The 144,179-nt window shown below is 39.5% G+C and overlaps 2 protein-coding genes and 1 non-coding gene across 9 annotated transcripts; 2 read left to right on the forward strand and 1 right to left on the reverse strand.

Moving 5' to 3' along the window:
- The first annotated feature begins 10,992 nt into the window (after positions 1 to 10,992).
- TPP2 (tripeptidyl peptidase 2) lies at positions 10,993 to 94,448 on the forward strand. Of its 7 annotated transcripts, XM_031655651.1 has the most exons (31): positions 10,993 to 11,254; positions 18,992 to 19,120; positions 28,281 to 28,376; positions 30,588 to 30,692; positions 32,917 to 33,041; positions 37,054 to 37,217; positions 40,864 to 41,018; positions 42,006 to 42,082; positions 44,756 to 44,883; positions 45,358 to 45,457; positions 49,517 to 49,665; positions 51,191 to 51,306; positions 51,832 to 52,000; positions 52,684 to 52,841; positions 53,847 to 53,923; positions 55,886 to 55,992; positions 58,859 to 59,013; positions 60,208 to 60,324; positions 60,562 to 60,662; positions 61,917 to 62,013; positions 62,797 to 62,934; positions 64,324 to 64,568; positions 64,829 to 64,907; positions 66,778 to 66,816; positions 72,423 to 72,574; positions 78,939 to 79,035; positions 80,101 to 80,231; positions 82,916 to 83,041; positions 89,592 to 89,799; positions 91,617 to 91,736; positions 93,536 to 94,448. In XM_031655651.1, the coding sequence occupies exons 1-31, from the start codon at positions 11,090 to 11,092 to the stop codon at positions 93,623 to 93,625; spliced, it is 3,915 nt and encodes a 1,304-aa protein (XP_031511511.1). In that variant the 5' UTR covers positions 10,993 to 11,089; the 3' UTR covers positions 93,626 to 94,448. The 7 variants fall into 7 exon arrangements, 5 of the variants coding, with proteins under 5 accessions (XP_031511511.1, XP_021785437.2, XP_031511512.1 ...); XR_004178555.1 differs by lacking the exon at positions 82,916 to 83,041 and having other exon boundaries at positions 80,101 to 80,242; XM_021929745.2 differs by lacking the exon at positions 82,916 to 83,041.
- A 6,251-nt stretch (positions 94,449 to 100,699) lies between these two features.
- On the reverse strand, positions 100,700 to 110,206 carry METTL21C (methyltransferase like 21C). The gene is made up of 4 exons (XM_021929746.2): positions 109,852 to 110,206; positions 106,329 to 106,480; positions 101,889 to 102,006; positions 100,700 to 101,371 (listed from the first exon to the last, which is right to left on the reverse strand). The coding sequence occupies exons 1-4, from the start codon at positions 110,039 to 110,041 to the stop codon at positions 100,977 to 100,979; spliced, it is 855 nt and encodes a 284-aa protein (XP_021785438.1). The 5' UTR covers positions 110,042 to 110,206; the 3' UTR covers positions 100,700 to 100,976.
- Positions 110,207 to 139,111: 28,905 nt separating this feature from the next.
- On the forward strand, positions 139,112 to 139,215 carry LOC116270624. Its single transcript, XR_004178781.1, has one exon. It is a non-coding gene; the product is annotated as a small nucleolar RNA U13 (small nucleolar RNA).
- Positions 139,216 to 144,179: the final 4,964 nt, after the last annotated feature.

Raw genomic sequence — 144,179 nt, forward strand, 5'->3', positions numbered from 1 at the left:
TTGTTTCGAGGCTGAAAGCCAAAGACATTTATGTCATGTTCCTTAGGACAAGGAAAATGTTAAACCTTTCTCAGCTACTGCCTGGCTCACTCATTCATTCAAAAGGCCAGATGGCATGAGATGCTGAACTTGCAGCTGAGGCAGGGTCTGCAGATCAAGAGGCTGAGGAAGAATGTTTAAAACCTCTGCTGGAGCAGGTGAGGTAGCAGGGCTGGAAAGGCCACTCTGATTTGACCACGAGGCCGAAGTGCCTCCCTTGGGACTCAGTTGGCCTACAAAGACGCTGTCCATGTATCCTACCTCCAGTGTGTGCTCAGACAGTGTCAGTGCCCAGCAGAGCTGACCAGGACAACCACAACAGTGCAGCTCGCCATCTTTACCCACATACCAGGTGGCTTGCTTTTCTTACTTGTCATTCTCCATCACTACACGGCCACCAGTAATCCCAAGAGGCAGGAGTGTGAGTGGGGCTTCTCTGCCCAGGGTTCCAGGAAACAGTCTGAGGTGAGATGGAGGGTGTGAGGGGCTTTCACACTTCACTTCAGCCCTCTCCCCATCACAACATACAAAGCAATGCCACCTGGATTTTTCCAAACAACTTGTATTTCCACATAGTTTTCCCCAACCTTGCGGAACAAGAAGCTGCCATTGACTCAGTCCCAGGATAAGGCTGATATCTTTTCTACTCCCTCAATATATATATATTTTTAAAATGCCTGCTAAGTATTTAAGTATTGTGCAGGAAAAGGATTGTGTGGAAGAACAGGTTTTGAACATCAGTGAGGCTGGGTTGTTTTACAAGGTAGTTGGCAAATAAACCTACCTAACAGGATGGCACTTCAGTTGACAAAAATGTTTCAGCCAGAAGCTCACAGGAACCTGATCCTGTATTTCCTAGCGTGGGAGCAATGTTTCAGTACTTGCTAATTCAATGTTTGCTACAACCTTATAGAATATAAGTACTGTGACTAACAAGGATCACCTGTACCTCCCCGTCATGTTGAACTCGGGCATGTCCATGCTTTCACCAATGAAATGGAAGCAGAGGGGACATGTTGGACGTCCAGGCAGAGTGTTCAGAGCACTATATCATTCACTATGCTCTGTCTTCCATTAACCACATGGTCGTCTAGCAATGTTCTAGTCTACAGCTGCTCCACGAGCCAGAGCCTGGACAGAAGATGTCAGGGAATAAATCAGCGATGATCATGCCAGAGAGAGAGAACACGTGGTTTGGAGTCACTGGGATTTGGGGGGTCATTTTGATTACAACATAACCCAGACTATCCTGATAGAGAAGGCTCCGGTATAATGCAGACAAAACGTCGTGTTGGCTTGGATGAAAACGTTAGCAGTGGAGGTGATGAAAAGTAATCAGATTCTGAGCGTTTTCTGAAGATCAAGCTAACAGGTTTTGCAGATGGATTGGATGGATGGCAAGAGAGTGAGAAGACAAGATTTTTGGCCTGAGCAAGTAGAAGCTTTAAAGTTTCCTATAATTGAGAAGAGGAATACTAGAAGAAGAAAAGATCTGGGGAAGACAAGTAGTTAAGTTTGGAGCATGTGAGGTGTGATATTCTTATTAGACATCCAAGTGGAAATATCAAACAGGAGTTAGAATGTAGGAGAGACGTCGAGCTGGAGACTCGCATTTTACAATCTTCAGGATGCTGATGGTACTCAGAGCCATGCAATTAGATTTCATCATCAAAGGCGTAAGTGTAGGCAGAAAAGAGAAGAGATTCAAGGACTGAGTCCTAGATCATGCTGACATTCAGAGGTCAGAAAAAAAAAAAAAAGAGGAACTAGCAAAGGAGGCTGAAGCCACGAAACAGGAAGACACCAGGAGACAGCAGTGTTCTCAAAACCAAAGACAGTCTCTCAAGGAAGAAGCAGCACTCAACTATGTCAAATGCTATGGACAACTGTCAAGTAAAAAGATGAGGCTCAGCTTTCGGAGTCAGCACTGTGGAGGTCCTTGCTAGGGGGTATACAGTTGGGAAGAAAGGACTCTCAGATGACCTGGGGTAGTTTCTTCTATCCAGGGGATTATCCATGAGTAGAAGCCTCCCACTGTCTGTCTAGCAGTTCACACAAGGTTACTAACCATGGAGGGGGGGCACTTCCTCTTGTGGATGATGCAGGGCAAGACAGCACCAAAACTGTGAGGATTCTTGGCTTCACCCGGGAAAGAATTCAAGGGCAAGCCAGTCGTATCAGCAACCTTTTATTGAACAGCACTGCTCCTTGCAGTGCACCCAGAGTCAGCAGCATATGGGCTCTTGGCAACTGTGTTTATACACACTTATACCCACTTACAATTGCATGCAAATCAAGGGGCGGGCTAATGCAAATTAAGGGTTGAGTTATTTCGAACTTTTTAGGAAAGGGGAGGTAACTTCCTGGTAGTTGCCATGGAAAGAGGTGTAGCTTTTGGGTTGTTGCCATGGCATTTGAGAGCTGTCATGGCACTGGTGGGGCTGTTTTATGTTAATGAGCAATGAGGGCAGCAAGGAATCACTGTTGTCACCATCTGCTGGTTCCTACCAGTTTCTTCACCTCATTCATTGGGACCAGGAAATAAGTCCTGCCAGTCCCCCACCTCACAGATCCTCCATGACCAATGCTCACTAGAGTGAAAACAAAGTGGACACCAGTGAGGGTGTGGGGGCAATCAGGACCATCCAAAAGTCTGAGTTACTGTTCCTGCTATGGACTGCGTATGTGTTCCTTTAAAATCCATGTGTTGAAACCTAATCCCCCAAAGTGATGGTATTTGAAGGTGGAGCCCTCAAGAATGGGATTAGCATGCTTATAAAAGAGGCCCCAGATACCTCCCTTACTCCTTCCCCTGGGAGGACACAGTGAAAAGACAGCTGTCTATGAACCAGAAAATGGGGCTTCACCAGACTGAATTTGCCTGCAACTTGCTCTTGGATGTCCCAGCCTCCAAAACTGTGAGAAATGAATTTCTACTATTTGTAAGCCACTCAGTTTATGGTATTTTGTTATAGTAGCCTGAATGGATTAAGACTGTCCTCATGGGCACATGATAGGACTGCACTTCTCTGCCTCCTTGAACTTGGCCGTGGCCATGAAACTTGCTTTGGTTAATGAAATGTGAGCAGAAGTGATGGAAGGTCTGTAAGCTGATGCCTGTTTCCCCATGTTCTTGTTTCTCCTGCCATGGGGACCAGCTACATTCCAGACAGTGCAGCCCTTACTTGGATCCAAGGGTGTGACAACTTGGAGCAGAGCTCTCAGCCAACCGGAGCAGAGATGCTGCATGACTAGACATGGGCAATGTTCTTCAGCTCACCGGAATTTGGGCTTATATTCTGCCACAGCATAGCCTGGACTATCCCTGATTGACACAGAGGTCCCAAGCAGTTATTTACTGAAAATTCCAGTGAATGTCTCACAACTGGAGAAGGCAACAGAGAGGAGCATAGAAGTGGGCCTCATGCCCAGGATTGAGCTTGCATCTGTTTGTGCTGCCCACGAAGGGAAGCCCCTGCCTAAGCCTCTGTGTTTCCCCGTACATACCATCTGCCCTACACAAATAATCAAGGCCATCTGCCACATAATTCTCTTATGTCTTTAAACCTACAGTCTCTAGTGTCCTCTGGAAGTAAATGAATTCACTGTTCTGACCAGTTTCTACTGGTTCTGCAGAGGAAAGGGTGAGCCTCTGGTCCCTGGGACAGCCGTTCAGAGCCGTTGGGGAGAAAGGGAGAAAAGGCAGCTCTGGTCCCACAGATTAGAGGAAAATGGTGAGAGATTTCACGGTGTTTTGTGAGATACCTGAAATTAAACACACCTCACCACTCCAAGTATTAATTTCCTATCAAAAGCACCTATTTTTCCTGTATGAAAAAAATCACATTTCTCTTATTTACATAACATTGGCTCTTTTTTGTGTAAAGTAATAACCCTAACCTTATAATGCAAAAAGTACATCTCCCCATCTCTGGCCTAGGAAGGCATTTTAAAAAATTTCTTGCATTAACTGACAATAAGGGACACCATTTTGAAATTGATTCAAATTTGATACAGCTTTTGGGGTGTCTGAGTCTTTTTTTTTTTGAAATGGAGTCTCACTCAGTCACCCAGGCTGGAGTGCACTGGCACGACTTCGGCTCACTGAAACCTCCATCTCCCAGGTTCAAACGATTCTCCTGCCTCAGCCTCCCAAGTAGCTGGGATTACAGGCACCTGCCATCATGCCTGGCTAATTTCTGTATTTCTGTAGAGATGGGGTTTCACCATGTTGGCCAGGCTGATCTCAATCTCCTGACCTCATGATCCGCCCACCTCAGCCCCGCAAAGTGCTGGGATTACAGGTGTGAGCCACTGCGCCCAGCCCATTTTTGTTTTGCCTAAAGACTATCCTTTAGTATTTATTTTTTGCTGCCTTTCTGGTGACACATTGCCTCAGCCTTTGTATCTCTGAAGATCACTTGATCACATTCTCATTCTTGAAGGATGTTTCCATTAGCTACAGAATTCTGGGCTGGCAATTATTTTCTTTCAGCATGGGTGAGCTGTCGCCTCATTGTCTCCTGGTTTTCTTCATTTCTGTTTGGAATCAGTTGTCAATCAATTGCTGCTCCTTTGAAAATAATCTTTTTTCTCCAGCTACTCTTGCCTTTTCTTTCTTTTTTCTTTTTTTTTTTTTTTTTACTATGATGTCCCTGGATGTAGCTTTTTAAAATTTATCTTGCTTTAGGGCCGTCGAACTTTTTGAATATATAGGCTTTCATCAATTTGGAAAATTTTCATAAATTATCTCTTCAGCTATTGCTTATAAAGCATTTTCTTTCTCATTTCCTAAAAGTTTGTTAGAACTTCCCACTATTACATCTATCACTCTTTTCATCTCTTCTGTGTTTTTCATCCTTTTATTTCTCCAGGTATTTTTTTAGTATTTTCTTCCAATCTATAATTCTCTTTGGCTAAATGACAGTAACTATGAAACTCATTCTTAATTAAGAAACTGAGTTCTTAATTTTGTTTTGCTTTTGTATTTTTCAGTTCTAAAATTTCCTTTTGGCTCTTTCTAAATTGGTTTTGTCTTTTTTAAGTTTCTGATTTTCTGCCCAAATGCTCAACTATGTCTTTATCTTCCTGAATGGAGTAAATGTAGGTATTTTAAAGTATTTTGCTTCTGCCAAGTAGCACTAGCTGAGTGGGTTTCAGCCTTAGCTACCCATTAGAATAATCTTGGTAGATATAAAATATCTCAATGCCCAGGCAAAAACCCAGACCAATTAAATCAGAATATCTGGAATTCTGGGAATCTGTGGGCTCAAGTAGCAATATTTTTAAGGCTCTCCAGATGATTCCAATGAACATATACCATTGAGAATAATCACCTTGATCCAAGTTCAGGACTTAATATTATTTATAATGTGGTATCCCTCTGGGGGCCAGTCTAAGCTTACTTTCAATTTATTCCTACTTCTCAGGTGTGGACTTTGCAGCCTCAACCCAAAATACAGGTTTTCCATGCTGTTCCCACTCTTGGCAGGCTCTAGCCTCCACCCTTGTACCCATAGCCCTGCAAGGCTGTAAAAAACAAACAAACAAACAAAAATCTGCCTCCCAGCTACCTCTTTATGCACTGGCAAAAGCCCTGAAAGGCAAAGCTGTCTCAAATGTTAAGCTTAAGTCTCTGAATTTATGTCTTTTACACAAACTCTTCACCGCGCTGTTAGCTCTCTGAGCCTTCAGGGAGGTATCTTTCAAGCAGGTATTTTTCATACATTGTCCAGTTCTCACTTTCACCAGAAGACCTGGTCCAAATTGCTTAGTTTACCATTTTATTACTGGAGGCTCAAGTACCTGGAACTTGATGTTGTATAATTTACTTTGGTTTGGAGGTGTATCTGTTAGCAAAGTGGGTATTTGTCACGATTTGCTGGAATCACTGGAAAGTCCTTCCTATTTGGATGGAATTTCCCACATTTTCAGTCCTGCTCTCCATGTAAGAAATCAGAACTACTTGATCAGGCTGCCATACAGCCAGGCACAGCATTGTGACTGAAACTTTGCTGATCAGGTCGCCCTGGCTTTTGGACTCTGTTACCTTTGGTAGAAATGGTAACAACGGCTTTTGCCTTTGGGCGGCAGCAGTGGCGAAGCTTCATGCTTCTGAACCTGCTTCTTTGGTATGAACTATTTTAGTTTCGGGTCCTTGGGGTGGGGGCAAATGGGTTCTAAGAAGCAAGGATTCACGTTAGTGCCTGCGCAAGGTGAGGTAGTCAAGGGTTCACAAAAAGCTGGGAGAGGCATAAGGTCGCGATGCAAGTCTGACCCCGAGTAAGTAGGAGAGGCAGAGAGGCTGGGTGGAGGCGCCCTGGACCACCACGAGGTCCACGCAGTCCAACTTGGCAAAGCCGGCTGGGGAGTCCTGGAGCCTGAGACAGCTGTCCACGAAGTTGCCCGCCTCCCGGAACAGATATGCTCCAGCATCCCTCCCGCATCAATCACAGGCTGGGAGCCGCCCACGGGAGGTGCGGCCTCGCTGCAATGCTGAGGAAGATTTCAAAGCCCAGCGGCTGGCATATGTAGGATGCTTATGCAATCTCTAGAGTCTTGGGAAATTAAATTTTAAAATATTCTCTAAACGATAGGATGCAGCAATAGTTACAAAGAAGGCGATTCATAGAAAGCTATTGCCTTCCACCGCACCTGTGCCTTGGATTACAGCCTGAATGGGGCAGGTGATAGGAAAAACATCTGACTCAGCGCTTCCTGCTTTGAACAATGCTGGGTGACAGAAGTTGCTGTGCGTCCAGCCTATTATTAATACTTTACCCTCCATAAGGTGACTAACGCCTAGGCCTACTGACCTTGTTTTTGCTGCCCCTCCTCCTCCTCCTCCTCCTCCTCCTCCTCCTCCTCCTCCTCCCCTCCTCCTCCTCCTCCTCCTCTTATGTCTAAGCCCTTGTTTTATTATTCTCTATTATTACAGACTATCCATGTTTCTCTACTTGTATTCTCTGTTTATTTCCAATGAACTGTCACACAAAATGACTTAGCATTAAAAATTCCCCCCAGTGATAATGTCATTAAATCAAAGGAGGAAAAAATGTAAGCACATATATTATGTACAATACTTGGCTTGAAGAAAAACAGTAAATGACTGTATTGAGATTTCAGGGGTTATATAAAATAGTGGGTTTCAAACTGGTACAAAGTAATAGATAGTTTCAACGAAATCAATTTCTAGATGCCTGAAGTCATCCACTTTTTTCTAAGCTTATCTGCCTGAGAGCGTGCCTGTGGTGGAAAGACGTGATTATCTTTTGCACCTTTTTAGGGAAAAGGAACACATCCTGAATCTTACTATTATGTACCACCTGCAGGTGTAATAGCATCTGGGGCATCAAATAAAGGGACAAGTAAAACTCTATTTAATATCAAAGTCCAATAACCAGTTCTATTCATCTTTTTTTTAAAATCAAGAACAATTTTTGTTAAGACCACAATTAGCAAAAAAGACAGCATTTTTGAAACATCCCAGAATCTATTATGAGGAACAAGGGCTAGGGAACAAACACCAAATCATAACAGCATATGCTCTGCTGTGTGTTACGTTAAACCAGTTTTCATTTGTCTCATTAAATCCATCTTTTCTCCAATTTAAGCAAAGGTTATATAGCAAAAGATGACATTTGTCACATGAGTGATTCTTAAAATGGGAGCTTCAACGTAAGTCTGAATTTTGTTCACATCACTTTCTGGGCATATTATGTAATACTTACATATCCTGGTTTTGCTTCTTGAGAATCAATGATCCAATTTTACAAGAGACACAGACATACAAATCTTATCCTTTTAACTAGTCCTGTCATTAATGGAAACATGACTTATTTACACCAAGCATCTTTTTAAGAGCTCTATTTTCAATAAAAAATTTTCTGTCCTATAATTTTTAATCAAAGCTTAAGACTTACTCATGTTGTTGTAATCAACTTTGTAATAACTGAAAGATAACCCAAAAGAATAAGTTTAACATTTTTCTTCCAGGAAAATTTTAAAAATTAATATTTTTTTTGCAGATGATGATAAATTATCAATATGCCTTTCCATCATAAATGCAAATTACATTGGGAAAAAATCCTGTATAGAATGGAAATAAAGTTTCCAGAAGAAATAGTGATGTAAAATGTCTGATTTTAAATGTTCAGGTATTTTATAAATAGTTGATGGTAGCTATCTGAGTTACATTCAACTGGGTATATTTACATGAGAAACATGAAAGTTTCCTTAAAGAAAGACGGTATTTATACTACGCCAAAAATTACATCCTTTATAATTTTTAAAATTTATGACAGGCCAGGTGCAGTGGCTCACGCCTGTAATCCTAGCACTTTGGGGGGCCAAGGCGGGCAGATCACCTGAGGTCAGGAGTTCGAGACCAGCCTGACCAACATAGAGAAACTCCATCTCTACTAAAAAAATACAAACATTAGCTGGGTGTGGTGGCACATGCCTCTAATCCCAGCTATTAGGGAGGCTGAGGCAGGAGAATCACTTGAACCTGGGAGGCAGAGGTTGCAGTGAGGCGAGATCATACCATTGCACTCCAGCCTGGGCAAGAAGAGCAAAACTCCGTCTCAAAAAGAAAAAAAAAAAAGGACAAATTTAGACTTCATTTTACAGCTGTACAAAGGGATACATGATTTTTTAAAGAACATGTTTATGGGATATGTAAGCAAAAAAAGAAAAATCTGGCTGGGCGCAGTGGCTGATGCCTGTAATCCAAACACCTTGGGAGGCTGAGGTGGGTGGATTACCTGAGGTCAGGAGTTCAAGACCAGCCTGGCCAACGTGGCGAAATCCCATCTCTACTAAAAATACAAAAATTAGCCGGGTGTGGTGGCACACACCTGTAATCCCAGCTACTTAGGAGGCTGAGGCAGGAGAACTGCTTGAACCCGGGAAGCGGAGGTTGTAGTGACCGGAGATTGTGACACTACACTCCAGCCTGGGCCATAGAGTGAGACTCTGCGTCAAAAAAAGAAAAAGAAAAGGAAAAGAAAAAAAAATCTGAAGAACATCGTTACAGCAGTCTAATAAAAAGTCTGCCACTTAGGTTTCATAAGGAACTGTTCATTCCCCATTTATTCATTGGGTGATACTCTGGCAAAGTCACGCACATGGTGTGGCAGAACATACTGGGGAGAGATTGTGAGAAGACATATCCAGTGTTTTCATTAACCTGTTTTGTAAGCCATGACAGTCAGTTAACTTTGTTTCTTCATCTGTAAAATGAAGTGATTGGACTACGGTTCATTTGAAACTGGGAGCCAATCTATTCTGCCACTGTAAGCTCTATATTGAATGTCTTCTGCAAGTTTGTTATTCTGTTTTCCTCTGTGTTAATTTGAATTCTTTTCTAGAGGTAAACAGTTGGGAATAAGAAGAAAAACATTCAACTTTTCTCTTTTTCCTCTGCACTAAAGAGAACATGCTTCTCTAAGACTTATGAACTGAATAAATGATCAAGGAATCAGCTGAAACCATTGCATGAAACTCACAGCCATGAGAATAATTTTTGAGACTTCATGGAGGATCTCTGAAATTCTGTGGGTTGGAAACCACATGCATAAGGCTTTCCTTTATACCAGGTATTCTTAACTTGGTGTCCATAGACAGAATCCAAGGGGTTCAAAAACTTCTGTAGAAAAAAGATACAAACCTCTTAATTTTTTTCACATCAAGTATGAAAGTAGGCAAAACCAGGGTAGCATTTGCTGTTACGTTACCAAAAAAAATCAGTTCATCATAGTGCAGTTTTCACTGCTATCTCCAAATAATTATATTCTTCATTGTTTTGAAGTTATGGTAGTTTATTAGCCTTGGCCCTAGCTCCTGTTATTTAATGAAAAAGAAGCACACCTGTAACTATATACCACATGTAAAGCTATTGTTATATAACAAAATTGCCTTGACTATTTTTGATAACAGCATTTAAATATAACTTATTTCTTGGGTAATCCTATATATTTCATTGTATGCATTTTAAAACACTGCTTGAGAAATAGGCCTCACCAAATTGCCAAAGGGGTCTTTGGCACAATAAAAGGCTAAGATTACCCTGGCATGAGCATAGACATAAAGATCATTAGAGGACCACTGTGCAGCTTGCAGCAACTGACAGCAGGCACTGTGAGTTTGGAAAACTGCAAATTATGGCTCTATAATTGAGTGGAGAGCCGTAAAGAGCAATCAGAAACTTCAGTGTAAGAGGGGAAAAAAAAGATGTTTTTCAGAAATCCTGGAAGGTAAGGATCAGCAGATAGGAGGGGCCCATTTCAGTCTCGTGCTTTGTTACTGGCTACAAAGGCGACGGAATGGCCAACAACTCACTTCCTGTTGACTGAAACTATTGCCTGTCTCCACCCTATTGCTCCCCCTCACCACCTCACCCCCATCAAAGGGGCATAACAACACAGGGGAACCCAAAGCCTACACCCCTTAACCTGCGACCTTCCAAGTTCATGTCCGGAGCTTTCGCCGACACCGCGGGCTCCTTAGCAGCTAAGCGTGCGTGCGCCGGCTCCCTTGCCTCGGGTCAGCACCCCGGGTCTGGGGCCCCTGCAGCAGCCGCACCGAAAAGTTTCATCCACAACCTTAAGTTTGGAAACTATCGTTTGCCCAGCGAAGGGTTCCCACTATTCCTGGCTGGCGGTCTATCTCCTTGCCCGTCTCTCGGGGAGTGTTTCGGTCCGAGACACCAGGACTCTTTGCTTAGAGGCCTGCTGTTGCCTAAAACCCCAAGCGCGGGCCTCTTTAGGACCCCAGGTTCGAGATCCGAACCCTACAGTAATAGCCTCAGACTCCGCCCCCTTCACTGCAGCCCGGGCAATACTCGGGCCTAGCTCCTGAGAGCGGCGCCGTTGGCTTACGTAGTAGTACGTGATTGGCCACCGCTCCTTGGCGGGTCGGGATTGGTGGGAGAGGGGCCGACGCCGCCCCTCGCCCCCGCCTCCTGCCCGAGGCCGCACGGGTGTCCTCGCGCTGCTAGTCCGCGCGCAGCCTGGCAGTTTGCCGCTTCCTCGTCCTCCATCCTGCGTCCATGGCCACTGCTGCGACTGAGGAGCCCTTCCCTTTTCACGGTCTCCTGCCGAAGAAGGAGACCGGAGCCGCCTCCTTCCTCTGCCGCTACCCGGAGTATGACGGGCGGGGGGTACTCATCGCCGTCCTGGACACGGGGGTGGACCCGGGGGCTCCGGGCATGCAGGTGAGGCAGCTCCCGAGAGCCCGGGCGCGGGGGCGCGGGCGGCCGGGGACGCCGGTGGGGACACAGCTTCGGAGCCCGGCATGCCAAAGCCCCGCTCTGCGGCCGAGTCCGGGCCTGGGTGGGCAGCACTGGGGTGGGCAGAGGTCAGAGCCGGGCGCTGGCGGGACCGGCGCCCGCCAAGGGTACTAACGGCGCACCGTGCCAGGGTCGCTGGGCGGGCGAGGGCCTGGACCCCAGGTTGGGCCGTGTTCCCGGCCCAACAAAAGCAGCGTGCCCGGCGCGGCTGGCTAGAGGGAGCCTGGGTCCGCCTTTGGCCCCAGGGACCCCCCTTCCTTCTCGCTTCGGCGCTGCCAGGCCGGACCCCCAGAGGCTCCTTCCTTCCACGCCGCCTTCCTCTGCAGACCCCTCGTGCCTCGGACACTGGTCCCTGCCTGACGTTTTTAAAGAGAATTTTACAGCTTTTATCATTGGGGTGGGGTGGGGACACCAGATAGGCAAGTGACATGAGAACTTAATGTTTAGGGATCGGAAGCTTTGGTTTGGGGAAGAATAGTTTGTCTTTAAGCACGAAAGCTGGGTTTCCAGAAGATAACCCAGTCCGCTTCCGGAATTGTTTCCTGTGGTAGTTTTGTGTATTCTATTTTTAAACGATCTTCTGCAGCGTATTTGCTTAGGGTCATTGAATCTTGTGGCTTAGTCTTCGTTTACATAAGGAGAATTCAGTTAGGTTTGGTTTTGGTGAGCCTCTCAGACCTTATGAAATGATGCGACTTTTTTTTTTTTTTAAACCTGAAAGCATAAAACGGTTTTTAAAAATTACTTAGTTTTGCCTTAGGCAACTTTAAAATTCAGAGTAGATTCAGGGTATCATACCAGAAGGTAGTTTTTTTTTTTTAAAGTATGTTGTCTCTCGTTGAAAGCATTCTGTTTAAAGTCTGTAAAGTTTAACTTTTGTACATTTAGCCCTTTGCTGAAATCCAGTAATAAATTTCACTGTTGTTCAGGATCCCTCTCCCAGCATCCCTGACTAATCCTACTGTATGCTGATCTCTCGTTGATCAGCCTCGGGCTATCTTATCCTCCTTTCTACACTAAACACTCATCCTCCTCCCCACAATATCGCTTCCCTTCTGGATCCTTTATCGTGCTTTCTGATTATTGAGGTAGCATTTTGGAAGTAACTAGGGGGAGTCTGGCCGAATCTGCTTAGAAACCCCTGAGAATCTTGATTCCTGATGTGTGTTCTTCAGCACCACTCTGAAGTACTGCACACCTTTGATGAATCAGAAGAGGAGCAGGTACTGAATTCCCTCCCAGTAACTGGCGTTGTATAGTTGTCGTTGTATTTATAGCTTAAAGACTTAAAACAATGACAGCGATCAACTCATTGAGGCTTTATTACAAAGTAGTAATGCTTTGCATTCTGCTGTGGAGTGTGTTTACTTTTTATAGGATGAGTGGGAGGAAAACAGCTGGGATAAGTGGTTCACCGGTTCTTTTGTCAGGATAATAAGAGGGTCAGAAAAGGTTGGAGAAGTGCTGCTTGGTAGAATTTGTTGGTAGAATTTCCAGATCTGTTTCTCACATTCTTGTGTTTCTCTCTCTAAAGTAACAATAATTTTCACCCCACAGCGTTGTTGTGAAAATTGGTTGTAAGAGGACTAATTACATGTGACTTTTTTAAATGCTCAAGAAAAATATTAAACTATTTTCGCAATGATACTTATTTTATTCTTTTTTTATATGTAATTTCAACTTTTATTTTAGATTCAGAAGGTAGAAGTGCAGGTTTGTTACATGGGGATATTGCCTGATGTTGAGGTTTGGGGTGTGATTGATCCTGTCACCCAGGTAGTGAGCATAGTACCCAGTAGGTAGTGTTTCAGCCTTATCTCCTCCCCTTCCCTTTGGGATCCCCAGTATCTATTGTTCCCATCTTTGTGTCCATGTGTACCCAGTGTTTAGCTCCCACCATAAGTGAATAGAAGTTTATGCTGGATCTTTCATCACCAACTATTTGGAGGGTAAATATACGTTAGATATTTGCATGTAATAAATATTCAGATAATAAAATACTAAAATCAAATGAAAGCATAACTCTTCTCTTTTAACAACCTTGACTCAGATATTTACCTAAACATAGCCAGTTAAAAGAAATTGGGTAAGGTGGCTTACAAACAGGAGGATTTTTTTTCCTGTACCTTTAACAGATTTATTTTGTAGATACATGTGTACATCATTAAGATTAGAGGATGGATAGAAATAAAAAGGAAGGAAAGAATGAAATAGGAGGAGGGTGAGGCTGAACTGGCCATTTGGAAAGCCAGGTGGGGTCTGAGTAAAGGACTAGAGGCACAAGTGAAAACTTGGAAGAACATAGTGAGTTGTCTCAGTCTTTGGTGACTTCCTTGGTCCCAATTCTTTTGTGACAGCTCTGTGGGCATGATAAAGTGGAGGATGGGTGGCATGAGAAGAGTAGTAATTACATAACTGATTTCGTATTTCCTCAGCAGGTATTCAGGCACCTACTAGGTGGCTAAGTTTGTGTTAAATGATACAGTCTTGCAGACTGTCACTGTTACAGAGATTGACAGGGGTTATTGGGGGGATGGGGCAGGGATTGGTGGGGAGCACTGGCCAGTAAGAGCTGGGCTGGTCAGGTTTCACAGACCAGATGGAACTTGGACTAGTCCAGAATATATATACACAGTAGCCAGAAGGTCTTCCTTCCACCAGTCTTGTTTCTCTTTGATACATCCTTCACATTTCTAGAGTTATATTCCTTAAAAAAAAAACCTTGTGTTATACCCCCATTTAAAACAAAGCCATTTTGGAATCTCAATTGCTTTTGTGTAAAAATAAAAAAAAAAAATTGAATGGTATATATATGAGGCCGTTTGCCATCCAACTCTGCCCTCCTCACGTAGCCTCAGTTCTCATCATTTCTTATGTCCACAGCCCCTTCATCCCATCTTTCATCTTTTGCCTCTCCTTGACCGTTTCACTCTTTCACTTACCCAGATGTTTCAGGTCTTTTTGCCAATACATGCCTTTGCATGTGGCGTTTCATCTTCCGTCAGACTTCTACTACCTATCATCTGTAAACTCCTGCTTCATCCGTTTAAGATCCAGGCGGGTCTTGACACCCTTATGTTTTGGGAAATCAACTGATTTAATTCTGTGCCCACCCCACCTCATATTTATGTGTGTGTTTGCCATTGTGTTAGGGCCTGCAGCTTCAGAGGTAAGTAAGGCCCAATCCCTCCTAAGAGTTATTTAGGCTTTTTGTCCCTTTGTTCTTATAGCAATTTGCTCGGATCCCCTTAATAGCACCTGAAATACTTATTTTAGTATTTCTGTTTAGTAACTTTTTCCTGGTTAACTTAAAAATCTTTGAAAGCATCTATCAAAATTGTATGAAATGTGCTTGTAATGTTAAATGTTTTTGTTGAATGGAAAAAATACGTGTGTGCATAATGAAGGAATATAATTTCCTCTTGGAGGGAGGTTTGAGGAGGTTTGAGGTTTGAGGAGGTTACAAGTAGTTTCATAAAAATCTATTTTTACATGCACTAAAATTTTTATTACTTCTCTTTCAGTTAGCTTTCCTTCATTCCCCCCAAGCTGGGTTTTGTGTTCTTATATGTTTTTATATGCTTTCATAGATAGTGTCCTAACCTTTTTTTTATAATTATTATTATTATTTTTCCCTCAAAGACCTGGTCTCACTCTGTCACCCAGACTGGAGTACAGTGGCACAGTGGCAGGATCACTGCTCGTTTCAGCCTCAAATTCCTGGGTTCAAGCAGTCCTCCTGCCTCAGCCTCTGCAGTAGCTGGGACCATAAGCATGTGCCACCACACCCAGCTAATTGTTTTATTTTTTTGTAGAGACAGGGTCTCACTGTGTTACCCAGACTGGCCTGACCGCTACTATTTATTGTCCTGTTTTGTGATCATCTCTCTACTTACTTTTCTTTCCAACTGACAATAACCTTTCTGAAAGCAAAGATTGTCTTATTTATATTAATCATTATAATATCAGAATAAAAGTCACTGGTTAATATTTATTAAATCTTTATTTGCTTAAAGGAATATTTTCAGTATCTTTCCTGAAATTTTAAGTAAATTCATTAGCTTTGTGTTGTTTATGGCAGATTACAAACTTCCCGAGATTTGTTCTGGTCCTCTCTGCAAACACCCCACCTTTTGTTCTGATCCTCTCTGCACATGTTTGGCAAATCTTCCAACCTTCACTAACTCCTCTACCTTAATGGTTACAGTGGAGACATACACAAAGATTCTTGACATTTTGGGGAAAGCTTTGGGCGATTTCTGTTTCATCCAGCCAACATAGCCCAGTAAGCATTTCCCAGTCTTCCACCCCAGGACCCAGGATTTAGTACTGAAGCTCTACCCATACTAACTGCCCATGCTTGTAGTCCCTCTTTCTCATGTGAAGCCTCCCCATTCTCAGAGATGAGGGATATAGTTCCATTGTTAGCAGTTCACCTTCCTCCTTTCCTTTACTTCTCTGAAAACCCCATGGCAAAATCCTCAGGGGATTTGCCTTTTTAAAACCCTCCTCTGACCCTACATTTCTGTTTTTGTCTTTTTATTTCTAGTGAAGTGGTTTTCTTTATCTAATGTTAAAGTAAGAAATTCATGGATAGAATAATTGCACGTATAATAATTTGTAATGAAAATGTGTGTGTGTGTGGGAGAGAGATCCTTATAAGCGTGTGGAAATAGGTGACAAATAAGCCATTAAATCCCAATAGACTTTTTTCCTTTGCTCATATATTGATAATGAGGTTTCTAATGAGAGGGATCTGTCTGACCTGTTAGTGCTCTCTTGTTATTCTTGATCTCACGTCACTCAGGTTTGCCTATTGAGGTGAAGGTAGGTGATTTGGGTTCTTAGTCCTACTGTATATCTTTCAAATTTCGTATTTATTTGGGGTACATTTTAAAATAGGTTATTTTCTTATATGATTAGTACATGACCTAGCTAGTTTTAATTTTATACAGTAGTATCAACTTTGTTTCCATTTTTATTTTGGTAGATTTTCTTACATTTTTCTCTTTTTTAATTATATTTTTGAGACACATAGCCTATCTCTTCAGAATCAGTATCTAAGTTTTATAGTTGTATCATCAGGGTTTGGTATGATTCCCACAGTGATTTTTTTTGAATTATGACTTTGAGCTTTCTGAGTTATCAGAATTCTTATTTGTTATGATTATAGGACAGTTCTCAAGAAGTAAACATCCAACTTGAAAATTACCATACATGAAAATAACAGCTGTGCCTGGGAGGCCTTTATGGCCCCTTCAGCTATCAGGCCCTCAGTTGTTCCATGGCAACAAGATTGAAATGAGATTTGGGGTCCACCAGCCACCCATTTGCTTTGTCTGGTAAAGGAAGAAAAAAAAAATGTGTGCCTTTGTTTTCTCCACATCGTGAATTTCCTTCTGCTTCTTTAGGATGTACCTTAATTACAGAGCTTGGAGGATATTGCAGAGGAAATACTTGGTGTTGGTCAGGAAGACCTGGAGCAGCGGACGTTAAGCTTTTTCTTAAAGAGTGTGAATTCCCAGGTGGAACTGGAGTCTGAAGCCTGGGCTCTTCCTCTTTACTGACAGTTTCTATGGTTTTTATGTTTCTGTTTCTTTCTTGAGGATGGTGTCTTTTTTTTTTTTTTTTTCCTTCAGTCTTTGTGTCTCTGTTTTCTGTCTGATTCCTACTGGTAACTCAGTACATATTCCCGAATGCAACATATTTCCTTTGAAAAACTAGCCAAGCTAGAGCCCAGAAATTATTTTTCCCACAAAAATGTGTGAAAATATATACTGAGGAGCCGGGCGCGGTGGCTCACGCCTGTAATCCCAGCACTTTGGGAGGCCGAGGCGGGCGGATCACAAGGTCAGGAGATCGAGACCACGGTGAAACCCCGTCTCTACCAAAAACACACAAGCCTGGGCGACAGAGCGAGACTCCGTCTCAAAAAAAAAAAAAAAAAAAAGAAAATATATACTGTTACTTGTAGCAATCATGTTATGGCTCAAATGAAAATTTGTGGACTGGCCAGAAATCAAACCTTTGAAAATCAGTCTTAGTGCTGAGTAACTTGTGTCTTGTAATTCAGTAATTAAATATTCATTGAATGCCTGACAAGCACTGCTAGGTAGTGGGTATATGTTGGTGAATAAAGTAGACATGGCTCTTGCCCTCATGGAGCTTTCTATTCTAATAGGGGGAACAGGTGAAGATGACCCACCTGTATGATTAGAAATAGAATTATGTTCTGTAAAGGAAATGAGGTACAATGAGAAAGAATAATCAAGTTTAGGATGGCAGCTACCTAAAGGAGGTCATCGAGGAGGTCTTTCTGCAGGAGGGACTTTAATAGAAAACTGAGAGGATGGAGTCCTGTGGAATGACTGAAGAGATAAAGATTCTAGGCAGAAGGAACCTGTTTAAAAAGTCATGAGGCAGGAAAAAGTTTGGCATGTTTCAGGAATTGAAAGGAGGTTGGTGTGGTTAGACTCCTGAGTAACGGGTTGGCAGGGATCAGATGGCGCGAGGCTTTTTATGCAAGTATTCTGAGGGCTCCGTGAATACATCGATGGGCTTAAAGGAGAGGACCGATAAAATACAGCTTGTTTTAATACAGGTTGAGTATCGCAAATTCGAAAGGCTCCAATGAACATGTCCTTTGAGCTTCATGTTGATGATTTCGGAGCATTTGGAATTTTCAGGTTAGGGACTCAGCCTGTGTTACTTTTGGTGGGGCCAAGAGTGGAAACCGAGGGACCACTTAGGAGGTGATTCACCTCATGGAGGCAAGAGATGGTGGTGGTTTGGAGTGTTAGGATAGTGGTAGTGAAAATGCGATGGATTTGAGCTATCCTCTCGACAAAGAATTAACAGGATTTCCTGTTAGCTTCACTGTGAGGAGTCAACTGAAGTAAAGTATCAGAGGAGGATTGTTAAATTTCCGGGGTGAACAGCTGGGTGTGGGGATTCCTGGGATGGCAAAGCCTGGAGAAAATCAGGTGGGGGGGGGGCATGTTAAGCTTGAACTTCATTGTGTTTGAGGTGCTAGTGTGGCATCCAATAATGGTGCCATTTAAAACATTTTTTCCCCCTAAAGCTCTATACTTGTCCAACCCACAGCTCACCATCTTCAGATCTTTTCTCAGATGTTACCGTCTCTGTAAGATCTTCCTTGACCAGTCAAACTGACATTGAAAACTCCACACCACCCATCTCCCTTCCCTGCTTAATTTTTCTGTGTAGTTAATTCTCACCATCTGACATATTCTTTTTATTTTTTTCCCAATACCCAGTGTGATAGCACATCTGACATGTTCTTTATTTTACTTTGTTATTAACTGAACTGCTTCCTCACTATAAGATCATCAGAGATTTTTGCATATGGATCACTGCCATATCCCCAGCACCTAAAATAGGGTGTCGCCTATAGTACATGCTCAGTAAATATTTGTTAACTGAATATATGAAACCACTTGAAGGATTCTGTAGTGTTTCCACAATTAAATTTTCTTACTAGTATTTGTCCAGGCTTTTGGCTTAAAACAATTCAGTTCTCTTTTTTAAGTGAATGCAGATTTTGTATATACACACACAGATATATGCGTGGGTTTGCATTGTTTTCTTTAGGAATAAAAACCTGAAATCTACCATTCATATTTTAATTTTCTTAATTCTCAGGTTACAACTGATGGAAAACCAAAAATTGTTGATATCATTGATACAACAGGAAGTGGCGATGTGAATACTGCTACGGAAGTAGAGCCGAAGGATGGTGAAATTGTTGGCCTTTCAGGAAGAGTGCTTAAGGTCAGAGCTTTTGTCTTCTTTTTGAATTTTCTTTTTTTTACTCTTGCCTCAAAGCATCTAATATTTTTACCTTACATTTAGTGATGGGGTATTAGTTATCCATTGCCACATAACAGATTACCTCAAAACCTCCTGGTTTAAAATGACAAATATTTATTACCTTAGAGTTTCTATGAGTGAGGAATCTGGATGTGGCTTAACGGGGTTCCTGTAGTTCAGAATCGCCTTGGAGGTTGCAAACGGTTAGCCATGGCTGTGACTTCAGCTGGAGGCTCAGCTTGGGAGAGGAGGGGGAAGTTTGTTTCCAAGCCTGGAGGGTCACTGGCAGGCCTTGTCTTCTTGCCATTGGGCCTCTCCACAGTGCTGCAATACCTGGCAGCACCTTCCCTGGGGGAGTGAGCCGAGAGAGTCCCCACAATGAAAGCCACAGACTTTTTGTAAAAGTGATCTTGGAAGGGACCACCATCACTTGACTATATTCAGCTCATTGGAAGTGAGTTGAGAAATCCAGCACACACTGAAGGGGAAGGGGTTTCACAAGAAGTGAGTCATTGGGGCTGCCTTAGAAGAAGCCATTATTTTGTTGTTTGATGAGGTGCTTAGAATTGGGTTGTATTTTTCAATGAGGTTGCCAAATTTTGTTTTGAATATGAAGGTAGAGAAAGTAACCACATCATAGCTTTGCCTTCATCTTTTATTGTCCCTTCATAGTATTCCCAGTGAACTTGAAGAAATACTTAGGCTATAGTAGCTGTTAACTTAAATGGCCGGCTTTGTCTTTTTTGTTTTTTTTTTTTTAACTTCTTTTTTTCGAGACAGAGTCTTGCTGTGTTGCTCAGGCTAGAGTGCAGTGGTTCTATCTTGGCTCACTGCAACCTCCACCTCCCGGGTTCAAGCAGTTCTCCTGCCTCAGCCTCCCAGGTAGCTGGGATTACACCACGTCCAGCTAATTTTTGTATTATTAGTAGAGATAGGGTTTTGCCATTCTGGCCAGGCTGGTCTCGAATTCTTGACCTTGTGATCCGCCTGCCTCAGCCTCTGAAAGTGCTGAGTTTATAGGCGTGAGCCATGGTGCCTGGCCTACCAGCTTTGTCTTATTCTATGTCCTTGGTAGAAAGGCCTGGGTAAGCTAAACATGAAAAATAAGTATAAAGCAAGCACAGAGCAGCTCATGAGCTAAGGAACATGAAGGATGGGAAGAATTTGTGATCCTGTACTCTATCATTTAAAGCAATAAGCAGAATTAGTTTGGAATATAAAATTATGATTATTTAGTTAGCTTTTCCCACCTTTTACCATCTATCTGAATTGTACTTAGGCCTTGTCTTTCAAATAAGCTTTTTGTGGCAGCATATTGGTTGTCTGTGCCGTGTAATAAAGTACCATAGACTTAGCAGCCTAAAACCTTGTGTATTTCTGTATTTATTATATCCCTGATTCCATGGGGTAGGAGTCCAGGCATGGCTTTTTGTGGATCTCTGCTCAGGGTCTCACAAGACTGCAGTCAAGGTTAAAGGCTCTGCTGAGGCTCAGGCTTCTTTTCCAAGTTTACATGATTGTTGGAAAAATTCATTTCATGGCAACTGTAAAACTCGTGATAGCTTGCTTCTTCAAGGCCAGTAAGAGAATCTCTGACCTTGGTGATGACTCCAGTCTTTCTTTTAAAGAACTCACCTGATTAGTTCAGGCCCACTGAGAATCATCTCCCTTTTGCTTTGCTCAGAGTCTGTAATTACATCTGCAAAATCCCTTCACCTTCTATACATACCATAGTGTAATCATGGGAGTGACATCTCATTAGGTCCTGCCTTCACTTAGTGGAGGGACTTGGTTCTTCTTAGAAATCTGGCTGTCATGGGCAGATGGCAGCCATTAATAATCCAGGTTATACTTCCTTTTCCATGTGTTATGAACTGATTATGTGGGTCCCTACCCCCTGCCAAAATTCATACATTGAAGCCCTATCCCTCAGTGTGATGGTATTTGGAGGTTGGGCCTTTGGGAGGTATTTAGGGTTAGATGAGGTTATGAGTATGTGTCCCCTCAGGATAGGATTAGTACCCTTGTAAGAAGAGACACCAGAGAGCTCTCTGTAGAGCAGGCTCTTTCTAGGGCATATGAGGACACAGCAAGAGGGTGGCCTCTGTAAGCCAGGAAGAGGGCTTTCACCTGCGCTCAACCATGCTGGCACCCTGATGCTGAGCTTCCAGCCGCTGGAACTATGAAAAAGTTTCAATTGTCAGAGTCATCCAGTTTATGTTGCCGGTTGAGAATCCCTTATCTGAAACACTTGGGACCGGAAGTGTTTTAGGTTTCAGATTTTGGAATATTTGCATTGTATATACCAGTTGGGTCTCCCTAATCCAAAATCCGAAATGCTGCAAAATCCAGAACTTTCTGAGTGCCAACATGACACTCAAATGGAGCATTTCAGATTTTCGAATTACAAATGCTCAGCCATCTGAATTACTCTAGAGTTTGGGCCGTCTTCCACCAAGTGAACCTTATTATTAGAATATGTTTCAAAGGGAAACTTGGGATTCTTGTGAGTTATGGCACTCTGGGAAACCAGAGAGAATTCCCAGTAAGTCCTGCAGGCTTAGAACCATATAAAATTATTACTCGGTTATTTATTTATTTATTTATATTAATTTTGAGATGGAGTCTTACTCTGTTGCCCAGGCTGAATACAGTGGTGCAATCTCGGCTCATCCTAACCTCTGCTTCCTGTATTCAAGTGATTCTTCTGCCTCAGCCTCCTGAGTAGCTGGGATTACAGGCATGCGCCACGACACTTGGCCAATTTTTTTTTTTTTTGGTATTTTTAGTAGAGATGGAGTTTTGCCATGTTGGCCAGGCTCGTCTCAAACTCCTGACCTCAAGTGATCCACCTGCCTCAGCCTCCCAAAGTGCTGGTATTATAAGCATGAGCCACCATGCCTGGTCTCATTTGTTTTTAAATAGCTGTAGTAATCCCTGCTTTAGATAAACCACATGAACTAACAATATCACTAGTGTTCAAAGGTAGAATTATATATGTATCATAAATATTGATATCTATATAAGTCAAAAAAATTATAAGGTTTGTCTTTTCTCAGCTTGGCGACATATTTCTTTAGCTCTACTATTAAGTATTCTCAGCCCTTCATTGTGGGTTTTTAAACTTAATTTTTAATTGTGTTCAGTATGTCTTAATAGTTTAAAAAGACAAATATTTTTACAAGGCTTCTAACAAAAAGAGTTAAATCCCTGTAACACCTCTCCCCTACTGTTCTCTACTTCAGCAGTGCATCGATACATTAAATTCTCTTCAGTTTAAAATAACATGCTAATAGTTTTTATTTCTTGATTTTTTTCTAGTCTTAGTCTTTATTTGTAGAATTAATATGTGGAAGAAGAGAGTTTAATTCCCAGGTCCTTTATTTCCAAGACATTTTTTTGCATTTTCTCATAGGTAACTTCCTCTCCATTGTTTTGCTATTTTTGGTTAATTGCACATTGGACCTCTTGACTTGATCCTCCAGTTTTTAAATTCTTTTCCACCCTCCTTTTCTTCACTGCCTTTATCTTTTTCCTTCCCGAGAGATTTCCAGCATTTTCTCAACATTGTAACCCTTGTGTGAATTTTTTTAAATTTTGCCTGTTTTTAATTGCAAAAGCCCCTTCATGTTCACTGGGAGCATATTTTTGTATCATGTATGCAACATTTTATCTCTGAGATAAAATTTTAATTTATTTCTATTTCATTGTTTCTTCCCTCCACTTCCTCCTGTTCTCCTTTCTTAGTCTCTTATTCTGCTTTCTCTTCTTTCTCCCTTTTTCTTCACCCTCTCCTTCCTCCTTCTCTGCCTCCTCCTTTTCCTTGTTCTCTGCTTTTTACGTTAGATATTTTGTTTAGGTGTCTAATCATTCCTGGCTGTCTTATTTTAGCAAGGCACAAGAAAAAGTGATTGGAAGCTCCTCTGCTTGTGTGGGGTCTTTTGGTGGGTTTCACTGTAGGGTAATGATAACATTTAGGGGGACCCCTGTAATATCAGTATACACTGTATTTTTTCCACTGGGATGCCCTGTTACCTTAAAGAAGTCCTTAGCTCATTTGACCTGGGGTTTAGGGGAGGAATGAGCAAGAAGTCTGGCCGTAGATATTCAGGTAGCCACACCATGCAAGGGGTCTGGAGTGATGTCATGCAGACTCAATTTTATGTCTCATCCTTCTTGTATTAGTTCCTTTTCACACTGCTATGAAGAACTACCTGAGACTGAGGAATTTATGAAGAAAAGAGGTTTAATTGACTCACAGTCCTACAGGCTTAACCGGAAGCATGACTTGGGAGTCCCAGGAAACTTGCAATCATGGTGGAAGGTGAAGGGGAAACAAGACGTGTTTTCTCATCCTGATTGAGTAGGAGAGAGAGCCAGCAAAGGGAGAAGTGCCATGCATTTATTTATTTATTTATTTTTCTTTTCTTTTTTTGAGATGGAGTTTTGTTCTTGTTGCCCAGACTGGAGTGCAATGGCATGATCTTGACTCACTGCAACCTCCGCCTCCCAGGTTCAAGTAATTCTCCTGCCTCAGCCTCCCAAGTAGTTGGGATTACAGGCGCCTGCCACCACGTCCGGCTAATTTTTGTATTTTTAGTAGAGACAGGGTTTCACCATGTTGGCCAAGCTGGTCTCAAACCCCTGACCTCAGGTGATCCACCTGCCTCAGCCTCCCAAACTGCTGGGATTACAAGCGTCAGCCACCGTGCCTGGCCCCCATGCATTTTTAAACCATTAGATCTCCTAAGAACTCATCACCATAAGAACAGCGGGGGGAAACCCACCCCAATGATCCAGTCACCTCCCAGCACGTCCCTCCCCTGACAGGAAGGGATTATAATTCCACATGAGATTTGGGTAGAGACACACAGCCAAGCCATATCACCTCTTCTTTGCTGTGTTGACAAAGTTGACGTATCAGCTTTTCTCCGGTTCAACTATGGAGATTGCTTGGTTGGTGAAGTTTGGGCGGGATGTGAGATGGGGCAATGGGAGTGTTCTTACACAAATTTTCCACCAGTCTTCTTAGAACTCTATTCTCCATCCATCCATAAAGTGTACTCACACACATGTTCAGTTTAATTTTTTTCAGAGATGTGCAGGTGTTTAGATATTTTGCAGTAGTCAATAAAGGGAAAAATTATTAATCCCTGGGATTCTACTTGCATCTCTGCAACTCTTTGGTACACAGTTTTTAGAAAGCAGCACAATGAGGTCTTCAAGTTTCTTTGATGTAGTCATGCATTTATTAAGACAGTCTCGCTGTGTCGTCCAGGCTGGAGGGCAGTGGCGTAATCTCAGCTCACTTCAACCTCCGTCTCCTGGGTTCCAGCAATTTTCCTTCCTCAGCCTCCCAAGTAGCTGGGATTATCGGCGCCCGCCACCAAGCCCGGCTAATTTTTTGTATTTTTAGTAGAGATGGGGTTTCACCATCTTGGCCAGGCTGGTCTGGAACTCCTGACATCAGGTGATCCAACCGCTTCGGCCTCCCAAAGTGCTGGGATTACAGACGTAAGCCTTCGCACGCAGCCATCATGCTTTGAAATGAATTGAATGTTTATAGTCTATTTTTTTCACATAGCCCGTAAACTGCTAACAGACTTTTTATTTTTCTGTCAGTTTAAGATAACTGTTACGTGCTTTGAACACTTCAGTAGCCTCATTCTCTAAGAATGACATTCCTAGGCCTCCTTGAGAAACCAATGGTAAGCTACTTATGGCCTATGGTATTCCCATGAGCAGATGAAAGTACGAAAGGGAAATATAACTTTAAAACCTTTTACTATAAAATATACATACATAAAGTACATAAAACACATATATACAGTTTTATGAATAGTATAGCAAACACCATGGTACCCACCCAGATCAAGATAAAGAGTATTGCCGTACATCAGAAACTTCCTGCATCCTCCTACAGCACAGCCTATTTCAACTTTTGTGATAATCATTCCTTTGCTTTTTTGTGTGTAGTTTTACCACATCTGTGTGTCTACATAAAATATATTGTTCAGTTTTGAACTTTACATGAACAGTCTCATTTCATTCATAAAATTTCGTCATACATCGTTTTTCCCTTGGTGTTGTGAGATTTCAGTTTCGTAAGACTTGCCCATGTTGTCACGGGCAGCAATGATTTATCAGTTTCATGCCATGGTTTGTACCTACCACATTCTATCCATTCTGCTGTGATGTGTGTGTATCCTGTGCACATGTGTGTGGATGTCTCCAGGATGTGTTCTTAGGAGTAGAATTGCTGAATCATGGAGATATGTCACTAGGTCATGCCAAACAGTTTTTCCAACTGTGTGTTTTTTACTTGGACAGGACATCTCCTTGACCAAGTGTTTGTACTGAAAGACATTTCCAGGCCGGGCGCAGTGGCTAACGCCTGTAATCCCAGCGCTTTGGGAGGCCAAGGCAGGTGGATCACCTGAGGTCGGCAGTTCAAGACCAGCCAGACCAACATGGCGAAACCCCCTCTCTACTAAAAATACAAAAATTAGCCAGGCAGGGTGGTGCGCGCCTGTAATCCCAGCTACTAGGGAGGCTGAGACAGGAGAATCACTTGAGCTTGGGAGGCAGAGGTTGCAGTGAGCCAACATGGCGCCACTGCACACCAGCCTGAGCGACAGAGCAAGACTCCTTCTCAAAAAAATTACAAAAAGACATTTCCACTAGCAGTGTATAACAAGTGTTTTCTGACCCCATGATCATAGAGATATTCTCCTATATTTCTAAGAAGTTTCACAGCTTTTCTCGTTTGTTCTAGAATTCACCTGGAATTGATTTTATATGCTTAATTTGAAGAGTTCTGTTTACTTTTTTCTGTAAGAAGACCCAGTTGTCCCAGCATCGTGTATTCCACAATTTTCACCCAGCACCATGTATTCCACAATTTTCACTCTAATTTTTAGTGCCTTCTTTTCAGTTGGCACCCTTCAAAATGTGGTGAGCTTCTAAAGTCTCTTTCATATTTTCTTTGTCCCTTTGTTTTTGGATGCTTCCCCCACTTCCTTTATTCTAATTTTAGTAGCATTTTGGAATTTTTTTCATTTTACCACATTTAACTGGAAGTCATTTTAAAAATCAACACTTAGTCTTAAATGTTTTTGGGTTTGTTTTTTTTTTTTTAAATAAATAAAGATAAATCCAGGCATATTGAATGACTTGGCCAGATTCAGCATGGTACTTAGATGCAGTGACAGCCAAAGGAAACAGTGTGCATGTGCCCTGGCCTGTGTGATGAGGCTCGCAAGACTGAAATCATTTGGAAGCAAAAAAAACTTCTAAGAGGACTTCACCACATGGTACCCTAACACTCAGGTGACACTTGGCCCATTAAGAAAAATGTTCGATTTGTTAGGCATCCTCTCTTTAAGAGAGTCAGAGAAGTGAGGTGTAATTGGTAATTAAAAAGATTACTTGTATCATATGAAAATCAGTCTTAATACATTGTAGTTACTGTGTAATTAGAACTATTTTTAAGATACCAACTTAAAATGGTCAAATGTAAAGATTTTATTCTTAGAAATAAAAAATAACTTTATGTAGAATACTCAAATATGCAAAATAAAATTTCATAATTGCCTCATAAAGTTAGCTTTACTCTTACTCGCCTAAAGTTAGATAGCCCTGATTATAACTTTTATATGATTTTTTTTGGTGTACTTTTTGTAACTAGTCTGCCTTCGTGGTAAGGAAAAATACATAGTTGTGATTTGAGAAGTATCTGTTTCCATGAACCGTGCAGACTTGGATCTCATTTATATTTAAATATAAATTCTGTTGGATTGTTTTTATTGTGTGATTATATATAACTTAACGCTTTTCTATTTTGCAGTTATTTTAATTAGTTACTTCATTTAATCTTTTGGCATTTCATGATTTTCTGTAATGTCTTTGTACAAAGAAGTTGCTGCTTGCCGAGGGTTACAAAGCCACCTGTATAGGGGACACGGGTGAATAAATACTCTGAATTTAAAAGCTAATGACTACTTCCCATTTTGTTGTTGCAGTGCTTTACTGTTTTGCCATGGGCTGTTGCAAAAACATTAAAGTTCAGAATTCCTATTCTCTAAAGAAGGTTAAGTTTTGAGTGAAAAGTGCTAGCTTGTATGCCAACATGTTTGAAATTACACATTCTCCAGACATCCAGTTGATTTGGAAGTGATTAATGGCACATAGGCCTTCAAAAGGTCACTACGTAGTATTAATAGCTCCTTGAAGCTCTGTGAATGATTGTTTTCCTCTATTTAGTTGTGAGGAAATTTCATCCAAAAGTTTTCTGCCTGGGAAGTAATTGGATGAAGGACATGGGGATGAGTTAAAGATACTGCACAAGTGAGGATTGATGAGGCTACCAGCTCTGCGTGTTTCAACCTTGTCATTTATACATATTTAAAAGCTGGTTTTGATGACCACGGTTCCATGATTGCAAAGAGTATAAATACCCTACATTTTCTTGATTGATGATTCATGTTGGTTGGCGCTCAGTTCACTTTGTTGTTCACAAGAATAAGGTAGAGATTTTCTTCCTTTTACAGATAACGAAGTAGAAGCCTATGGGTTCCTTCTAGTTAGTGATAGAGTTTGGATTCAGAGCCAGATTTATCTGACTTTAAATCCCATATTCTTTATACAGAATTTTTGATTTCCATGATAGAACTAGGTTCCAGTTTTCAACTTTCCTGTTGTTGGGGCAAGTGATTTGATTTCTCTGCTGCTTTGCTTTCTCTATTTGTAAACTGAGCATACTGTGTGCATCGCTCTACTAAAAGTTTAAAGTGTTTTAAAATACTTTGAGATAGTTTAAAAGATTATTACCAGATTTTAATGGTTTATTGAGACAGTGTATGTTGAAAGCACTTTTTACGAAACATTGTATAAATGAAAGGTATTATTCTAGTTGAATTATTTATGGACAAGAAAAAAGAAGTGATAAAGACATTAACTACTTAAGAGTATTAAACACATTGTTGTCATACATGAGCATCCTTATCCAATTTAAGCTTGTTAGAGTAGAAGTAGTATACTTTTTTGCTCAGTAGTGTATCATTGGAATTGGAAAGCATTTAGTGAATGAACAGGTTACCCTTTTTTTTTTTTTTTTCTGTAGATTCCTGCAAGCTGGACAAATCCCTCAGGCAAATATCATATTGGCATAAAAAATGGCTATGACTTCTATCCTAAGGCTCTCAAGGAAAGGATACAGGTAATGTACAATCTGGTACCAATGACTTGTATTCTTCTGACTTGTCTTCTTCCTCAGATTTTATTCCTACTGAAGAAATATTTCATAAAATCTTATTAACTCTTAGTTTTTTGGGGGGTTGGTGGCTTTCAAACAATGACTGCTTAAAGATTCTGCTCAATGGAATGTCATCCATGTAAAGTCGTGATTCTTAATCTTGAGTACATGGAATAAGCTTAGGGAATCTGTGAATACACTGAAATTATATTCAGATTTTTGTGTTTTTTCTGGGAGATGGGATATAGCTTTCGCTGGATTTTTGAAGGACTTTTTTACTTGAAAAAGGCTAAAGACAGTGAATTCAAAGTCCAGACCACCTTTTCGTTTCTGTTCCTGTAGTTTCTGTGATAATGTCCCTCCCCTGTTTAACTAGCCTTCTTGCTCCCACTTAGTCATCATTTAGTATTAAGGTAAGTGTTAATCAGACCTAAAACTGCTGAAGTGTAAGAAGCACCAGTGTGCCGTTAGAAAAATAAGAGTGGTAAGCAGAATGATAAAGAGCCTGCTTTAAAACAGTTCAGTAAACTTTCTGTGATAATGGAAATGTTTGAAATGTTCAGTTTCTGCTCTGACCATTATGGTAGTCACTAGCCGTGTAGCTATTGAGAATTTGAAATATGTCTAGTGTGACTGAGGAACTGAAATTTTATCTTATGTCATATTTTAAAATTTAAGTTTAAATAGTGTCATGTGGCTAGTGACTACTGTGTTGAGAATGCTGGTACAAGTAGCTAATACAAGTACCTAATACAAGTCCAGGGTTGCAGCTGTAAGATAAGGTATAATCTTGGGAAGTGAGCCTGATGAATAAGATGTATGGGCCCTTGCCTCTGTAGTGTTATTTCCCCAAGGGCCTGTGAAGCATAAGAAGTTACTCAGATTACCTTATTTGTCAGTTTCTCATCATTCTGCAAAATAAACAAGAATAATGCATATAACTTTTATTGCATAATATGTTATTTTAAAATTTCGGGCTGGAATGCAGTGACATGATCACAGCTAATAACTGCCTCAACCTCCTGGGCAATGCTCCCGTGTAGTTGGGACTACAGGCACACACCACCACACCCATCTAATTTTTGTATTTTTTTGTAGAGATGGGGTTTCACCATGTTGCCCAGGCTAGTCTCGAACTCCTGGGCTCAAGGGATCCACCTGCCTCATTCTCCCAAAGTGCTGGGACTACAGGTGTGAACCATTGCATGACCGCATTTTATACAGTTTATTAAATTTAATCAGCTGTGTTGATAGGATGTAATTTAATATGCAAATATAGTGTTGTTAAAGTAACGTGGACTGTTCCTTTAGCTGCGTGGGGAGATACCATGAGTTAAAGACACTGGAGATAAGGTTAAAACCAATTTCAGTAATACAGAACCCTATCAAGTCAAAGAGGATGGAAAAAAAATAGAGAGGGAGGAAATTGAGGAAGCCTGCATTATCTGTCAAAGTGCAGCTGTAGTCTTAATCTAGTCCTCTGCTAGGCTTATGGCATTTCCCAATTTTGTATGGGCCCAGAATACAACATTTTCTTCCTTTTAATGACTGGGAATTCAGTCAGTTTTCTGAGGTAGTACTAGGTATTCCTGGAGAAGAGAAGGTTTTAAATTGGGGAATATGACACATAACAATACATCTGGATATGTCTTGGTAAACTTCTCTTAAACCGTAGGTGCAATGAATTGACTAACCAGTTTTTAATAAGTGATCCATGGCTTTATCCTCTTCATTAGAAATGATTTTTTTTCTTTTTGAGACAGAGTCTCACTCTGTTGCCCAGGCTGGAGTGCAGTGGCTCAATCTCAGCTCACTGCAGCCTTCGTCTCCTGAGTTCAAGCTATTCTCGTGCCTTAGCCTCCCAAGTAGCTGAGATTACAGGCACCTGCCACCCCACCCAGCTAATTTTTGTATTTTTAGTAGAGATGAGGTTTCACCAAGTTGGCCAGGCTAGTCTCGAACTCCTGACCTCAGGTGATCCGCCCACCTCAGCCTTCCAAATTGTTGGGATTACAGGCGTGAGCCACCACGCCCAGCCAGAAATGATTTTTTAAAACCTCTCTATGAGAATTGTGTAGCACCACAGCTGTAACAACAAAGTTCACATACAAATGCCTGTCTAGGTTTACCTGAGCATTTGTCAGCCTAATTATAACAATTTTTCTCTCTTTGCAGAAAGAACGGAAGGAAAAGATCTGGGACCCTGTTCACAGAGTGGCCCTTGCAGAAGCCTGTAGAAAACAGGAAGAATTTGATGTTGCCAACAACGGGTCTTCTCAAGTTGGTGCTAGTCGATTTCATTTAAACATTACCCTAGAACCATATTCCCATAGAGTTTTTAGAGAACTAATAGACTGTTTTTCACAAGGTTTCTTTTTTCACAAATTTTCTTTTAAGTTGGTTAATTTTACTAATTTTTCCTTTATCCTCAAGTCAATGTACGTAGTATGAATTTTTAAAACTTAACATATAATACATATAGGGTAAAAGTACAAAAATTGTGTTTAGTTATGAACTCTCCCATGAAAGCTGCACCTGGGAATTTCTCTTGTGCCCCTTCCTCGTCACTGCTCCCTTTCTCTTCCCAAAGACAACCACCGCCTTGACTTCTAACACTGCAGATGATTTTGCCTATTTTGATTTGTGTAAAATGGAACTATATAGTATGTTTTGTTGTTTTTTTTTCTTTTTTTTTTTTTTTTGAAATGGAGTCTCGCTGTGTCCCAGGCTAGAGTGCAGTGGTGTGATCTCGGCTCATTGCAACCTCCACCTTCCAGGTTCAAGCTATTCTCCTGCCTCAGCCTCCCAAGTAGCTGGGATTACAGGCATGTGCCACCACACTCAACTAATTTTTGTTTGTTTGTTTGTTTGGTTTTTTTTTGCATTTTTAGTCGAGACGAGGTTTCACCATGTTGGCCAGGCTGGTCTTGAACTCCTGACCTCGTGATCTGCCCACCTTGGCCTCCCAAAGTGCTGGGATTGCAGGCGTGAGCCACTGTGCCTGGCCTATGTATTCTCTAATTATATGTATTATTGTCACTTTTCTAAAAAGGGATTTCAGAATACTTCATTTTTCAGTTAATATGTTAGACCTCATGGTCCTTGTTTCAAAACATGAGAGGGTGTAGTCCTTGGTTCCCATATACTGATTTATGGAACTGATACTGATGAACTGATTATTTCTAAATCACCTGAATTATTTTAAAAGTAATTAAGATTTCTGGGCTTTATCCCCTGATAATTCTGATTTACTATGTGGGATGAGAAATAGCATCAATATTTGTGGTAGGCTTTACATGATTGTGATTTGCGTGGAATTTAGTAATCATTGGCCAAGATAATTTGCTATCCTACTAGTTTCTGATGTGACAGCCTCAGATTATCATAAGGATAAATAACTTGCTCAGGATTGCACAGCTAAGTTTCTGAATTGAATCCATATTTCTTCTCTCTAGGTTAATACTCACACCACGCTATTTATAGAAGGCAGATTGATTTTAAGCAATATTAGGTGCTCTTGATCAAAGACTGCTACCTTTTTCTATAAATTGCCAAATAGTAAATATTTTTAGTACTCTCTTATGACTACGCAACACTCCCCTTGTATCATGAAAACATAGGCAATATGTAACTGAACCAGGAAGGCCATGTTCCAGTAAAGCTTCATTTACACAACTTTGTCACAGGCTAGATTTGGCCCATGCACCATGATTTGTCAACCCCTGCTGGATCTTAATATAGTAACATAGTGAGTCTAGAGATATTATTCGTCTTAATATCAGTATTTATATGCCTTTCTATCTCCCAGCTTATTTCTGTTTAAACCAGTCATTTCCCTAATTATTTGAGTACCTAACTTATTTTTTATATATACTCTAGGTTAGAGAAATGTTTTGGAGAGGTAACACATGCTAGTGCCAGTTGTTGTCTAGTTTGTACATTATCGAATGTAAAGTACTTGGTTTTATTAATGACCACAGAGCTAAAATAAGGTTTCACTTACCCCATTAAGTGTTTCTTTTTAACATAGCAGTTTCTAAAAGGGATAAGATGATTCATGGGTTTTATTATTTATTTGGATTCTTAAGAAAATAAATTTGAGATAGAAAAGGTCCTGATATAAAAATCTGAAAGTCAATAGATAACCTATTTTGTAGCAGTTTTAGAGTTGCTTTTGGAAGTGAGTTAGATGAGAAATACGTAACAAGCATATCTTGGCTAAAGGGAATCACCAACATGTAGCACAATGTAGTTCCCAAAGCAGGCCTAGTGAGTGAGTAAATGAGATTGAGTAAAATAACTGTTGTTTAGATCTTTACTATATGAATGGATATCTGCTTCATTGAATTGAATGACAAGTTGCATAGATAGAACAAAATTTTCTTATATTTTTTCAGGGTAAAATAAATTTACTATTGATTAACATTGTATCTTTTGTTGTATGTTAATACAACTTTCAGAAGTACAGAATGTACTAATGTTAATCAGTTTTCCAATTGACTAGGCAAATAAACTCATCAAGGAGGAGCTTCAAAGTCAAGTGGAATTGCTGAATTCTTTCGAGAAGAAATACAGCGATCCTGGCCCTGTATATGACTGCTTGGTATGGCATGATGGTGAAGTCTGGAGGTAAACTTCATGTATTTTATAGATCTTCATTTACAAATGTTTTCTTATCTACTCTGAAAAACATTAAGTGCTCAGAGCTGCACAAAATTTTGGTTTATTCGTGACAGTATCACTCAGCAGAATCATTTGAGGGCCAAATCTGGGTCGTTTTGGACAAGCCCCTTGAACTTCTAGTTATGATTTTTGACACTAAACCTGAATTTTATCTGATTTAAAGAAACCTATTTCATTAATAATTTGTTAGTATGTTGGCCATCTGTATATTTGTAAATGTTTCCTCATTTGTTACTTGAGATAGTGGTACTTACAGGGCTTTGAGAAAACTAAATTTGATGTTTCTAGATATAGTAAGCAATCAGTGTATGCTATTATTGCTGCTGCTGTTTCTAGTACTAAAACTGAAAAATAATAATAATAATGTGATTTATTCCAAGTTACCTATCATGTACGTTTTTCAGTTTCTTTTTTAGTACCTTATATACTGCATAGTGCTTCTTGGAGTTGGTTAGTCTGCCTCCTTGAGTTACTATCTGCATGAAAACAGGAAGACATGTTAATACACATATTTAGCCATATGTGTGCTTTAGGATTTCTGCAAAATAAAAAACAGGGACTATTTCTTAAACTTGTAGTCAAGAATTACTTGTAGTCTGTGTCCCTGCTTATATGCAAAGAATTGCATCGCAGGGTGGGGCAGATACAGATCATGCCATGACAGCTTCCTCACTGCTCTCGCAATTGTTTACCTTCACAATGCACCCTTCTCCTCCCACGTGTGCAGGTACTAACTCATCTTTAATCAAAGGTATATACAATGTTCAGTTGAATGAGAAATTTCGGCTCAATTTGGGGACGATGGTGTTAATAAAATGACTGCTGCACATAACTTTCAATCTAGATGATATTAAATATTAATGCACTTTTATGTGTATTCACATATGTTGTTTTGATGTGCGCACATGCATACACGTTTTGAAAAATTATTTTTTAGAGGCTTTATAAAGAATAATAAACCTTGGTACATCCACCATCTGGGGTAACATGATACAGTCACACTCAGTGATAAGCCTTAGGTGCGTTTTAGTGTGGGGAAGGAGGCAAGGTTAAATTCAAGGAAAATGCTAAATACAAAACCGCATATTTAGGAAAGTATATACGACAAAAGGACTTAGAGAAATACTAAAATACTAGCAGGGATTGAGTAGTGAGGCAGTAGGTGTTTTCATTTAAAGTGTTTGCTCTAGGTTCTGAAAACACTGCAGATGACTTTGTCCTAGGAAAAGGAATCCGGAGTCAGGATGTTCAGGGTGCCAGTGTGTGTTTCCACAGGGTTTCCTTGGTCTTCACAGTACTTGATAAAGTGACTCACTTGTAGCAGTTTGTTGATAACTATTCTAAGGGTTTTGTTTAGAGTTTTTGAGTTAGAAATGAAATTTAATCTAACATTAAATGAAATAAAATCTGCAATCTTAGAATAACATTTTAGAACATTTTATTATAATAAATGAATATAGCATAATTATACTTTCAGGTGGTACTAGATAAAATGTAACTTCTTTGCATAATACAGTATATCCTGTAGGGCTTTGATCTCCAGGTTAGATCAAAATTTTTTGAAGAGCACCTTGAAGATCCCAGGGTACATAAGGTTAATCCAGTCCTGTCTGCAGATGTTCTCATTTCACATTTCAAAAATGCCAACCATTTCCGAAGGGAGGTAAAGTGAACTGTTCTTTTAAGTACTTTGGGTTTTTTGTTTTGTTTTGTTTGATGACGAATGTCCAGCGGGTGCTCTCCCTTCCACATTTCTGCTAATTGTTAAGCGCATATCTCTGCATTTAACGGGTGGCCTCAGATGACTCTGCTCTGAGCATCTGTCAGGATGCAGAGCCTCAGACTCACTGTCACTCCAAATGGAACAAAAACTGGTTGAGAGAAGCAGTGTTTACAGAGGATTACATAAAGGAGAAGCTATTAGTTGATTTCTTTACGGTGGGTTTTGACCTTGCTTATGTCATGTTTCCTTTAGTTTCTTGATGAAAGTTCTATATTCTTTCCATAGAAAATTGAGAGATGTGTGAAAATGTCGAGAAATACGTAAAACAAAAGTCTTTTCTCATCATCCTCCCAGCTTACATGTACCCTGCTCTGTGTATGAGCCTCATTTTCGTATCCTTTCTCTGTATTCTAACTACTACTTGAATTCAGCCAACTAGACCTTCAGAAACTTATAACCTTGCACCACATTCATAGTTCTCCTGTCGAGTTATTTAGGGAAGTCAGTAGTAATCTATGTTTTGATGTGTTGGTTGTATTGTTGAGTCACTCCAATGATGGTGGTTATAAGAAACTGACCTGTGGAATGTGTCACTGTATTTGCTGTGAGAATGTTGTTAAAGATAATGATTTCATTAATTCTTTAATCATGTGGCAGATGTTTATTGAGTACCTTCTTTGTATCAGGTTGACACTATAGAAGCTACTCTATGGACTCTAGACTCCATGGAAGCAAGTGTTGGGAACATCTGAACCAGTCTAGGAAGCATTGAGAAAGATTTCCCAAAAGTAGCAATGACATCTTAAATTGAGACTTGAAGGATCATTACAGTAAACTAAGCAGAGAGGTAGAAAGGGTGGGGAAAAGATCCGGAGGATGTTGGAGGAACTGTGAGAAGTTTGGTGTGGCCACAAAGGATATGATGGGAGCAAGAGGTAAGGGAGGTGAGCAGATGATTATTAGGGGCCTTGCTCTGGAGTTTCAGTGTTAAGAGCCGTTGGAAGACATGGAAGGTTTTAGAAAGCAGGAGTCAAACGTAGAGGCACAGCAGGCCATCAGCTTGTCAGGCAACAGAGGTAAGGAAGAGACAGTGGAAATAGGCAGACACATTGTTGAGGTGGGACTGTGCAGTTAGATGGGCTGGGGAAGGGCAGAGGGAGGACTTCATGGATGACTTCCAGGATGGATGCTGGCCGATTGCATACATTTTGGAGACAAGTGCTACTTTCTGTAGCATATGGAAGATTTGGCGACATGCATTTTACCAACCAGTCTCAAGCCTGATTCTGTTTTAATACGTGACTTGTTTGCTGTTTGCTTCATTTTCCCCATAAGTGTTTAGTTTCCTATACGTTGGTATATTCTGTATTATTTGAAATGACATCAGTCACATTAGGGCATGCATAAAAACAAATTTTTAAGAATCTTTTTTTCCAAAGTGTTGTAATTTGTTAATGAAATATGCTTCAGTATTTACGATAAATCTCTCTGTGCTCTACCAATAGGCTTCCATTAATTTACTTGGCAATTTTGACTGACTTGCATAGCTTGTTAAAACACAGTTCTTGCAGCTAAAACATACTTACAGCTAAAAACATTATATTGAACTTTTAATGGTGTTCATTTCATTTATGACTTTTTGAATGTTAGGTGTATTTTGTTTTAATCAGGCTATCTTCTAAAGTGTTTGGAATGTAATTTAAAAACTAAAATGCTAGTAAAATGGAAAAAACATGAAGGAAGACAACCATAAAATAATGTAGAAAGTGCTTTTGTGAGAAATAAATAAAAGTCTGTTATAACTATAGGACTGAAGCTCAGTAAAATTCACCTAGTTTCAAAGAACTTGTGTAAACTGTTAGATTCTCGAAGCCATTACTAAAAGCAGCAGCTGGAAATTAGACCTAGGCCATGTGTCTGAACTATCCTAAACTGCTCTAAAACTCTAAGCCAAGTTTTAGCTCTAATTCTTAAGAGTTCAGGTGGTTTTCAACCTAAAGTTTTGTGAAGGATAGTATTTTTAAAGCACTTTGTGCATGATTTAAGAACTGGTTCCTGTAAGCTATCTTACCTAATCCTTACTGCCCGCTCTATGAAACAGCCTAAACCAGGCAGTCATTGTATTTGTTATGGTAGAAGTAGTAATGTAGTAAAGTAGCAGAGAGACTGTATTACATGATTTTTAAAAAGATAAGAAAATAAATTTTACTGTCTCCGTTTCCTTTTAATTAATAGAGCCTGCATTGATTCTAATGAAGATGGGGACTTGAGTAAATCTACCGTATTGAGAAACTACAAAGAAGCCCAAGAATATGGCTCTTTTGGCACAGCTGAGATGTTGAATTACTCCGTTAATATATACGATGATGGAAACCTGCTCTCCATTGTGACCAGCGGAGGTATCCCATTTCAGATTGACCAATGAGATATAGATATATGAGGTGATAAGTGGTACATTGTAATAGCCCACAGCAACCTTCTAGAGAATTTTAAGCTAGAGATCCCAGCTAAAGGACTAGGTCCAGAATCATAAATGTGATTTAATTCACCTGCAAGATGTTGTTTTTTAAGGTCATAACCATATAGGATCCAGTCCAAGAATATAAGCATGGTCCAACATCAGAAAATCCATCAATAGGCCAGGTGCGGTGACTCAGGCCTGTAATCCCTTGGGAGACCGAGGCGGGCGGATCACCTGAGGCTGGGAGTTTGAGACCAGCCTGACCAATATGGAGAAACCCCGTCTCTACTAAAAATACAGAATCAGCTGGGTGTGGTGGTGCATGCCTGTAATCCCAGCTACTTGGTAGGCTGAGGCAGGAGAATCGTTTGAACCTGGGGAACCTGGGGGGCAAAGGTTGCAGTGAGCCAAGACTGTGCCATTGCACTCCAGCCTGGGCAACAAGAGCAAAACTCCATCTCAAAAAAAATCCATCAGTAGAATTTATCTTATGAACAGCAATGTTGCCTCGAAATCTTAACTCTTGAGAAATTCACCCATGAGTACAGAGAATCAGATAAAAGAATCCTCACTATGGCGTTGTGTGATTTCCAAAAAGTTGGCAACTAAATACCTATTAACAAAAAAACAGATTTTTTCAACAACTGTGTGTTATTCTTACTATCATACAGTCATCCTTTGGTATCTGGGGGGATTGGTTCTAGAATGTCCCTCGGATGCTCAAGTACCTAATATAAAATGATGTAGTGTTTGTGTATAACCTACACACATGCTCTCCCATATGCTTTCAGTCATCTCTACATGACTTCTAATACCTTATAGTATGTAAGTGCTATATAAATAGTTGTTATACTATTTTTTTTAATATTTATATTTTTGGTCTGTGGTTGGTTAAATTGCATCTAGTTGGTGTGGAACCTGTGGATCCAGAGGGCTGAATGTATTATATAGCAATCAAAATGCTATATATATGAACCCCTAATACATAAATTATATTGATGATAAAACATGTAGAACTCTAAAACATGCCTAATAGTACTGTGCAGTGTTTATGGATATGTGTGTTTGTATGGTGAAAATGTTAAATATATAGATGGAAAGATTATGCACAAAGTAGGATGATGGCTACTTCTGGGGGAGGTTCTCCCTCCTTGGGTGGGGGGAGAAAGGAGAATGAAGTGGAATGACTTTAACTCTTTAATGCCCCCCTCCTACCTCCCAGTTCATTGAGGTATAGCTTCAGTACAAAAACGTCACATACATACATGTATATACTTTGATAAACTTTTATATAAATATATCCAGGAAACCACCACAATCAAGGTAATGAACATACTCATTACCCCCAAAAGTTTGTTCTCTTTATTATCCAGCCTCTCTCCACCCACATCCCAGGAAACCGCTGATTTGTTTTCTGTCACTCCAGATTATTTCACACTTTCCAGAACTTTATGGAAGTGGAATAAAAAATACTGTTTTCTTTCCTTCACTCAGCCTAATGATTTTGAGATTCATTCATGTTATGATTATAAAGTTGGCTCTTTATTTCTGAGTAATAGTTCTTTATATAGCTACACCACAGTTTGTTTATCCAGCTTCCCATTGATGGACATTTAGATTGTTTTGGTATCTGTCGACATATATTTTTATTTATTTTGGGGCTGATAGCTGAGAGAACTAGTTGGATATGGTAAATATGTACTTACCTTTTTTCTTTTCTTTTCTTTTTTTCTTTTTTTTTTTTTTTGGAGACAGAGTCTCACTCTGTCGCCCAGGCTGGAGTGCAGGTGGCACAATCTTGGCTCACTGCAACCTTTGCCTCCCAGGTTCAAGTGATTGTGCTGCCTCAGCCTTCTGGGTAGCTGGGATTACAGGTGCATACCACCACATCTGGCTAGTTTTTGTATTTTTAGTAGAGGTAGGGTTTCACCATGTTGGCCAGGCTGGTCTCAAACTCCTGACCTTGTGATCCGCCCTCCTTGCACTCCCAAAGTGCTGAGATTACGGGTGTGAGCCATCATGCCCAGCCATTTAACTTTTTAAGAAACATCCAAGCTGTTATCTAAGGGGACTGTACCCTTTTCACTTCCACCGTGGTGTATGAAAATTCCAGGTGCTCCGTATCCTCAGCAACATTTGGCTGTGGTCAGTCTTAATAGTAGTAATTCTAACTGGTGTAAGGTATTTTGGAGAAAAATCACATTAAAATTGTGCTTTCCCAATTTTGTTTGGGGAAAAAAATAAGAAAGCCAGAATCCGCAACGTTGGGTGAGTGTTTTCTTGCATGACAGCATCTGGCTAGAGCAGAGGAGACTCAGCATTGCTGCAGACCCCATTCAAAGCCACATAGAGATGCCTGCCTACTTCCCCCGGAGCTCTAACACACTATAGTCCCCAAACGTTAAGGCCCAGTGCCAGTTGTCATTTATCATTGTGCTTGTATTATTGTTTTTCTGAGAGTAGTGGAGTGTTTCTCTATATTCATGTCTTTTAAGAAACCTTTTCACTAAAAGGCTAGTTTTTTGTTTTAGTATTACTTTATATATAACATGTATAAAAACAGTTACAAATCACAAGTTGTACAACTCTTCGAATTACCACAAAGTGGACACTTCTTTGTAACCATAACTCAGGTCAAGAAATAAAACATAATGAAACTCCCATCATGCCCCTTCCTAATCAGTAACCTACCCTCCCACCTCCTACAGTTAACTACTAACCTGATCTCCTTTGCCACATTAGTTTGGACCATATGATGTTGCTCTTTTTATGATCAGAAATGATAAAATAGTGCCAGTTTCAGATGGTTCAGCCTTTTTTTCATTTATATGAAATTTCAATATACATTTCTGTGTGTGACTTCTTTAGTTCAGCCTTATTTTTGTGAGCTTTATCTCATAGTACATAGTAGTAGTTTATATTGCTGTATAATTGTCAGTTCTATGAATTGATATATGTGTAACCATGTACTATTAATGGATATTGTGGTTGTTTTTAAGTTTTTGAATCTTATAAACAGTGCTGCCATGAACATTTTTGCGGGTGTCTTAGTTATGTGTGCACACATTTTTGTATTGTGTGTAGCTAGAGGTAGTTATGGCTGGCTCATAGGCTGTGGCAGTGTTCAGCTTTCACTTCAGCCAGCAGTTTGTGGTATGTACTTCCATCCACACTTGCTTTTGTCAGCCTTTAACATTTTGGCAATTCTAGAAGGTATGTAGAAGCATCTTTTTGTGGCTTAATTTGCGTTTCCCAGATGACGAGTGAAATTAAACATCTTTTCGTGTGTTTATTTGCCCTTTGGATATCTTCTTTTATAAAATGCTTTTTCAAATGTTTGAAGGGGGGATTCTCCCTTTTTTTATTGTGAATTTGAAAGTTTTTATATATTCCAGATATAAGCTCTTTGTCAGCTATATATGTTACAAATACTTTTCCTTTGTGACTTGAGTTTTTGCTCTCCATGAACAGGGTAGCAGAGTAATGTGTATTCTTTTTATCATGATTAATAATGTACAAATTGAATTGAATGACCTTTCAGTCCATGAGAATGTTTTGTCATTTCCCCACCTTTATGTCTCTAGGAGCTCATGGGACACATGTAGCTAGTATAGCTGCTGGACACTTTCCAGAAGAACCTGAACGGAATGGGGTAGCTCCTGGTGCTCAAATTCTTTCCATCAAGATTGGTGATACAAGACTAAGCACAATGGAAACAGGCACAGGCCTCATAAGAGCTGTGAGTGTTTGTGAGTTGTTGATTCAGAAGATTAATGATTAATGATCTTGGATATTTTTAGGTTTGTAAGTGCTCCTGGTTTACCAAGAATACGTTGAAATATATATACTATACAGGACTTTGTTTAACAAAGCAAAAATATTTACTAATTTATTTTTATTTTTATTAAATATTATTATGGTAAGTTATTTGGCCTAACCTTTGTGAAAAAATTACTTACTTCATACTCGTCATTTCTAGCAAATCTCCTAACAAGCAATTTTGAGATACTTGAAAGACCTCTTAGCCAGCTTTCTCTAGCCTAAGAGGAATTTAAAACCTCAGCTAATATTCTGTACGTCATTTTAACGTGGGAAAGTATATTTAATTTTAGTGATTTCTTTTTTGAGACAGAGTCTCGCTCTGTCGCCCAGGCTGGACTGGAGTGCAGTGGCGCGATCTCGGCTCACTGCAAGCTCCGCCTCCCGGTTCACTCCATTTTCCTGCCTCAGCCTCCCGAGTAGCTGGGAGTACAGGCGCCCGCCACCACGCTTGGCTAATTTTTTTTTTTTGTATTTTTAGTAGAGACGGGGTTTCACGGTGTTAGCCAGGATGGTCTCGATCTCCTGCCTTCGTGATCCACCCGCCTCGGCCTCCCAAAGTGGTGGGATTACAGGCGTGAGCCACCACACCCGGCCCTAATTTTAGTGAGTTTTTAACCTAGGAAGGACCATTCCATTCCCTCTACCACTCTCCCCCCATAACCCCACTCTTTTCTAGAAATGCTAGCTTTTTTTTTTTCATTGACTACTTTATTATGTGTCTCCTCCTACTTTTTTGTGTTTATGTACGTATATGTCCAGGTATATGGTGATATGCCTGGAGGTAACTTAAAATTAGAATATGATTGGCTAAGAAACTATAGGATTATATATATGCCCTTATTTTACTGGCTAATCTGTTTCTATAAATTGTTGCCTAAACTAGACTCTTTAATCTTTTTAATAGATGATAGAAGTTATAAATCATAAGTGTGATCTTGTCAACTACAGTTACGGAGAAGCAACTCACTGGCCAAATTCTGGGTGAGTGTTCCTTGACAGTTGTTAGCCATAGAACCTTAGCCAGTGAAGAGCATTAGATGTTTTTCATAAGCGGATTGAATGTCACAGTGGAAGAAAGAACAGTTGCAGTGGTTAGATGGTAACTGTGTGTCTTGTAGGCCTCATGCCCCCATTCCTGTGGTCACATCTGTGATGATATTGATGCCATTCACTGCATCATGCCTAAAGTCTCAACTCTGAGCATTCCTGTACTGTCCTTTGTGACCCTTCCTTGGTTAGGTCTCCCTCACAGTTCTTCTGAGATGTGCAACCCACAGACTCCTCTGGTGTTTTTTCACTGTCAGATTCACTGCATCCTCACTTCTCTTCCCAGGCAATTTAGGTCTAACAGTCTATCCATCATTATCATTACTGTTGCGGGAAGTCAGGGACCCCAAACGGAGGGACAGGCTGAAGCCATGATAGAAGAACATAAATTGTGAAGATTTCATGGACTTGTATTAGTTCCCCAAATTAATACTTTTATAATTTCTTACGCCTGTCTTTACTGCAATCTCTGAACATAAATTGTGAAGATTTCATAGACATTTATCACTTCCCCAGTCAATACTCTTGTGATTTCCTATGTCTGTCTTCAATCTCTTAATCCTGTCATCTTCATAAATTGAGGATATATATCACCTCAGGACCCTGTGACGATTGCATTAACTGTACACGTTTTTCATAAAGCATGTGTGTTTAAACAGTATGAAATCTGAGCACCTTGAAAAAAAACAATATGAAATCTGGGCACCTTGAAAAAAGAACAGGACAGGATAACAGCAATGTTCAGGGAACAAGGGAGATAACCATTAGGTCTGGCTACCTGAAAGCCAGGCGGAACAGAGCCGTGTTTCTCTTCTTTCAAAAACGAATAGGAGAAATATCGCTGAATTCTTTTTCTCAGCAAGGAACAGCCCTGAGAAAGAGAATGTGTTCCTAGGGGGAGGTCTCTGAAATGGCCACTCTGAGAATGTCTGTCTTATACGGTTGCAGATAAGGGATGAAATAAGCCGGGGCCCGGTCTCCCGTAGTGCTCCCAGGCGTATTAGGACGAGGAAATTCCCGCCTAATAAATTTTGGTCAGACTGGTTGTCTGCTCTGAAACCCTGTGTCCTGATAAGATGTTATCAATGACAATGCGTGCCCAGTGGGACATGAAACTTCATTAGCATTTTTAATTTTGCCCTGGTCCTGTGATCTCGCCCTGCGTCCATTTGTCTTGTGGTATTTTATTACCTTGTGAAGCATGTGATCTCTGTGACCCACACCCTATTCGTACACTCCCTTCCCTTTTGAAAATCGCTAATAAAAACTTGCTGGCTTCGCAGCTTGGGGGGCATCACGGAACCTGCCGATGTGATGTGTGCCCAGGTACCCAGCTTTAAAATCTCTTTCTTCTGTACTCTTTCCCTTTATTTCTCAGACCGACCGACATTTAGGGAAATAGAAAAGAACCTATGTTGAACTCATACCTGACGCACCAATGTGGTTTTTTCTTTTTCCCAAGTGCATGTGGGAACCCAGTTCCCTCTGAAGCCATCCCCAGTTGTATATACATACCCAACAGACCCCCAGAATTGCTAAAATTTTGCTGTTCTCTTTAGTGACTTGCATCTCATCGGCAAAACTTACTGTTGGTGTCATATATTCACTGACTCGGTCAGTTTTCACATCTCCTCAGTCGATTCGAGTGTGTCTAGGATGTAGCCCCACTCCTCTCCTTGCTTGTTGCCTTCATTGTCTTTTTGCTGCCGAATCGTGTCATGGCCTTGACCTTAATGTTACCTTCCTTTTTTTTCTTCATATTAGTAGCTATTTGAAATTACTTTGAGTATTTACTTACTTATTGATCATCTCTCCCCCATTCTCATCACCAAGCTATCATCTGGTTTTTGAGACATCACTTTACCGTCCTTGTAACATGCACCCTGTTATCATCAGTCATTTCATTCTTCCCTCTTCTCTCACTTCTTTTACTTAAGTGCATTTCTTTCTCTACTTCTTTAACTTTCATCCTCTTGAAGTCCTCTTTTGCTGATATTCTTTCCTGTCTCAGATATTCACACTTACAACTTTGAAGGGCCCTGTACATGGCCTTGTAGCTTTTTAATGTTAACTTCATTTTCTTCTTGATGGTCTAACCTCATCTCCTTTACTTAATGTCAGTACATTTTTCTTGTTTGCTATCAAGCTTTAAGCAGGTTTCTTACACTTTAAAATCTTGCTCTTAAGTTCTTCCTAGGGCCTTAGTTACCTTTGCCACAAAAGATACTAGTTCTTTGGGTCAATTTCTGCTCATAATTGTATGTATGAATCTTCTGAGGTGTGTCTTCAGGAGTATGTTAACTGGGGAATGGAAATAGAACCACCTATTGCCCCAGTCACTACTAATATTTTACTACCTTGTAGTATATTTTCCCATATATTTTTGTTTTACATCTAGCATTTTTCCCACATTTCATTTGGCCTTATAATTGCTTCCCTACCCTGAAGCCCAAGTAGGGTATATCACCTAGAATAGCTGTATCATGTCCCACCAAAGGTGGATGTACCAAAATTTATGTAACCATATATTTAAACAAGGTTTTGGTACTATATACACTTTGGGAATAGAGGCTGATTATATATTCAAAGGAATTATCTCTTTTTCAGGAGAATTTGTGAAGTAATTAATGAAGCAGTATGGAAGCATAATATAATTTATGTTTCAAGTGCTGGAAATAATGGTCCATGCCTGTCTACAGTTGGTTGTCCAGGTGGAACTACATCAAGTGTGATAGGTTAGTTTCCTGTTTTAGAAATAGATTTGTTTAAAAACAAGCAAACAAAAAACAATAATTAATAAAATGTTACTTGTATCTCTATTACGTGTAAGACACTGTACACTTTAAGTGTGTCCTCAGGAAACTTACAGTCTAGTAGGGGAACCGGCACATCTAGAACTGACTGTAATTTAAAGTGGACTGAAATAAGTTGTTTCATAGAAATATAAACGCATGCTTTTAGGTGCATTAGCATGTTTAATTTGTAAAATAATCCTGGGAGATAGGTATTTTGTATCCAAAAGCAAAGTTCTTAGTAAAATGTCTGGTACATAGTAGACTTTCCTTGTTTCCTTATTAAATTTTATTCTTTCATTGTATTAGAGAGAGGACTGGTGTTGAGAGATTAGGCAGTTCACTCAAGCCAACAGTGGGTTTAGAATCAGAATCCCTATTTGTTTTCTTTTCTTAATGATTAAATCCGTCCCATAGGTGTTGGTGCTTATGTTTCTCCTGATATGATGGTTGCTGAGTATTCACTGAGAGAGAAATTACCTGCAAATCAATACACTTGGTCTTCTAGAGGACCTAGGTAGGTATAGGTAGAACACGGGACCAGTACGTATATTTGGTTAAACTTTACATTGTTGAGAAGGGCAGAGTTTTAGATAAGTTTGCTAGTTTTTTTCTGTTGGTTTTTACTTTTTTTCAGTATTTTCATTTTGATTAACAGTCTTATCTCAAGGACAGATAATTAAAATAAATGAAATAGTGTCGTTGTTACATGGAGAACATCACTATTCTGAGTATAAATTCTTATTCCTATATCCATAATTCTTCATTTATAAGAATCTAAAGAAAAAGTGGGGACTTGGCTATCTTTATATAGTAGTGATGGCCTAGTTTTAAATAATTTTTGATATTTGAACTTTGGTGAAACAAAAACCCTGAGCTTTATTATAAAGCATCACAGTTATAGGGCCCACATACCTGTGGCTCATGTTTTTGAAGTTATAACTTACTTTGAGCAATTTTGGGTGAGATCCGTAAGTAAACAAGTTCTGATTGAGAAATGAAGTTTATCTCTTTTGGTTCCCTGAAGCCCTCTGAACTATATTTATCTGATTCTGGGAACTAATTTTCTCAAGAGGTGTATTAAGTCCTAAATTATGTAATTCTTCATTATACCATCAACGGGTACATAAACCTTATGAAAAATAAAGCCTACTTTAATTCATCTCTTTGGAGTTAATTTATAAAAAGAATAGACTTTGAATTTAGTTCAGCAAATACCTTAGTGCCTACAGTGGGCAAGGCATAAATGAACAGTTTGTGATCTGAGTTTCAAATGCCATTTTAGTATGATGGGACTCCAGAGGTGGGAGCAATCACTTGACCCCTTCATGGAGGAGATGGTATTGAAGTTGGCCTTAAAGGATGGATAGGATGTTGAGAGACAGAAGAAAAGAGTTCTATATGCCAAGAATAACATGAACCCAAAGATGAGCAGGTTTTAGAGTAAAGTTTTTTGAGGAAATAACTAGTAACTATGTTTGAAGTATAAGATTAGTGGGAAATATTGGAAGATAAGATTAGAAAAATTGTGTTCAGGTGAGATGCAATAATGTTACATTCTTTGAGTTACAGGTATCTTCCTCATTTTCTCTAGGTGATTCCTCTTTAAAAAATAAACTTAATCTTAGTAGTTTATTATCAAATGTCATTGAAAACAACCAGGCTGTGGACATCCACATGGATCAAAAAGCTTTGCTTTGCACTGTCATTGTAGACTGCCTCTGCCAGCCCAGCTGAAGACACTCAGTAAGAGTGGCTTAGGATAAGAGCCAAAAGTCAGCAAAGCCTGATGTGTTTTATGTTCAGTTAATAAAAGTGTAAAATTATTATACTTACTCTCTTCTAAAACTGAGTTTGGAATTTTAAGTTTTATCTTATTGTCAATGTAAAAACAAAGTATTAGAGAATATTTAAACCAGCCTTTGCTGATATTTGCCATAGAGCATTTAAAGAATTATTTTAAGAAAATACCAAGGAGTTCATGAATTATGGGGGAAGCTTGGATTAAAGTAGATATTGATTCACAAACCAGATGTTCTAAGAATTGAATTTGTTTCATTTTTCATAAACATGAAATATTATTAGAAATAATTTGCTTTAATTATTACATTAGATGGTACAAAATATAAAACATTGACTAATGGTCACTGAGCAGAGCATGTTCTGTTATCTTTGGAAAACACTGCCTCGATCAGCATTGACTGAGACACATAGCATCTACTACTTCCAGGCATTTGCACGTGTGGCATGTTTCTTAAAGACGTATTACCAAATGTCTGGGCCGGGTGCAGTGGCTCACGCCTATAATCCCACCACACCACTTTGGGAGGCCGAGGCAGGAGAATCACTTGAGGTCAGGAGTTTGAGACCAGCCTGGCCAGTGTGGTGAAATCTCATCTCTATAAAAAATATAAAATTTAGGCGGGCATGGTGGCAGGCACATGTAATCACAGCTACATAAACAGGTTGTGAAGTTTTATTATATAAATTGAGAAGAAAAATATTACTGGCTTTTGAATTTTAAGGAAACATTTCTGTTTCATGAGACTTTTTTTTTTTTTTTCTCTTTCCTGAAACGGAGTCTTACTCTGTCATCCAGGCTGGAGTGCAGTGGCATGATCTCGGCTCACTGCGACCTCCACCTCCCAGGTTCAAGCAGTTCTTCTGCCTCAACCTCCCAAGTAGCTGGAATTACAGGCGTCCACCACCACACCTGGCTAATTTTTGTATTTTTAGTAGAGACAGGGTTTCACCATGTTGGCCAGGTTGATCTTGAACTGACCTCGTGATCTGCCCACCTCAGCCTCCCAAAGTGCTGGTATTACAGGCTTGAGCCACCATGCCCAGCTGAGACTCATTTTTTTTTTTTTTTTTTTTTTTTTTTTTGAGGCCGGAGTCTCACTGCGCCTCCCAGGCTGGAGTGCAGTGGCCAGCGATCTCGGCTCACACTGCAAGCTCCGCCCCGGGTTCACGCCATTCTGCGCCTCAGCCTCCCAAGTAGCTGGGACTACAGGCCGCTGCAGCGGCTGGATTTTTGTATTTTTAGTAGAGGCGAGTTTCACCATATTTGTAGCCAGGATAGTCTCGATCTCCTGACCTTGTGATCCACCCGCCTCGGCCTCCCAAAGTGCTGGGATTACAGGCTTGAGCCACCGCGCCCGGCCCGAGACTCATTTTTAGAATATTGATTTAAACACCTAGAAATGCTTTATCATTTACCACTTTAACAGGCTAGTGGAAAATTAATAAAGAGCAATAAGTAGTCAGAATTCATGATTCTTTCCAGTTATTTTTTCTAATGCTATCAAATACCACTGCTCATTTTGAATACCATTAGTCAATACAGTGCAAACAAGAAGGTAGAAAATCACCCTAAACCTTGTTATCTGTGATATGTACAGGTGACATTTTGATGAACATCCTTTTAGTCATTCTCCCATGAATTAGTGGGAGATGACACTGTTCAGGCACTTTTGTAACCTACTTGTCATTCAGTATTACATCGTGAAACATCTTCACAGGTCAACAGATATTTCCCTAATAATAATCGTTCTAAGATATTTCCTAAAAGAGGTGCCATCAGCCCATTTCAAGAGGAATATATATGTATTGCTTTCAGTTCTCTATAAAAATGTAAAGCCAAATTGCCCTAGTGTTTTTACCCGAGTAAAATCGTTCACTCAGTTGGGAGATTGGTATAAGGAGAGTCTGGCAGCCTCTGTGGGGGAATGTATGGCCACTTTGCCAGGAAGGTGGAAGTAGTGTGCTATTCTGTGCCATTCCTTCTTTACTTGGGGCAGAGGACAGAGCCTTGTTGGATGATAATGTGATTATGAATTCTAAGGGCTTTAATTCATCAGACTTTGCTTGGTTGAAGCTGTCAGCTGGGCAGTCCTGTTAGACTTAAGCTATCCAGTATTGCAGCAATCAGGGACGTGAGGTTAGTCTGCATTGACATGTGCTGTAAGTATAAAATGTACACCAGATTTCAAAGACTTGGTACAAAAAAAAATGTAAATGAATTCATTTTTCTTTTTTTTCTATTAATTACATGTTGAAATGCTAATATTTTTGCTATGTCTAGTTAAACGTATTAAGATTAATTGCATTAGTGTCTTGTTAGCTTTTTTTATGTGGCTTATAGAAAATGTTAATTTATATGGCCCACATTATATTTCTATTGTACAGTGCTATATTAGACGTTAAACAAAAGGAAAGTTTCTTATTACAGATAAGAGAGAAGTACATTCACCAAAGAGTCAGAACAGTGACATTTGTTTAATGTCTCTAAATATACCTGACACTATGGCCTGTCACACATGCCCAGATATGTATATACACACGGACATTTCTGTACACTTATAAGGAAAAAATAAATGCTGCCTATGGGAAAATGGCTATGCTGGGTGTTTTTCCCCCATTGATTCTTCATAATAATATCTTTGTCATTATTTGTAATGAGTGCAGTTAGTACACAGTGTTATACTATTGGATTTAACCAGTGGCTGTCTTAAAAATGCCCGTGTTATGTTGAGCTTTCACCATCCTAAGCAAACTTCAATGGCTTTCCATTTAGTGCTGACGGGGCCCTTGGTGTGAGTATCAGTGCACCAGGAGGAGCCATTGCTTCTGTTCCTAACTGGACATTGAGAGGGACGCAGCTAATGAATGGAACATCTATGTCTTCCCCCAATGCATGTGGAGGCATTGCCCTGATCCTTTCAGGTAAGCATGTTCCTTATTGTCCTTACATTATTGCAGACAGATATTTTTGTTTTCTGAAGCTCTCATGGTAGGAACATGTGGTAGAATTGATAATTCCCTTGGCACAAAGTAGAATTTAAGGTAACAAATAACTTATATGATAATGACAATTTGAATGTGTATTTATTTATTCAGTAGTATATTTGTTAACGACTATCAAGCAGTATTTTAGCTCCGGGGCTAAATTAGTGAACAAAGCATCAAAAATACCTGCTTATGTGGAGTTTATATCATATATATTATGGTTGGGATAAACAGACTTTGAACAAAATAAAAACCTGTAGATGTTGCGTGTTAGAAGTTAATGGATACTGTGAGCAAAATGAGGTAGAAAGAGAAGGAGGGGTTTCTAGAGTGGTGTCCAGGATTAAATAGAGTGACACTGGGTTTAGCCAGGACTCACATTTAGGGTAGCCAGGCTGCTATGAAACTCCCTCCACAGAAATGTCCCTCTTTAAGTTGTCTCTCCTCTGCCTCCTTTCTTCACCCCTTTTCTGACCCACACCACAGTTTCTTCTGCTGACCACATCTCCTCAGCATGGCCTGTCCACACTGGTGCTACCAGCATAAACCTGTGATGATATACCACTGTCAAGTGCTACCATCCTTTTCTAGGTTGAGCCCACACTCTTAGAATGGATCCTAACATGACCCTCTTTCTAGTTCTCTTCAGCCTCACCAGATATTTCAAGGCCTCTTGGCCTCCATCTTTGGGTGTACTCCTTTCTGCCATGTTGTGGCCTTGAACACTCCTATACGTTCTCTAAGAGGCGGCTCATATGTCAGTTCCTCTGATGGAGCTTCACCTTTTTTAGATTCTCACAAAACTGGTCATTTCCTTGATTTGCTATTATAACTTCATAGTGTTTCCATGCTTGCGTTGTGTCTGACAGTATCATCAATGTGTATATGTTTGATGAGCTCTGGAGAGGACAAGAATGATACAGCACTCATCTTACGAATTGGTGGCCTCCATATTCTTCCCATAAAACAGTAATTCCCAACCTGGCTGTACCCTAGAATCATCTGAGAGGTGTTTAATAAATAGCAATCTCTGGGACAGTCGTCAGAGATTCTGATTTTATTGGTCTGTCTTGAGACCTCAGCATCTTTTTTGCTTGAGTTCCCCTGGGGCTTGTAACGCCAACAGCCATCTTGTTTAGTTTAACCCAGCAGTGTTTTAAAGAAAATGTCATTCACGTGCCTTTCGGTGTCTGCTTTGTACATTTATATTACGGTACAAAACCCACACCAGAGTCTCTGCCCACCACATAATGGGAACACGTGATTTTTGTGGAATAAAACCTTCATATGACGCAAGCAGTTTGAGTCAGATTATTTAGTTCAGGTCTTCAAAAAAGATTTTAAAATGAGTGTTAAAACACAAGACATTAAAACCAGAGAGTCTACAGGTGATCATACTATTGAGCGGCTAAGGTTTCAGATAGTGAGTGCTACACTACTTGTTTTTGTTTCTTAATTTTAGGTCTGAAAGCTAATAACATTGACTACACAGTTCATTCAGTCAGAAGAGCTCTAGAAAACACTGCAGTGAAGGCTGACAATATAGAAGTATTTGCTCAAGGACATGGTATTATTCAGGTATTGTTGCCTATATGAAAAATGGGTTGTAAAGTATCATTAAGATAATATCTTAGGTATTATTGGGTAATATTTCATTTTATAACAACGATTCAGTGTATCTGAATTATAGATTATATGGCCATATAACTCTAAGCAAAAAGGATACACAAACAAATTTTGTAGTTAAGACAAGTCTATTGCACTAAGATCAGGAAATGTAGTAGATGGAGTCCATGTAGAGGTTAGAAATTCAAAGCAAAGAAATCGAGGTCAAAAACTGTCCAATCATAATGGCATAGGGATTAGTTCCTAAATTTGGTCACTTGAGAATAACAGTGTGAATAGGGTGGAGTGGAAGATGTGACTGGTATTGTTTCTAAAAATGTAGAATTATCCTCTTAGTTGGGGTACTAGGTAGTTTTGAGAAGTGAATATAATAAACACTATTTGTTTTACAACTGAAATCAAATTGATTGGTAATTTGCAACAAAATATTTTTTGACCCAACTGTTTATATCTTACCATGTATATTCTTTTCACTAGGTTGATAAAGCCTATGACTACCTCGTTCAGAATACATCATTTGCTAATAAATTAGGTTTTACTGTTACTGTTGGAAATAACCGTGGCATCTACCTCCGAGATCCTGTTCAGGTGGCTGCACCTTCAGATCATGGCGTTGGCATTGAACCTGTATTTCCAGAGAACACAGGTCAGTAATAGGCTGGCAGTAAGCTGAAGTATTCACATTTGCTATTTGAATGAGTGGTATCATAATAAAGAATTGCTGTTTGGGCCAGTGTTATGAAGAGAATACATGAATTGCCAGTATGATTATTTTAAATCTTATAGTCATAAGAGAAAATATTAGAGCAATTTGGGGTCCTTGTACAATGGCAATTTAGTTAGCATCTTAAACTACCAAAGAAAACAGTAGAATGAGCCTCAGTGACCCACAGCTTTATTAAATTGTGGATGATAAAACATCAAATTCCTTTTCCACTTTACCTGCTTAGGTATAAGAGAGAGCTTTCAGTTGAAGAATGAGAAGTAGAAGCACTCTAGGAGAATTGCAGCTTGATGAGGTGTGAAAAAAAATAGTCATCACTATTATCTGGCTGTCTTCATTTCAGTTGAATACCGTTACCTGTGTGCAGTAATGAAAACATTCACTTAAACTCTTTATTTTAAGGTCATACCAGTGCTTGGTGAAAGTATAAATGAATCATGAATAATCTAAATTGTAAGGAAGATTGTTTGACTGTTTTATTTAAGCTGTGTTTTGGATGCATTTTACCGCCAACCAAACTAAGTTGCTAAATTTATTTGGGAAGATGCAACATTTTTAAAAAGAAAAAAATGCTCATCTTTAATTTTTGGTCTTTTTCGTGCCAGAAAACTCTGAAAAAATATCCCTTCAGCTTCATTTAGCTCTGACTTCAAATTCATCTTGGGTTCAGTGTCCTAGCCATTTGGAACTCATGAATCAATGTAGACACATAAACATACGTGTGGATCCCAGGGGCTTAAGAGAAGGATTGCATTATACAGAGGTATTGATGTATCTTCAATTTTACTTTCTTCACTCTTTAAAATGTTTAAAAGGTTAAAAAAAAAATCCAAAGTATATTTGCAATGTATTGCTTTCTTGCTAAGAAATAGCTAGACCTATCCACCTGCCAGGTTATGCAGTTCTTCTGGTGTGTCTGTATTCATTTAAGCAGTGAAGTTTCTAAAGAATATCTTTTGTCCTTGTATGAATAAGTAGAAAGAAAGAAGAGGTACAGCAGAACCTTTCAATTAGGTCTTCCTCTAACTGGTCTTTTGTCAGCTGCACAAAGCTGCAGTTACTTCTTCTTCTTGTTTGTTGTTGTTGTGGTTTTAAGAGACAGAGTCTTGCTCTGTTGCCCAAGCTGGAGTACAGTGGTGTGATCATAGTTCACTGCAGCCTTGAACTCTTGGGCTCAAGGGATACTCCCACCTTAGCCTCCTGAGTAGCTAGGACTAGTGACGTGCACCACCAAGCCTGGCTAAATTTTTTTATTTTTGTAGAGATGGGATCTCTCTATGTTGCCCAGGCTTGTCTTGAACTCTTGGCCTCAAGTGATCCTCCTGCCTTGGCCTCCCAGAGCATTGGGATTACAGGTGTGAACCACCACACCCAGCTAGTTATACCTTTTAGTACTCAGATGAAGAAAGCATCTGTTAAACAAATAGTTGTAAACCAGGCATAGAATAGTATCACAACAGTGTCTCCACATCTAAAGTTATCTATAGTACTAGTTTGAGCTAATTTTCAGTTGGGAGTAATTAAAATGCACTTACTTTGTACTTGACATCTCATTTTCCCATTTGAACTAGTCAAATGTTGCTATACATTTGTTTGGACTGTTTGCTATTAATTATGTGACCTAGTGTCAGGAAACTGGTGTCAGCCTGCGGTTAAGACCTTGACATATTAAGAGTAGATTGATTTATTCTGTCAATAGTTTAGACCTCTTCCCCCCCTTTTAAACGTTTGTTTATGGATACTGAAACTTACCAATTCTTTTTTCAAGGTATGTGGCTATGATATAGCATCCCCTAACGCAGGTCCGCTCTTCCGAGTTCCCATCACTGCAGTTATAGCAGCCAAGTAAGTAACAGGTTACTCACAGCTTACTGTTACTTCTAAGATTTTAATGGCTATTCATGGAGTCTTGTGAACTTTTAAGGGATCACTAATACAGAACCGGGTAGTGGGGATTTTGTCTTAGTTCTGCTCCCAGATAGCATTTTTAGATGTCATGTAGTCAGCCATGCTGTCTCTTGTGCACTCTGAGAGTAACTGATGGCACCTGGCATCTCCCCTGCCTGTACATCAAAACTGTTTCCACCAGAGTCACTCTGAGCTCTGTATTGCCCAGTTCAGAGGCTAACTCAACCTTCATCTGATCTGATCCCACTGCAGTATTTGACAATATTACTTCATTCGCCTCCATTCCTGCCCTTTTTGTCTCCCTCATGTTTGGGATTTACTCTCTTCTCTTAATGCTCCCACTTTTCTAGTTATCTACTGTAGAAACAGAAGTTAAGAAAGTCTTAACTTTCCATCTTATTCCCCAGGAACCAAGGAAAAAATCAGCAGATTATATTACTTCCTGCTTAAAATATATCAGTGGCACCTCCAAGGATCAAGTTCAAGCTCCTTAAAATAGCACACAATCTCCCTCACAGTTATAGCTGTAGACAGTGTTTCCTGCCTTTCCATACACCAAATTACACATTTTGGCCAATTCACTGATTTTGGCACTCCAGGTTTCTCAGGATTTGTGCATGTACACAGCTGATAACTTGGTTTCAGTTTCCTGTCTCTTCAGTTAATGACCAAGTGCATTCCTGGTCATCCCTGGGTGAAGGGAGTCCCTTCTTTCTGCTTCGTGGCACATTTTACATGCCCCTGAACAGACTTCAGCCAATATTTTGTAATTTTTTATTTAACTTACACTATTTGACTGTGAGCCCACTGAAGGCACAGGGACTACTGTTATACAGGATGTATGAAATAAATTATCTAGTGGATGAAGGTGAGATTGAGATTGTGAGAGTACTGGAAGCCAAGTGGAAATTCTAAACTTTAACAGTTCTGTTAGTTACTCTGGTAAATATTAAGTATGCAACAGATACCTGCCCATGAGAAACAGGACGAAATTGAGGAGAATAAATTTAAAAAGTGGTGTACACATGGGAAAATTGTGCAGCAGTTAAATTCTCAGCCGTATATTCCCTCAAAATCCAGTAGTAATTTAGACAAGGTAATATGTAAGACCTTCAGGAGTCAGCTGCCACGCAATCTCCTTCAGGAAGCTTCCCAGGCTCCCTAACTCTTCCTGTCTATCTGGAGCATCTTATGTTAAATGTCTCTGATGATGATTCTCTCCATGCTAGACTGTCTAGGGTAAAGAATCATATTTTCTTCTTTGTTACCTTTTCTAGCTCCTAATAACAGGGCCTCATATGTCGTAGGCACTCACTTAACTGTCCTACTGACAAGAATTTGTCTCTAGCATAAAATTTGTTTCCATGGTGGGTAGTTATGAATTTAAACTTTGTTTCATTGATTTCTTACAAAAATGCTTTGAAAGTAGTTTGCCTTTTCTTTACTATTTTACATCATGGGAGTGTTTTGAAGCTACAGGAGGAGCTTAATTTAACATTAGTCTCATAGCTATAATATCAGTGACATAAAACTTTGTCACTGATTTTAATATCTAGGACTCACTGTAGTTTAGAATCTGGTAATTGGAAAATTCTGTGAATGTTGTAGAATGCCTTTAACAAAAAAGAGAATGCTTTTTTAATAGTGTGTGTGAATGTATCTTAAAAATCATAAAATAGACAAAAAATAGAATCATCTGTACTCTGCTATTCAGTGGTTGTCTCTGCTAACCTACTGCAGAAATTGAATAATGTTGTACATACTGTTTTGTAACCAGCTTCTAAGTCCCTGTGTTTATTTCTAATGAATTGGATAAATTTTGCGTTTATCCAATAAAATCCAGAGTATCTGTGGTCTTATAATAAATATATACATTTAATTATTTTTATTAATTTTCAGAGTAAATGAATCATCACATTACGATCTAGCCTTTACAGATGTACACTTTAAACCTGGCCAAATTCGAAGGCATTTTATTGAGGTTCCTGAGGGTGCAACATGGGCTGGTAGGTAAAATTAAAATCCACGTGACCGCTTATCTCTGTTTACATTCTAATGACTATATCTATATGAGGTTCATTTATCTGTAACATGTATTTCCCTGGTACTAATGGTACTAATATAATATATATATATTTGGGCACCTTAGACTTTCTGTAAAGTTCAAAACGTTTTTAAGATCTAGTAATATTTTGCATTGGCCCATACAGCAAATTAAGCATTGGCCCATACAGCAAATTAACATCTTAAGATGTTTTTAGTATTTAAGATTTGAGCTTAGTTTAGAATAATGCCTTATCTGGTAGTAATTTTTTTTTTTTTTGAGATGGAGTCTCACTCTATTTCCAGGCTGGAGTGCAGTGGCATGATCTTGGCTCACTGCGAACTCTACCTCCCTAGTTCAAACGATTCTTCTTCCTCAGCCTCCCAAGTAGCTTGGACTAATAGGCGTGCGCCACCACGCCCGGCTAATTTTTGTGTTTTTAGTAGAGACGAGGTTTCACCATGTTGGCCAGGGTGGTCTCGATCTCTTCACCTCATGAGACACCCGCCTCGTCCTCCCAAAGTGCTGGGATTACAGGCATGAGCCACTGCGCCCGGCCTAATTTTTAAAATACTACAAATCAGTTTAAACAATGCAGCGTTGCTTAAACCTCAAACTGTTAAACTCTTACAATTTTAGAAATAGAGCTTTTAAATCTTTGAAGCTCTGTTTATGAGAGATTTTCACTTCAGTGTCTCCGAAATTTTGAGAGTAAATGATTGCCTAACACAAAGCTCTTGAATTAACATGTTATAGTCCTGTGAGAGTGCTCATGTCATTCTTTTATACAAGAGCTGTGGGTATACCATATTTTCCTTCACAAGTTATATGTCCTAAATTTACAATTTAACAGTCAGTATGGAGGGGTGTGTCCATTGTCAGAGCTCACTCACATTGATAGAAGGAAGCAAATATGGGCAGTCAAGCAAGTGTCACCCAGTTTAAATTAGTAGCCAGCATTGTTGATACTTCTTGGATTTGGCCTCTCTGCTAAGCACTTTACAGAGATTATCTTGTCTAGTCCCATCAGAACCCTATAAGGTAGATAGGTGTCATTAGTAAAAATGGCTTGTGTTTTACTCCGGAGTGTGTTTTTTGTACTTGTATGAAAGTACAAATATATTTACATCTGAGACTTTATTGAAAATGCAATATTGATACAACACATGTATGACCTGGTTTGGGAATAACTGGTTGTATTTCGTTCCCCATACCATCTTGTGGTCATCTATCTGTATGCAGTCCATCTGTTTGTTACCTGGTATCACAGGAAATACAAGACTTTCCTTGTTTTATGTAACTAGGTAAGGGCAAAATAATAGCAAAAACTGAGAGCTAAAGCAGTGAATTGAACAGTACCCAGTATTGCCTGTTAATTTGCATACTGGGTTATAATGGAGCTATTGCAGCATTGAGAGGCTTCTAAGGATAATCAGGGGTTGTACTAGACTCATTCATTAAGCATATTTTTCTGAACCATCTGTGTGCCAGGCCCTTTTCAACGGGCTAAGGTGGTGAGCTACTTAGACAAGGACCCTGCTTCCAGAGGCCTTAAAAGCATCTAGTCCAAGACATTGTAGTTAAGAGAACTGGATTAGAGGGAGACAGCACAGAGTAGCGGCAAGGCCATGGGCTTTGGAAATTGAGAAGTCTGAGTTTGGATCCACACTCTGCCATACACTAATGGTTACCTGAAGGCAGGTTTCTAAATTTTCTGAACTTCTGTTTCAACTATAAATATAGTTGTTAGTCTGTTGTAAGGATCAGGGATTTTATAGAGTACTTGATACATAGCTTGTCTTCGTTGGGATTTCGCTCACACTTGACAGTACTTCTAGGGAGTGGACTCAGAGTTGCTGTGTTCAACATTTCTGGGGTACCATTCTCATAGGGCCCCTTGGAGTTGTACAGCTCCAGGCTCTGGTAACCTGTGCACTAGTAAATTAAAGAATACAAATCTATAATACTGAATTGGGCATTTGTTTAGTGATAAATGGCACTGATTTATGATTGGTTTAGGTCGGTATTGAAAAGAATTTGTTTTTTGAATAAAAATCCAGTGATCTAGAATGCAAGTAGTTCAGAGCATTTAACAGTCTTAGTTTTATTTCAAATAATTAGAAATATTGTCATAACACTAGATTTTGTATTCTTAGCAACTGACTAGGTCCTGAGAGCTCTGTGCCCACTTGGTTTTGTCAGCCACGGGATTGCGCCTTGCTTCAGTTCCCTTGAATTAGCTTGGGTATTCTTTAGAGAAGCTGCCAATCTGGCATTGCGGTGATCTTGGCTTACCTCCAGCGCTGCCTCAGAGTAAAGTTAAGCATGTGTAGTCCTGCCAGGCTTTGTAGAAGCACACAGCACACAAGTAGACCAAGAAGAGAGATTAGGAAGAGTTATCAATGAGGAATTGAGGCATGATAACAAATAAAGGTTTCCAAAAATACAACCTACCTACCTTTATCTGGAATTGATTGGTTTGCAGCTAAAACGAGGAGGGATTTTAAAAGGTACCCAATTAATATAACTGTGTATGCATCTGTGGACAGCCTGCTGTTTCCAGGTGTTTACAGCATCATGATATTGGTTCATTTTAATACCAGTTTCTTTCTTTCCCATAGAAAATCTTCTACTCCTCTAACTTTATTAATATTTTATTGATTATTTGTTTTTATGGAAATATGCAGATTTGAGTGTATCATTTTATTTTTGATTTCTATTAATTCCCTACATAGGAATTATTCCCTAAGTGGGCATTATTAAAGCCACTTTATGTCAATTTTAGGTCTTGTAAGTTTAAAGCTTTGCTTCTTTCTTTCTTATCTTAGAAGTGACAGTGTGTTCATGTTCTTCTGAGGTGTCAGCAAAGTTTGTTCTTCATGCAGTCCAGCTTGTGAAGCAAAGAGCATATCGAAGCCATGAATTCTATAAGTTTTGTTCTCTTCCAGAGAAAGGAACACTGACTGAAGCTTTTCCTGTCCTAGTAAGTTTAACTACAGTTTATAATCCTAAAACAATTTATTTGCCTTGTTGGTATGGGCTAAGACTAAGTATTTGCATTTGATTTTATATTTTGTATTTAGCACATTGGGATAATATATTTTTTAATGCCAAAGAAAATGAAGTGGGAAGATAGAAAATCTAATTAGGGTACTTGAAATCAAGTTAGAGGTAATTAGCTCTGTAATTCTTGAATAGTTTAATCAAAGAAACATACTAGTCTGGTAGATTCTGGTGTCTTGTAGTTTGGACCCTGATTTAGATTATTCTTTGTTGTACAGTAGATTAATTTCTTTAAGACTTGTTTGCATGTCACTTAAGTTATTTTACTAATGCTGTGTTGTTAAGAAGCTATGAGGCTAATTTGCATTAGAGGAAGACTGCTACTGCTTCATGTGTAAGTTATCTCAAATGATGGCAGCACTACATTCTTATCTGTGGTGTTGGAAACGATGACTAGTCTTTCTTCCACAGAAGGAAGAGTACCGATGTTCTTCCTTCAACTCGCTCCTTTGTGTTTTCAGCTGGTTGTGGGATTTTCGCAGTATCTCTTTGTTTCTGGTTACTTTTCATGTGTGTTCTTCCATGGATCAGTGTTGCATGATTCATCTTTTTAAACTTTTAAGTTCACTGATTGCTAGAAAACGTACTTTAAAACTCAGTGCAAAGAGCAATTTTTTTTTTCTTTTCTTATCTTTGTTTTTTAACAGGGAGAAAGATGTAAATGACCGTAATGTCATTTTGTTTTAGTTGCCAGGCAGCTTTGAGCCCAAACTCAACTGTGCCTATTGAGTATACCTTACAAAGTTGCAGTATCTTTCTTGTGTCATTATACTTGATTATTTTTCTTTTGGTCCTAATTTTTTATTTCACTTTGAAGTAATCAGATCACATTTGCTTTATTATATGTGCTTTCAGAAGCTGCCTAGGATCTTTTATGACAAGAAGCATAGGGTTATGAGTAAATAACTATGTATATTTAAATACTTGCACCATATCTTTGCAAATATACATGCAAATGATTTGTCTAACTCTTAGCATAGCTGTTCAAATTTTTGAGTTTTCTTGCTACAAATAGGAAAAGTTTGAAAACATGGAATTGCTCTGAAACAGCTAGTATTTATATTCTGTAATTTGAGAAAAATAAGAGATATATTTTATTTACTTTTATTTGCAGGGTGGAAAAGCAATTGAATTTTGCATTGCTCGTTGGTGGGCAAGTCTCAGTGATGTCAACATTGATTATACCATTTCTTTCCATGGGATAGTGTGTACTGCTCCTCAGTTAAACATTGTAAGTTCCATAACATTTTCATGATTTTTAATGTCAGTTACTTGTGTTATTGGAGAGTAATTTCATTGGTTAGATTTAAACTTTAATGAGGGGAAATTACCTGTGGTTCTGAAGATAATAGTAGGCTTTGTGTGTGGGTACTTATAAACTTTATATTAGACACATTTATTTTAGGTACAAAATATTGCTTATTTTTCGTAAAGTTTGAGAAAGTAATTTGACAAATATCCTTTGTAGCATGCGTCGGAAGGAATCAACCGTTTTGATGTTCAGTCCTCCTTGAAATATGAAGATCTGGCTCCCTGCATAACTTTGAAGAACTGGGTCCAAACACTACGGTATCATTCAATGTTTTAGGGACTACAAATATTGAATAGAGATTGGGGGGATCTCTTACACTCTGAAAAAAGAGCCTTTTTTTTAACCCATCTGCATGTTAGAGGTGAGAATTTTATCCTTGCCGATCTCTGCAAGGCAGTCCCAGTATCAGCTTCCAGCCTCACTGTCCCACCTGACCAGCAAAGTCAAAGATGGTGGATAGCCGATCCCTGTCATGACTAGTTAGGATCAGTGGACATTCACCTTTTTATTTCTTGCCGTAAAATAGCAAGTTAACATTCTCTCTGATATTATTTTGTGAGTCCTAATGCAATCATTTGTAGAAACTGCAATACTGAAATTTTTATTGAATAGTAGAAACTTAAGTACTGTAGCCTGCTGTTTGTGCCTCAGCACCTCCCCTTACAAAAGCAGGGCACTGTGACCTGTGTTCACATACTCACTGTGTTATAAAGATACCTGGTTTCTGTTGCTCATCAGCATGCAGCCTAGTCATAAGTGCATTAAAATAACCATTTAGGGACAATAGTCAGTGACACGGTAATGTCTAAAGATACACCGCTTCCTAGAATTATCAATAAAAATTAAAACATCCAACTTTGAAGATAGATCCAATTTATATCATTCTAATGTTGTCTTCCTAAATCTAAAAAATTGGAGCTAAATTTAAAGGAGTAGATTATGTTTCACTGACATTTTAAACTATATTTAAAACGTGCTTTTCAGTGTCAGTTTTCTCCTTTATAAAATCTGAACGTTAGCAGCTTCCTTCAGAGGACTACTAAAAATATGAAATACCATTCCCTTGGCCAGGAGGAGGGCTGAGTGTGGCCCCTGCTATCTGGTGAGCACCCGGGGCCTGGGGAGGTCTGTGCTGTGCACAACACAGTACTGTCAATAGTTTGCACAAGGAGTACAAATCAGAACCTATCTTACAACACTTTTAGTTGTCACCCTAGTGTTGGGATTTGGTTGTGTTAAGAGGTATTTGTTGGTATTTGAAAATGTTTTTGCCATGAAAAGATTGCCTTTGTAATATTTATTGCAAAATTTAAACTGTATGTATTGATATGATTCAATCAAAGAATTATGTAAGTTAATGGTTAAAATATTGTAGAGAATACTGAAAAGGATAGCTCTCAGGAAGGTACATCTGTCACTTCTTGCAATATGTTACGGATTTTGTTGCTTATGGTTTTGTCTGTTTCAATGAACTCTTGAATCAAACCAGTTATGTAGTTTCCTCATTACAGCCCAGTGAGTGCAAAAACAAAACCTTTAGGATCAAGAGATGTTTTGCCAAATAACCGTCAACTTTATGAGATGGTCCTGACATATAACTTTCATCAAGTAAGTGTTTGCCTAGTAAAGGATGAACTTTTGTGTTTTATTTATGATTCATAAAATCAAAAATGGAAGGACAGTGTATATGGTGTATATATATAAAACAGAATCAAGTGATTAACATTGGTTAATTTGGAATTACTCTTTAGGAAATTATAATTTGTAATTAAATGCCATTCAGTCGTAAAGTCACAAAATGTAATTGAGTGGTGACCTAACCTTGAGCCTTAGTTGATAAAATCACTGATCACTGTCCATCTGACCCAGGGATGATTAGAAGGCTCAGAAATACCATCTGTCTTCTGATGATGGTGCTGGGCCTGATTGCTTTCTGTGAAGAAGGCACTGGAACAGGAAAAGATCAGAGTAGCTCCCAGGTGGAATGGGTGGCGGAAGTAATGGAGGCCAGTGTAAATGCTGGATCAATGAGATTTCAATAAAACTGTTACTGAAACACACATCAGTTTGGTTATAATGTTAGGGAAATGAATTGGTTTCAGTGAGTTTTCAGATTACAGTTTTATAAAGTAATTAGAGGTCCTGAAATATGTATATATTGCTTTATTAATGAATACACATAGCCAGGTGTGTGTTTTCAAAAGTTTGTAAGAGAGCAGTGACTTTTATAAGTGCCAAAATACTATGTGTTCTATATTTTCAAAATTTTTTGCCACAAGTACTTTTCATTTTTAAATGAAAAAGTCTCATGTCAATAACAATATTAAAAATTTGTATCAGAAACTATATGCAAATCATGCAAAGTAATCCTTTTTTTTTTTTTTTTAATAGCCCAAGAGTGGGGAAGTAACTCCAAGCTGCCCACTACTTTGCGAACTATTATATGAATCTGAATTTGACAGCCAACTGTGGATTATTTTTGACCAGAACAAAAGACAGATGGGTTCAGGTGATGCCTATCCACATCAGGTATAAAATACAGAAGCTCATTCCTGAACTAACAAAATCCTGGTTTCTTGTTATGGTAACGTTCATACTTTAAAAAAAGAAAATGATAGCTTTGCATTTAGTACTTTCACAAACCATAAGAGCCTGTTGTTTGTTGTAGTTGGTGAGGAACAGATTGTGTCAACTCTTTCACCATGTAGTTGTGCTGAATTAGAGGAGGACAAAGGTGAAGCTTGCCACATTGGCCAGCATAACTTTTGGTGTGTGTAGTGTTTCTCCTTCCTATACACTGATTCTACCTACCTGAAGGTAGATCAAAGCATACATCAAAGATATGTGAGCCTCTTGAAATGATCCTAAGTCTGAGGGGGCTAAAGAGAGCACTGCAGCAGTGGCCACGTGTCTTCAGTTCATTTGTACTTTTAAATTTGCTACCTTACTGGACAACTCTGTAATGAGCACTTACTACATACCAGGCACTATGCTTTGTGCTGTTTTATTGAAGAGAAAAATCACATAATTTATAGATATTTTATCCCTTAGAGATTACTGCAAAGAAATGAGACATTTCCTGTAACATGTATAATTTTATGCTGACAAATGAAAATAATTTATGGAGATTTTTTTCAATTCGTTGTTAAAGGAGTGATATCTATTTTCCTCAAAGCAAGTAGCAGTCACATCTCATTACAGAATGGCCTACTGCAGTGCTATTACTTTGGTTACTTTTTAAATCTCAGAAAAAGTGGCTGACACAGGATACAGCGTCTCATCCTCTTGAACCTGTTACCTGGGTAATAAACTTGTATTCCTTGATCTCTATTGGTTTCCTGTTTGTTTCAAGTCTGTAATAAAGGAGTGACATTTTGGTTGTAATTTGAAGATCAGCTGGGCATGGTGGCACATGTCTGTGATCCCATCTACTCAGGAAGCTGAGATGGGAGGATCGCTTGAGCCCGGGAGCTCTAGGCTATGGTGCACTATGATTGCACCAGTTAACAGCCACTGCACTTCAGCCTGGGCAACATAGCGAGTCCCCGTCTCTAAAAGTAAATAAGGATTACCAGTAGTCATAAGTTACGTGTGTGTATTTGTCTTAGATATTCTGTGGTGCCCCAATTTTGCTAATATTTTTGGAAAGAATAAGGGCTTTGAAGTCAGACCTGACTCCAGCTCTCTTATACTTTACTCTGTGTGATGTTAGGCAAGTCACTTGATGTCCCTGGTCCTGTCTGCTGACCAGCATACTAGGGACTTTGTGTGTATATGAAAGTCTGGATAGTGCCTTGCACTGTACCTCACATATTATAAGCAAGTCTGTGAATGGCAACTTTCACTGTATCCTCTTTCAGTGATTTCCATTGACTTGGTTAAACTTAACTTTTCCCAAATGTTGTTTTTCTTTTTTAGTATTCTTTGAAACTGGAGAAAGGAGATTATACAATTCGACTGCAAATTCGCCATGAGCAAATCAGTGATTTGGAACGCCTTAAAGACCTTCCATTTATTGTTTCTCATAGATTGTCTAATACCTTGAGCTTAGATATTCATGAAAATCATAGTTTTGCACTTCTAGGGAAGAAGAAATCGAGCAACTTGACATTACCACCCAAATATAACCAGCCATTCTTTGTTACTTCCTTACCTGACGATAAGTAAGTGATAACATTGCTTATACTTACTGCCCATCTTATACACTGTAGTCCTTTTAATGTAAGTTTATGACATCTAGGCTAAATTTGGAGTATGTTGTCATTTTTTTTTTTTTGGCTGAAGTCATTTCTTCCTTTGATTTTTGAAGTCTTAGCTATGGGAATGAATTAAATGTGGAATTGTTTTCATGTTTTTCCCCTTACTTGTCTTTGTGAAACTTTCTCTTTTGTTGCTTTTTTTCCCTTTGAATTCTCTTGTTTAGAATACCTAAAGGGGCAGGACCTGGATGCTATCTTGCAGGATCCTTAACATTGTCAAAGACTGAACTAGGAAAGAAAGCTGTAAGTATTAGTTTTTTAAACACTGAAATTACCTATTACAAAATTTCCATTTCTTTAAAGATAAGAAATAATTCTACATTTCAGAATGGGTAAAAGAGAAGATACTCTTGGGGAAAAAAATTTAATCCTTTTTTCCCAGGTTACTAGTGAAGGTCAGTTAATATTTAGTTGTCTTTTAAAATGTATACTACTTTTGAAATATTTAGGCTTCTTTTTCACAAGCCGGCAGTACTCAGGCCCTGAACTTGTCTTACCTCCTGTGGCTAATACACTTGAACTTCCCGTGAAACACATAAATACAAATCAAAATTGGCTTTAAAAAATATGATGTTTAAGATTAGAACATGTTATAGAAATTTAACCAATATAAGATTATGGACATAGGAATAAATCAGATTATCTTGGGGTGCTTTTAAAAAGTAGTCAGAACAATTATTACTCTAAAACATGTTTCTTCACACTTCTACAGACCTTTCTCATTGGAATTTCACATGGTTAAGTAGGAAAATATGAGATACTTCTTTTGGTATTGCTTTTTAATTTCAAAATGATGCTTTTTGTTAGAAATATGTTTCTTATTGTTGTTTAGAGATAAATGTTACAATTTTACAAGTACCTACCTGTTTTTGTTTTTTCCTTCTGTGTTTTCATTAAAAATGTATTATGAGAATGGTGTTTATATAGATCTATCACCTTGTGTCATAAAAATCGTTTTAGCTCAATGCCAGTAAAAGTTGTCATTCTTAACAGTTTTGTATCTCTCTTTACTATTACTTCTTACAGAGCTAAGCCTGCTACATAAATGCTGTTATCAGAATGAGTAGATCTCATATATCTTAAGAATTATATATATTTATTGTCAGTATTGAATCAAAGGCCATTTATTTACTGTCATTGAAGCATAATTGGGGAAGTTTGTGCTTAGAAAAAGTTGCCTACCCTGACATTTCTTGGGTCTCGTTTCAGTTTATACTGTTTATACATACATACTTTAATGTAATTTGAAGTAAATCAATAGTTAATGATTTGCAATTAATACATGCACTGATTTAAGAAACCCTGGTAGTCTTTTTTGTAGATTTCATTTCACAGGAAGCACAGCTACTTCAGCTATTAGGCTTCAGCTGTTGGGCTTCAGCTCTGAATTTTTGTTCAGATGACAGATGACACTTCTGAAGAGTCTGTTTACTTGTGAAGAGTATAACAGAAAAGCATTATTAGTAAAATAATGGGCTTTTAGCAATTCAGAAATAGTTACTACTTCCCAGCTATATTGTTTTAGGAGACAATTGTGAAATTAAATTACAAATATGTGGTGTTAACTATGGTAGCTCTTTATCAAGGGAGACTTTCCTGGGAGAAAGCGGTAACTTAAAGCTGTTGAGTTCATAGTAACTTCCATCACACTGTTTATGTAATCTTTTCTCAGTGGTTTAGCATTTCTTGTTTTTTGGTAGTTGGGAAGGTAACTTTTACTTCACTTTGACTTTCACAGTAACTTTGTTGCTTTTTATAGGAATGCATAGGCTGTGGGGTTGTTGTGGTACCCTGTAATCAGATTAGATCATCAACTAAATTTACTATTTTAAGAAATGCTTTCATAAGTAATGGATTTTGATCTACTAAATTTTTCAATAAGAAGTTGACAGGTACTCTTAGTAATAACATATTTGAGTACTTTTTCTTATTTAAGAAATGAAAGTGGCAATGTTGCTTTCTTTAAAAGCGTGCCATCTTGATCACAGACCTGAGCCTTCTAAGTGGTGTGACACAGGTGGAACATAAACGGAAAGACAATTAGACAGAGGTTCTGTCTCCATCCTGTGTAGATTATGCATGTTTTCTTACAGAATGTCGTTCTAACTCCCAGGGGCAGTCTGCAGCAAAACGACAAGGAAAATTTAAAAAGGTACTGATTGTCAGTTCTTAAAAAAGATGTCTTAAAGCCTTATTTGCATATTAAACTTTTTTCTGTCACTATTATAAACCTTTTTTTTTTTTTAAATAAGTCTCCCTTAGTTTCCTTTCTTTGCATTCTGAAGTATAGTGCTCTTAGCTCTACTTACAAGCATTGTTGACATACTGCTTTTCTAAAGGGTTTTTTTTTCCCCACCATAAATTCCTGGAAGACTCATTTTCTCTGTGTATACAGACATTTTAATGCTATTCATTTCTTGCTACAGATATGATAACAAGTAACAATATTTGAAATTTTTCATATTTACAATTTTACAAAGAGATGGATGTGATAGTTTTTTTTTTTTTTTTAGCCATATAAGCTAAAGCGCTTAATTATTTTTTTAAAGTCTAAAAGCGCTTTTAAATTGGGTGATTTGATTAATAAAATGTTGCAGCTTTTTAAAGTGAACTTTATTCCCTGCTCTCGTATCAATTCTGGTTCTGAAAGAACAGAAACAAGAAAGAGCGATGGACGTAGCAGGAACAGAAATAAGGACTGTTCACTGACAATTAAAGCTTACGCTAAGACCACAGAGTTTAAGGCCATCGCTACTAAGTGGTCTGATCAGCCTCTCTGCAGCATATTAAGCAATCTTTGATTTACTACTGGGGCCAGATTTAACTCAGAAAAGAAAATTTCTGCTAAAAATATATTTTAGGGCCAGGCACAGTGACTTATGCCTATAATTCCAGCACTTTGGGAGGCCAAGTTGGGCAGATCCCTTGAGCTCAGGGGTTTGAAACCAGCCTGGGCAACATGGTGAAACCCTATCTCTACAAAAAAATACAAAAATTAGCCAGGCGTGGTGGCACACAGTTATAGTCCCAGCTACTCTATGGGAGGCTGAGGTGGAAAGATCGCTTGAGCCTGGGAGGCGGAGGCTGCAGTGAGCTGAGATTGCACCACTGCACTTCAGTCTGGGCCACAGAGTGAGACCCTGTCTCAAAACAAACAAATATATATATGTGTGTGTGTGTGTATGAAAGGGACTGCATATTTAATACGCTTTCTGGTGAAGACCTGCTACATCATTCAGCATTTTCATGATTTCCTTTTAAACAGAAAGATTTACAGTGGGAAAATCAGTAATGTCCTAATGTATAAACAAAAGATAACTTTATATTTCTTATTTCATAGTGATATGGAACTGGGGAATCACCATTCTGTAAACAGCTTAAATTCCTTTATTAAGATGTCTTCTGAAATGTCCATATTATTACATAATAGTAAATAATTTGTCCAAACAAAATACAGATAACTAGGAATCATCTTTCTGGAGAAAGATCTAAAGATCAGTATTTCTCACCTGGGTGTCTTGACCGATTTGGGGTCCATGTAATGGGATAAAAACAACATTTTTTTAAAAACAGGAAATGTCAGTTCATCAGACTCATAAAATTGTAATTTCATTTTATGTATTAATGTGTATATCTTTGGGACATTGTGAAAATAGTTTGCAAGTCACTGCTTTAGAGAACAAGGAAAAGGTACTCTAGGAATCTATTAAAAATAGAAGGCACTTACCACGAAAGCCATAGCAATTATTTTTCTTATTTTAGTTGACCTTTCTCAAGTTTTGGTAGATTTTGTCTGAATTAGGTTGTATAGTTAGGAAAACATTGAATGAATAGAAAGGCATTTACTTGATGATTAGTAAAGCTTCATTTGAAGAACTTAGCAGCTAGAGTTATCTCTGCTTCTTCCTTTCTGTCTTCAATGCAAGTACACAATAAAGCTCTTATTTTAGAAATAATTAGTATTACAGTTTTACAGTCACATTACGAAGAAAAAAATACATGTATAATTCCCGGTTGATGAAGATAAATAGCATTTTGTATATAATTCTTAATAGATTTTTTCTCTGGGTTTCAGTGACTTGATTTGAAAAAGTATGTCACCCTTTTTAAAATTCCTTATAAAATGCAATAATATACTTTTTTTGTTTTTTTTTTTTTTAAAGAGTCTCACTCTACACTCCAGGCTAGATTACAGTGGCACAATCGTAGCTCACTGTTGCCTCCAGCTCCTGGGCTCAAGCGATCTTCCCACCTCAGCCTCCCTGGAGTGGCTGGGACTACAGGCATGTGCCACTATGCCTGGCTAAGTTTTACTTTTCGTAGAGAGAGGTCTTATTGCCCAAGGTGGTCTAAAACTCCTGGCCTCAGACAATCCTACTGGCTCAGCCTCCCAAAGTGCTGGAATTACAGACATGAGCCACTGCACCCAGCCTGAATATTGTCACTTTTAACAGATCATAAATAGCACTCAAATATGATATACATCTTTAAAATGGTTTATGTGAAGCTTTTAAAATTTTGAATATTCAGTTACTAATAATTTAAAGAACTAAAGAAATTGCTATTTGGAACAACAGTTTAACTTACAGTGCATTGTGTTGCCCAGAGAGTAGTTATTGGTTTGGCAGGTGAGTTTGACTTTCTAAATAACACTGTTCAGTTTGAACACTGTTGAAATACTTCGTGAGTAGCTGGAATGCTTTTTTTCTAAACGTAACCATTAAATATGTACTGTAGAGAAATCTTCATAGCATTTCTGCTCTGAAGATTCTTCTTGACTGTCTCTTTAAACCATAATCAAGATTTCTCAAGATTAAAGGTACAAAATTATTTCTATTAAATTGATACTATGTTAACCCCTTGAGAATTGTCATAAAAATATTAATATTGGCACAAAGAAGAAATTATTGTGATACAGCAAGTGACAAATAGCGCCATTTTTCTTTTGATTAGAAATTAAAACTACCAGGTTTATAATTTTTACTAATAAAAAAATTCCCTGTCCTGAAACATCTTGTAGGATTACACTAACTTTTATAGTTAATTTGATATATTTAATACGTAAAATGCTGATTACAAAACCTTGGTTTTTGTTTCCGTGAGATAATTCATCATAAACTTTCTTTGTCTCTTTTTTGCTTTTAATGATAGTTTAAGGTTGGTAGGATATCTTTTTTCCTACTTTTGATAGGTCTTTGTTAGAGTTCATTGTAAATCCTAAATTAATTTTAAAGATGGCTCATTTTAAATTCAATTCTCTTTTCTCTCTTCTGTACTAAAACAATAGCACATATCTCTGAGTCTGAGGAGGAAGTGCCTCACAACATACAGGCTGCCTCCCTAAGAGCAGCAGACCTCTCTCCCTGATACCGCGAGGAGGTGCGGAAAGCTCAGGGAGAAAGACTGGAGACCGCTCATTCTAGCACACTGGGTGGCAGAGAAGCTCAATTCCATGGAAAATGGAGCTATATTAACAGAAAGTAAATATTGGAGGCCACTTAGCCCCTTCAATTCCTAGATGTGTTGTCTTTACTGTACTGATGACACGGATGCAGTCTGTTTTCATAAGAACTTGCTGGTAGAAGATCAGCTCAGATTTTGCGCTTACCTTGGCTTTGCTCAGGGCAGTGCCCGCCCAGAGAGTGAACCTTGAGAAGGAGAGGAGAAGGACAGGCAGCTGGGTCCTGAAAGAGCTAGCCCAAGCAGTAGACCTGTTTCCTTTTCCCAGTCTCATGTTTCACATAAGGACTTTGTTTACAGGTTCTGGCTCCCTGACCTCAGAGGGAGAATGACAGCCAGTGGCTACAAATGGATTTATATGGTTATATCTGACGTCAAAGTGGTTTTCTGTGCTTTAAATGAATCAGTGTGGAGATAGCAGTTATTATTTTGTGTTGGAATACTATTAGAACTACAACCATAGTTCCTGGTTTACTGTTACATCATTTTATACCCTGAAATTGTGTTTATTTGTGAAAATTGTTAAAATGGGAATATTTGTGTAGTATATGCTCCTAAACATCCTATTTACAGGGAGGTGGGGACTTGCAATATTATTTTTTTACTCAACCAGAGTAAAGCTTTTTCAGTGAATGTCTTTTTGGTAACATTTGTTTCAATTTTATGAACTTTGTTAATTAAAATGAATATAGTATTTTAATTTAGCACCATTTTAAATACAAACCCAAAGATAGAAATTGAGGAACTGACTTAATAAATAATGGCTTAATTAAGGACACCCAGTTATTGTGCCAAAAACAAATCTAGCAGATATAGCATGTGATTTCATTTCCCAAATAATGCTTTACCTTTCACAAGTCAAGATTTATCTGTGAATAAAATAAATACAGTTACTCTCCATTTCTCTGCTGCTGTCTTCAAAGCAAAACTTCTCAAAAGACCCACAGACGTATTGACTTCCATTCTCTTTTCATCTCTGTCTTCTCTGGCCTGGACTGTTCCACTGTCCCCTGACACTGTTCTTGTCCAGGGGGGTCAGCAGGCTCTGTGCTGCCAGGTTTTCAGTTCCTTCCTACTTCATCGTCCACTGCCTCTCAGCTAGGTGGGCAGTTGATCATTTTCCTTCTTGCTGGTTTTTCCTCAAAGCTTCCATGATCCCAGGTGCTTTTTGTTTTCCCTTTCTCACTCACAGAGCTGCTTTTTCCATTCTCCATCCCTAATCTTATTCATCTACATATTTTTCAGCATTGTCGGCAAACGCATTGGTTCTACCTTTAAAGATCTCAAATCTGTTCATTTTCTCCAATTTTGTTTTTAGTCTAAGGCGCAGCGTAGGGTTTCCTAGGTTTGTTTCCTAACTTGTTGTTTTCCTGCCTCCACGTTTACCCTCTATAATCTATTTTCCAAATAGAACACAAACCAAAATTTTCATCCATACAGGAACTAGAGTCATTAAACAAAAAGCAGAAATCTTTAATCATGTCACTGTCTTTTGTAAAACTCTTCTGGTATGCTTCTTAGTGCGCTTAGAATACTATATATAGTATTTTTTCTTTTCTTTTTTAAACCATATTCTCTCAAGCCCTACTTAAGTTGGCTGCCGCCTGCTTTCTCAGAAGATACAGCTGTGCTTGCTTTATACCCAGCTCAGGTCTTTACACTTGCTCATCTTCTCCTTGTTCATTTAGGGTCGTTTGCATAAGATATTACCTCTTCAGAGTGGCTTTCCGTAGCCACTTTGTGTACATCGGCTCCCCCTTGTTACCTGACAGTCACTCTATCCTTTTATTCTGTTTTGTTTTCTTCGTATCAGATGTCAGCATCTGGTGTGTTCTTTACCTATTCGAGCATTACCTGGCACGTCGCGGGGACTCAGTAAGTCCTGTTGGTTTAATGAAGGTGTAAATGTCCCCTTAAATTTACTTAGAGGATCTTTTTTTACTTTGGACTTATTTCATCCTCTTCTCAGATTTAAAATGTGAAAGGTTAGTGTACTTTTGTCATCTGTCTGCCAAGTAAAGCCAAGAATACCAAATATACTCAAATGGAGAAAAGTGGGTTCTTCTCTCTTTTATTTTAAAGGAGATATTTGAAGTATCAGTACTCAGCATCAGTTTGTGAGAAAATTACTGTGACCAGAGATTGGAATTTTTGGTGTATTGTGACCCTTAGAATCTAGAATACAGTGTAGTACTACTCAGGTGCAGCCCATGTTACATGACATGTAGCTATTGAAGATGATTTTGACATATGTAAAATTAAGCATATTAATCTAAGAATCTCTCTCCACATTCGTAGGATGTAATCCCTGTTCATTACTACTTAATACCTCCACCAACAAAGACTAAGAACGGCAGCAAAGATAAGGAAAAAGATTCAGAAAAAGAGAAAGATTTGAAAGAAGAGTTTACTGAAGCATTACGAGATCTTAAAATTCAGTGGATGACAAAGTAGGTTTTTAAATGTATTTTACTTCTTTAAATGTTTAGTTCTGTTTTCTCAACTATAACAATATTGTGTATATATACATAGACCGTATTTTAAAATGTTAATAGCAGATGGTAGGATTATAGGTGCTTTTAAATTTTCCTCTTTTTATATAAATGTGTAATTTATTTAAATTATAAATTTGTAATTTTGTGATTAAATGTTTTAATTTTTATTTTAATCACTCTAATTTGTTCTTGGAAGATAATTATATTGGAAAGTATAAAAAAGAAAAATCACTTTTGCCCACAATTCATAAATAGTCATTGTCCTCACATTATTTTTTTCTTCTGTGTTTGTACATGTAGCAGTGTGGATAAAATTAGTTTCCATTTTTCAGTTACTTTTTTATTATGATTTAACAGCCCTGTGAAATACCATTTGTAATGTCTGTGTTGTATATGGTTCTATGGATGCAGCATAATGTATTTAAACGTTTTATTTTGCATATGTATATTTATAGCTTTTCTTCCTGATGCTGTGATAAACATTTTTATACATAAAGGTGATTTTTTAAAATTTCCATCATGTGGCATCTTAAAAGTAAAAATCGTCTTGCTATATTTTGCCAGATTGCCTTCTGAGATGAGTATAATAATTTACACTCATCTAGCCATGTATGTGTGCTACTACACAATGCAAAAGCGGGCCATTACTGCTGTCTTAAATTACATCTCTAGTTATTATTAAAGGAGAGCTTTTTAGATGGTATCATTCATTATTAGTGTAGCTTCTGACAGTTGAGCGTATTCTTCACCTTTTTTTCCTGTTGAGACATTAGATGTTTCTGGTTGATTAAAACTTTTTACATAAAAGATATTAATGCTTTTCTGCACTTGCCACAGATTTTACTCTAGTTTACTCTTTGACTTTGGGCTTACTTTCTACTTGAAATTTATTCTATGTAGTCAAATCAGTTGCTTTTTCCATCTGTTGTGCAATATTTCTTTTACTGCTGGTATTTTATGGGAATCCTCTTTAGCTGATTATGTATGCATCCTTGCAGTTACATGGTTTTAGAGGGAATAGAAGTCATCATGATGTGAAAATATTTCCCAGAGATTGAACCATTGTAATGTCAGTTCACATGCAAATATACCTTTCCCACTTAAAACTACGTTGTATCTCCACTGGAAGTTAAAGTCTTCAGGTCTGTCTCTGCCTGATTTTAGGATGTCGTAAACAGTTGACAATAAAATATAAATTCTTCAAAAGTGAAATTGCAGAGATTGTCTTCTGGCATGACAGCCTGAGGAGACCCATGATGCTGGTCCCCAGTAAAACTAGTGAAAATTATTTTAAAACAAAACAAAACAACTTTTAAAAGCCCCTGGAAATGGTCCAAAGGACATACAGCAAATGAAGAAACATCTATTCAAAAATACCTACAAAAATTGGTTAAGAAAAGCAAGAGTCGGTGATATTTGAACCAAGACCACTGCCTCCCTTTCCTCTCGCAGTTCAGTGAGCCAGAAACTTTACTTCCGATCTTGCCTTCAGGAGCTCCAGCTCCTGGGGGAGGAAAGGCTTTCCTCCTTGGAGAAGCAGGATGTCATCATTTCTCATCCTGACCCACTGCCAGTTGCAGCGGCTCAGTTCCTGCTGAGTGCTGTCAAAAGGTGGGGACTCTCTTCTTCTGCTAACCCTTACTTGTGAAGTACTGTTGGGAACACTGGGGCCCTAATATCCAGGAGGCTGTGGTTCCATAGCACACGAGGCAAGCTGAGAAGACCACAGGAGAGTGCTAAGCTCCTTAAGTGGGCATGTGACTCGCAGAAAAACATGCCATTCTTCCACTCCCTGTTCCAGAGCTTGGGCTTAGTGATTTTGCCAGTGGGGCCTCAGGAGTTCATAAAACTGACAGCTCCTAATTTCTTCCTGAAGGAATTGACTTCATTTGCAACAGAAGATAGAGAAGTCCGTGTACCTAAGGGTTCTCTCCAAAATGGGGAAAAAAGGAATGAAAAAAAATGAACAGAGCAGAGCCTCAGAGAAATGTGGGATACCATTAGTGCACCAAAATCCATGGAACAGGAGTACCAGGAAAACAGAGAGAAAGCAAAAATATATCCAGTGAAATAATGGCTGGAAACACCCCATATTTATTGAAAGATATTAACCTACATATCCAGGGAACTCAATGAACTCAAAGTAAATGGAAAGAAATCCACAAATAGACATAGCGTGTTAAAAATACTGAAAGTCAAAGATAAGGAGAAGATCTTGAAAGGAGCAAGACAAAACTCCTCATCACTTATAAAGAAATACTAGTAAGGTTAACAACTGACTTCTGAGCAGAAACAGTAGAGGTCAGATAGCAGTGGGATTCTGAGTGCTCAAAGTCTCAACCAATAATCCTATATCCAGCAAAACTATCCTTTAAAAATGAAAATGAAATAAAAAACTCCCAGGTAAACCGGAGAATTTGTTGCTAGCAAACCCACCTTATAAGAAGTACTAAAAGAGGTTCTTCAACCTGAAAGCAGGTGATCTCAGGCAGTAATTTGAATCTACATCGGTGAGAGTGGGGAAAGAAATGCTGGTAAAGTTAATTATTATGGAATTATAAAAGCATGAAGTTCTCCTTTTTTTCCTGTTAACTAATTTAAAAAGCTCTTCTATGAATGTTGTGTATACATTAGGCCTATGTAATATTTAAACGTAATAGTCTGTAATATATATTTACTGATAGCACAAAGGAGCAAAACTGTATTGGGCTAAAGAAATGACTGCAGATAGTAAAGTAATTATTATAACGATTGGTGTATAACAGTAATAGATACAACAGATAGAATACTACTACACAAGGAAGGAGAGGGGAGTAGAGCTATAAATGGATAACATTTCTATATCTCACTGAAATTAAGCTAGGAAAAATCTGAAGCTGATTCTTATAAGTTAAGATGTATATGGTAAGCCTTAGAGCAACCACTAAGGAAAACTAAAAATAAACTGAAAAAAATCATTAAATAAATTTAAATGTTCATTTAAAAATATTCACTTAATACAAAAGAAAGCTGTGAAGGAGGAACAGTGGAACAAAAAAAGACATAGGATACGTCAAAAACAAAAAATCAAATCAAAGACCTAAGTCCAAATATATCAATAATTTAAAGTTAACAGCAAATTAAGAGAATCCCATTTACAATAACATTGAAAAAAATAAAATGTGTCGGAATATGTTTAGCAAAAGAGATGTAAGAATTACACATCAAAACTATAAAACATTGTTGAAAGAAATTTAAAAGACCTGAGTAAATGGAAAAGGTATTCCATGTCTGTGGACTAGTAGACTTAATATCATTACACTACTCTTCATATTGATCGAACGATTCAGTTGAATTCCCATCAGAATCCTTGAAGACTTCTTATAGAAATTAACAAGCTGATTCTAAAAGTCATATGTGATTCCCTGAGACTCAGAATAGCCAAACAATCTTGAAAATTAAGAACAAAGTTGGGCTCACACTTCCTGATTCCAAAACTTAAATACAAAGCAACAGTAAACAAGACAGTGTTATACTGGCACAAGGGTAAGACATATATAGATTAATGGAATAGAATTAAGAGTCCAGAAATAAAACCATGTGTCTATGGTCAGCTGATTTTTATTTTTGGCAAGGGTGCTGATGCAAAGACCATTTAATGAGGAAAGGATAGTATTTTCAGCAAAGGATGCTGGGATTGGATAGCCATATGTGAAAAGAATGAAGTTGGACCCTTGCCTCACATCATGTATACAAGTTAACTCAAAATGTATCAGAGAGCTGAAACTATAAAACTCCTCAATGAGGACATAGTGGTAAACTTTCATGACCTTACATTTGGCAAACAATTTTTAAAGATACCAAAAGCATAAGTAACATAAGAAAAAAATAGATAATTTGGACTTAATCAAGATTAAAAGCTTTTGTGCTTCAAAGCATAGCATCAAGAAAGTGCAAAAAAAGGCCTATTTGCAAGTTATATATTTTTAAGGAGCTTGTATGCAGAATATGTAAAGAATGCTGACCTTTTTTTTTTTAATATTTTGAGGCAGGGTCTCTCTCACTCTGCCACCCAGGCTGGACTGCAGTGGCACGATCATAACTCACTGCAGCCTTGAACCCCTGGGCTCAAGGGATCTTCCCACTTCAGCCTCCCAAATAGCTAGGACTACAAGTGCACGCCACCACGCCCAGCTAATTTTTTTAAGGGATGGAATCTCACTGTGTGGCCCAAGCTAGTCGAACTCCTGGCCTCAAGTAATCCTCCTGCTTCAGCTTCCCATAGTGTTGGGGTTACAGGCATGAGCCACCTCCACACCCAGCCCCCAGAATACAAAAGTAATTCCTACAATTTCGTAATACAAAGGCAAATGGCCCAATTTTTTAAATGGGTGAAGAATCTGAATAGATATTTCTATAAAGATATACCAATGACCAGTAAGTGCATGAAAAGATGCTCAAAATCAGTAGTCTTCAGGGAAACGCACATAAAAATCACAATGAAATAGAACTTCACACTAGGATGGCTAGAATCACAAAGTCAGATGATGAGTTTTGGCAAGTATGTGGACAAGGCAGAATCCTCAGACATTGATGGTAAAGAATACAAAAATGATGCAGACTTTTTGGAAAGCAATCTGACTGCTCTTCAAATGATTAAGCTTAGTTTCCATATGGCCCAGCAGTTCCACTCCCAGGTATATACCTAAGGAAAATAAAAACCTATATTCACACAAAAACATGTTCATGACAGTTTATAGCAGCATTATTCATAATGGCCAAAAGGTGGAATATCCATCAGCTGATGAATGGACAAACAAAATGTGATGTATCCATACAGGGGACTCCTCTTCAGCCATGAATAGGATTAATACAGGCTCCAACATGAATGAACCTTGAAAATAGTATGTTAAGTGGTAGTAGCCAGTCACAAAAGACCTTGTATTAATATGATTCTATTCATATTAAATGTCCGGAATGAGGAAATTTTCTATAGAGACAGAAAGTAGATTAGTGGTTGCTTAGTGCTGGGGAGGCTGGGGAGATCTGATAGCTAAAGGGTATGGCAATTTCTTTTTGTATTGATGAAAAATATTTTAAAGTTGACTGTTGTGATAGTTGCATATATCTGTTACTGTGCTGGAAAACATTGAAATTTACACTTAAAATGGGAAAATTGTGTGGAGAAAAAATTGAAAAGGTTTACCTAATAGGTGTTTTAGAAGAAAACAGCAAAAAATTATTACCATTCCCTTACAAAACTTAAAAAACCTTAGAACGGTTTTTGGAAAAAAAAAAAATTTATAATTAAGGTGCAGTAGTTTTAACATGTAAAATGAAAGTGTTGATTTTGCCCTTGTATAATTGTTAGGGAAAAGAGAAAAACAGGACTTAATTTTTTTTTTACTAAGAATTAGTGTAAATTTTGTTGTCTACAAGTTAAATTTATTTTCATAGAAAGTTAGTTAGAGTATCAAAATCCCAGTCAACCTTATTTTTATGCTACTATGGAGTTTTGTTAATATAGTAAGTGACTTTAATGTAAGTTACCCACTTCTGGTGCTAGTTACTTACCATTTGTATGTTAATTTGTTTTTATGCTGATACATATAATCAGGTAGAATTGAGAATGTTATTCAGCCTCTGCATCAGGGAATGTAGAATAACTGTATTCATTCAAGACTTTAGAATTTTCAGAAAAGTTTAAATTTTTATTTTTTTTAGAATTTTCAGAAGAGTTTAATAGATCTTAGACATTTTTAAATCTTTTCATCTTTCTAGCTATTTGTGAATGTGCTTTTCTTCCTTTTAAATAAATATAATAGCTGGTATGTAAGAAAGCTATTGATGCATATTTTTATTTGGATATCTTATTGAACTCTTAATTGAAATAATTTTCAGTTTTTATTTATTTTATTTTTTGTTTTTGTTTTCTTTGAGATGGAATCTCACTCTGTCACCAAGCTGGAGTGCAGTGGCTCAATCTCAGCTCACCGCAACCTCCGCCTCCCAGGTTCAAGTGATTCTCCTGGCGTGTGCCACCACTCCCAGCTAATTTTTGTGTTTTTAGTAGAGATGGAGTTTCACCATGTTGGCCAGGATGGTCTTGATCTCTTGACCTTGTGAGCCACTGCACCCAGCCCAGTTTGATTTATTTTGTTTTCTAGTTAACCATTTATACTACCTGCCAATAATGATAATCCTTGTCAATGACTATACATTTCAGATTAATGTCTTATTTTATTGGCTTAAACTTCCAAGTAATGTTAAATAATAGAGAAGACAGAAATACTCTTTTTAAAAGAAAAAGTAAATATTTATCTCCTTCTTACATACTTAGGCTGGATTCTAGTGACATTTATAACGAATTGAAAGAAACATATCCTAATTATCTTCCTCTGTACGTTGCTCGACTTCATCAATTGGATGCTGAAAAGGTTAGACATGTTCATTCTAATACATCTTATTTTGTTTGTAATTAGATAAGGTTTGTGTTTTGAGGAAAAGTGCATTATTATCTTTCTCTTTTGTTCTTGCTAACTAAAACATGTTTTCTCAAATTGAATGTTGTATTAAGCTGTTTTCATGAAGGTTATGATAAGACCTAGCCACTACTCTGAGTTTAGTTTAGGATTCTTGCTCATGCTTGGTCAGTGAGATTAGTAATAGAGAAGATACCCTAAGGACTGTTTTCATTACCTTAACCTAAAGGGTAAGGGGCAGAAGGTAGTAATCCTGGCCAGGTGGAAATCTGAACACCTTCGCTGAAAGAATTCCTACTTTGCATTAACTTTGTTAATGATTCCCATTTATGAGAGTTGGCTGTAGTTCTAGCCTGTGATGAGATGAACCAGTTCTCATTAGTCATCAAAGCAGTGGAAAAGTGCTGTCCTAATCAAGATAAAAATCATCAAGGGTTCAGAGTGAACCAAAGGGTGTTTAAAGGAGATTTCTTAAAAGACTTTAACAAGAAAGAGGCAAATTGTTGGGAACATCATGGTAATCACAGTTAGACTGTTGATTATAATGTTTACTGTCATCTTTGTGTTTTTGATGATGGACCAGAAAGAACTGGTTTCATCAGCTAGGGCTTTTTTTTTTTTTTTCCTCCCTGTTTTCAGGTAGTGTGCAACTAGAGTAACAACAATAGCCAATCACATTTCTAGAATCTTAAGAAATACAGAAAAGGAGTTACCTTTGTTAAAAAAAAAAAAAAAAGAAAACTTTACATTTTTATGAAGTTTATATTTTGCTTACTTTTACCATTGTACTCCAGCAGGGAATGTAAATAAGGTATTTTTATTATACATCTGAGCTCAAGTTTTATAGATATCAGCAATTAGAAAAATTACATTAGGAGAGAGCATGGAGCCCCCTGGGTTCAATTATGTAGTTTACTCACATTGCAGTTGTAGCTCTCATGGTTGAGACAGCAGAAGTGTAATTTCTTTCATATGCTGATTGATGTACCTATTTTTTATTACTTCTTTTTTCATCTCCAGGAACGAATGAAAAGACTTAATGAAATTGTTGACGCGGCAAATGCTGTTATTTCTCATATAGATCAAACAGCCCTAGCAGTTTATATTGCGATGAAGACTGATCCCAGGCCTGATGCAGCTACTATAAAAAAGTACCTAACCAGTAAATAATCTTTCTTGCATCTCATTTCTTAGTTAACTTGTTTTAAAAGTAGGGACTAATAATATAGAGAATATTGCTTTTCTGATGTTTGTTATATCCTTATAATGGGAATTATCACTATTTGGATACTCTCTCCTTAGAAATTTTAAAATAATTTTGTCCAATCTTTTTAAAAGCCCAAGAAAAGTAATTTGCCTTCTCTGCTATTAAGTACTGTCAAGGTGGAGAGATATGAGTGTCTGTGATCAAGCAGTCCAACCACTTGAGAGGGTTTATGTGAATTGGACCATATCAGGAAGACAAAAATTAACACTGTAAAATTAATTTTTAAAATGTTTATTGTCCAATAACATGAAAAACCCAATATTTGGTTTGTAGTGAAATAAATGATAAAAAATAAAATTAGGTAAAACTATCTGGCAACTTTTATGAAACTGGCTTTATAGTATTACTTAGGGAGAATAGAAGGAAAGAATTTAGAGTTTTGCCTTTAGAAAACCTAATGCTGTGTGTAAATAGAGAAGCTTCCCTGGGTTTATGAGTGGTTGGTATGGTTCCTTCCATGCAGGAGTGTGATTTCCATATGTTGATATAATGGTCCAGTGACTCTGAACCAAGCTACCATTTGGTCATTTTCACCCTTCCATGAACTCTTAAACCATCACCTCATGGTAGCTCTTCCAATGTCAGTTACTTGTTTATCACTTTGGTTCATTTTCAACATAACAAGATCGTTAACTAGTAGAAATATCCTGATTCTTTTGTGGTTATTATAACTAATTAACCAAAACTATTCAGGCTGCCTGAAAATACTAAATTTTCCTTAAAAATTTTATCAGTTTTAGTATTTTTTTCTACATAAAATAGTTGGATTCTAAACTGCTAGAATTCTTTCCATTATATCATTTATATTGACACTATAGGATCTTACGAATCTTACAAGCAATAATTTGCAAGTGGGATAGGATGTATTTAAAATTAGTTCTTTGGCCACTGTTAATACCTTTTCATATTTTTCAAAAGAATAGTCTCAAACCATTGCCATTTTGTTGTTGTTGTTAATAATAGAAAATACAGCCGCCATTTATTAAGTGCCGATTATATACAAGGGACTATTGAGGGCATTTTAAATACATTGTTTTATTTAAATTTAGTCTTCCAAACAACATGAAAGGCAGAGGCCTTTGTATCCCCCTTTTAAGGAAGAGAAAACTGAAGTTCAGAGGGGTTAGATGACTTGGCCCAGTTGCCACTGCTAGGATGTTGGAAAGCACATAGTCAAATCAGGGTCTGCCTCCACAGCCCATGCCCTTTCTTTTCTCTGTATATTCTTACTGCCTTCTTGAGAAGGTTAACATAACTCATTATTATCTCACAGAAAAAGGAGCATCATCTGCCTCCCACACATCCTCATTGTGTTCCTTTCTGTCTCAGGGTGATCATTGTTCATCTTATTATAAGAGGAGGCTGGCCTTGGTCACTTTAAAACTGTCTTCTGCAGATCACCAGTGATAACCAGTTGCTAAAAAAGAATGGCCCATTTTGAGTCTTCCTTGAGCTCTCTGCAGCCCCTGCCATTAACTATCCCATATACTTTCTAGCTTTTGTTATTTTTTATACTTTGTGAAAATAATATGATTTTCTCAAACTCAGATATTACATGAAATAACACATATGGTTTTCTCAATTTTACGATCCACAGAGGAAACTCAATCTCGGATTACAGTGAGCCATAAACTAATACAAAATTAGTTTTATTTTGTTATTGGTCTTTTTTAATCACTGTTTTTAATCTCGTTTTTTTTTTTTTTTTTTTTTTTTAATTTCTACTCTTTGGAGATTACTAGACACTGACTGTCATGGCTATTGGAAATAAGCCGGGATAAAACTAGAAAGAAGCCATAAAACTTTGTAATAATGCTGAGAGTGGAGCTGCTTTAAGTTTTTAGCAACACTGGGTCAACTTGTCTATCCTTGTAATTAAAGAATTTCTCTCCAGGCCTTTGCTTTGGCCTGACTGAAATAGACTCTGGCCAGGTTGTGTTTGGACAGAAGACAATTTTCAGAGTTGAAATATTTTACAAGATGCTATCAGGAAATACTTAACATTTCTTACAGATGTCATCTGTGGGCAAGTAGCAGCCAACTTAAGCATTAATTTCTCATTTCCATGCAAAATTGCTTTTTCTTAAATCACTAACATCAAATATTATAAAATGCCATTTTCTAATCTTAAAAATGATACTAACTTTTTGTTAATTTGATTTCAAGGTATTTATTGAGCAAATACTTCATGTAAGGCATCACTGACTGGGACTTAAAAAATGAACAAAATAGTCTCTACTTTTAGGAAACTTACCATCTAATATAGAAGATGAAATTGCCAGATAGGAAATTATTAAGAGATAATGAAATACAAGTATTTTTTAATAAATATTTCAAATTGTAAAAACCTGTAGAAAGAAAAGCTGACTTTCTCCTGAGTGGAAAAAGCCTCATGTATTAAAAAGGTATTCAATCTCAGCCAGTCAGTACACAACCTAAGGAGAGGAAAGGAATACTCTAGATATGTAGCATTCAGAGTACATGATCAGAGGATGCTAAAATAGAAAGGGCTCTTACGGCTAATTTAACCCAGGTCTGACAAATGCAGATTACCTATGTCACCTCCAGGTTGCCTTCTGATTTCTGCATCATTCCAGCCCTTCTCTGGGCAGCCAGGATCCATCAGGCAGCATTTGCCGAGTCTGCCCTGCAGACTCTGGCCGAGCGACGGATGAAAGGAGTACTCAGACACAGGTATCCAGTGAAAGAGCGGGCTAGGGGACTGCCAGCACTAGGGGCCGAAGAGAGTTAGTAGTCCCCCTAAGCCAGTGATGCTCACGTTTATTTAGTAGAGATTTAATGACAAAGGCGTGGAGCAAACACAATTTGTGGGTAATAAACATTGTCGACCCCCCGAGCAGAGAGCAGTCCTGCATGCAAATGATCAAAGGTTGGTTTTTGGAGACAGGAGTAAACAAAGTTATCTAGATAAGTTCCTTTACATTCCCTTGTTATCTGCCCTTTGCTCTCTGGCTCCAGATAAGAGAATTTAGCTGCCTTCAGTCAAATCCTCTTTCGAAGCTTTTGTGAGACCTCCCAACCTTCCAAGAAGGTTTGCATCTTTCCCTCTAACTTTAACCCACCACCCTGACTGGTGTCCTACATCTCCCCCTTTTCTGTTTTTTGCATCAGGTTTTGTTGATTGAAGAGTACAGATGTGTGCAGTAACCAGTTTGTCTGGCATAGTGATTACTGCTTGTATTCCAGCTTTGCATTCCTAGAATTAGTAAATAATATAAGACAAACATGAGTATAATCAGTAACATGCTTTTCCAATCAAGGAGTGACGTGTAGTTTTTCTTGGCACCTCAGTCCAATGTGTGCTGTTACTAAGGAACCCCACTGGGGGTGTATTAACCCCTTCCTGCCAAGCAGTTACATTATTAGAGCCTGGGAAGGTGGTGTCTGCCCAGGTAACAGGGCAGAAGAAAGGCAAATCTAAGAGATGAGCCCAGTAGAGGTAGCAGGTACGGGTTGCAGGCAGAGTGAGAGAATACAAAGGTTTAATACCCTATGAGAGTTGCAGTGTACAGCAGAAGGTATAGCAAGGAACAGATTATCTGGAGTGAATGACATCTATGTCTAGAGCAGGATTCGCTTAGCCTCCTGAGTTTTCTTCTTCAGCATCCCCCAGGTAATGTCCGGGGCTTGTGTCGTCTGAAGAAGCCGCATCATCCAGGGCTATGGGTCCTGCAGGGTCATTTTATTCATTTCTGGTACCAGATTGGGTCCTAGCCATGCTATGGTATGGTTTGATGCCTCATGCTGGAATCCAGAGAGGACCTGAGGGGGTGTGAACACAAGCATATCTTCTTCCCAACGTTAACAATTCATTTGAACCACACCATACATTACTGTTTATATCTTTCCATAAAACTGCAGGGTTTAATGTCTTGAGAGGTTTTAGCAAAGTGCTTTTCTATAGCTGATTGAAATTTATCATTTAGATTTACAAAGTAAGGGTAAATAAGGCTTGTGCCAGTGGTGTTGCAGGGTCCTTACTCATATTCCTTTGTTGTTGTTGTTGTTGTTGTTTTCTGAGCGTATTTTTAAGGGCAGATTGGACACGTTCTACTATGGCCTGTCCTTGGGGGTTGTAAGGGATGCCTGTGGAATATTGGATGTTCCACATGTGACAAAATTGCTGAAATGTTGAGCTGGCATAAGCTGGACCATTATCAGTTTTAATTTTTGTGGGCCACTCCATAAATGCAAAAGTTAAAAGAAGATGTTTAATAACATATTAGGCAGACTTTCCAGGAAGAGCATGTGTGCTGATTAGGTGAGAATTGGTATCAACAGATACATGTACATATCTTAGTTTTCCGAATTTAGGGACGTGTGTAACATCAGTTTGCCATAGACGATTAGGATCTAGTTCTTTAGGGTTAACACCTGTTAAAGGAGCAGACGTGCCTGTGAGCTGGCAGTTTGGGCATTGCAGGATAATGTGTTTAGTCTTTGGGTAAGTTGAAATTGGTTAGATAATTTTCTCCAATTTTGGTGGAAACGTTGATGCGAATGGGTGGCTTGGTCAAGCAGTGACATCATAATCTGCAGGTCTGCTTGATCATTGCCATAAGCTAGGGGGCCAGGCAGTGAGCTGTGGGCCCGAATGTGTGTAATAAAACTAGGATGTGTACGTTGATCCACCAATTGCTGAGATCAAAGAAAAACTACACACAGGGTGGGCTCAAGAGTGGACTTAATGAGGGCTGTTTCAAGGTTTTGCAATAAACTAGAGTAAACAGAGTCACTAACAATATTGATAGGCTGAGCAGAAAAGGTCTCCAGGGCCAATATTAAGGCTCTAACCTCAGCTCTCTGAGTGTTATTAAATCCAGAACGAATGAGGGAATTGCGCAGTCTCCACCAAATAGCCATCTTCCCATTTTTTACCAGAGCCGTCAGTAAAAAGCATTAAAGCATTAGGTATGGTGAGGGTGAACCACTTTTGTAGGCATAACTATAGGAGTACAAGATAAGAACTGAAGTAGTTTATCAGCAGGAAGGGCATGCTCTATATGGCCTGTATAATCAGAGAGTACTATTTGCAGGTCTAGAGATAAGGGCAAGACTACCTCGAATTGCTTTTTACTTAAAGGAATTCTGATGACATCAAGGTCATAACCTAGCAACTGATGGCATCATCTGCAGCCTAAATAGACTTTACCAACTAGTTGGATATAGGGAGATAGAGTTTTAGTTCCGGTGTGTGAGCAAAAAACCCATTTTAGGAAGCATAGCCCTGGGGACATCTGTCCTATTTAATCCTGTTGGGGAATGCTTAGTAGGAAAAACAAACAATTGAACTGAATATTGAATATTGTGGGTCTGTGCAATCCAGTTGCCTCTGAAAAATAGCATGCTGTATTTCCTCAATTTCCCTTTTTGCTGCAGGAGTTAAATACCTGGGAGAGTCTAGGGCTGTATTGCCCTTTAGGATAGAAAGCAGGTTTTGTAATGTATCAGTAGTTATGCGCAAGGTGGAGCGAAGCCAGTTAATATCGCCTAGTAATTTCTGATAATCATTTAAGGTGTGTAAGTTGTTAGTATTTAATTTAACTTTTTAAGGTCTTACTGACCGGTAAGTTAGAATGTTTCCAAGATATTTCCAAGGAGAAGACAATTGTACTTTTTCAAGTGCTATGATTAAACCTCTTAACTGTGTATTCTTTACGACAGAGGCATATAAACTTAAAAGTACTGGCTCTGTTGGAGCTGCTAGTAAAATATCATCCATAAAATTAATAATCTTGCAATTAGGCAAGTCTTTTCTACTGGGGAGCAAAGCCTGATTTACCTGATACTGACACAATATTCCTTGAGGAAGTACTTTCCAATGAAATTGGCGAGCTGGCCTCTATTGATAACTGCTATTGTAAACACAAATTTTTCTCTGTCCTGTTCTGCAAGGGGAATAGTATAAAAGCAGTCTTTTAAGTCAATAAAGTCAATAAGACTATAGGCCAATCTATAGGAATTGCCGCTGGGGAAGGGAGGCCCTGTTGAAGGGGCCTCATAGCTTGCAAATTAGCATTGATAGCCCATAAGTCATGCAAAAGTCTCCATTTGCCAGACTTTCTGGGAATGACAGAAATAGGCGAATTCCAAGTGCTGTTTGACGGTTGTATGTGGCTGGCTTTTAATTGTTCCTCAGCTGATTCATGGGCTGTTTGTAATTTCTCTCCCTTTAAAGGTCACTGTTCTACCCAAATAAGATTTTGAGAGAACCTCGTCAGGGATAGGGGAGGAGTAACAGTGGATCTCTAATAACATTATTAGAGATCTGCAGAGTGACCTCAACCCTCTTGTAAATGGGCTAGCAGCTCTGTTTTTTTGTTTTTGTTTTTGTTTTTTTATGCTTTTCCTTATGTCTTTTTAAGCATTAAAACTAACGGTTCATACACCTAATTGCCTTGTCGATTTTGCATTACCAGGCAGGCCAAGAGCTCCCCTTCTAATGCCACTTGCCTAAGACAGGGTCCCATAGCTATAGCATATTCCTTGTCTTTTCTCCAATTTATTGGAGGAGGGAGCTCAGGCAAAACCTCCATTCTGTCTTTGTTATTTTTGCCCTGTAACAGCGGGGCTGAGGGAGAAGGAGGAGGTGGTAAGGTAGATGATGGCTCCTCCTCCCTTCCCTTTGTAGGCTCTTCTGTGTATAGTGGGACCAAAGCAGCCCTAACTAAGGCCTGTAACCTTAGAGATGTTACTGGGACCTGTTGCCCTTGTGCATGATGTTTAGGATTTCTCCCGACTTGTTCCCAGAGCTCTATGTCTAGCGTACCTTCTTCCAGGAACCATGGGTTATGGGAAACAACAGTTTGCATTAGGTCCCTTAATTGAGCCTGTGAAAACGAGGCTCCACTAGCTTTAAGCAGCTGTTTCAATAGTTTTATATACTGTTGCTGTTGAGCTGATAACTGTTGCCCCACGATGAAACCCTAGCCTGAACAAGTCCCTCGAAATCCCAAGCGGGCACCAGTGACTTACTGACTGCGCAGTCTCTTCACCTTCATCTTTGAGGGTTCCATTGTGATCCATTGCAGCGTTCCTCACACGGGGCACCACCTGCCAAGTCTGTCCTGCAGACTCTGACTGAGTGACGGATGAAAGGAAAGGAGTACTCAGGCACAGGTATCCAGTGAAAGAGCGGGCTAGGGGTCTGCCAGCACTAGGGGCCGAAGAGAGATAGCAGTCCCCCTAAGCCAGCGATGTTCACATTTATTTAGCACAGATTTAATGACAAAAGCTTGGAGCAAACACAATCTGTGGGTAATAAACATTGTTGACCCCCAAGTAGAGTGAATGATCAAAGGTTGGTTTTTGGAGACAGAAGTAAACAAATTTATCTGATAAGTTTCTTTACATTCCATTGTTATCTGCCCTTTGTTCTCAGGCTCCAGACAAGAGAATTTGGCTGCCTTCAACCAAATCCTCTTTCAAAGCTTTTGCAAAACCCCCCGGCCTTCCAAGAAGGTTTCCATCTTTCCCTCTAACTTTTACCCACCACCCTGATCGATCTTCTACAAGCATTGGCCTGGGTGTGGAAACCTGCCTTGTCAACCCATTGCTGTTCCAAGCCCCTTTTCTGCTTCACAAAATCAGGATAGTAGTTGTGCCTGACACCTTGGGTTGTTGGAAGGCATAAACAAAGGACTGCTGAGAAGACATTTAAGGATGGCACTTGGCATCTAAGAGTGGAGGAGGGGAAGGAGGGTGGGTCAGGCGATGACAAGCCATGCAGATGCCCCACAGCTTGGAAGCCCCAAAAGTCTACTTGTAAATCCTTTTCTTCTTAATTCCAATGTGTACAAGCAGTACCCAGAAACATCTCCACAAAAAGGGAGTGAAAGTTGGTTCTTAAAGCTTTGAAATGCTGTGCTGAGAGGCACTGAGGGATCTTTTAGGCATAGTTTCATTTACATTGCAAATGTATTGGGGTTGGTAATTGTCCTCTTTGATGAACTCTGCCAGTCTGAAGGAATTTCTCAGCAGCTCTACTATCCACGTTGCCTCCCTGCTCACTTTCAAGGTACCAGATCAAATGGGCTTTGAACCTCTGAGAATACCCCAGTCTCCGGCAATGTTTCAGCAACAGCATTTTCCGTGGTACTTAGCATTCATGTTCCCTGCCATGCAGCCTCTTAGATTAACAGGACTCTTTGGTGCACAGATTAATGTGGGTGAGCCCTTGAGCTGTCAGGTTTTTGGGCTGATGGCTGCCTTTCCTACTGCGGATCCTTATTGATGGTATAGTCCCGGCAGGTTTCGCATGCTACACATTTCACTCTGAGTCTTTCAGAGTCACTCTTAGCCGTTAGTTTGTTCCACAGCTAAGTGCCTCATCATCATTTTCCACATTTTTTTGACGTGTATCTGACATGAGTTGGACAGAATGCCTCAAATAAGCATACATTCCAGAGACTAACACTTTCCCCTGGAGTGTAGGTGGTGGTTGTATTTCATTCAGCAATGATTTATTGAGTTTCCATTCTGTGCCGGGCATTATCCTAGGCACTTGGAATGCATTGAAGAAAACAAAGATGCCTGCCCTGGATCAAGGCAGTGTGCCATAGTGATTAAGAGCACAGATTACAGATTTCTACTGCTAAGCTTAGAATCCTGGATCTGCCACTTCCTAAGTGGAGGACCTTGAACAAATAGCATAGTCTCTTTGGGCCTGAGTTTCCTCCTTTGCAACGTGGCAGTAATTAATAGTCTCTCTTACTCAGAATGGCTTAAATGTGAATGAATTAACGTGTTAAAATGCTGAGACAGTTGCTGGCACATTCAGAGTAAAGCATTATATTTGGTTGTCCTAGTCATGAACTGAAAGTTTTAAGACATGACCTCTGTGTATACACATAGACAAATATGTAATGATTGCTGTCTATAAGAAATCTGAAAACTCAGAAGACATTGACCTCATTAAGAGTTATATAGCTAAAAGAATTTAGAATAGTGATTAACCTTTCAACTCTGTTGCTTCTGGCATTCTGTTTCAACAAGGTGCAGCTACCCTAACTCGTTTAATCTATCTGTGTAATATAGTAGCTCATTTGATGTTTATTAATAAGGCATCTTATTTGATGTATAATACAAGCATATGTACCTGGATATACAGTATTTCTGCATTATAAATCTTAAGCAAAAGAATACATGAATTTAAGTTCAGATAAGAATTTACTTTTAAAGACAGTTTACTGATATCTGAAATATTTTTTAATTTGCTGTACAGTGACATGGACAAACAGAAATCCACCCTCGTAGATGCCCTTTGTAGGAAAGGTTGTGCCCTGGCAGACCATCTTCTTCACACCCAGGCTCAAGATGGAGCCATTTCCACTGATGCAGAAGGAAAGGAGGAAGAAGGAGAAAGTCCTTTGGATTCTCTGGCAGAAACATTTTGGGAAACTACTAAATGGACTGATCTTTTTGACAATAAGGTAACCTTTCTGCTTCTTGTTTTGGCAAAGTTCTCGGGGTTACTTCACAGACCTCTCTGTGCCGCATTGCTGGTTACAAGAGGAAGGAGGTAAATGGAAAGAGTTAAGCTGGGCTCTGAATATGACATGTTTAGCATAGTACTTCGTGTTTGTCTCACCTTTTTTAAAAAAACATTATTTTATGGGCCTGCAAACTGGCTGTTAAACCATGATAATTTTAAAAAGTTTGAGAATATATGTAGTAGGCTTTTAGTTAAACCAGTTATGTATGTAGCTAAATTAAGAAAGTCTTCTAGAAAATGCCTTCAGGCCTACCCTTCTCTATTTATATGCTAATTTGTTGGTGGTAGGAGATTGGGGGCAGGTTGAGGGGGCATACTGGTTAGTTTAGATGTTACTTATTTTCCTCAAAACTCTTGAACTTCTAAATAATTATCATCTTGATTTGTAGCTAATCAGTTTTAAAACCCAATTCGGAAAAGCATTGTTGATGAACTTTTTTGGATTTTGGTTACAAAAACATTGTTAATTTCTTTTAGGTCTCTACTATAATTCTTGCAATAGAGATTATACAAGTCATTAATCTTCTTTTCCTGTGAAAATAAAGAAAATAAAGTAAATGGAGTCAGTAGGATTCCCTTCACTTATCACAGACCATCGTTTTGTTTTAGTAGACAGATGCGTGTTCTCAGAATTAACTGGTAATTTGCAGTAAAGGACCCTGGAAGTGGGAAGAAAATTCTTATATGCTTCAGATTTTTCCAGCACAGTACGGTTGTGCATTTATAGAAGGTACTCAGTTATATTTGGGAAACTAAAAGAGCCAGTATTGCAGCAGAGGTCAGGAATTTGAATCTGAAATTAAACCCCTTGAGTTTGGCTCCTGTCTCTACCACTTTTGTATGTGACCTTAGGCAACTTACTAAATTGTGATACCTTAGTTTCTTATCTGCATGACCTGCCTTAGGCTGTGGTGAGTGAGTGTCAAGTACATGCAGTGTCCCCAACAATATTTGCTGTTACTGCGAACAAACAAGGGAACAGTTATTGAAGGCCTGCTATGTGCCAAACACTGCTTACCACTGGAAGCATAAAGATGAATAAGAACCTGGTTTTTGTCTTTGAGGAATCTAACAGAGATTGACAAACACTTGATGAACATCATAATAAAATTGTTTTAGATCATTCTATTTTTGCAATACTACTACTATATTAGGGGTCATGCATTCTATTACCTGTTTACTGTGTTTATGGCAACGATTGTTAAATACTTTAGAATACAAATCAGTGTCATAGGATTTTCTTTGAGTACATTCTCCACATTCCAAAGTAGAGACCAAAAATATATATAAATGATTATAAGTATATTTGACAGATGCAGTAATTACAGATAAAAACTTGTACCAAAGAATCCATGCTTATATAATCTAATACTTGTTTTTTGACTTCTATCCTCATTTGGAATTTTGGCAGTTTATACTGACTCTGCATTTTGTATTTCTATCCTGATTTGCATCTTTGTAATTATTTATGTTAGCTCTGGTTTCTTATGCATGAAAAGGTATTTTTAAGTGGATTTCCACAGCTAATAATTTCTCGTATTAGTTTTCTTCCTAAAAAACATGGTTCATTCTGTGGAATACTCAGCTCTTTTGAAGACACTAATTATCTTTTTACAAGTGTTTAAAAATGTACTCGATATACCATACTCATTTCAAAAGCTACACTTCTGTTAAAGCCTTAATTTTATTGTTAAAACTAATGCCTTAAAATGTAAATTATTTTATAAACAAGCTTTATCATGTTTTACATTGTAGGTTTTGACATTTGCATATAAACATGCATTAGTAAATAAAATGTATGGGAGAGGCCTTAAATTTGCAACTAAACTTGTGGAAGAAAAACCAACAAAAGAAAACTGGAAAAATTGTATTCAAGTAAGTGATACTTAAAATGTCACTGTTAAGCATCACTTTGATATTGCATAGTGACAAGATAACTAGAAAGGATTAGGATTGTGATATAGAAATCATGGTTTTATTGTGACCAGTTATTACACTAATTAGCATAATGTGAACTATAGAATAAATACATGAGAGACAGTCAATAAGCTGTTTAAATTTTAAAAACACTTTTCACTGCTATCCGAAAAACTGATACTAGCCTCAAATGTTTTCAGCAAGGGCAAATGCATTTTGAATTTTGTAAAAGTAGAAGCCAGTTTTTCTTTATGAAGGAAACAATTCCTTTTAAATGCACGTTGCCTCAACTCTAAAATGGTTGAACTTCTGGAGTTTATATTTGATTTTATTCTTCATTTGAGATGGTAGGCATTTTTAAAATTATTTTACCATGTATCATATTATGTGCAGAGAAATTCTGTAGTTGAACTTTCTGCACAAGTTAGTTGTCAAGTAAAAAAAACTAGCTGAATTCTACAGAAGTCAGTTTAGTCTGACCTCGTCTTTGTACATGCGTAATTGGTTTATGCCTAAAGGATACGTTAAGGCAGGGGAGTTTGGTGGTAGCAGATTCAGCTAAAGGGCAAGTCCAGGTTAATTATACTTTATATGTAAGGTACGCTTTGGATGTAAAACTGACCAGTAGGTTCCTCTGAAAATGTGTGATAATTAGAGTAAGATATATTCATATTTACTCTTAGAGCTTTTTGTTTACCTTCACCAGTCAGTCCAAATTGCAGGACATTTTAAATGAGCTCCTCCAGATCTTTGACTAGATTAAGAGAACTCTTTCTGGAGCCAGGTGTTGATATGTCTAATGTGGTTCTCATCATGTGGAATCGGATCCGTGAGCACTTAGGTTTGTAAAGCCGGTGATCCCTGCCGACGTTCACATCAGGGAGTGTTTCTTAACTTGTGTGCCCTCCACTCTGCCCCGCTCCCGCTGCCTATTCTCCACACAGCAGCTGGAAAAGATGTCTTTTGACACCTGCTGTTGAATCTCCATCACATTTGGAATAAAATCCAAACTCTCCCCTGTGGTCCATAAGGCCCCTACCTACCTCTCCAGACTTATTTCATATCACACTTGCCCATATAAACTCTGCTTCTGCCACACCAGCATCTCTGCTTAGCAGAAACAGCCACACCTTTTCCCACCAAAGGACCTCAGCACTCACTACTCCGGCTAGATGGAAAGTCTTTCCCAGATTTTCACACAAATTTCTTCTTGTCATTCAAACCCCACTTAAGTGTCACCTCCATAGAGATTCTTTCTTAACCATCTAACTCCCCAGTTAGTTTATATTGTATCAAATATTATGTCTACTGTACACCTGATAAATATCTTACTACTTGTTTATTCATTTATTAATTTGCTTATTATTTGTTTTTCCTGAAAGTAGGAGGTGAATTTGTTCCATGCTGTTTTCCCAGTGTTTGACATGATAGTTACTCAGAAAAAAATGAATGAAAGGAAGTTAGGTTGGTAGGAAGGAAAGGACCAAGTAAGTTGGAAGGAAGAAGGGAAGACAGGTTAATAGGAAAGAGGGAAAAGGACAGTTGGTAGAGATAATGATGAGAAGAATAGGTTGGTTGGTAGGAAAAGTTGGTTGGTGGGAAGAAAGATCAGTGGGTGTGTGACAGTTGGTGCAAGGAAGATTCTGTATGCTACTACCTTACTGTTACTAAATATTTAATACAGAATTTATTCTAAATACTGAGCTTAAAAATCTGTCACTTCCTTTATAATAATATATTATTGTATTTTGTTGTAGCTGATGAAGTTACTTGGATGGACCCATTGTGCATCTTTTACTGAAAACTGGCTCCCCATCATGTATCCTCCCGATTATTGCGTATTCTAAAATAGGAAACAAGACTTTAAATTTTAAAAAAGGAAGTTTTATAGTGAATGGATATAAAAACAAATTTGTGGCATTTTTAGTCTAATGCATGTTTTCATCCACTATCCAATACTGATTATTAAAATGACGTGTATTTATCAGAGAATTCACTGACGTGTGGCTTAATACATGTAAATCTAGACCTCTGACATCATGATGTTTTCTTAATGCCTCACATTGCTGGCACAGGGATGTGCCCTGCCTGCCAGCACAGAGGACTTCGAGTTGGGTTGCAGCTTATGACATGCATGATAGGTTTTGGAGGGTAACTTTTAACTGCAAACCTGTAAAGTTCTATTTTTTATTTTATAAATGAACAGGGTTTTAACATGCTCAACTTTAATTTTTTTCAATTGTATGAAGGCCTTAAAAAAGCTACATTAAGCGTAGCTAAAATTATTTATTGGACTAAAAATTAACAGAACTTCATTTCCAGATTTTTTTTTTTTCTTTTTGGCAAATGTTTACATTGAGTTAAGGGGAAAAAATAGAACCAGCACAAATGAGTGGCAATTGCTTCATCTTGGGGTAATTATAGGCAAGTCATTTTCACATCCTCTAGAAGTTCAGAGCATCAGAATGAACTCTATGAATACATGTGTAAGTGCCAGACAGCTGAATCTTTATCAGGTATTGTAAAGATACACATATGATATGTTTATTAAAATTGAAATAATGTAAAACACGTGAATAAATTTGCAAAACCAAGATCACAGTACACCATATGCACTCTGGTACCTTAATTTTTTTTTTTTATAAATAATAAAAGTGAATATTGAAGCTTCTTAAAGTTGGTCTTAATTTTTCATAAATAAAATTTGGGGTTGTAACAATACATTAAATACATAGACAAAAAATTAAACATAAGGTAATCTATTTTACAGTGTTTCTTATAGGCTTACAATTATTTGAATATATTTCCAATTCTTGTGTGATTAACTTTTTTATTATTTTTATCTTTGGCTACTGCATGTGCATCTCTCGTCATTCCTCCACCAAATAAACAGACACAAGTATTATTAAGTTTATGATCCCTTATCTAATGGCAAATTGTGTGTATGTATTTTTTTTATCTTGTTCTCTTAAAATTTACTGCTGCAAAAGGCCTACCAGTAATCCTATCTAGTCATTCCTGTTTTTGCTGTATCTCATGAAAGTGTTAGAGCCTAAATACATGTATAAGCATATTGTTTACAACTTCTGGGCTATGTAGGGTCTGAAGTCCATCCATGAACAGCTACATGCATGTTCTCTCTCACACACTCAGACTGTCACCTGCACAGACATACAGGTCCCCATTTGTATAGGTCTAGTCCAGTAAGAGAATGGAGAAGCTCAGTAAAGGTAGGATGACTTCCCAAGGTTATACTGCTGATCACCTGTCGGAAATTAAATTACAGACCTTGCTTTACAACCCAGGTTTTGCTATTTCAGGTAAGTACTACATACAGCAGGAATCAGTAACGTTTGGCCCTTTAACCCAAACTGGACTGCTGCCTGTTTTTGTAAATAAAGTTGTATTGAAACAGAGCCATGCCTATTCATTTATGACTCCTGTAACTGGAGGCAGTTATACAAAGCTGCCATGTTAGCTCCTGTTTCCTGTCTGGATCATTCTGCATTTCTGTGGTGACAAGTGGACCCAAGTAAGCTCCAGAAGATGTCCTCAGTAAAATCATTACTGTTTCTATGTGATTACATTAAAAATAATACAAGCAGTAGGATGGTACTTCAAAAAGTCAAGCAGTTTTCCTGTTTCTGGTCATAGTAGCCAATGTTTGCGCACACCCACTGAAAACAATTGAAAAAACTAGGTAAAAATAACATTTTAAAGAACCATTAGAGACAGTACATAGTATGTGCCCAATACTAGTTCTGTGGCCCCTTTCCAATAAGAAGAGGCAGTTCCCACTTGTTACTGGGAGGAGTTTTGCCATCTCATGGGATTTCTTTCCTTCCTCATGTTAGCCTGCTTCCTGGGAGAACTTCTCTTTACCCCAGAAGAGCCCCACCTGCTCCTCTTCTTAGGCACCACAAATCTCAAACCGTTTCTCCACCCCCAGCTCTAATGAAATGTGCAGGGACTGGATGACTGGAAGCTACAGCCTGGGTCTCTGCTGTCTCATCCTGGCTCAAGTACTGACAAGCCAAATCACTTGACCCTCATGAATCTCCTTAAGAAAATCATGGTGTTGAATCAATGTGACTGTTCCAACTAGAAAATTATTTCATTTGAATTAACTGAGTCTTTGCCTCCACTGTGTTTCCTTCTCTGTCCTCCCAACAACCCAGCATTCAGAATACATGTGTCTTTGTCTTTCCCTTTAGGATCTAAGTCAGAGAAGCCTTCATAGGGAGATAGGTAAGAGGGATCCTTGCTGTCTCCCCAAAAGGGGAAGGGGAGAAAACCTTGAATGGAGAGAATTTTCTGAGAAATGAAAAAGTGAGAAACTGAACTTCATGAGCCTGAGTCTGTGTTAACATAGTAAACCAAGGGGAGAAAAATTTATCGGTAGTCATGGGTGGTAAACTGAGAAAGGGTAGCTGACTAAGTAAAATCCTGAAAACCAGAAGAGGAAGATGTAAGTGATGCTCTAACATGAAGGGTTCTTGGGCATCCCAATCAGCAGAATTTCCACCTGCCCTCCTGGTACCGAGAGCCAGGTCAGGATGTGATGGTGCAGTACCTGCCAGCACTTTGCTGCAAAATATCTCTGCACTCAGTTCTGCAAATGTACTGTTTTAGTTTCATTTAGAACCCCTGATTTGTGAGAGGATTTCAAACATCAGGCAAGTATGTAATGAATTCAAGCCGAGTCCTCTCGAAGGACAAACATGTATAACTACAGGTCCAGTGTCAGTGCCAGCTGTCAGGTTTTCACTGTGCAGCTAGGGTTGCCTGCTTACTCAGTCATGTCAGACAAATTCACTCTAGAATCGGCCAGGTCTTACCCAAAATGCAAATAGAATACAAAGTAACTGAAAATATATTTTGTAATTTCAGTTTATGTGTGGTTTTAAAAGTTAAGCTACCGCAAAACTCAGCTGTCTACAATAATTTATTTTCACTAGTAAGTGTTACTTGCCTGGAATTTGGCAGATCTAAGTTGGGCTTGGGCTAGATGGTTTCAAGCCTGAGTCATTAAGATGTAAAATTTACAGAAACAACAGAGGATTGAGGAACAAGTTAAATGACACTAATGATGCAGTCTGCATAATGCAGTAGTATGAAATTCTACAAAAAAAAAAAAGCAAGATGAAGGGAGGATCAGATTTAAGAGACATAACTAATTAACCAAATTTGGACCTGGTTGGGTTCTGATTGAAACTAAAAATAAATGTAATGACACGAGACAATTGGAAATTTGAACACTGCATATTTTAATGTATTAATATAAAATTTTAGATGTGATAGTATTGTTATTATGTATCTTGTATAGATACAAGCTGAATTTACAAAAGGAATGATTTGTCTGATTTGATTCAAATTAATATGAGAGCAGAGAAAGTAGTGGTTTAGATTAACCACGGTTTTCCATGAATTGAAATACACTTATTTAGCAGAATATTGAGCTATAGTTGCCGTATAATAAACTGCACGTATTTAAAATATACAGTTCGTCTACTTTCATCTATTTAAAATCTTCTATAATCATGTAAAGAAAAAGATAACTAATCAATTCAGCCATTCTAAAAGGACACTTGATTTACAAAATAAGCATATGATCATACTCCTTTGCCCTGGAAATGTGAAAAGTTTAAGAGATTTAAAGGAACGAGTTTCATTGCTTTAATTTTCTTAGTAGATTCCTCTACATTGTGTATTTGAAAGATCTAGGATTTGAAAGAAAATTTGCATAACATTTGGGACAAACCATGGGGTTTTTAACAGCTTTATTGAAGTGTAATGTACGTATGATAAACTTTAACCATTTCAAGTGTGCAGTTTAATGTCTAGAATGCAGCCATCAACACAGTCTGGGTTTTTAGCACTTCCGAATCATCTGAAAGAACTCCCTCAAGCTCGTTTGTAGCCAGTCTCCATTCTCACCCCTAGCCCCAGACAGCCAGTGAACTGCTAATCCTATAGTTTTTCTGGAAATTTCATATACGTGGAATCACAGTTTTTAATTTTTTGTGTCTTCTTTTGCCTAGTGTAATGTTCTTGAGTTTCAGCCACTTTGGGTGTATCTGTTCATTCCGTGTTGCTGCTGTGTATACTGTGTTGTGTGATGTACCACATTTTGTTCCTTCACCAGTTGATGGATGTTTGGATTGTTTATATTTGAGGCTATTAGGAATAATGCTGCTGTGCTGCTGTGAAAGTTTGTTTACAAGGCCTTTGGCATATCTTTTCAAGTAATGTTGTATAGATAATCTAGGAATGAAATTGCTGAGACATGGTATATTTCTTTTTATATTGTAAGAAACTAGCAGACCATTTTCAAAATGACTGTACCATTTGACATTCCTACTAGCAATGTGTGAGAGTTGCAAGCTTCATACATCCTCATCAGCACTTGATGATGTCACCTTTTTAACTTTGGCCATTCTACTGGTTGTGATACAGTATCTCATTTTAATTTGCATTTCTCCAGTAAATAATGAACTTACTAGACATTTGTATATCTTCTTTGATAAAGTTTCTATTCCGATATTTTGCCCATTTTTTCAGTTGTTTGATTGTCTGTCTTGAGTTGTGAGAGTTTGGATACAAGCTGTTTTTTAGATGTGTGTGATGCAAATATTTTCTCCCAGTGTGTTTCTGCTATGTTGCCCAAGCTAGATTCCTGGATTCAAGTGATCCTCCCGCCTCAGCCTTCTGAGGAGCTGATACTACAGGCACATGCCACCGCACCTGGCCCAGTGTGTGTAATAGTCTTTTGAAGAGCAAAACTTTTTAATTTTCATAAGAACCAACTCAGCATTTTTTTCATTTACAAGTTGTACTTTTGGTATCACATCTAAGATATCTTTGTCTAACTTAAGGTAACAAAGGTTTTACCCTATGTTGCCTATAGAAGTTTTACAGTTGTTATAGCTTTAGTTCTTATATTTAGGTCTGTGATCCATTTCAATTTAATGTTCGTGTGTAGTATGAGAGAAGGGTCAAGGTCATGTGTGTGTGTGTGTGTGTGTGTGTACAATTTGTTCAAACATCACTAATTTAAAAGGCTATAATTTCCCGTTGAATTACCTTGGCATCTTTGTCACATATCAGTTAGCCATATATGTGTGAGTCTGTTTCTGGACTCTGTTCCACTGATGTATACATCTATTTTTAAGCTGAAATCAACTGACTTGCTTACTGGGCTTCATACTAACAAATCAACGTTTTCCAGATTGAGTGACTTTCCTGGCCTTGCTCACACGAGACAGAGAAGCAGCTCCAAGTAAAATTGGGTGGAATAATTGGAAGTCACCAGGCAGACACCCTGTGCTTTTCACATAGCATCCAAATGTAGAAGACACACTGCCTCTTCCTACAACTTATCTTCTGCTTTGGGGGTTCTGATCTTATAAGTTCTGTATCGTAAAGGACATTGCAAAAGGAATGTTCATTTTCCTTCCCTTTTGCTTGAGAGAAAGGCAACTTCTTTAGCACCATATGTATGTGTATATATATACACACACACACGCTTATATATATGTGGGAGTAGGGGGAAGCATGATTTCCTTTTTAAAAAACAATTAGTCTTAAAATCTTGGAAACAGGTTTGTATCAGGTAGATTTTGCTGTTGATGAATCAGCTATTGTTTATTTTAAAAGAAGAAACCTTAATCACCATCAAGAAAAATTGAAGAGTGTTTAAAAACATCACGAAATTTACCTTAGAGACTCATTCTCAGAAGGCAATATCAATAAAGGAGAAAATAGAGACAATTAAGTCTTTGGAATTATGGCTAGAATGCCCATTTGTTCCTTAAACTTACAGATACTTCTTGTTTTACAGGCAGATTTAAAGATCACTTTAAGAAATACCCATATGTATTAATATTAGCAAATCATACTAATTGCTGTCTCAATTATTGCCTCTTTAAAGTACTACTTCTTATGAAGCAGATCTTCCCACCAGGTTCTTCAGGAGCGCCTTGATTCTTCTTGGCCTTTTTATTTTCACATGATTTTAGACTTAGCTTGACAAATTCCACAGAAAAGTATATTGGGATTTTTACAATGATTTCACATAAGCTGTTGATCAATTTGGAGAAAACTGACATATTTACAGTGTCTTCCAATGCATAAACTTGATGTCTCCCCACTTACCTATGTTAGTCTTAATTTGTCTCGATAATGCTAGATACATTTGCATTAACTTCTTGCCCATCTTTTGTTAGACTGATTCCTCAGTCTTCAATATTGCAATTGTAAGTGGTATCTTTATTTAAATTTCATTTTCTAACTATCTGTAGTTAGAATTTACAAATAAGGTTGAGCTTTCACTATTGACATTTGGCAACCTTGCCTAAACTCTTACAAATTCTAATAATTTCACTGTGGATTGCCTGCAGTTCCAGGGGTTGGTAAACTATGAGCTGTGAACCAAATCTAACTTGCCTCTTTGTACAGGCTAAGAAGGTTCTTACCTTTCCGTAAATGGTTGTAAAAGCAAATATATATAATATGTATTATATATGTAGATATAGAGATATATATAGATATGATGTAGAACAGTATGTGACCGGAGAGCCTAAAATACTGTGAAAAAAGCAGACAATATAGAAATTAACTAGAAATTATTAAGATAATGGACACGGAGGGAGAGTCTTTGTAAATTAAGAAGTTCTTAAGACAACATTGTTCTTATTCCAGCAGTTTTATTTTTCACTTTTAATCAACTTTAAGCCTATTAACTGTTTTCTATCATTCAATATCCTCTTTTTGCTGCAGTTAAAAATCTGCAAAAGTAGAGTCTTCAAACTAAGATATAGTGACTCTGTCAAGCCCAGTTTCAAAAAGCATGTGACAGCAGTATATTGACAAGTTTAAACATATGCTCTATAGCAGCAATAGGGAAGAAATTCACTTATTAATTTATCCATATAAGATTTATTAAACATGTAACTTCGTTGGAACCAACAAAGCTACTTTTCATGTTTTTATAGTTTTTCTTTTTAGATATTTAGATTAACCAGATAATCTTAAGTTATCTTAGAAAGTTTCTGCAGTATTGTTACATTAGTTCCAAGTATACAAGTTGTTTGTATGCACTACCTTCTCAATCCTATAAAAGAAGTCTTTATTAACAAAGCAATTTCTAACACATCGCTCAAAAGACACACTAACGTTGTGAAAGGCATTTTGTTGGATTTAGTCCCATTTTAGTATCCCCTTAAAAAGTTTGACTGATGACTCTGGATATTCAGCCAACAGTGTTGTGTCAAAAACTTGCTTGAATTTATCTAAAAATTCATAGTCAGTGCTGAATCTGAACTTGTTTGCCCAAAGCAGCACCGTCCCTGGCTGAGAAAGGTACACCATGGTGGTGAGCAGCTTGTCCAGGAAGTAGTGATGGTAGACCACGTCCGAGGCTAGGACATAATCATAGTAAAAAGCTGACTTGGGAAAGTTTTTGTCCAGGTCTTCACCCCATACCAGTTCTTTCACTTCAGGCAGATGTGCTGTGCATCGTAGTGTGTTTTTTAAAAGATTGTATTGAAGGTTTCCCAGGACATCAGGCAAATCTGTTGCTGTGACTTGAGCTCCTAAGAGAGAAAGAAAAATTGCAACAAAGACCTGGAAACATCTGGGCAACCACAGTGTACATAGACACAGGGAGAGACACAAGAAACAACTGGATTCCTTAGCCTTGGCTCTATTGGTGGGTGGGCTGGACATGTTTGACCTAATGTGGGCTGGCTAATTCTTCCTTGTGGGTGGTCTTGTCCTGTGCACTGTAAGATGGTGAGCAGCCTCCCTGGCCTCCAACCACCTGAGGTCAGTAGCTCCCCCACCTCACCCCACCCCCGAGATTGACAACAGAGACTGAGTCATGCCTCTGGACTCAACTTCGTCCCATGGAAACTGGTTGATTGGAGTTGATTAACCTCTCTGAGACTCAGTTATCTCTGTGGATAACAGCAGTAATTCCTGCTGCATGACATTTTCGGGAGAGTCACTGAGTGAAGTCAGGGCCAGGCACCTAAACCACAGCCTGTCATAGAGTAAGCACTTGCTATTGTTACAGTAAAGGTCTGGATAGTAGGTCAGGAATAAACAAACCTAAAATACTGGCCACAATGGAAACAAGGCCTGGTCCAGCACCAATTTCAAGTATTTTTGCATCTTGGAAATTCAGTTCCTCGGCATGTTTCTCCAAATACTGACACAAAGCCGTAGCCTGAAAAATAATTATAACTTTTCATGTGGGCATTGGAACGTTGGAAGTCAGTAGCAACCCTTTCTGGCACCCAAATTTAAATACTAAAAGACATGTTATTACATATGTTCAGTTTATATTCATCAGAACCCAAATGTACACTCAATGCCATATATAGACCTCTGAAATAAAGAAGTTATAATAAATTGCATCTAAGGAACTGGGGAAACAGATTTCTTAAAATTGCCTCCATCAGATTTGCTCAATCTCCAAAACATAGGAAGAATGGTAGATCAGCTTAGCTCTTTCAAATTAGGACAATGTTGGGCTGAAAAAACAGCAACTTCTTCCACTGGTTTAATCATGGGTCTCCAGCTGCTTTAAGAATGTTGTTTTATGTTAGAATTCTTTCTTGTAAGACAGTTTTTTAAATTATAGAAATAATTTTTTTTAAATGTCATTTTATAAACTTGAACACCTCTTTGCTGACTCCTTTACCAAAATTCAGGTTGGCTAGCACTTTGCCATACTGAACAATGGGTTAGTGACTTTTTAAAAAGTGGTTCTTCTAAGAAACAGACTGTTCAGAAATTGCTTCTCAGACTTCAGTGTGCAAAAAGATCCCCTGGATAGCTTGTTAAAGATGCACATCCTCATTCAGTAGGTCGAGAGTGGGACTCAAGATCCTGCACGTCTAAACAAGCCCTGACATGATGCTCATCTGCTGGCCCATGGACCCACTTTGAGTAGTAGCAAGGAGATTTTTTAAAATGTTTTATGTATCAACATTTGGTTATATACATAACAATATATGTTTTATATATAGTATAAAATGTTTTATATATCAACAGTTATATATATAACAATATATAACTAAATTTTATATATAATACATAAAATGTTTTATATATCAATGTTTAGTTATATATAATAATATATATAAAATGTTTTATATATCAACATTTAGTTATCTATATAAAAATATATAACAATCTTATGTATAATATATATAAAATGTTTTATATATCAACATTTAGTTATATATAACTATATATAACTAAATTTTATATATTATATATAAAATGTTTTGTATATCAACATTTAGTTATATATCAATATATAACTAAATTTTATATATAATATGTAAATATCAACATTTAGTTGTATATATAACAATATATAACTAAATTTTATATATAATACATGTAAAATGTTTTATATATCAACATTTATATATATAACAATATATAACTAAATTTTATATATAATACATATGAAATGTTTTATATATCAACGTTTAGTTATATATATAACAATATATAACTAAATATTGTTAGTTTTTTATACAGGAAATCAGACATCCCTTTCTTCTTTATTCATTCTCTTCTGCCTCCACCTTCCTCTAACCTTTCCACAAAGAGTAAAGAGTATTTGATTTGCATTGATTGCTGAGGTGTTTACATTTATGGCCATGAGGAATCAACCAGCGGTGCCCTGGATTGGAGAGATTAGGAAGAGTTATGAGAAGAAATGACAAAGTTACTTAAATTTGAGTATAAATAACCTAGAGTGAGGAATGTGAACACTGAGATTTAAAAAAATAATGAACTCTATGATTTACTTACACATTTAGGCCCTAGCTAACGACATGCCCCCATCTTCCTCTGGACTCGACTTTCTATTTGGGGCCCAGTTTGGAGTAGGGGCAACCAGGATGATTTGAGATGTGTCACTCTTAGGATTACCAGTGGTAGGTTTAGTAGCCAACCTGATCCTGTGTGTCACTCCATTTCATCTTCATCTGTTCATATTGAACTGCTACAAGCAAAGATGAGTATGACGCAGTCATCTCTACTGTCTGGGAACTCACTAGTGGGGCTTGGGGGCCATGTCAGCCAATTACAAACTGCATTCTGGGGAGGTAAGTGCTGTAGAGGAAGCATACAGCAGGTTGAGGGGAGAGGGATCACCACAGAGCTGCCGAGGAGTCAGGGCCGACTTCAAGGGGCCGGGGAGAAGCCAGCTGGTGTGGAAGGCCAGGGTGGTGGGTGAAATAGCAACATGGGTGTGACATAAACAGCACCAACCGCAGCACACTGCAAGGAGCTCCAGAGTCTAGAAGGGAAGTTTTAAAGAAAGGAGTTCTTTGGTCCTTGAGGAAAGAAGAGTAGTATTTGCAGTGGGGGCTGGGGGGGAGGAGGTCAATATCAGGAAGAGAGTGTCACCTGGAGCCATTCAGAGGGCAGCTCTGAGAAACTTCCTGGAGATGGCTGCAGGCATCCTTCCTGGTGCCCTGCTCTGTGAGGGGCTGACCCCAGGGTGTCATCTGGAGACCAAGCTTTTCTCGGGAACAGCTATGTCTTTTGACATTGTAAACATTCCCCCCAGCCCCAGTCCTGTTAGCAAACTCCGAAGGGATCTTTTCACAGAGTTGCACCTGAAGTCGCACAGGAAAAGGGTGCCATCCCACTCTAGATACCCTTCTTATGCAGCTTTCAGGGAACAGGTTTCGTGAGAGGCTAGTGTTTGGTGCATGAATGATACCTTGTTCAGAATAAAACAGTCAGGTGGACAAATATTCTTTTTTCAATTTCTGATCTCTTCGTTTTTATTATTTTTTTAAAAAGAGAGATGGGGTCTCACTATGTTGCCCAGGCTGGGCTTAAACTCCTGAGCTCAAGCAATCCTCTTGCCTCGGCTTCCCCAAGTGCTGGGATTACGGCGTAAGCCACATGCCCGGCCTCTGATCTCTTACTACACCACTTTTTCGCTACACCACTGCTGTCGTCTATTTGCCAAATGTGTTACAATAGGAAGCTGTGAGTAGTTTGATGATTTTCAAACTTGTTTTTAAGGCAAAGAAAAGCCTTTGGTTGAAGGAAATTATATGCATAAGGTGTAAAAATAGAGCTCCCTGTTTGGGAGTGAGTGAAAGTCGACACCCTAAGAGCCTGGAACCCTTTGGCTACCCTTCTCCCCATCCTGTGTCATCACCAGATGACCTGAGGGAGCCCTATGGGACCACTAACCAGGACTACTCAGTGTGGCAGCCCTGGCCCAGCAGATACGCATCACCTGGCAATGTGTAAGAAATACGCCCCACCCCGGAACTCCTGAATCAGAATCTGCATTTTAACAAGACTGCAGATTGAGAAATTCTGATCTGGAGCCTTTCTAAGCACTGACAACGTCTGCAGTGGGAAAAGCGACAGCGCTGGCTCCGAGGGCCACTGCCCAACTTGGCTCTGCCCTGCACCCCAGTCGGGAGCTTTACCACGCCAGCAGACGGGCCTGCATCCCCATTTCCTCAGCTGAAGGTGGCAAGAATATTACTTTAATGAGGACAGCTCATTTGAGCTTACACTAGGACTTCATTTAATCTCACAACCTGAAATTAATTCTCACAATTCTGACAACCACGTCAGGAGTGCTGTAGACATTACCACCACCCTAGGTTTTAAACATGGAAATGAAGGCAAATGGAGGTGAAGTGAACATTTGTGACCACCCAGCCCGGAAATGGCAGCTTTTCTGACTCAAAATCCAGAGGACTGCCCCCATTTCAGCGCCATCCTCTCAGGACTGTGACAGGGGTAACATGCCACAAAGTCATGCTTCCAAACGTCCCTACCGACACAGCCCCCATGGAAAAGAGATGAACGGCTGGCGACCAGGCGCAGTGGCTCACACTTGTAATCCCAGCACTTTGGGAGGCCAAGGTGGGCGGATCACTTGAAGTCAGGAGTTGGAGACCAGCTTGGCCAATATGGTGAAACTCTATCTCTACTAAAAATACAAAAATTAGCCGGGCGTGGTGGCACGCACCTATAGTCCCAGCTGCTCGGGAGGCTGAGGCAAGAGAATTGCGTGAACCCAGGAGGTGGAAGTTGCAGTGAGCCGAGATCGTGCCGCTGCACTCCAGCCTGGGCGACAGAGTGAGACTCCGTCTCAAAATTTAAAAAAAGAGAGAGAGAGAGAGAGAGAGATGAATGTCTGAGGGTTGATGGGCATGCCTCAGAGATGCCCACTGCAATATCTAAACTCTAAATCTCTGGGTTTTTTCTTAACAATGTATATAAGTTTTGCATTCACTTCCTCATATAGCTGAGTTTATTTAATATAAAAATAATGTTTCAAGAAACAGAGCTTAAAGTAAAACCGGTGTTTCTGAAAGAAATACTGTTTTTGCTGATCCCAAGCCCACCACCAACACCCCCTCAGGGGCTTCTCAAATTGAGAAGCACAGGATATGAAGGAACTTAACAAATTGTCCAAGGCAACTCGGAAGTACGGAATTGTTATCTCCAGAAATCCTGACATCACAAACGTGACACTTCTCTCACCCCTGGCCACACCACTGCTCCGTAACTCTCTATGGATTCCTGGATGACAATCTCCTTTCCTGCAAACCGATAATGCTCCTGAGTGTAGCTGGCGTAATCTGTAGGAACAAATTTCTGGAGGCTGTGAAGAGATGGTTCTATCCTGTCGGATTCTGTGAAGTAGAGAAATAAACTGGAGTTCATGATTTGTTAAAATCCAGTGCAAAGACACACTTGGTACAACTGTAAGACGGCATTAGATTGAGCGACCTTTCCATAAACACAGGGGCTGATGCTATCAAGGAGAACGCCTGCAAATTGGCACAAAATTGAATTACATGGGATGACGGGGACATGAAATTTGGATGTGACATTTTTATCACATGACAAAATGCCAGAGAATGCTCTGGGCCCTTTCTTTATTTAGGGGAGGACAGAAGAGGTGTGGATCCGTCCCCACCATATGTTTTGCTGATGGAAAAATGGCGAATTTACCAGCAAAATTGCACAAATGAGCTGTCTGGATACAGAGCAACTAGGTAAACACAAACCTGCCTTGTTTTCCCCCCTTTTTGAGACAGAGTCTCTGTTGCCCAGGCTGGAGTGCAGTGGCACAATCTCAGCTCACCACAACCTCCACCTCTCGGGTTCAAGCGATTCTCCTGCCTCAGCCTCCTGAGTAACTGGGATTACAGGTGTGTGCCACCACGCCCAGCTAATCTTTGTATTTTTAGTAGAGACAGGGTTTCACCATGTTGGTCAGGCTAGTCTTAAACTCCTGACCTCATGATCCACATGCCCTGGCCTCCCAAAGTGCTGGGATTACAGGCATGAGCCACCGCGCCCAGCCAGACCTGCCTATTTTTAGGTCTTGAAGTGAAGTAACATTCCCACATGTTGGCTGGAGCGTGTTCCTTCAATCTTTCCTACAATTGCTGCTCAAAAGGTAGAAGCCATCCAAGCCCAGCCAGCCCCACATCCCTGGGGGAGGATGTCAACTGAGCTCTGGCTATTAAGTTACTATTGCTTTAAATACTCCTTTAAACCCATGACCCACGCTAGCAGCTCTCAAATGACATATAAAATGAGAGGAAAAGAGCACCTGATCGGTCTGACACCAAGGAATCACAAGTGTTTGCAGGTTTTCCAGAGTGTTTGGGAGTAAAAAGAGCAGTGAGTCAAAGTGTGCAGAAGAAGGATCAGGAGCAGAGGAAAAGGTGTTGGTCCCAGCGGTGGGAAAGAATTAACAGTGCGGAGACTGGCGGGGAGGAAGGTCAGTTTTGTTTGCACGAAACCTGCCTTTGTGGCCTGGGATATGACTGTAAAACGTTTAACAGGAGGTAAAATACGGGCTTTGGAGAAAGGTAGAGGAGGCAGCCGGTGAACATTGGAAGTGTTTTAATCTGAAATAGGCACTCAAGGTGGAAGGCAGAAGGAGGTGAATACGAGGCAAAGGGAAGTGGGTCTTGGGAGAAACCTGGTCAGCAGAGCATCCCTCAGGTCAGGGGCAGGGCCTCTGGGTGTTTCAGGTGTCACTCATTCCATACACACTGGAACAGTTCCATGCCACTGCTCTGCAAATGCCAGTAACAGCTCCACAGTAAGTAGAGGGATTTGGAGTGAGCCTTTAGAAACAGTCACAACCATTTGACCATGTCTGTTGAATCCACGAACAAAACGCGGAGCTTGTATTTTCTATGTCTCTATATATTTTCATTTAATTTATCTAGAAATTCGTTTTTTGTTGTATAGTACAAAAGTATCAGTGTGCAGCACACTGAAAAAAATGGGAATGAAGTGACTCATTTGTAAATCAGCATCACGGGTGTCTTCGGCCCTTCACAGTGTTGTTTTCGCCTGGGACTTTGATTTAGTATGTTCTACCACTTTGAAGGAGAATTCTCTGCCCTGACAAAAAAGGTGAGCTTCCAGAAACCTGGGACCTCAGTGAACTTGCAAGACCCCTCTAATAAAGGTAGCCAATTCAGTCCTGAGACCTTGTCCTTTGTTGTCACCTGCCCTGGTAGGAGGCTGTAGGGAGGTTGTAGAAAAAGGAGGGAGCCCTGTAGCTCTCCCCACCTCTTTTGGGAAGCCACCGACATCTAACAGAATCCCAGCTCCTACCACACAGAACTGAGAGACTGACTGTGAATTCTGGTTCAGAGGCAGGAAGAAGGCCGAAGAATAGGGTGATTAATGTTTAATAACCATTAATCCCACCATGCCGATTTCAGAGAAGCAGCATGACGTCGCTGGGGAAAGACGTGCAGTACCTCGCCACTGTGTAGTGTTCCTACCATACAGGCACCATAGACACGATTACCCTCGAGAGCGTAGATATTAGGAAGAGGTAATAGAATAATTGATGATGACTTTTGAGTATTTATCAACTTCGCTTTTAATATACCTTTGTCTTTAACATCCTTTGTCTTTAATATAATCTATTTAATAATAAGATTCTAACTTAAATTTGAATGATGGTTATATATAACAACCAGCTACAAAAAAATTACTGAAATTCAGGTGCCAGTACAAGCCATCACCAGCACACTGCTGGGTGGTGGCTCAGAGTATCAGGGACCTGTACCAGCCCCTGCCGCTTCCCTGCCCTGCCCCACTCTCATCCAGGCCATGCCTGTCCCTCCTCCCATATGTCACCATCTGGGGACTTATTTTTCTCTAGAGACTAGGAAGAGTAAGTAGGCTGATTTTGAATGGCTCATCATTTCACAGGTAAATAAACTGACAAATATTAAGCTTGACAGCTACACTTTTCCAATCAACATTGCAAGGAAATATAGACATACATGTATTCTCTCATAAAACCCTGTGAAGTTCTACAACAATAAAGAAATGTATGTTTATTACACCTGAAATATTTTCATTTATTCTATCTGTGCTATTCTGATAGTTTTAGAGAGATCAGATTTTCAGATAAGGTAGAGTTGCATTTTTATGTAAACAATTCAGTAAAAATAGACAACATTCTCATTTATTAGAATTGGGATGTATTTTTTACCACCTTTAATTATAAACACTGTAAATGCTGCATCTTGGCTTTTATTATATTATTTGTTATGTCTATTGTTTATTTACAACTGAATCCATGCCCAGAAATGTAACCCTAAACTGTTACATTGTCCTAATGGGAAAATACAGTTTGATTTCTAAAGATTCGCTATATGACAAAGCTGCCAAGAATGTATTTTGGGGAAAAGCAGAAACGAACCTAGATTTTTTTTCTTCTTTTAAGTTCTTGTTACAAAAATATAGCAAGCTTAAATCTATACATGCAATAAAAACAAATGTGTGAACTTTGGTAAGTAAATAATGAAAAAACAGGAATTACTTTTAAAAGTAAATAATGAAAAAACAGGAATTATGTTTATGCTTGCAAAACAGCACTTCTCTGCTAAGCTTCATTATAGTAAAAAATCTAGTGTTAAAAGGAAATGGAAATTCTTGTCACTGAAATTTACTTGAATATGTCATCGCCAGGAAAGCAACTGAGGACAACTGTTGAAGTGGTGAAGAAGGAGGTTACCTTCTAGGGCTCCCCCGGTGCTGTCTTTCTGCGAAGCCCCCTTCTTCTCAGCCTCCAACCAGCCACCCGGGGAGCTCAGTCCTTCCCCCCGGCGCCCAGGCTGCTGCGCGGAGCTCAGACACACGTCCATAGCCGGAGCCTGCTGAGAGGAAAAAGCTGGACAAGGCCCGAGTCGCTCAGCCCAAGACATTCCCGAAGGGCTCCGAAAGGTGTAGTTTATCTTAGCTGAAAAGAATGCCTGCTTTTCAGCTTAGTTCCCTGAGTGAGCAAAGCAGCCACCCAAGGAGCTGTTATCCTGGCTTTGCAGAGCAAGACGCAGAGAAACCATTCAGCATTACTGAACCTATGTGCGTGAAGAAATGCCAAAACAGCAGCTTTGGCCTGAAAACCAGTTTTATGTTGCTCAGGGGCCTACAGCAAGTTCTTGTTCTTTTGAAAAGTTATTCTTTGCCATCCTCCTCCCCACTCCAAATACTGTAGCCCATCACTAAGTTCTGGAACTCCATACTGTATCTCTAATAACTTCTGGAATTGAATCGTAAAATCTGTCCAGACTTGCATACCACTGGGGGTACGTGTGGATTCTGGGGTTAATGACATCATGGATTAGAAGCTGGGATTTGGAGCCAACACAAGGCTGCTCTGCTTTCCTCTGAGGCTCTATTGCAAGACAGTAGAAAGCACTGGGACCGGGGCCAGGAGCTCGACTTGGCTCCCTCTCTAACACTGGGCAACTCACTCAGTCCCTCAGGGCCCATTTCCTCATCAGCGAAAAGGCGATCATAATATCTGCCTACCTCCCAAGGCTGCCGTGAGAAACAGAAGAGTGAACGTGATTATTAAAGCGCAGGAAATGGTACCTGGTCCAGAACAAGAGACCTAGCTATTGGGATCATTGATTGGTCCTAAAATACGATGCCTGACATTGCTGGAGGAATACTCACATTGTTGCTGCGCATAGTTCTTGAAGGGCTTGATGTGTATTCATTGAATCCTCACAAAAACCCTATAAGGTAGACACTGGCATGACGCCTTGTCTCAGATGAGAGAAATTCAGGCTCAGAGAGATTAAAAACCAGCACAAGACCAAGCACAGCTGGCCAGGGATGATGCCAGGAGTCACAGCCAGGATGGGCCATCCAGCCCAAGTCTCCATTCTTACTCAGCAGGCAGGACGCAGCCCAAGTTGCCTTGGTTCTGACTTGTTTTTCCATGCCTGCTTTGTCCTGACATTTCTCGTCATGTTTTGTGTATCTGAAGTCTACACCATCACAGTGACATTTTCTAGTCCCTTTTACAAAATGTAAATGGTTCTCATCTGTGTTTACTGTCCTGGGTTTATTCCTCACACACAGGAGTTGCCCATCACATTGAGGTTCCATCCAACTGAGGGTGGAAACTGGACACGCCAGCCACGCCACGACTGACTAGCTCACCTAAGACCAGCACTAAATCCAGCCGTGCAGGCACGAAATTGCCCTCAGGGAACAAAGCATGAGAAAGAGTGCCAGGCCCCCACCATGTGGGTAATTCTGTCTACACCTGGGGGAGGCTGTGTGCCCCACACGTGTCCGCACAACAGATTTCAAAGCAATGAGATTGTGGTGGAAGTAATGTGGCATTTTCATTGACTCTAGAATCACATAATCAACTACTTGCCCCAATTTTCCAGCTCACCAAGCTAGCCAAGAATGCTCTACCAGGCTCTGCTTCACAGGAGGATTTGTTTCTCTTGCAGGCGTTCACTTGCTCCTTCTTTCCAACATTCTCACAGCTGCAGGAAGTGGATTGTTCCCCCTAGAAAATAGCAGACTGGTTGTTAGAAAGTATCTGGAGGGTCCGCAGTGTAGACGTCTCAGCACTGTGGTGAGAAACCTGCCTGCCTTTGACTCTTGCCTGTGCCATGTACAATCCAAGTAAATCACGTAGATGACGGTGACACCTGCTTCATACTATGGTTGTGGGAATTAAGAGGGGTCGCCCATGCAAAGCCTCCTGCTCATGCGATATCAACTGTTGTTATTGTTTTCAAAGTTACAGAGGAAATACACAGTGTGACGCTGTATACGGAATTTCAACCTGTCACCATAGGACCGTGCACATTCAATCTAAGGCATCTTCATTTTCCATGCAAGGAAAGAACTATTTTCAGTCAAATACCAAGGACAGTTTTCCTCGTGCAATGAAATGATGACCTCTCCATCACTGTAGATGTGATAAATTAACTTTTCCCAAAGACAGCTGTGCTCTGAAAAGCCATCTGCAAAAGAACTGCTATAGTCTACTGACTGTTATTAGTTCAGCACGTCTATGATCTACGTCACATGTTCATAGTTAATAAAGAATTGGAAATGACTCCTTGTTAGTAAGCCCAGAATAATTTTGAATTGTTAAACATATCTTTACCTTATGCAGCAGAAGAGATTGGAGGCTTCTGTGCACCTTTAATCCCCAATGTTTTATATAGGTCTACACCTGAAAGGATTAGCATTTTATGAACAAAAGCCAGCCAGTGGAAGCCCAAGTTATTTAGGGTAGCATTATCTACCAGTCCTCATAGACACATTACTTTGCTAGAATTCTCTTTCTCTCTCTCTCTATCTGTCTCTCTCTCTCTCTCTGTCTCTCTCACACACACACACACAGAGACACACAGACACACACACACACAGTCCTAGCAACATTAAATGGAATTCCCTCCAAAAGTTTCAGGAATATCACTGCAACAGAACAGAGGCTACCCCTGTGGCATCCAGTTGCTGCGATGTGGTAGGAAACATTAGACTTCCAATTCACTTTTCAAAGAAGTGGGTGTTGGACAGTTGCACAGACCTGCGAATTTTGTGCTCATTTACCAAACTCCGGTAGCCACAGGGAGGACATGCCCACCCAGGCTCTGCCTAGGACCCATATCCTGGCAGCCAGAAAGAACTCACGGATCTACCAAGAGGAAAGGAATGCTTTTGGGAGGAAGAAAGGAGAATGTCTATCCATGAGAAGGGACAGGAGTCAAAGGCTTAACGCTGAATCCGGGGAATTTAGAAGGAGCCAAGAGAAGAGGAAATCAGAAAACCTCTTCCAAGAAAAAGTAAGCCATTGTGATTTATGTAATTGAAATAAGGGACAGTCGAAAGGGAAGGAGGAAAATCATGTGCTCATTTGTGAAGCTCAGAAACCCTTAAAATAGAATATAGGTCATGTAAAGTAAAGCCTCAGACAAATGGGAATTAAAGAATCATTTGTGATAGGCTACATTCAACCAGGGAGTTGGATGAATGGTGTTTTAACTTGAGTAGATATAAAAGCCCTTTTATGTTTTTGTACCCACCCTTGGTACTCGTTTCTCTGGTGTCACTATTTTGTGTTCTTTATGTCAGTTTCTTTTCACTCAGGATGTTCATCTAGATGTGCTGTGGTCCCATATAAATCACCTTTCCCACTTTCTTAAATGATGGGGGATGACCCGGCATTTGTTCTAGCTCTGTCGTTCTAATGCTTTCTTATTCCCCAAATGCTTCTAGTCTATGATCGCATTCTGCATGTCTGTGACTTATTTCTTCCAGGTGTCATCAGTCCCTATGAGAAATAGCAAAAAGATGGCCATCAGAACAATTTTACAAAAATCTTTTAAAAACTAATGGCAATGTACATGAATATGTGTGTGTATATTTATATACATATATACACACACATAGACACACATACGCATTCATTCTACAAGCTTTAAAATGAAGCAAAGGACAAAGGAAAAAATGTTGATCTCCTTTGATTCTACTATCTAGAGAAGGAAACCTCACGAACATTGTTTTTGTATCAACTTCTAGGCTTTTTTTTTGCATAAACTTTTTAAAAGCTATTTTACTGAAAGTGTGACTTCATAGAAACATGTACCTCTTTAACCTAGCATCCTATTTTTAGGATGAGTTCATGTCCTTTACAGGGACATGGATGAAGCTGGAAACCATCATCCTCAGCAGACTAATACAGGAACAGAAAACCAAACATTGCATGTTCTCACTCATAAGTGGGAGTTGAACAATAAGAACATAAGGACACAGGGAGGGACACATTACACACCGGGGTCTGTTGGGGGGTGGGGGACTAGAGGAGGGGTAGCATTAGGATAAATACCTAATGTAGATGACGGGTTGATGGGTGCAGCAAATCACCATGGCACGTGTATACCCATGTAACAAACCTGCACATTCTGCATGTGTACCCCAGAACTTAAAGTATAATAAAAATAAATAAATAAATAATTTTTAAAAAGAGTTCCTTTTTAATACTTTCTTCAAAGCCATCTTTTAGATAGCTGCTTTAAGATACAAATCAGAGCTCTATTGCCTGGAGCTAGACCACGGTAGATCAAAGGCTCTTAAATGCTGGACTTAACTGTAGGCAGACTATGCCCAAATCCCTCGGAAGCTTTAACATGCATGAACTCCAGGCTCTGGCAATTCTTGTTTGCAGGTTTGAGAAGGAACCAAGAAGTTTGAATTCCCTGTCTGAGAATTGTTCCTGACATAGGGTAGCACCTGGCACATAGTAGGTGTTGTAGTTGCTGAATTTGTTATTGAGTGAACCTCTGAGTGCCCAAGCAGCCACGGGGATGCTCCAAAGGTTCAGGGAGGGATTGGCGGGAGGCAGGGCAGGGGGGGCACAGGGCAGGGACACACAAGTTGTTTTCAAATAGTTGAAGTGCAGCCCATGAAAAGGATTAGAACTCCTGCATGGCTTCAGAGGGCACGCTGATGAAGTCAGTTACCGGGAAGCAGATTTGGGCTCAACAGGAAAGAACTTTCTAACAAGTACAGCAATGGAACAATTGATCCCAAGAAGCCTACATAATGGAAAGTGGGCCAGATTTGGAGTCAGAAGATACGAGATTGGATCAAAGTCTCCATAAGGAGGCTGTCCGTGTGCTGTCACTCGCCTCTCTCCGTCAGGATGGGCACTGCCCTTTTTCCTACGGAATCTGGCTCTCTTGGGCTGTGATTCTCAAGGGAGAATCCTCCCCTCCCACCAAGGGGACATTCAGCAATTTTGGGGAGACATTTTTAGTTATCACAATAAGGGGTGGGATGCTCCTGGCATCTAGTGCATAGAGGATGCAGGAAAACCTCCTACAATGCACAGGGCAGCCCTGCACAGCAAAGAATTACCCAGCTCAGAATGTCTACAGTGCAAAGGTCAAGCCACCCTGGGCCAGGAAAAGGATCAACATTGCCATGAAGGGTAAACCCCAATTGCCATCCCAGGTGTCTACTGACTGAGTGATGTCAGGTGAGTTGTTCTCGCCTCTCCTGTGTCTCAGTGTTCTCATCCATATGGTGGAGGTGGATTCGCATTGATAGAGGGATTAACACAGGACCAACCCTGAGCTGCATCTTCCAAGCGTCCCAGAAGCCCCCATCTTACTTAGTTCGGTTTCTTGAAGAAGCAGACACAAAGGCAGGGATTTGAGTGAAAGCATTTTATTTGGAGAGTATGAATAACACAACAAGGAAAGTGGACACAACCCAGGGAAAGGGTGACATCCTGCCACATGTGTGCCACAAGACCAGCAACAGGAGCAGGTGACCAGAGTTTAGCCCCATGGGGAGACACTGGGAAAGGAGGCAAAACACACGCTTCAGAATTATTCCACTCCAGCTTCAGAGAGCTCCGGTGGTATTTTTCCACCAGGACCTCAGCCACACGTGCAGAGCAGCAGCCGGGGCACTCCAACACGTCTGAGAGATGTGAGTGAGGCCAGGACAGCATCTGCTACAGCTTCATAAGATGCCGTCATTCCTTTCCGGAATCATCAGGAGAAAGTGAAATTTTATACATCTGAAAGAATCTGGCACAGTGCCAGGTGCTTAGAAGGTCCTCAATAAATAAATGTCTCATATTATCTTGTATGTTGTTCAAGCAGAGGGTTGAGTCCACAGGGTTCTTTGGAAGGGTTCTGGGTCACTCACCTAATCATGTGGAAAGCTGAGCATCTGAAACCATCCCAATAAACTTCATTAAAGTAATCAGGGAAGAAGGGAGGGAGAGAAATGAAACTGAAACAAGCTTGCAGCACACCCAGCATTGATCGTGAGGGCGGCCTGTTCTCTGACACGCTTCCTTGTTGTTGTTTGTTTCTTGTCCTAGAATCACATAGACCCTGTTACAAGATTATAGATCCCCTTATCTGCTCTGGAGGTAACAACTGGAACCTTATGAAATGTTGTTTTCCTTTGAGATATACTTTCACATCCTGCATGCCACTAAAACCACCAGCATCAGCAGGTCTGAAGGACCCCACAAGAAACTGACTCACCAAAGCACACAGGCTCCACATCCTGATGATTTCATCCTCCTCGCCCTGACCAATCAATGACCCCAATTTTCCAGCCCCTCACCCTCCAAGATCCCCTTTAAAACTGCAACTCAGAACTCTCGGGGAGATGGATTTGAGGGGCTCCTCCCATCTCCTTGCTAGGAGCCCTGCAATCATTACACTTTCTCTGCTGCCTCCTGGCTGTCTCAGTGCATTGGCCTGTTACTACACAGTGGAATATGAACTTGTCGGTCCCATAACACATCCGGCCTTGAGATACAAAGGGTACAGGGCTGCTCTGGTTTCAGAGATCTCAGCAGCAGGAGTTCACAGACCTTCTCTTTAAACATTGCCATTGAAGGCCACAACTGCAGTCACCATCCATCACTGTGTATCTATGGTCAAGACTCAATGTCTAGGGAAAAAGATTCTGAGTGCTCTAACTTAGTCCTAAGTTCACCCCTATAGTCAGCACTGGGTTGTGTGGGAAGCCTTGCACCAAATCACAAAGAGCAGGCTGGCAGCTCAAAAAAGGGATGCAGGGTCATAACTCATAAAAGGCAAGGTTTATAATAGCCCTCCTACCCTTCTTCTCACCCAGTGCATACATACTTCCTTATTTCCATAAATACAACTTCACAATGGAGACCCACCCTTTCTACAGTGGAAAATAACCTGAAGTCTCCTCCAGCTATTGCAACTAAAAGCAATGGAGTTGCACTTCCCCAAGTCCAAACCTCTAGATGATGTCCATTTCTCCCCTGGCTCCATTGCTTCCTCCATAACAGGCACGTGATCCCAGGGGACCACTGACAATAACGTGATTGGCTGTTTCACCACAGGTTGCCATGGGCTGCTATTCTTGTTCCCATCCCAGAATATCAATAGGAGGCTCATTGATTTCCACACTGATCTTTCCTAAAAAGTCCACAAAGGAAGAGATACTGATCAGACAAATGCAAGACATATTCACCATGCCTACTTATAAGGGAGACTCAATGGGAATTCCCTCTCAGAGAAGTGAGGGTTTCATTGGAGACACAGACGTTCTTCAAGAACCCTGGGAACCACTGACATTCGATGTGTGTGATTTTCAGTGTGTAATGGAGAAAAGGTCATAGTGAAATTAGGCAATTTCATAACTTCCAGTCCCTCAATTAGCTGGTAACACAGTGACCCAAAGCTCAGAACCCTATCTGTCGAACAGTCCAGGGCTGCTGCAATGCCCCCTGACCCAGCCCTGCACTGGCGAGACTTCTGGGGGAGTCCCCTGAAAGCAGCCACTGAGACTGCCAGCTGCTTCTATATGGGATGCAATGATTGAGGCCACTTAGAACACCTGTGCCCTGGGATCTTCAGATGGGATTCTTCCTGCCTTGGATTTGGCTCTGGTAACAATTAAATCCCGTATCCACTCATGTACAGTGTCAAATCTCTACCTGCAGAGAAAGGAATTTTGTAAACTAAAATTTGTCAGACTTATGAACATGGAAAATTTTACTTCTGTTTCGTCTTAGATGACCAAAATTACCAGTGAAGAAGGGAATAAAGCATAGGAGTAAAATAATCCAATAGGTTTGGAAACTGCAGTGAAGTTATAGTCTTTTCATTTTAAAAATAGCACATGACTGTCCCTAAGCATTCAAGCCCCATGCTTCACTGCAGGGGACGGCCTGGCTGTCCATAAATCACCTGCCTTGTAAAGTGGCTCTGATCGAAGGCCAGTGTGTTGCCTTGATAAACTTATATGCACTTTGGAGAATAGACACACTTAGTTGTTCACTTCTATTTTTTTATTTTCTTTCCCCAATCCAGTCCTTAAAACAGATTTCCCCACAAAGAAATTTTATTGTAATTTTAGAAAAATCTCCAACTGCAACCACGTGTAAATCACAACTGGTAACTGCCAGGTTTCATGTTATCAAAATAGCCAAGAATGCTTTGCAGCTGAGCTATAAGCATGTGATATTAATTACATGGAGGAACGCCGTGCTTGGGAAACAAGTTTGGATGAGAAAATCTGACACTGAAAATGTGCTTGAAATAAGGGATACTCTGGTAATGACATTGATTCTATTTTCCACTTTAATAAATGATACCTTTCAGCAGCTCACTTTCATCCTCAGATAAATAAAGTGAAATAACTGTATCAGTGTGGAAACACCATCTCTTCACAGTGATTCAGCTTTGAAGCTGAGGAGGGGCAAGGATGCCTCGGTTCCTGTTTTACTGTGAGGCCTGGGAAGCAGCGGGAGAGACTGCCCCATGACTCTGACATCCTACGACTCCCAGCCAGGAGCAGATGCTTCCAACGCTGTCCGTTCTTTCCATAGTGCCGTCTGCTGCTTGGACATGACACTTTTGAGAGGGGACTTAGTTGTCGCTAATCATGCTCCGATTTTAGCAACAGCAGTTGACCACTGTTCAGAAAGATCATTTTTTCCCAACAGATTTCTATTAGGAAAGAATGTGTTTACCTGGTGGAACTATTCTGGGATGTGCCACAACGCGGAATTCCTTTCATTCCTTCCCCTAGGACAGGGGAAGGAATGGACTCAGTTGGAGAGACATGTTCTCCCTTGAGGCCATGCTGTCAAGGTTTGGGGGAAATAGGCTGAATTATTTAAATATCTAGCCAGGTGAGAAGCAGCAGAGAGCCTGTTCCTTGGAAGCTGAGCCCTCCCCCTTTCCAAATGAGTGGCCTAGATGTGCCTCTTCAGCTCTGTGGTTCTGTTTCCTTCGTCTCTGAGAGACATAGCACCTTTCTCATACCAACTCCACCAGGTTCTGGAAGGAAAAGCCTCTGGGAACTTCTCCAATCTGCTTCGCCCCCATTCTCTAGTAAAAAGCAAAGTCTTTGGATGCAGAAATAATGAAGGCATTCAAGGAAGCTGCCTCCATAGCTGCACCTTCTCATGGACAACCACTGCCCCTTGCGTGCAGATCTTATATGACCAAGACAAACGTTTAGGGGACAAACCACTGAGATGCTGGGGGTTTGTTATCACACATACTTCTAGTCTAGCCTGATAGTGTGGGGGTGTGTGTGTGTGTGTGTGTGGCTGTGTGCATACTCTTGTCAAATGATTATTCTATAAGCATAAAGAAAAATACAGGGCACATCCTGTGATATTAGTGGGAGGTGAGAAAGAGGGAATTTGTATGTAATTTCTCCCTTCAACAGACTAAAGAAGAAAAACTATATGATCATCTTGAAAGATATATAAACAAGGTTTAGTACAAGTCAACATCATTCATGGTCTTTTAAAACCAACATAAATATTAGGGGACTTTGGCAGGGCTCAGTGGCTCATGCCTATAATCCCAGCACTTTGGGAGTCTGAGGCGGGCAGATCACTTGAGGTCAGGAGTTTGAGACCAGCCTAAACAACATGATGAAACCTCATCTCTACTAACAATACAAAAATTAGTCTGGTGTGGTGGTGGCTGCCTGTAGTCCCAGCTCCTCCGGAGGCTGAGACCGGAGAATTGCTTGAACCTGGGAGGCGGAGGTGGTAGTGAGCTGAGATCGTGCCCTTGCACTTCAGTCTAGGTGACAGAGCAAAACTCTGTCTCAAAAAAAAATGTGTGTGTATATATGTGTGTGTGTGTGTGTGTGTGTGTGTGTGTATGTAGACTTCATAAACATGACAACACGTGTCCACTGAAAGCCCACATTAAATATATTCATTATTTATACATAATACACACATTAAATGGAGGAAAATTACAAAGACAGGAAAAAGGCAACAATATCCACTGTCACTGTTCCTTTTTAGCATTGTGCAGAAGTCTGGACAGTATGATAAAAGCAAGGAAATGAAATAAGAGTTGTAACAATAGGAAAGGAATCAATGAAAGTTTCATGTTTGTAGATGACATGATTTTCTATCTAGAATATGCAATAAGTTCTATAGACAAACTATTTGGAACTAATGAAGGAGTTTATCAACTGAGTATAAGATCGTGTACAAAAACAGCATTATTTATTTATTTATTTTTTGAGATGGCTAGAGTGCAATGGTGCAACCTCTGCTCACTGCAGCAACCTCTGCTTCCTGGGTTCAAGTGATTCTCCTGCCTCAGCCTCCCAAGTAGCTGGGATTACAGGCATGCGCCACCATGCCCGGTTAATTTTTGTATTTTTAGTAGAGAGGGGTTTTCACCATGTTGGCCAGCCTGGTCTCAAACTCCTGACCTCTGGTGATCCCCCGCCTCGGCCTCCCGAAGTGCTGGGATTACAGCCATTAGCCACCACAACCAACCCCAAAAACAGCATTCTTATATACCAACAACAGAAATTTAGAAAAGGTACTTTTTAAATATGCCATTTGCTATATAACAGAAATTCTAAAGTACCATGGAATAAAATATATTGAAAGATGTTACATGAAATTGTCTTTTTCTCAAGATCTTTCCCTGTAATTGATGGAGAGACAGCTTCAAATAAATACTCTCATTACAGTGGGATAGAGGTAATATGAGCTATCATAAACTACCTGGTTATGACAGTTACCAAATGACACCTTTCTTTCTATAGCTGATGACTAGATCTTCAGCAAAATAAATCAGAAGCTTTTAGAGCTTCACATGCTGCCCTTCTCCTTTCTCCTCCCCGCCCTCTTCTGCTCCTTCCTCTCCTTTCCTAGAGCTTAGTCAATGGGCAGCTGGAACTTCTAGCCCTGAGGGTTCTAGGTGCCCCGTAGCCAGGCCTATAGGCCAGAAAACATCAAATCGCTTGGTGCTGCCACAGTTAATTCATTGGGGTTCTTTTTCTCTCTCTGTCTCCAGCTCTGTTTGCTTTTTGTTGTCTTTAATTAGTCAGTTAAAGTTAACTGCAAGTTTCATTTAGTTTTGTCAAAATAAATGGAAAGAAAACCCTGAAGCAGGAGATGAATGTAAACTGGGAAAATCTTGCAAAATCACAAAGATAGTTCTTGGCGCTTCTGTTAAAGAAAACATTATTCAGGGATGCTTGTTACAGCACAGTAAAGCAGATGTTATTCAGGACCATCAGGGCTAGTGGAGGAACCACAGCAGTGAGATTTTGTGATGGGGGAGATGGGACTTGTGAAAATAAGTAACTTAAAATCTAAGCTTTTGGAACTTTAAATTATTTTGACCCTTAAAGGAATGTGATTATGGGACCTGAGTCAGGCAAGCAGGCAAACGTAACCCAGGCAATTGAAACCTGTGTTTCTCTGATTAGAGATTAGTCTTTTTCCTTCCCTACGTTGTTCTATTAAGTGTAAATGACTTAAGGGCCCTGAGGAAGACCTCTTCCCTATTCACTGTGGATCTTCATTATAGATAAACTTTCTCCCTACCTTTCTCGCACAAAGGCTTTATGGCTATCACATAATATTGTCTAAAGACGCAATATTAAATATACTGTTTTAAATTGGGAAGAAAATGCAAACAAACAGAAAACAAACTATCACTATTTAAATTGTTGTAACTCATAAACCAACCTTGTATAGAAAACGTTATAATCAAACTAAACTTCTCTGTTTTCTGCCTATATAAGCAAAAGCTTGATTTTTAACGTCAGAGCACCCACCTCATTTACCCGGAGTCTGTGTTTCCTGGAAGGATATTCTATATTCTCAGCTTTTCAAAGCCTAAATAACCTCTTTCAAGCTGGGTTCTAATTCTTCTGATTATTTCAAGTTGACAGAGTCAAGTTCTACCACAGCAGGGGCAAGTAAGAACTTACAGTCAAGGAGCAGGGAGGGGTCAGTGGATAGAAAATTACTATGAGGTAACATCCGGGTAAGGAGGATTGTGGCTAAATCGACCTAACAGGATTCTTGCTGAAGACAGATCGGGGTATGAGACGTCACCTAGGGGATGGTGGAGGATGAGGAACCTTACCTTGAAGATGAGGAAGATGGAAGATGATCAGATATCAAAGGTTTTGGCTAAACTGACTTAGCAGGGTTCTTGCTAAAACTAGATTTCACAAGGAAGTGCACAGATAGACCAAGAAGTGGCATGAGGAACCTGGGTCATGTGAGAATTTTTGTGCCTTCCAGAGACAGAGGGCACTGAAATAGATACACTTCTCTCTGAGACGGAGAAAGTTAACCTTCTAAAACCTCTGGAATGAAAGATGACATTTACAGGTTATCTCTTAGATTTCAAATGCTACTGTCAACTGTAATACAAAAAAAAATGGTCTCTCTCTCTCTCCTCTCTTTCTAACAGGTTGGGGTCTTGCTTGCTCTGTTGCCCAGCCTGGTTTGCAGTGGTGCAATCATGGCTCATTGCGGCCTTGATCTCCCATGCTGAAATGATCCTTCCACCTCAGCCTCCCAAGTCTTTGGGATTATAGATGTGAGCTACTGCACCTGACTAAAATTGGTATCTTTATTACATGTTTCTTTCTTTCTTTTGTTTTTTAAAGAAAGATGGTCTCTTTTTAATTGGTATAATGAATACAACCCACTGGCCAAAGAAGAAAGAAATAAAAGCATGTGGATATATATGTGCATGTGGTGTGTTTCTGTGTGTGTGTGTGTGTGTGTGTGTGTGTGTGTACTGTCAAGAGACTCGTAATGTCACCTGATAGGTGTACAGCTGCTTTTCAGTTTCAAAAACCCATCTGTAAACACCATGTCATTTGATGCTCATGGCAATTGTGTAGGATCCACAGAAATGGCATAATCCAACTGGGGCACAGAAAGAGGAGGAGAGATCCCTATTAGTCATCAAGGGCAGTGAGAAAGAAAATAATGAGTCAAATAAAAACAAACCAGACATGAAAGAAAACATTGATATCCTGGACTTCATTAAAGCTTAAACTTCCGCTCTGCAAAAGACACCACCTAGAGAATAAAAGACATCACAGACTGGGAGAATATATTTGCTAAAGACATATCTGATAAAGGATTTTTATCCAAAATATGCAAAAAAAAAAACCTCTTAAAACTCAATGATAAGCAAATGAATAACTCAATCAAAAATGGACAAAAGATCTGAACAGAAACCTCTCCAAACAAGATACACAGATGGCAAATAAGCAGATGAAAAGATGCTCAACATCACATGTCATCAGGAAAATGCAAATTAAAACAAGATCCCACTATATACCTATTAGAATGGCCAAGAGTCAGAACACTGACAATACCAAATGCTGGTGAGCATACAAAGCAATAGGAAGTCTCTTTCATTGCTGGTGAGAATGCAAAAATGGTACAGCAACTTTGGAAGACAGTTCGGTGATTTTCTTTCTTTCTTTTTTTTTTTTTTTGAGACAGAGTTTCACTCTTGTTGTCCAGGCTGCAGTGGAATGGTGCGATCTTGACTCACTGCAACCTCCACCTCCCAGGTTCAAGCGATTCTCCTGTCCTAGCCTCCTGAGTAGCTGGGATTACAGGCGCCCACCACTACACCTGGCTAATTTTTGGTATTTTTAGTAGAGATGGGGTTTCACTATGTTGGCCAGGAGGATCTCGATCTCCTGACCTCATGATCCGCCCCCCTCAGTCTCCCAAAGTGCTGGGATTACAGGCCACCACACCTGGCCCAGCTTGGTGGTTTCTTACCAAACTAAATAAACGTACTCTTATTATACAATCCAGCAAACAAGGTTTTTGGTATTTACCTAAATGAGCTGAAAACTTATGGAACCCTAAGTTTATGTCCACAAAAACCCTGTGCATGAATGTTTATAGTAACTTTATTTTTAAATTTTATTTTTTTATTTTACTTTAAGTTCCAGGTTACATGTGCAGAATGTACATGTTTGTTACATAGGTATACATGTACCATGGTGGTTTGCTGTGCCTATCAACCAGTCATCTAGGTTTTCAACCCCACATGCATTAGATATTTGTCCTAATGCTATCCCTCCCCTAGCCCCCCAGCCCCAGACAGGCCCTGATGTGTGATGTTCCCCTACCCGTGTCCATATGTTCTCATTGTTCAACTCCCACTTATGAGTGAGAACAGGCGGCATTTGGTTTTCTGTTCCTGTGTTAGTTTGCTAAGAATTATGGTTTCCAGCTTCATCCGTGTTCCCTGAAAATAACATGATCTCATGCCTTTTATGGATGCATAGTATTCCATGGTGCATATGTGCCACATTTTCTTTATCCAGTCTATCACCGATGGGCATTTGGGTTGGTTCCAAAGCAACTTTATTTGTAACTGCCAAAAATTCGAAGAAACCCTGATGTCCTTCAATAGGTGAATGGATAAGTAAACTGTAGAACATCCAGGCAATGGATTATTATTCAGCACTAAAAAGAAATGATCAAGCCATGGAAAGACATGGAGGAATCTTAAATGCATATTACTAAGTGAAAAAAGCTAGTCTGGAAAGGCTGCATGCTGTATGATTCCAACCATATGGCATTCTGGGAAATGCAAAACAATGGAGACAGTAAAAGGATCAGTGGTTTCCAGGAGGTGGGGTTGCGGGGGATGAATAGGTAGAACCCAGAGGACTTTGAGGGTGGTGGAACTACTCTATATGAGAGGACAATGGTGAGTACATGTCATATATTTGTCTTAATGTACATTCAGAGTGAACCCTAATGTAAACTATAGACTTTGGGTGGTAAAGTGTCAATGTAAGTTGATCAGTTGTGACAAATGTACACTCTGGTGTGAGATACTGATAGTGGGTGAGGCTGGGGAGAGGTGAGTGGCATGTGGGTTGTATGGGAATTCTATGTGTTTTCTGCTCAATTTTGCTGTAAGCCTAAAAATACTCTAAAAACGTCCTTTTAATAACTGCACACATAATAAAAGTAAATAGCAAAGATATTCTTCAAGATTTAACATTTTAGTTAAGAGACTTTCTTTGCAATAATAGGTTAGCTTCTGTTTTAGTTCTCCCAGAACAAAATTCCATAAGTTAATATTTTACTAATCCTTTCTCACAATGTTAATAGAAAACCCTGAGTGGAAATCAGAATTCAATCGTCAAGTCTGTGCAAGTTGAAACCCTGAATTGCAGGGTAGCTTAAGTGCTTTACACACATTAAAGATCAGCTGATTTAGTTACTAGTCTTGGATCTCTTCCCAGCACAGCAATAACGATGGCATTATTAGTGGCTCCAATATGGGATCGTCTTGTCATTCCAGACGTATGAATCACTCTAGGTATTGGAATAACAACACAGGTATTGCTCCCAAAAGAAAGAATTACAGCATGCCTTAATACAGAGACAATAAAGTCAGAAATACTCAGTTACACATGCATAGAAAACCTCAAGTTTATGTTGTAATATCTCTTTAAGAAGCCCAGGATGAATAGGAGAGCAAGGAAATGTCACACTGCTCTCACTTTACAGAAGATGAATGTGATAAAACGCTCATCTCATGAAAGCTGTCTATGTCACCTGTCCCAGAATGTGTTGATTCTAGTCTGAAATGCATGCCACGTTATCCCAACCACTTAAAACCATCAACATTAGCAGATAGCCAAGAAACTGACTGAGGCCCAAATATAGCCTCTCTTTTTTTAGCTTTTCTGGCACAATAGGAGCTGTAGGTTCATAGATCATTTATAAAAACTTCAACTCCATCAAACTTATTAATGATTTTATTTAAAATATAGCTCATGTCTACAGACGTTCTTTATTTAGAGTGTAACCTTTTCCATTCTCTTGGGTTAATTATTTCATAAGTGACAAACTGGGCTAGACATTTTTCTTCCTAAACATTTAATTCATTATCTGAAAAATGTGTCCTGCCTCTCTTTACCTAGATAATTCTTATTGTTTCCTGCATCACAACGAGGCATCACCTGCATCAAGTCCACTTTAATTATCTAAGAATCTGCCTCTGCCTCCTACCCACTGGACTGTAAGGAACATGAGGGTTGAGACCTTGTACCCGGTCTGGTTACTGGCATGGAAAAAAATGCTCATTAAAAGTTTAAAGAATAAATGAATGTACGAATGAAAACTGGGAACAACTTCTTTTTATTTCTTCAACAGAATTTAGGTCACACAATTTTTAAAAATTATGCAAGTCAGTTTCTTTTCAAGTAGAGAGATGCTTAAGACTCTTATACTCTCTACTTTAGAGAGATTGAACTACTATATACCGATCACTTTTTCTCACTAAGATTTTTCTTTACTAAATTTAAAACATATAGAAAGTTATAAAATGAATATAAGAAATACCAAAATTCCCACCACATAGAATGTTAACTTAATATTTTCTCCTATTAGCTTCCAGTTATTTTTTAAAGATACAGATACAAGTAGAGGTCCCTTACAACAGATGCACTGTGTCAATCATGCACTTACCACCTTGCAGCTCCAAATTCACCCTTTTTGCCCACTCTATGCAAATGGATGCGGGCCCTTTCAATACTCTGCCAGCTGGAACAATGCTAAACTTTGTCAGTGGACTAGACAGAGGAGAGGGTTTTGCCCTTTGTTTCAGGTGTGCTCCTGCAGACTGGCGGCTTCCCCACTGTGCAGCTCCTTTAGAGCCATGGTTTCCCCAGGACCCAGCTCCTGCAGAGCTCATCACCTCTCTAGTTCTCAGTCTCCGCAAGGCATGGCAGCCAGCAGCACCCAGCAGCAGCAACTCACCCCGCTACCAGCATCCTTGAGTAGTTTTGTAGCTCAGCCCTTCCCTACAAACAGCTTTCCCAGAACCCTCTGGGGCAAATTTCTGACCAATGTGACTAGCGCAGCACCACAGCGACTTCTCCGCAATCCAGTGAGCCATGGCCACGCCCTCTCAACAGGCTCTGGATCTCAGCCCTTTTGAGGGGAGAGGCAACTTCTGTCTCGGCCTTAAGCATGGAGGCTGCTGCTTATATTTGTTATTTCCACATTTTTTAGGGTTCTCGTTTTACTAGTCAATGCCTCATTATTCCAATCCCTTGTTATATCTAATTCTTTTACATTCAACTTTCCCTGTTTAAATTACTGGCTGGTTTCTTTCTCCTGATTGCACCCAAGCAGAAATACATACAAAGGGTCCTTCCAACAGGAATATAAAATTTACGTTTTTCTTGTAAGGTATAAAATTAATCAGTGCAGCTGCTGTAGTTCCTTCTCCATCTAGAGGTATGATGGGAACTGACATGCCTGATACTCCCTGTCCTGAAAGTGCCAGAGGGCATGATGCTGATTGGGAAGAGCCACCTGCAGAGACATGCTAGTGCCCTAGGAGATTCATGCACTCCTGGTTCCTTTGAGCTTCAGGTCACGGTGACCAATGATTATGCCAAATGGAGTCCCTGGCAATGGGAGACACCCTCCACCCAAACACACACCCAGAAGTGTTGAACTCATCACTTCCCTGTTGTGACCACCAGGCAGACTCCTTCTGAAAATCAGCTATCAGCTTGGTCTTGTCCTCTAGTTGAACTGCACACCTGACCTGTAAAGCCGTTGTGACTCTCTGGTCCGTTTAAACCCAGACTCAATCGCTAACATGGTGAGAAGGGTCCAATAAGCCTAGGCTGGAAAATGGAATTCGGACAGCCTGGCTCCAGCAGCATCTTGGCTGTACACAAAACAGTGGACACAAGCCCTCTGAGGGGAATGCTATCTCCCACCTGAGGCAAAGCTATGGCTTCCTGGGGCCCTCCCTTTACAGAGGTTCCCCTAAATGCAGGGGCCTGGGTCACTGATGGTTTTTCCAAGCTGAACCCCAGTGGTGTCCCCTGAGCTGCTGGGACTACACAGATCCAAAAACAGATGTGAGCTCTCTGCTCAGAAGCAGAATGCATGGCTGTTCTTGTACGTCTGGCCAAGACTGCCTTTGATGCAACTTGCCCTATTTTTAGTCATTCTTGGGCTGTTGTCAATGGCTAAGTGTTTGGTCAGTCTCACTTGGAAAACTACAGATTCCAGATTAACAGCATCCCATCTGCAGGTCACACAAACTGTGGAAACAAATCATGACTGCTGAGAGAAACATCTGGGTCACTCACATAGATGGAAATGGTCAGGGCCCCTTCTCTGATGAGACCGATTAGAGCCAAGCTGCTGGTGGAGTCTGCATTAGGCAGATGGCCACGTTGCTCCTCGGACCCGTTGTTGTGCTGAATGTGGGAACGCACCCACCACTGTGGATGGGCACGATGTGCAGGACTCCATGTTTATGATGCGGGGTTCCCACTAAGCTCCTGCCACAAGTTGACCTACTTGCCTCACAACAGGGCGATTTCATGGCAGGCTGTGCTGTCCCTGCCGCCCCCCACAGCCTGACCTTTGGGCCCTTCATGGGACTATGGTGGTGCCCTGAAACTCTTGACACCTTTTCAGGTTATGGTGTTATTGTTCAAGTTCCATTAACCAACTCTGGTCACATCATTGTGGCCCTGGAAATTAATCTTTGCCATATTTTCAACTCTGTGAACCACCAGCAAAACTCAATGACCCTTTCTCTCCCTAACACCCACCGGCATCTGATATTGTTGATCATTGGAACAGCCTCCTGAAAACTTGATTTAAAAGACTTCTGACCCTATCTCTTTCATCTCTTCCTGGTCCACACTCCTTAGTCAGATAGTTTGGTCATGTACGCGGCTCATTACTGACTGGAATAACATTATACAGCATACTAATAAAAGACACAAAGTTGGCTTAAACAACTGGAAAAACATAATACGTTCTTGATAAGAGGACTTAATTCCTTAAGATGTAATTTCCCCCTTACTATATAAATCTGACGCAATTCCATTAAAAATGCTGGTTTTGCCCTCTGGAGCTAGATTATAGTGTTTGTGTTAAATAAAAAATTAATAGGCTGGGCAAGGTGGCTCATGCTTATAATCCCAGCGCTTTGAGAGGCCAAGGCAGGTGGATCACTTGAGGTCAGGAGTTCAAGATCAGCCAAGTCAACATGGCGAAACCCTGTCTCTACTGAAAAATACAAAAATTTGCTGGGTGTGGTGGTGCATGCCTGTAACCCCAGCTACTTGGGCGGCTGAGGCAGGAGAATCGCTTGAACCTGGGAGGTGGAGCCTGCAGTGAGCCAGGATCGTGCCACTGCACTCCATCCTAGATGACAGAGCAAGACTCTGTCTCAAAAAATAAATGAATAAATAAGTAAAATTAATAAACAAGACTATCAAAGAAAGTTCTGGAAAAAAGCACAATGTGGGAGGCTAATCCCATCAGATATTTAAAACATTATAAAACTTCTATATTCAAAGCTTCATGGTATTGATATGTGATAGAAAAACAGGCCAAAGTTTGCATTTGAATAGGACATCTGGAAAAAGACATATATGGTTATGGAAGTTCAATAAATAGTGAAGGTATTATCTCAAGTCATGGGGAAGTTTTGAATTATTTAATAAATAATATTGAGTTATGTGGAAAAAAATACACAGGAATAAATTCCAAATGGATTAAATATAAATGTAAATAATGAAACTATAAGTATTAGAAGGGATATGTTCATTTCTTTATAACTTGTGATTTAAGAAAACTTTTAAAACCATGATTGAAAATCCAAAACCAATGTCTAAAAGATGTACAAATTTAGGCTGAGCCCAGTGGCTTACACCTGTAATTCCAACACTTTTGGACGCCAAGGCAGGAGAATCCACTGAGCCCAGAAGTTAGAGACCAGCCTGGGCAACATGGCGAGACCTCGTCTCTATTAAAAATTATAAAATTAGCCAGGATGGTGGCATGTACCCATAGTCCCAGCTACTCGGGAGGCTGACACAAGAGGATTGCTTGAGCCCAGGAGTTTGAGGTTACAGTGAGCTATGATTACCCCACTGCACTCCAGTCTAGGCAATGGAGCAAGACTCTGTCTCAAAAAAAGGTACAAATTTGACCACATAAGATTTAAATAATACTGAATGACAAAAAATTCAGATGCGAGGCTGGGTGCAGTGGCTCACGCCTGTAATTGCAGCACTTTGGGAGGCCAAGGAGGGTGGATCACCTGAGATCAGAAGTTCGAGACCAGCCTGGCCAACACAGTGAAACCCCGTCTCTACTCAAAATACAAAAATTAGCTGGATGTGGTGGCACACACCTGTAATCCCAGCCATCCAGGAGACTGAGACAGAAGAATGGCTTGAACCTGGGAGGTGGAGATTGCAGTGAGCTGAGATCATGCCACTGCACTCCAGTCTGGGTGACAGAGCGAGATTCCATCTAAAAAAAAAATTCAGATGCAAGATCACAAGATAAATGAACAAACTAGGAAAAGATATTTGCAATTTAAGTCTCTGATAAAGGGCTAGATCTCTGTTCAAGGTGAGATTTGGGTGGGGACACAGAGCCAAACCATATCAGTCTCTGAAAATTTGTTTAAAAGATGTACAAATTAACTTACAGTAAACAATGTACAAAAATATAAAGTTCAAAGAAAAATAAAAATGACCTTAAACATACGAAAAAATGCTGAATTGCCCGCAGGTAAAATAAATGTAAGTCAAATTACATTGAGATTTCATGTGAAACTGTTTTTTGTTGTTTTTGTTTTTCCGAGATGGAGTTTCACCCTTTCGCCCAGGCTGGAATGTAGTGGTGTGATGTCGGCTCGCTGCAACCTCTGCCTTCCAGTTTCAAGCGATTCTCTTGCCTCAACCTCTCGAGTAGCTGGGATTACAGGTGCCTGCCACCACGCCAGGCTACTTTTTGTATTTTTAGGAAAGACAGAGTTTCACTATGTTGGCCAGGCTGGTCTTGAACTCCTGACCTCGTGATCCGCCTGCCTTGGCCTCCCAGAGTGCTGGGATTGGAGGCATGAGCAACTGTCCCCAGCTTTAATCTGTCATAGTAACAAAAATCCAAAGGTTTGACAATAAGTTTTATTGACAAGACACTGGAGAAACAGACACTCTAACACTGGTAGCGATGTAAAATGGAGAAGAATTTGTCAATGTCTAGAAAAAAATTATATGCATTTATACTTTGACCCAGCAATTCCATTTCCCAAAGGCACACTAGCAAAAATATAAAATGATTTATGCATCTAATTAGGGGACTGGTCACATAAACTGTGACACATTTTCCTAATGTAATGCCATGTAGCAGTAAGAGGCATGAGGAGGGCCACCACATGCTGCTGTGGAGTGAGTGGTGGATATATTGCTAAATGAAGAAAGTACACTGAAAATAGTACATATAGTATGCAACCAGCTGGGCACAGTGGCCACGCCTATAATCCCAGCACTTTGGGAGGCTGAGGCAGGTGGATCATTTGGGCTCAGGAATTGGAGACCAGCCTGGACAACATGGCAAAACTCCATCTTTACCAAAAATACAAAAATTAGCCAGGCGTAGTGCTACACACCTCTCGTCCCAGCTACTTGGGAAGCTGAGGTGGGAGGATTGCTGGAGCCTGGGAAGTAGAGGCTGCAGTGAGCTGTGATCGTGCCACTGCACTCCAGCCTGGGTGACGCAGCGAGACCCTGTCTCAAAATAAAAAATATATAGTATGTAACCCAATGTGCAAGCAAGCAACGAGAATGCAAGTACTGCTTATATTTGTTAAAAGAAAGACTAGAAAGATAAAATTAAAGCTAACAAAAATGGCTGCTTTTATGGAGAGGGAGGAAATAGAATGAAGGGACAGGAATGTAAGCAGGGCTCTCTTGAGAGTCATTTGCTATATAGCTTTGATTTCAGAGACAATTCAAAAATAAAATAAAAGTTTAAAAACTAAGTGGGGTGCGGTGGCTCACACCTGTAATCCCAGCACTTTGGGAGGCCGAGGCGGGTGGATCACGAGGTCAGGAGATTGAGACCATTCTGGCTAGCACAGTGAAAACCCGTCTCTACTAAAAATACAAAAAATTAGCTGGGCATGGTGACGGGCGCCCGTAGTCCCAGCTACTTGGGAGGCTGAGGCAGGAGAATGGCGGAAACCTGGGAGGTGGAGCTTGCAGTGAGCCGAGATCGTGCCACTGCACTCCAGCCTGGGTGACAGAGTGAGACTCCGTCTCAAAAAAAAGCTTAAAAATTAAAATTAAATTCAAACAACAATAAATGAGTCAACATGTATGGCATACAGATAGAAGAGTTGTTTCAAGTGATTTTAGAACATAATATTTTGACTATGCGTGCTTATAGAGATATATTCTAAGGGCAAATACAAGTGTGAGTAAATGTTGGAGTTGACTGGGTAGTCTAATTTTAAGTAGGTATACTGTATTACTAGTATTTTGAAATTTTTACATAGTGTAGGATAATAAAAATAGATAATTAGACTGATGTTATTAATAACCAAAATTTTCAGTATGACAAAAGAGAAACAAGTATAAAGTCATACCAAAAGGGCACAATTTGGGCATGAATAAGAAAAATATATTCATTCAAGTAAATGAATAAATTGAACATATGAGAGAAAGAGAGCTCCAGCTTATTGGACACTATTGCAAATACCAGGACACCAATTCCTTACTCTGAAAATTTACAATTAAAAGAGATGAATTAAGCACTCATCTTGTCTTTCAGGATAATTAAATAGCTCTAATTGGAGAGAGAAAATTATTATTTACTGAGGAATTCCAGCTAATAAGTTAATAAGGAATGACAGAATGAGAAAATCGTCGCTTTGCCACCCCTAGTGAGACAATTGAGTCACACAGCAGTCACCAGAGGATAACATTACTTCAGGATTGGTTGGTGGGGAAGAATGGAGGGGTCTGGCTGTCACTACTTGAATTCTTTGATCAATCTCAGCATCACTAAAAATGGAAACCGATCATTTGGTGCCTCCTGATGTAATGTGATATGAAGCACACAGCACCAACTGTAATGTATTCTTGCCAAAAAAAAAAAGTTAAGCCTGAATCTAACTAAGCCTCTAGAGAAACACAAGGGCTAAAGAAGGAAGTTAAAACCACAAGGAAGCAAAAAAGAAATCAAAATATGGGACATTCTATAGGACAGCTTGTCTGGCTTCTTAAACAAGCCAACGTCAGAAAGCAAGGGAGAGAGGGAGGAATCAATTTGATTAAAAAAGACTTAGAAATTACAATATGCAAATGAAATGAATGGACTTTGATTTGATCCTAATTCAAATAAACAATCTGCACAAGTATTTTTTTTTTTAAGATGGAGTTTCGCTCTCATTGCGCAGGCTGAAGTACATTGGTGCAATCTTGGCTCACCACAAACTCTGCTTCCGAGGTTCAAGCGAATCTCCTGCCTCAGTCTCCCAAGTAGCTGGGATTACAGGCATGTGCCACCATGCCTGGATTACAGGCATGAGCCACTGCACCCGACCCTGTACAAGTATTTTTGAGACAACTGGAAGAATCTAATCATGGTCTGATTATAAAATGTCTCTGAAGAATTATCGTTAATTTTATTAGGTGTGATAACATTGGGAGCAAGGAAGATAATGCTGTTATACTTTAGGGGCTAAAGTATGCAGAAGAGAAAGGACATGTTGTCTAGGATTGTCTTTAAAATACTTTAACAAAGAAAAAGAAAATGGACGTGGGTAGGTAAGTATGGAAAACTCTTGAGAACTGTTGAATCTGGGGAGCGGTGTGCTAGAGTTCATGTGCTATTCTCTGCAATCTTGTGCATGTTTAAAATTTGTATAATAAAATAACTTAAAGTCTTTTACATAACAGATTAAATAATAAACGAAAAGAGAAATTATAAACCATTGATTTATCAGCTGAAAAGCTGAAAATCTTCCGGAATGAAAATAAGAAACTTACTAAAGCAAAAGATTTAGAGTGGTGTGGAATGCCTTGTCTGTCATCACTGGAAGCTAAGAAACAGTTGGACTGCATATATTAACTAGTGCTAGAAAAAGACTACAAGCTAAGGTTTCCATACCCAGCCAAAGTATCCTTCATCCAGGTAGCAACAGAAACGTATGCGTGGATATGCACGGTTTCAGAGAGTATAGCTCTCATATGCTATGTGATGAAAGAGAAATTATAAACCATTGATTAATAATTTCTATTTTGGTTTATTATATAATCTATTATGTTATTTTCTTGTTCTCTTCACAAAAATATATTGAGTTGGACATGTATAATCTGTACATTTTCATGTATGTGTGTTTCCCTCAATAAAAGTTTTACTTCCATCAAAGCAAATGATTCCTTTAAAATATTCAGTAGATTAACTGAAGAGAGGTTATTTATTGTTGACACACAAATTTGTGACCTAGGAAATCAAATGAAAGCTAATTTCAAAACAGACACAAATTGTGAGGGGAAAGATGAGGAACTTGGAAGACAGATCTAAGAAACTTCACATGCAAATAATAGAAGTTCCAGGAGAAGAAAAAGAAACCAACAGAGGGGCAAACACTGGACAGGTAATAGATGAAGAGACCCGTAAGTAGGAGAGAGACACAACTTTATAAAAGGAGAGGGTGCATGCCTCTTCAGAAAAGATTATGAAGGCCCAGATCTAGGCACTTCCTAGTAAAATAGCTGAACTCTAAGCATAAAGATGCAACTGAAAAGCTTCCAGACTGAAAATAAGAAACTTACTAAAGCAAAGGATTTGGAGTTGTGTGGAATGCCTCGTCTGTCATCACTGGAAGCTAGGAAACAGTTGGATTGTATATATTAACTAGTGCTAGAAAAAGACTACAAGCTAAGATTTCCATACCCAGCCAAAGTATCCTTCATCTAGGTAGCAACAGAAACATATGCGTGGATATACATGGTTTCAGAGAGTATAGCTCTCATATGCTATGTGATGAATATGCTGGAGAAATCTATTCACAGTAAACCACAAATGAATTAGAAGATTGACTTAAAGATGAGGAAACACTAAGTGAAGAAATACTTTATAGCTCTGACTCTTGTGATCTACAGTTAAATCTAAATGGTTGATTATGGATTGTTTAGGTTTTTAGAACTCTGTATAAATTCTAAATAAAGATTTTTGTAACAGAAAAAGCATTTTGCAGAGGAAAAACTCAATGGCCTGAAAGTAAAATATTCAATTATTTATGTTATGGACAGAATGTTTGTAGACTTCCTCCTCCAAATTTATGTGTTGAAATCTCTCATTAGGATGGCATAATGAGGTGGGACATTTAGGAAGTGATTAGGTCATGAGGGTGAAGTCCTCATGAATGGGATTAATACCCTTAGAGGGGAGACCCAAGAGAATTCTCCTGCCCTGCTTCCACCATGTGAGGATACAACGAGAGGACCACAGTTTGTAACTCAGAAGAGGGCCTTCACCAGACCCCCAACCATGCTGGCACCTTGATCTTGGACTTCCAGCCCCCAGAACTGTGAGAAATAAATGTCTATTGTTTACAAACCACCCAGTCTGTGGTATTTTGTTAAAGCAGCCTGAACACACTAAGACAGTTATCCATCCCTGATAGTTAGGGAAAGGTTGGGACTCATAGGAAGCAGAACTTTCTCAAGATGATATGTGACAAGAGGAAAGTAGGTGAGGTAAAGGTAAGAAAGGATGAAAGTCATGTCAGGAAGTTAGTGCAGCCTTCACACTCCAACAACAGGGTCCCCTGCTCTGCACACATGTCTTCAAGAGCCTGGCTTTTCTTCCATCCAAAGGCCACCTTCCAAGCAAGGAGTGCATGGTGTGTGTGAGAGGGGCGAGGGGAGGCAGGAAGTAAGGGGCCACCCACCTTCTTCTGGACCCTGCTCTGTGCTTCTGGGATTCCAGAATACCCTGTCCAAAAAGTCCTGAGCCAACTCTAAGCCACATCTGGGGAGAGGCACAACTCCTGAATGTGCCTCTTCTCGGATCTGTTCTCCAAGGAACCCAGTGGTAGGCAAGAGACAGCTCTGTGTGTGTGTGTGTGTGTGTGTGTGTGTGTGTGTGTGAAGGTTGATGGCATGTGTGTGTGTTGGTGTGTCGACACCTGGGACTCCTCTTCTTGCTGTGGAAACAGAGCCAGGTTGGAGATAAAGTTGGGAGGGCTGCGGGCCAGAGTCCTAGACCAAGAGTGGCTCTGCATTCACTGTCACTTTCCAGAACAGGCCTCCAGGAGCTCTGAGGATTCTAAATTCAAGCCCGGGCTTTCAGTGCATGCTAAAGATGATTTTGACAGGGTAGAATAATAGAGCATATATGACAGCTTATTAGTTTGATTTATAAATTTTACATATTTAGACAAATGCTACATGGTTCTCCCTTTATATTCTTGTCCCAGCCTTGCTAAATGTTGGGGCAGCATTTTATATGGCGAGGATGAGTCATGAATTCAGAGGAGAGAGAGATCACAGTGGGCTGGGTGAGCTATGAAGGAGGGCTTCGTGAGAAATCACTGCAAACTATGGCATTTTAGGGTAGAAAGAGACTGTTGAGATTAAGCTAACTAAAAAGTCGGGCATCTGTTATTTGAGTTTGGATATAGCATGGCTGAAATCATGGATCTAGTACAATACTCTTACTTTGCAAAAGAAAACTCAGGAAGCTCTGGCTGATAGTCTCTTGGCTGCCATGTCAGGGTCCTGTCACTTCCCCGTGTGCTTCTGCTGACCTGAGAGGAGCAACAGCTCTGGAAAAGCAGGAGTATGTTCAAGGACAGGCAAAGAGCTTGGAGCTCCTGGAACTTTTCAGACGGGAAGCGAATGATTGGCTCTTCTCTACGTATGGAAGTGCAGCCTGAAGTAACTGCCTTTGAAATCTCACCCCGATCGTTTTTTATTTTTTATTCTACTTTAAGTTCTAGGGCACATGTGCACAATGTGCAGGTTAAAGGTGATGTGAATTGTACATTCTGTTCTCTAAGTGAGGCTTTGGAATTAGACCAAGGGTGGAACTGAGACGCTGCCCCTTAATTGGTAAATTTGGGCAAGTTATTTGACCTTTGAGCCTCAGTCTCCGTATCTATAAAATGGAAGTAATAATAGCAGGGCTGCTGTAAGAATTAGATGACATTATGTATATAAAAAGTTCTTTGGTGGCAGCTCACACCTGCAATCCCAGAGCTTTGGGAGGCTGGTTCGATACCAGCCTGGGCAACATAGCAAGACTCTATCCCTACAAAAAATTAAAAAACTGGCCAGGTGTGGTGACATGCACCTGCAGTCCCAGCTACTCAGTAGGCTGAGGTGAAAGAATTGTTTGAGCCTAGAGTTTGAGGTTGCAGTGAGCTATGACTGCACCACCGTACTCCAACCTGAGCAACAGAGTAAGACCCTGTCTGGAAAAAGAAAAAAAAAAAAAAAGAGTGCCTTGTGCTCAATGCATGTGGGCTGATGAGCCTCCCAGCTGTGTGGGCAGGCAGATTTCCCTAATGAATGGTCACACGCGGTATCGTTACTTAGCTTTGCTATGTACATCAAGACGGTATTACTTCATGTTTAGAATGGATGTTGCAACTTATCTTCTCCCTTTGGAAAATGATATGCCAGCAACAGCTGAGTTTTGAAGAATTGATGACACGTTAACTTAGAACGGACACAGAGTAATGCTGAGGCCTGGTAAATTTCCTGTGCAGCAGCTCATAATCAGTGCAGATTCTTGGATCAAGGGGAAGTTTCCCTTTCCAGAGTTCCAGTCTATTTTTGTCAGCAAGGAGAGGTGATATGGCTTATTTTGTAATAATTCTTGCAATCCTATGATGGTATGCATCATCTAAATAGACTAATGAGCCAGGCGCAGTGGCTCACGCCTGTAATCCCAGCACTTTGGGAGGCTGAGGCAGCTGGATTGCTTGAGCCCAGGAGTTCAAGAACAGCCTGGGCAACATGGCAAGACATTGTCTCTACAAAAATTAAAATTAGCTGGGCATGGTGGTGTGCACCTGTAGTCCCGGCTACTTGGGAGCCTGAAGTGGGAGGATCACTTCAGCCTGGAAGGTGGAGGCTGCAGTGAGCTGAGATTGCGCCACTGTACTCCAGCCTGGGTGACAGGGCAAGACCTGTCATAGTGTTATGCTTTTATACATATTTAGGGGGAACCCATTTAAGTTGCTAGAAAAGTCATGGGTATGTTCATATGGTGCACAAAAGGAACCAGGAATACATATTTGACAGTGTTTTAGTAAAACCAGTAATAATCTTAAATATGAAATGCATATGAGTCTCAAAATGAAATTAGAAAAAATGGCTTTGGTGGTGAGTATGTTCTCCCTGCAGTGAACTGTGAATTCTAGGAAGAAACTGAATGTTAAATTGTGTAGCTCTATCACTAGGTTGCTGCAAAGTAACAGAATTGCTCTCCTCCTATGTTTCACCCTCTTTGGATTTTAAGATGGGACCAATAAGGTAAGGATGAACACACGCACACACACACACAGACAATACTTACATACAACTAGCCCATAAACCAATACTTCTGACCCTCTGTCCACTCTAACCATCAAGTCAAATTGGGAGAGCTGGTTGGATGATGAGACCAAAGTACCTCTTGCTTCAAAAATGATGTGATTCTTTAGCAAGTCAGTGACTTGCCTGTCTTCGTGTCAGAACATTAATTCTAGGATTTTACTAGGATTCTTCCAAGTATAAGATAAAGAATAAGGTCTTCAGTCCCAGGCTCCCCCAGCCGCACATGTACACAGTGGCCTTGGTTTTCTGATGGTCCCTGAGACTGCTTTGGTTTCAAGATGCCACTGATAAATTGGTTACAAGAACCAAATTCTGGCTTGTCTGATTCCGAAGCTGTGTTAATTTCATTGCACTAGTATTACAGGTTTTCCAGATCTTTCCTTTGAGTATTTTATCTACGATATATTATTCATATTTTAAATGTTCTTTTAAAATACTATGATATCTGGTACAAGAGGATAAGTACTCTTTATCATGTTGGATAAAAAGGATAGATAATTATTGGGGAAATAATTAAAGAGAGAATTTTGCACCTATCAAATTTACTCAGAGGTTATCTACCCCTGTTTATGTTTTTTGTTTTTGTTTTTACAAAAGATAGGGAGATAGTAATAGCTTCCACCCCTTGAAGACTCTGAAGTGGCCTAATAGAATATTTTAAACAACCTTTCATTTCAAAGTTGACTTTTTGGTATTGACATAAGGCTCAGTGTTTTCAAAATATTTTAAAATTTGAGATTCCTATTTAAAGGTATATTGAGACCCTTTTGTGGTTTATACATGTGACGATTGGGTTTTCACACTCACATATGAGATGTGCCTCCCTCCAACATTGTTAGGATGTCAGCACATTACCCATCTGACATGAAGGACAAACAAAAAGGAGGAAAAAAAAGGAAAAAAATTCAACATTATGCAATCGAGTCATGTCCTGTCAATGGGCAAGCAAAACTTGTTTCCATGTGCTGGTCAGTTCTGCTAACCTCTCTGCTCAGTTGGCCAGTCGCCTTTCAGAGATTTGCCATTGTGTTTGTTCACCCTGTTCCAAAATATCCAAGTGTTTATGTACCAGATGTCTGGGCACAGTGATGACTGTATCATCCACATTTAGACTGAGACACTGGTCTATAATACATTCTTTTCAGCACCATTAATTTGGGATGCAGTTAACATTTCAGTTCTATTTGTAAGGATCCATTATTTGTGTTGGTTGTGGATGGAACAGCACATTCTTTGAGCTCCATCTATTTCAGCCACTATTTAGTGTTTTTCAAAGTGCTGTGAGGAGCTCTCTAGCTTCAGTGCAGAAAGAAGAGAGGGTAGAGAGCCAAGCCACAGGGGATCATGCCACTTTCCCTTTACCAGGAATAGTTCTTCTTTGACTTGTGTGCCTGGAGAATATCTCGAGAGGTTCATTTCGAGGATTTTTCTCCTTTTCCCTGTAAATTCCTCTTTTCCTTCCACCACTCGAGGAAGTATCCAGCTTAATTTTACTCCTTCCACAGAAGTGTGTTTTAGAGCTAAAAAGCAAATTCAGCTGTAAAACTTTCTGAATTTTGTTTCAAAATATTACGTCCATGGGAGAGCATAAGAGGCTTGTGGTGGAGGCTGATAGCAGAGAAGGATTTTCTGATAGAGGCAGAATGTCTGGAAGATGCAGAAGGGAGCATGAGGATCTCCCCTCTGATTAAAAAGAATGCTTTTTTCTTTGTAATCATACTAATTTGAAAGTCTGAAGACGAGTGGGGCAAGAAGCGTTTGTTTTAAGTAATTTGCACTTAAGAAATTCACTGCACTGCCATCAGAACCTGGATTGCCTATTAGACAGCATTGCCTGATGTCAAAGACAACATTACAAATTAGGTGTGCCTTAAGAGCTGTTGTTTGGCATATTTCACATTACTGATATGGGTTAGCTGTGTCCCCACCCAAATCTCACCTTGAATTGTAGCTCCCACAATTCCCATGTGTTGTGGGAGGGACCCAGTGGGAGGTAATTGAATCATGGAAGTGGGGCTTTCTCATGCTGTTCTAGTGATAGTGAATAAGTCTCATGAGATCTGATGGTTTTATGAGGGGGAGTTTCCCTGCACAAGTTCTTTCTTCCCTGCCACTATGTAAGACGTGACTTTCGCCTTCCACCATGATTGTGAGGCCTCCCAGTCATGTAAAACTGTGATATTATTAAACCTCTTTTTCTTTATAAATTACCCAGTCTCAGGTATGTCTTTATCAGCATCATGAGAACAGACTAATACATTTACTCATGGTGTCATACTCATAGATTCAAGGTTTTTGTTTTGCTTTTATATACTCATATTCTTGAAACTGATAGTAATTGTTGCTTTACATGCTCAAATTGCCATTGCATGGCCATCCCCATGGGTAGGCTTCTTTGCTTTGCTGACCTTTCTGTCCAGCTCAACAAATATCTCTGGAACAGATAGCCCACAGATATCTCTGGAAGAATCACTGCTCCAAGCAATCATGAGTTCTAGGCCCATTTTGCTCTACCTGGCCCAAGATTAGGTAATTACTATCTCCAAAAAGTCCTACTGGTTGCTATTATTAAATGATCGTGCAAAGGACCACGATGTGGACACTAGAAGTGCATATCATTCAAGGGAACTCCTGGGTGTTACCAGATTGTCACACCCAGGGAAGCCAATCTAAGATATTTTAGTGAAAGAAGGGAAGCCTTTTAGAATGTGAGTCATGGTGGTCTTCTCATTTTAACACTTTTATTATTCAATTAATTCCACACCTGTTCGGGGAAAGCATTTTGGGAAGAGAAGAGCTACAGCAAAGGCCCTAGGTGGAGGATATGTGGTGTGTTCAAGGAACAGCAAGGGGGCCAGTGTGGCTAGAAAGGAGTCAGGGAAAAATAAGAACTCAGAAGGTTATCAGAAAGCCAGATCATGTAGGACTGTGGAGGCTGCTGTGAAAACTTCGATGTTTTTCTTTGAGTGAAATAAGGAGTAGCAGAAAGATCTGACTTAAGTTTTAAATATCGCCATGGCTTCTTTGCTGAACAGTGACAGAAGTAGAAGCGAGATCTCAAAGAGGAACTGCACTCATTCATGCAAGACATGATGGTAGCTTGGATCTGGGTCTTCTCCTGAATTAGCTGTGCGATGTGAGAGAAGGAGAAGAGTTCCATAGGAGCCAAAAGGTTTTTTGTTTTGTTTTGTTTTGTTTTTGCTATGACCTGAATGTTTGTGCCACCCCCAACTAATTCATAATTCACATTGAAATCTAATCCTCAATGTGATGGTATTAGTGGGTGAGGCTTTTGGGGGTGATGCGGTCATGAGTGTGGTGCCCCCCGAATGAGATCAGTGCCCTATAAAGAGCTGAAGAGCTCAGAGTTCTTCCTTTTCACATTCAAGGAGACAGCAGAAAGGTGCCATCTGTGAATCAGAAAGAGTCTCTTCACTGGGCACAGAACTGTGAGAAATAAACTTCTCCACAACTGTGGGAAATTCATTTCTGTTGTTTATAAGCCATCCAGCTTATGGTCTTTTGTTATAGACTATGTTGTTTCTCTTTACCCTTTATTTTGAAATAATTTTAGACTCACAAGAAGTTGCAAAAACAATATGTACATTTCACCTAGCTTCCCGCCCCCACACCCCGTAAAAATGAAATAACATCTTTTTTTTTTTTCTTTTTTTAGATACACCATCTTGCTCTGTCACCCAGACTGGAATGCAGTGGCACAATCAAAGCTCACTGCAACCTTGAACTCCTGGGCTCAGCAATCCTCCTGCCTCAACCTTCCAAGTAACTAGAACTATAGGCATGCACCACCATACCCAGCTAAGTTTTTATTTTTATTTTACTTTTTTTTTGTAAAGATGGGTTCTCACTGAGTGCCCAGGCTGGTTTCAAACTCCTGGCCTTGAGTGACCTTCCTGCCTCAGCCTCCCAAAGTGCTGGGACTACAGGTGTGAGCTACCACACCAGGCCCCATGATAACATCTTACATAATTATAGTAAGTATTCAAACCAGGAGATTGGCCAGGCGCAGTGGCCCACACCTATAAGGTGTCAACCTCTGCCTCCGGGGTAGCCTGGACTGCAGGTGTGCACCACCAAGCCCGGGTAATTTTTGTGTTTTCAGTAGAGAAAACTAGAATTTAGTTTTGTCAGCCAGGCTGGTCTCAAACTCCTGAGCTCAGGCAATCCGCCCACCTAGGCCTCCCAAACTGCTGGGATTACAGGCATGAGCCACCATCCCCGGCCTGATCTTTGTGGATGCTTTTTACCAGGATAAGGAAGTTCCTCTCTTCCGAGTTTACTAAGTGCTTTTATCATGAATAGGTGTTGAATTTTGTCAAATGCTTTTTCTGCACCACTGGATACCATGTCGTTTTTCTTTAGCCTGTTATATGATGGATTGGACTGATTTTTGATGAGTCAGCTTTAAATTCTAGGAATAAAACACATTCGTTTGTGTATATTCATTTTTAAATACATTGCTGGGTTCAATATACTAGTATTTTGTTGAAGATGATATGCATCTATACTAATGAGAGATTTTGGTCTGTACTTTTTTTGGTACTTTTTTTTTTTTTTTTTTTTTGAGGTGAATTCTTGCTCTTGCTTTGTCGCCCAGGCTGGAGTGCAGTGGTGCAATCTTGGTTCACTGCAACCTCTGCCTCCTGGGTTCAAGTGATTCTCCTGCCTCAGCCTCCCAAGTAGCTGGAACTACATGTGCACACCACCAAGTCTGGTTAATTTTTTTTTTTTTCTTTTTTGAGATGGTGTTTTGCTCTTGTTGCCCAGGCTGGAGTGTAATGGCACGATCTCGGCTCACCGGCAACCTCTTCCTCCCAGGTTCAAATGATTCTCCTGCCTCAGCCTCCCGAGTAGCTGGGATTACAGGCATGCGCCACCATGTCCTGGCTAATTGTTTGTGTTTTTAGTAGAGATACGGTTTCTCCATGCTGGTCAGGCTGGTCTCGAGCTCCTGACCTCGGGTGATCCACCTGCTTCGGCCTCCCAAAGTGCTGGGATTACAAGGGTGAGCCACCGTGCCCGACAATTTTTGATATGATTTTTGTCTGGTTGTGCTTTCAGGGTAATGCTGACTTCATAAAATGAATTGAGAAATGTTTCCTCTTCGTCTATTTTTTGGAAAAGATTATGTAAAATTAATATTATTTCTTCTTTAAATGCTTGGTAGAATTCTCCAGCGAAATCATCTGGGACTGGAGATTTCTTTTTCAGAAGATTTTAAACTATGAATTTATCCCCCGTTTGCTCAAGGGCAGTGATGGCAATGAGGGCCCTGCCCGTAGTTCCAGTGCTGGGCACAGTAACCAGTGGAGAGAAAAAAAGATGGGATTTATTTGTGATGTTTGTCTGGAGTAAGACAGGTGTTGTCAAAAAGGTTCCGTCCTGCTCAATGCCCCCTTTCCTTGTCATTTGGCTAAAAAGAGCAGTCTTTTCTTGGGGTGTTTCTTTTGTCTGCTACTTGTATGGTGTTTCCAGATTCTGAGATTCTCCAGTCCAGAATATACAAGTGAAAAAATTAAATAGGAAACTAACCTCCATATCCTTTTTTGAATCCTAAAGTATCTAGCTAATTTTCCATATTTTCTCCACTTTTCAGTCGTCTGCTGTTTATTTTATGTGTTTCGTCCAGGGTTTTTAGCTGTAGCTGAAGGAAGAGATATGGTAGAATGTGTTTACTCCTCCTTGTGTGGAACACATACACCCTTGGGTTTTTGACCTGAACAACTGGAAGGATGGATTTACCATCAACCGAGATGGGAAAGACTATAGGTAGAACAGGTTTGCTCACGAAGATCAGCGCTCTGGTTT

The sequence above is a fragment of the Papio anubis genome, chromosome 15, assembly GCF_008728515.1.
Source record: "Papio anubis isolate 15944 chromosome 15, Panubis1.0, whole genome shotgun sequence".
NCBI classification, from domain to species: Eukaryota; Metazoa; Chordata; class Mammalia; order Primates; family Cercopithecidae; genus Papio; species Papio anubis.

Excerpts from the sequence above, each read along its gene's own strand:
- TPP2 (XM_031655651.1), top strand. The coding sequence starts at position 11,090 with ATGGCCACTGCTGCGACTGAGGAGCCCTTCCCTTTTCACGGTCTCCTG. Across the intron at positions 52,001-52,683 it reads TGTATTTCCAGAGAACACAG|AAAACTCTGAAAAAATATCC; the intron begins GTCAGTAATAGG and ends TTTTCGTGCCAG. Across the intron at positions 60,663-61,916 it reads AACTGGGTCCAAACACTACG|CCCAGTGAGTGCAAAAACAA; the intron begins GTATCATTCAAT and ends TCCTCATTACAG.
- METTL21C (XM_021929746.2), bottom strand. The coding sequence starts at position 110,041 with ATGTCTTGGGCTGAGCGACTCGGGCCTTGTCCAGCTTTTTCCTCTCAG. Across the intron at positions 106,481-109,851 it reads CACCGGGGGAGCCCTAGAAG|AATCCGACAGGATAGAACCA; the intron begins GTAACCTCCTTC and ends TCTACTTCACAG. Across the intron at positions 102,007-106,328 it reads GAGCAGTGGTGTGGCCAGGG|GCTACGGCTTTGTGTCAGTA; the intron begins GTGAGAGAAGTG and ends ATTATTTTTCAG.